The sequence below is a fragment of the Platichthys flesus genome, chromosome 11 (assembly GCF_949316205.1).
Source record: "Platichthys flesus chromosome 11, fPlaFle2.1, whole genome shotgun sequence".
Taxonomy (NCBI): domain Eukaryota; kingdom Metazoa; phylum Chordata; class Actinopteri; order Pleuronectiformes; family Pleuronectidae; genus Platichthys; species Platichthys flesus.
Window position 1 is genome coordinate 4,551,109 of NC_084955.1, and position 144,179 is coordinate 4,695,287.

General features: G+C 41.1%; 1 protein-coding gene and 1 long non-coding RNA gene across 3 annotated transcripts; one reads left to right on the plus strand and one right to left on the minus strand.

The window, feature by feature from the left end:
• Window positions 1-43,475: 43,475 nt before the first annotated feature.
• Window positions 43,476-59,155, minus strand: sall3a (spalt-like transcription factor 3a). The gene is made up of 4 exons (XM_062400312.1): window positions 57,770-59,155; window positions 46,601-49,762; window positions 45,990-46,309; window positions 43,476-45,529 (listed from the first exon to the last, which is right to left on the minus strand). The coding sequence occupies exons 1-4, from the start codon at window positions 57,849-57,851 to the stop codon at window positions 45,098-45,100; spliced, it is 3,996 nt and encodes a 1,331-aa protein (XP_062256296.1). The 5' UTR covers window positions 57,852-59,155; the 3' UTR covers window positions 43,476-45,097.
• A 2,335-nt stretch (window positions 59,156-61,490) lies between these two features.
• LOC133965299 (uncharacterized) lies at window positions 61,491-113,710 on the plus strand. 2 transcript variants are annotated; one of them, XR_009923862.1, is made up of 4 exons: window positions 61,491-61,696; window positions 96,060-96,230; window positions 96,626-96,756; window positions 113,152-113,710. It is a non-coding gene; the product is annotated as an uncharacterized LOC133965299 (long non-coding RNA). The 2 variants fall into 2 exon arrangements; XR_009923861.1 differs by lacking the exon at window positions 113,152-113,710 and having other exon boundaries at window positions 96,626-96,941.
• The last annotated feature ends 30,469 nt before the right edge of the window (window positions 113,711-144,179 follow it).

Genomic DNA, 144,179 nt, shown 5'->3' on the forward strand with positions numbered 1-144,179 from the left:
AATTTAAACAATTAAGTTCTTGTGGTTTCCTGATCCCATGATAAATATTTGAAGGGAAGTATTTATCATTCAGATACTGTATATCAGCACTGATGGATTTCCTGTGCAAGCAAAGGTCAGTGCTTTAGATGTATAAACATGCAAGTGGGAAATCCTACTGTGCCTTGACCTAAGAGTCCGGGCTGTCATGACAAACATGTATGTGGCAACATTAGTGTGGCAGTGAATCTCCTTAGTCTGGACTCAGGTGTTACAGATAATGGTGGAGGTTTGTGAAAAGGAGCGTCATACTGGAAATAAGCCCCCGCATGATGCCTCGAGTCCTTCTTTCTCCCCTCTCTCTTTCCCACCAGCTCCGAAGCAGCCTAAACAAGCGCTGCGGTGCCGAGGCTCGCCACTGGTAACGCCAAGTGTTTATCGCACCGCGCAATGTGCAGGTGACAGTGATTATCAGCAGATGACAGTGGCAGTCCCCAATGTGGACCAGATGGCGATACAAGGGTCACGCATGTACAGCTGCAGCGGGGGAGGAGGGAGGAGGAGGCGAGGAACAGGGTAGAAAAGACCAAGATAAAGGTGGAGGAAAAGTGCCAAAACATTAGGGAACAAAGCATGCTCCCTGTGTCGTGGGGCAAAAACCACAAAATGGGAGGCTCATTTTGAAGCTGTGAAAAGTCAAAAGAAGTAGGAAACTGCACGTAACGCTTGGGGCAGCATGATGCAGATCCCACTGGCTGCTCTGCGAGAGTTTCCTGTTGTAAACTTGCCAGCCTCCCGTTGATGACATGTGCCCTGCATGCCACGTTAGCTCTCAAAGCCTGTGCACACGGTGTGTAAACTCCACTCTGGGGCTGAATACTTTGCATATACAATCGCACATGCAAAAGCACTGCAGCGATAGTCATGGCCACTGAGGCAGACATGTCATCAAAACCCCACAAAGTGGTGTTCACTGTTTGAAGTCATTCAGTGGGGGGGGTGTAAGGCAGTGAAAGGTACATTAACAGTTGCTAATATTAAACTGAAGTCACAGATAACAAGATATGGGTTTGATTATCTTTCCTTTCAGTTTATTTATATGTTTGCTCTTAGTTTCCTCCATACCTAATTTGACACTAAGGCCAGATCCCATTCACTCCCTTGGCCACTTCGAGGGTTATCCTGTCTCTTGAAACGGAGTCACGAGGGGTTGACATCTGCTTGAAATCTTCCGCTACGAATTAGGACAGCTCTTCAAGAAGTCGTTAAATCATCGGTAGTCATCGCGAAAACCCGACAGACGTCATCAGTAGTCTCGCAATCTTTTTTTTCCATACGGTTGTTGTGAAAAAAGTGATCATAATAAAATGAAATTATATTAAACTGAGATATTACAATCATAATTTTAAAATTATTCTTAATGGAGAAATACTATACTTGTGTGTCTCTCTCCCAGCTTGCCGATGATTCACAAGGCATTCTGGGTAACCCTCCGTTTGAATTAAGGGTCTGAAAAATCTCTGTTTGGAGTGGTATGGAGCACTACCCCTCCGTCCCAACGAGTGCACGCAAAACAAAGGGGTAGGGCCGAGGGGATAGGGGATAGGGAAAGGGGTGAAATGGGATTGGGTCTAAGTGTCCTAAAAAACATGTAAAGCAAAGCTAGTCATTTGTCTCTTAGCATAATATATAGTAGGTGACTATTGAATGATTGATGAATGTGAACCTTACTTTTATATATTTTTTTTTTTCAAGAAATCATATCCGTCTGCTTGGTTGATTGGACTTTGCGCTGTGGGTCGGCAAAATCAGAAGATATATTTTGAATTGCTTTACACAGTCTTTAGATATGAACTCTACAATAGTTGGACAATGTTAGTTTGCCTTATAACAGAACGTCACCTCTAACATCATTCCTCCACCAAGGACGAACCGACCCTTTAAATTCAACTAAGCCGCATCAAATTACTCACATTTATCAGATTCCTTAATATGCCAATTACTTTTCATCAGAAGCCAACATGATTTTCTAACAAATTGGAGGTTAAAAAACACCCTTTCAATGTTAAAATACAAAAAAAAACTGGATCCGCTTTCTTCTCTCCGGACCTTACTGCATCCCTCCACCAAATCTATCCATCCAGTAGTTTTGTATAATGCAGCAAACTAAGAGACAAACAGACTAGAAAGCATTCACCTTAAATAGTCTCCACATTTAAATTCACTGGATCCAGATTTTTTATTGTACCTGTGGCAATTTGCACACACACATAGATCAGTCCCCCATCAGTTTGTCATAAAGATGCATGGATTATTCTCAACATTTTAAAGAAAGTGAAAAAAAGAATCTCAACTGCCCTTTAGACCAGCTCTGCACCAAACCACATCCTTGCCCCAAGTTTTGTGGTTTTAGTTTGGTGATTAATTGTAACCTCTCATGGTGATTAATGGAATGTAACAAGTAAATGTGCATCTTCCAAGCCCACACAAGCCACTTACAGGCAACAGGTTAAACTGCTCACACCTTCAATTTATTCATCTTAGTAAACATTACTGAATTGAATAGCACAAGGCTTAACTGTTACAATAACAAACACACGACTGCAAGTGTCTAACACCAAAACTGTATCTCCTCCATCACTTCCCATGGAACCCTACACCAAATAAAAAAACGTGATACTGTGACTGTTCTTTCCATGGGATCAGGTGTCTTGTTAAATGCCACTCGGAAACCCCCATTAGTTCATTTCCCTCCTGGTTAATTAACATCTGCTCCTGACCTTTCCGACGAATAGGTGCAACTTTATCTTGAAAGTCAAGGTTACGAAACTATGTATCAAAGCAGATTGATTACTGGTCAGTGGACTGAGGGGGAGAAGCCTCGGCTAACTGCTCCAAGTAGAGTCGACCCAAGTGAGGAGTCAGCGGCAGAGAAAACTAATTTCAAAGAAGAGGCAAAGATTGGATTGTTTTAAATATTCATCTTTTCAACATTTGACCATAAGGTCTCTGAAAACAAGGCTTGTTCACTACTACGTCCCCAGCCTTTTAGGGGCCATATATAATGTATATTAATATATTTACTTGACACAGTGTACATAATAATGGCCCTGTGAACGGTAAAGGCTCATTTATGCTCTTTTAAAAGAGATCAGTCCAATTTAAACATGTCAACGTGACTGCCCACATACTTCCATGTGTCCTTTACGTTGGCATGTTGTCAGCATTACATCCACTTGAAGCCAGTGCAGAAAAGGTTCCACCATACAAAACATTGTCTTGAAGTCCTTTGGTCGTCTCACTAGAACTATTGGATACGTTGCCCCCCAGGATTTCCAGTGGTACTGCAATGCTCTGTATGTTCCGTATGATATCCAATGTTGAGCATAAAGAAGCTCAGCTGTGTTTAAAGATATTTTCAACTGTGCCAGGCCTGAACCAAGGTTGTTACAATGTATACATTTGACCTACTATAAGACACTAATTGGAATGTGCCAAATTAATATATTGTTTACACAGTATATCAGCAGAGGTGAAGACATCAATCAATCCTGTGAACTGGATTTTGGTCTGTTGGTTCAGACAATGGTCTAAGGCACCTTTCACAACTGTTATTTTAAGCTGAAAAGATTTTTAAACTTCCTATGAAAATAATTATATTGATGTAAAAACTAACTTTTCAAAAGAAAATCACTCTCCATGTATTAAAAATCTGTGTTTTGCACTTTAACCTTTTCTTAATGTAATGCTTTTGAATCTATCTGCAGTGTTGGCCAGTGTTTATAGGGGCATTATCATCGAGTGAAATGGGAACATCATGAAGGAGCACAGGGGGCTGTAAAATAAACTGTAAAATAAACTGTAAAATTGGCTTGTACTACAGCAATTGTGATGCAGAAGAGCTCTCATCAGTCTAATGAACTCCAGTAGATCATGAGGTTACATATCAACTCCCATGCTGCACTGTTAGGGCAGCATGGGCAGTGTAGTGTGCAGGTAATGTTGTGAACCTTTAAGATTTTGTGATTATAGACACGTTGTCATGGACATCCTGGCCTTTGCATGACTATGTTAAAGGGGCAGTCCTGATTATAGATGTAAAGATCACAAGAGGGGCCAATGTCACATTGTCCCTGGCAGCTCATAGTGAGCATCATTGAGAGGCGGTGGTCTAGTGGCAGAAACTTGGACTATGGGCAGAGAAGGTCTCTGGTTCGTCTCTGGTTCGACTCCACGGAGAGACAACAAAAGACAAACCTGGATTGATCTGTCCAAAAATCCAAGAGTCTCCCTACCCTGTCTAGTGCCCCTGAGCGAGGCACCTTACTCCCCCAACATCTGCTCCCCGCGCGCGGTACATGGTCGCTCACTGCTCTGTGTGTCCTGCACCAGATGGGTAAAAAGCAGAGATTAAATTTCCCTACCTGCATGAGTGTGCCTCTGCATGTCTGTGCATGTGTTTGGGACTAATAAATGCATCTTAATCTTAATCTTAATAGTTGTTATTTTGAATGAAGCTTCAGACTCAATAACACTGGTCTGATGCTTTTTGATTTCGAAGAACAGGAAAGTTATCTTTATTCTACCTTGCTATTTTCAGCCATATTGTCAAATCATTTAATTTATTCTAATGTCAAATAGGACTCAATCAAACCCTGAACATGATCTCACTGGATCCTAGAGGTGTTAATAATGGAATTTATTTGTTTCATTTATATATTTAAATAACCAGCAATGATTATGCGGCCATTTACCAATCCTTTGTTGACACTTCATGTCGTTCTTATCACCATGTGGGGAATGTTGTGCTCTGATGTGAATGTTTTTTTCTAACTCGGTTGCTCATAATTACAGCATAAACAGTATGACATGAATGCCCCGTGTTGAAAGATGTAATCAAGTTGAAGTATGGGAAATGTTGGCTTGAGTGTTTTTTGGAGCTTGACCCAGTCTGAGGATTAAAAGTCAGCATATCTTTGTTTTTGTTTAACTGATTGTGTCCATTTGTTTTAATCTGTCTGTCTCAAGGCCCCTGCTTCATACAAGTGCAATAGTTAATGATTTAACGGCAAGAGACATGCTTATATTAACATTTTTAGTGGTGTTTTTTTTTTTTTTTACATCAAATTTAATCCCTTATCATGTGATTCTTCTATTAATTTGCCTGGGCTTTAAACGCCATGCTTCCTTGTGAAGCACCGCACTCACGCGTGTTTGGACCCAGAGTAGCCCCCCCCCACCCCCTCCACACGCTCAACATGAGAATAAACAGTGATGTATGAAGCACGCTGCGTCTTCATCATCCCCACGAGCTGCTTTAAAAGAAGGACTCTGATCCCTATTCATTACGTCAAAGTGTGGAGGAGACGTTTCTATTACCACACCAGATGTCCAAATCAGCCGTGTTGTTTCAGTGCTTACTGTGGCCAGCCTCCCCGGTCCCACCGTTTATTTACACTGGGGAGCTCTGGCGGCCGGGGGGGGGGGTCCTGACTAATTGTGAGCAGCTGTAATATCACAGGGCCATCATTAAGAGGGCAACGGCTTTGCACACGCATTCATAATCCAGCCTGAAATGGAATAGTTGCAACGTCCGCCGACCGCTACTGAATTACCAAATTGTTAGTGTGGCCTAAATTTTACACTCTTGTTTATGAAAGACTAAACCGCTCAACGTGATTAGCACCCGCAACGGTGTGACATTTCTCCAGAGGGGTGGTCATGAGCGAGGGGGGGCTCCGACTGCACCACTAGAGGGATAGACAAGTGTAGAGAATGGAAGTGGGCTACAGTTCTCCAACTGTGTGTAGACTGATTACATTACTAGTGATGGAGGCCACCACAGGTGTTTGAAAACCAAACTCAAGTAATTTAGTTTTAGTTCCAAACTCTAAAATATATGTCCAATTTGAATCAGAGAATTGTAACTCATCTACCTACTTTTTCCACTAACGTATTTCTATCTGTATGTGGAATGCCTGTGAAGATGGCTGGTAAGGTGATCGATGTGTCCCAGACCTTCCTGACGGCATCTTTGACCAGCAGGTCCTCCGTATGGTCCGGTCGGTGGTGGATTGAAAGAACAACCCCCTCCACTGTGAATTTGATATTCCCCCCTCAGATCGTAGATTTAGACCCTGGTTCAGGTGAGATAGGAGTAAAAACTCTTTTCTAAATTTGCACATGTAGTTACAATTTTACTTTCCCTTCTTTTTAATATTGAGCATTTTATTTCTGCCTTTTAGACAAACGCCATTTCAGGGATCATTTATGTACCTTTTTTACGCATCTATGCAGTTCATTTCACTTTGTGTGTGTGTGTGTATCTGGTGCACCTCACTGTAAGCCAAGTTTCCCATCTGGGATAATAAAGTCAACTTGAAAATAGCTTGTGATCCAAACTGCAGGTTATCATCACTGCCACATCATTTTGACAATTGCATCATTTTTATTTCATCATAACAGACTGGCAAAGACATTCACATGATTCATGTGATGCATGTGCCAATCTCTGTCATGGCAGCAACATTTTTAGAATCACTTCCTCTTTCGCAATTTGTCTTCAAAAAAAGTATGTAGCCATGGTAGTGGTTGGGAGAGCAACTCCACCTGTACCAGAGGATCAATCAGTGCAGGTGAGAGCTGTTAGCTGGTTGATCCTCAGGTTTAAAGGCAGCAGCGGCGCTGCCAAGGGGGACACACAAGAGACGGAGCCGTGCTGAGCTGTAAAGCTATATGCCAGCAGACGCTGACAAGTTAAGTTACGTGTTTTGTGAGTTTATGTTTGATTTAATAAAGTTGCTTAAAAGAAACTGTTTTCTGTCCGACTGTGTTTGAGACCCTGGGGGCATCGTCATATACCACAAAGCACAACAATTATTTTGTTAATGCAATGCTGAATTACAGAGCTTTTATTTTGAAAAGTTGTGAACTAACTGAAGAATTTGTCAATTGATTAACGTTTTAACATGCATTAAAAAGAGATGTTTTAGGTCTCGTCATCATTGTCCACCATACCTCCGTGACAACACTTTGAAACCACAAAGAGGTGAAGCAGTAGAAGACATAACTTCACCCCACACAGTTATTCAACTCTGTTTCTAGGAGAGAGTGGGAGAAGCCCAGTTGTAAGCTCATCCTTGATCACTTGCCGGCTCCTGAATCTGTTAATCAGGCCGGTCCAGAATAAATTCCTTTATCCTCCTTTTTTCTTGTGAAATTATGTTTTTGTAAAGAAATCCCCGGATTTGCAGCAGTTCCACTTGAAGTCTCCATATCTTTGCCGGTCAGCTCGCTGCGGAAGCAAGTCAGTGACTGCAGATGTTCCTGAGATGGCGTCAAAATGACACATTAGATAAAAAAAAGGTAAATCAATACCTATTCGCTATAAATTAAAGAGTATGCAGAAAGCTTTTGAAATCTGCAACAACCAATTAAAGAGGAGCCTCAGGTACCCTGGGGGCCAGAACTTTATGGATCACATTCCCTTTCACACCAAGAAGTATTTATATTTAGACAGAAATCCACCAAATACAATTTGAAAACAACTTCTTTGAATGCTCACAGGTGCTTATGGTCTAGAAGGAGCATTGCATGAGTAACTATTATTATCTAATTCAATTATGTTTACCATTTTTATACAGGCTTTTGATTCACAGGATATCAGAGGGGGCGGTGCCCCAGCGCCTCATATTAACCAGCAGTCACTGATTGACACCAGTTAAGTAAATCACTCAAACTTATATATAAACCACCCACATGAACAGTAATTAAGCAAATTCTGTATCTTTTTATGTAAACAATTTACTTTAAAACATTCATTGCGGATACACCAGGGAGGATGAACACAGCTTCACTCATAGACCATTGATTAAAAGCTCAGCCCACACATAATAAAAAGTATCAGTATATCATAGAAGTGCTTGAGGAAGACTAATGACATGGAAGTAGCACCAGAGCATTAATACAGGGAAAGATGTCAGCCTATTACAAAAAGGTAGGTGTAGAACTTGCACAGTGTGAGTCCAGTTAAAAATGCATTCACCAAAAAAATGTATTAGATCAGAAATCTCAATGTAACATGTACAATTGTAATAAAGATATCCAAAAATGGGCATGTCCATCGTGTGAAGAGAATAGAATAACCTGGAAGTCCCCACCTTGATCCACTCCCTGGAATTCCAGCTGTTTAAAGAACAAAGCTGAAAACAGAGTGCTTTAGGTGCCCTGTTTTGTCATATCTCCCGTTGTTGATATTTGAATTCGTCAGTGCATGTTGGGACTCCCAAATGTTTTCATAATCTGGTTTTATTATAAGCAACACTGGCCAATGTTGAAAAATGAAGTCAAAAAGACAACAACGCAGCCACTGCGGCCATCCGGCTCTGCAGACCAGACCGAAGTGGACCACACACAGTGTTTCAGTAAAGCTTTGCATAAAGGAGATATTAGAATACAAGCAAACGGCAAACAAGCCCCCCACCCCGCTACTCAGCGTGCTTTCTCTGCATGTTTTGATTCCTCTAAACAACGCTGTCACTGCAATAGCGTGATTGCAAACGCTTCTTTTGAATATGGGTTTTTTGTATTGTATGCAGACAAAAAGAAACAAAGTTTGGTTTGTAGAACATTAGCAGATACACATCCTGTGTTTCAAAGTGTGTTTTGTGAGTGCAGTCTGTGTTTGTGTGTGAGAGAGTGGAAAATGAGACAGTACGGCGGACACATAAAAGGCTTCAATTTCATAATATAAATATTTAGAAAGACTTATTTGGCAGGGCGGCATGGTGAGCACTAATGCCTCACAGCAAGAAGGTGCTGGGTTTGAACCTGTAGTTTCTATGTTCTCCCCCTGTGCAGGGTTCCTTAGAGTACTTTTACTTCATGCCACTGTCTGGAGCCAACTGTCGGGTAGCACCCTCAAAATATAAGTGGAGGGATTAACCTATTTAATGTGTTAGTGTGTAAGATTTAGGTGAAAGGGGTCTATTGGCAAAATTTTTATATAAATTAATCCTAGTGATGTTTTCATTTATCTGTGATCGTCTAAATCATAGAAATTGTTGTTCCTTTACCCTAGAATGAACGGGTCCTCGCTACGGAGGCCGCCAAGCTTTGATGACATCTCTTGTGCAGTTAAATGTTGCTATCGTTTGAGCAATCTACAACCAAATGCTACCTGCTTACACCAGCACACACATTCCCAGTGTATGTGAGTGGTCACATGATTGCAGGTATGTTGGTATGGACAGGGAAATCGCAACTGGTATGAAGTCTAAACTCTTGCGTGTACAGAGATTGCTTTAGATCAAAAGTGCTGGTGTGTAAATAATATGGATGTAGCCAAAAATAGACGACATTACAGCTACCTAAAAGTGGACTAAAATCATCGTAATAGAGCCCCTGGCTACTTATTGTAGTCTTCATTTTTCGAAGTTTGGTTTTGAATTTGTTATTAAACGCCATAACAATAGGATGAAATATCATGATTTACAGTTGAAAGTGACTAGTGACATCAGTGAGACCACGGCTCTATAATCACTACTGTACAGACTGGCTCCAAATAAAGTCAAAAGCACAAGATGGCAGCACCTGTATCCTGGATATTTAAGCTTCATTTTTTTACCGTGGGAGAAAGGGAAGATGTGCTGTCCATCTTTACACATTATCTATAGATTAAAACTATTTAGAAACTCATAAATAACCTAAATTATGTAATTGTTCCAATGTGATGCTTTAGTCAGTCTAAAAATCACAAGGGTTCCATTTCTAGTGTTTCCTGTCCTATTTTGTGTGATCCTCCCAAATAACCTCAGAGGAATCACCTCTCTTAAGATATCTGCCTCTTCTGTTTATTCTGGGGGTTTATGCAGCCAGACACACAGGGTTATTTCAAGAGCTCCCTTCTCCATTTTCATGAGAGCATATGCAGATTATCATCTCTATCAGCGCCCTGATCTCAAATCAGCCCCCCTCATCACCGGAGCTTAGCACAGCATCAATATTAGATGACAATCATGGGAAGAGGTCACTCATATAAGCTCATAGGTTCCCACCTTCCCCCCCAGCACATTGTTCACAGCTGAGTCTGAGAGATGCACGCAACATGAGAGGACACGATTCATGACAGATGACCTGTACGCTCAGGACACTGGACGAGAACCACAGAAACATTCAATTAAATTATATCCAGTCTATTCACTATAGCACAATAGAAGGGTAGTACATTACAATGGCAAAACTGATCCCCAATACTACAATGAGGAATTATTTATATTGAAGGTATCTGCTATATTGACTATCCACAATTTAACTGATTTTCCTTAGCTGTATTATTTAGTTTTATTGTTATTTTATTGTTGTTTTATCTTGTTGTAAAGCACATGGTTAAGAAAAAGATTATTATTTATATTATTATGATTATTTTAAAATCCTTTTCTCTCTTTAATTTTGAATTTCAGTAGCCTCATTCATACAACATTTGGTACACAGGACCTAAACCCCAGTAAATTTCAATAACACTTCCTAATAAATATTAAAGTCAAGCAAAGACTAATTATTCAATATAGGCCACTTTTTTAATGTAGTTCAGAAAGGTAAACTAATGATGGCTTGAAAGAAATGGTAGAGTTGTCCGACAATAAAATGTTTTATATCAATCCAATCAATAGTTGTCCCAATATCTCACTCAATACTATATACGTTAATGCTATGGTGGCACTGAATGAAAGGTCAAGGTGTCACATTGAACAAGTCATGAGCAATAATTATTTACGCTCATGCACCAAATTTCATAGTAATCTATTTCAAATTTCTTGCCATTCAAGGCCATCGAGCAAATTGGTGAACTGACAAACAGACTCAGACTCTTTGCTAAAAGATAAGTTGCTGTCCAATCTTGGTTGACAGGGAAGTGAACTGCAGAAAGGCAGTTGTCTATTGCTCTTCTGTCCGTCCTGGGAGAAGGATTCTTCAGATGTAGGGTTAAGGACAGAGAATGCTGCACCTTGTTAAGCCCTATGAGACAAATTGTGATTTTTGAATATGGGCTATACAAATAATTTTGATTGAATTATTGACAGAGCTAAAACCTCACATTTCACAACAACAACATCCTTTAGATGTATCCATGTTGCTAAAAATGTGTGTAACTAAGGGGAAAATAACATGGTTTACCCGTGTTTTTAATATCCTAAGATGTAAAGTGGGCCTCATATTTCAGGGGAGGCTCATGGGAGTATCAAAATATTGAATGAGTTTTTAAAGAGCAATCACGTAGAACAGCCTTGGTATGGGTTTGGTTGAAGAAATCCGAGAAAATAGGTTTTAGTAATTAAACAGATTTTTCAAATTCTCACCAAATCAGAAAGTAATGAATGGCGTAGGAGAAAACTTTATAATGTGTTTGGTCAGTTGTGTCAAACAGCAATGAGAGGTTATCTTTGCTCAACTGTTTGGTATTTATCGGATCATATTAGCAAATAACTTAGTTACTCATCATGAGGTCTTTCTAAATGCTACTGTAGAGATGGTTGTACCAACCTTCAAGGTCACTGAAGTTTGTTTTAAATAAAAGCTGTGTAAAAACCTCATAAATAGAACCATTTTAGTTCTGCAAAGATATTGAACAAAACCAAGACCATCAGCTCTCATCTGATCACTGGCGTCATATCTTGTGGAGTAAAGGATCTTGGACAAAATCATCACTCAATATGATGTCTCTTTGATAATGTCCGCAAAGCAGACAAGTAGTTACTGAGGTATGATACAAGTAATGAGAACTTTACCAGTGGACTGCTAGTTGTAAGCTGCCTTTCATCCCCATCATCTAACAATGAGCTGTGGTTGTGCTATGACAGAGACCATCCATCACATTGCCTTTTTGATTTTTTTTATCTAATTCAGTTTGAGAAAAGTGTTGTAGGCATATTAAATTGAGGTAACCCTGTAGAGTTTTAGTCTCATCCCATAATGATTCTACAGAGGCCGGTAACCTTATTTGCATATAAATATCAATTGACCTTGTGTTTACTATTTCTGACAGAAATAAAAATACTGCATTATTAAAACCTCAGCTGTAAGAGGGGAAGGGATAAAATAAAAAGAAAGATAAAGAGGAGAAGTTGAGGAGATGAGAGGATCAGCACGTACACTGCAAAAAGAAACATCTAAGTAAGGTAAAGTATCTTAAATCATGGCTTCATGGTAGTTTTTTTACTTTAGCTGAATCATTTCAAGTATTATTTCCCATTTATTGCAATTGTGTTTGTATTGAGTTTTTGCAGTGTCCAGGAAAGAGCTATCATTATGTCCCTATGCTGTTAAGCACAAACTGACCTGATCCCAGGTGGGGATACTTAACACAAGGGATATTTGTTCTTTGATTCTCACAGTTCTATCCTCTGTGGAGTATTCTAATAAGTATTAGCTATTTCCCATTGACATGGTTTTAAAGGAAATACAATTGGCCTCCAAGTGACTTTAAATGCTATATCAGGGAAATAAGCACTGGGACAACCTCTGTATTTCTGAACCCTGCATATGCCTACGCCTGTTCATATACTCTAAATGGGCAATTTTATGGTTGTCCATCAGAGCACAACCACTTTTTACTCTCATCATTAAACCACCAGTTGCAGTTGACACTAAAATGTCCAATGTTTATTGGGACAGATGATCTTCAGTGTGACTTTGGCATTTATTTGTCCCTCTTCTCTCTCTACTTTCATTAGAGTAGTTATGCTTCTGTCTGTGTTCTCAGAACGAAGCTACAAAGTGCTTCTGCTGGGTTCTCCAGAGGCACATCAAGGTCAGGCCAGGAGTTGAAGGGGCTGTGGGACAGTACTGGGTGTATATATGTGTGTGTGTGTGCATTGGGGCTGGGGGAGGTAGACGGTGAGAGGGACACCTCAGGACCCTGATGGCTCCGGTTGCCTGAGCCACGACCGCCGAGTTGGAGGAGGCTAGCCGCAGATCGATCATCGCGGAGCTGGATCCCTGCGATAGGGGGGCGATTGGATGCAGCGCGCTGGGACTGAATGACATAAGCCCAGACGTCTAAGTGTCCCATTAGCAAGACAGCCGTCCATGTCCTGGTGCCCCCCCCCCCCCCCCCTTCGCCAAAGCTGGCATCATGGAAAACGGCTCAGGTGTTCCCCTCAATTGCTCGAGGACGTCTGCAACACAGAGGACACCAGCTGACAACGAGACAGCTACAACTCTCTGCATGTGGCACTTCTGATACTCCATATGTAACCAGAGCAATTATATCTTTATGGCCTTCATAAATCACTTGAGGAAGCGCAACCCAGACTGCATGTGTGTATTTGTGTTGTTGTTTACATACACGAGTATCTTCCCATTTGTGCGTTTGCATATGTTTAGAGGTAAATGGAGCAGGGGGGCGCCACGTGTGCTCTTTCCCCGCGTTCAACTCACAAGACGACACGCTGCGGTCAGAATGTTGCCAATGATTCCTAAACACATACGAAATGATGACAAAACAAGGAGGCCACACACAGAGGCTGCTGTGACACACCGCCTGCTGGGCCCAAACACACAGGCAGAGCCAAGCTCAGTGAGACTCTGGTGAAGTACGGGCCCGCATGTTTTATGACTCTTCCACCCGCTGCAAATAAGTATATTTACATGTCCTCAAAATGAGCGCCGGGCTGGAATATGCTGCCCGCAGTGTCAATCAAACTCTTTGTCAGCCCCTGATTATAACGTTGTCACCAATATTGCGTCAAGCAGGGGATTTGTAACTAGTAGTATAGTCTGTCAAAAACATGATCTTCATGTAATGGTGATGAAAACAGTAGAACAGTTGCTAAAGAGCTCATTCAAGTGAGTCTAAATGATTCTTCTCAAATGGAGAAATTTAAAATGCAAACGTGCTCATCGTCTGAGTCAGTTGCTCAAGACTTTGTATGGAACTTTTCCTGCCAGACCCCAAGTAAAATGTCCAGAAAATGTCCATGTGAGCCTACGTGAAAAGCACAGGAGTAAAATGTCTGAAAAATTCCCAGTGGATGAGTGGTCGTGTTGATGATGGTTCTAACGCGGCGGACACCAAACTGAGGTTTCATAGACATAGAAGACGCAGACATCAACTTTGAAAGACGAGATTCAAGAGCTTTTGCCGATAAGGGCTGACTTACATTTCTATGTGCTGTGAACAAAAACACACGGATTCCACAATGGAAATCACACATGATTTACCCGGGTGTCAGACCTCACCTTAATGTCCACTACAGTTTCCCCTGAATAAAATGGACAACCTTGGTAACAATATTTTTTCTGGATTTGATGCCTGAAAACACCTTCTGTTAAAATATTCTGGGTCTCAGGAGAAGCATTTGAGAGGATGTTGAATTCCAACTTTTTTCAGTTAAGAGCTCACTACAATAACTTTTGCAACTGTCTTTGCACTTCTTTTTTTATTGTTTCTACACAGGTTTTTTATTTTCTCTTGCTGTCAATTAATTCAGTTTCTACTATTCTTGTATAAAAGACACAACGTGGCCCAATTAACCTGTTGAGGGGAGTGTGGGGGGGGGCATGAGGAAAATAGGCTCAAGGGGCCAATCTTGACCCCATTCACCCCCCCGCACTGTCACCTCCATGTTCTCATTAATACAGAATAGTAGATCACACATTCCACAGCTGTGACTTGATCTGCAGCCTGCCACTGTGTTTCTTAAGTGCTGCCTGTAGATAAGTGGTCATTCTCTGTAGAGACTCAAGTTCTGTATTATTGTGAAGTCTAAGACAGACTGTGAGTCTGAATCTTCTCTTTGTTAAATCTAATCAGTGACCCCCCCCAACACGCACACACACATGCACATTTAACTTTCTTTGCAGGTTGCCTTAAGTGTTGCAGATCCCTTTGCTAATTTGCCATAAATAACCAAAACCAAATGACATGAAGTGTTACTGGGTCTTCCTTGGGGGTCTGGCGTCCCAGGGCAGCTGGGTGATTTAAACATGATGACTGTTATCGCTATCTAGATGTTAGTAAGGGTCCTGTTACTTTAATGCAGCATTGCATTGGTGAGGCATACAGTAACTGATAAGTTCACACAGGATCCCACGGTAATGTTGCAGCGCGAGGATGAAGAACAACGCGTGCATGAAGCCACGGACACGTTCGATTCCTCGTGTTAACGGAGATGTGAGTTACACGATGATGGCCTGGAGAATGAATCAGAACAGGAAATGCTCTCTTGCTAAGCCGTGCGTGTGGCCAAGAGAGATGGCCATAAACAAAGCTCCTCTTTGTGACTCCTCTTCACTCTCTAGTGCTCCTTCTCTCTCCCTCTCTTTCTCTCTCTCCTCATGTACAACTGCTGATCCGGTGCTGAGAAGTCTCACACTTATCCAAACAGTCTTATCAATCTACTAATTAACTGCATTAAAATCCATATCAACCCATTTCTTAAAAAAATGTCTTGCACAATGCGTAGCGTCGAAGGGGCACTCACGTGCCTGAACAAATATGTGGACGTGGACATTTGAGGAAACAAAGTGAAAATAAATACTGTCTGCATCTGAATTATGTAAATAATAAATATGCCGCAGAGCATGAACTCTAAAACCTCCGAGCGACTGCAAACACAAAAATAGTCTCACAGAGCTCTGATCTTGAGAGCAGATGTTCAGGAAGTGACTCTTTTTGTCTTTCGGAGGTCCTCGGACGACCAGAATACACTGTGGGAGGTTGTCATATTTCGTCATCATCATCATATTACAGTATTTATAGAAGAGTTTTTTAATAATTAAAATTTGTCTTTACATTAACATTCACTAATTCCACAAACTTCTGTCTGTCTGACTTTGGAGTACATATTTAAAGAATCGGTCATCTTATTGACTTCACATTTGGCGTGTCTATTGTTCGTGGCCAGAGGAATTGCAGAGTCTAATTTGGTGCAATTTGGACGTTTAATATGAATACAATTTGAATAGACAGGCGACCAGCTCTGTAGCAGTCAGTGGGGGAGGTGTGCCTAAAGTATCATGGGTGTCATGGGTGCTGATCTTTGTCATGGCAACAACATTGATAAAATCACTTTGTCAAAAGCACAACGTTCGTTTTGTTGCATCTTTATCAAGCTTAATTACAGACCTTACATTTTTTTGAAAAGTTATGAACCTTGTTCTGAATATAGTGTCAAAAGTAGTTCGGTAATCACACAAAGTTATACAGAACCCACAAATATGAACAGGAACAAAGCAAATTAAGTTTGATTTTATGAAAAACATGGAATACAACATCTTCACTATAGATAACCCAGGTAGAATGAACACTAATTCTGCACTATAGACGGTTTATAATAAGCTTTACACACAACTTCAAGCACACAAAGAATAAATAGTGTCAGTATATTGTAGAACTGTTTGAGGAGGATTCACTAATGACAAGGAATAATTCTGAAGTAGTGCTGGAGCATTAACACGGGACAAGCAAAGGTTTAGAATGGGCACTGCTGTGGCGTGTAAAATGAAATAATCCATGGGGTGATTGTTGAGTTGATGTAGCTGCTGCTTAAAGTCAAAAACAGGAGAGAGGGACAGCAGTCGGCCAGGACAGAAAGGTATAACATTGGCTCAATCCTCTTCCCACAGCGCTCGCCTAATGCATTCCCTCTCTCACTCACTGTAATTGCAATGCAATGATGTCAGCATGACAGGTGAGACTGAACAGGAGACAGCGTTGAATAAGCTGCCGTCGCAGTATCAAGAGCACAAAAACGTATCTGAGACACTCTATGGGGTGTCAATTTAATCATGCCTAAACCAGGTATCACCTTCCCGCATGATTCCACCATTGACAAAGAATCCTGCATACTGCGTTGCACAGAGAGCGCCGCTGCGGCCTCCCGCTCGATAAGGTATCTGTGACTGACACGCTCTCTGACATGCACACATACACCCGCTGCTTCCCAGGCAGTGAGCAACTGACGAACGGTGACGTGCTTGATGTGGCTGGGCTCTACGTCAGCCCGACCAGTGCACGTGAAGACAAGCTATAATTCAAGTTGAATTAAAATCATGATGAATCCAGACTAAACAAAAATAATACAGTTAGATAAAAGAAAGAACAAAGTGCAAAGTACAAAGTGACCTGTATGACTCACTTGTAATCTTGGATGTGCTTTGTTCTCTACCACCTGCTCTACCTGTAAAGTCACGCTGAGTCATAGCAATGGGACCCCCACCACACACACACACACACACTCTCTTCACCCATCACTGGCCCCCAGCCCTCATGCACTGTCTGCAGGCAAACAAGAAATAATTCATACAGCTTCCCACACGGGAGTGGGTGTCCTGTATCGGCCTGTCCGCTCCACTGCCTGTCTGTTATCACCTGCAATTGAGGTAATCCACAGGACTATTATACTGCAGCTTATTGTACAGGGGAATATAGCTGCTGTCGCTGCACCGCCACCACCTCGTCGACCCCCACCTCCTCCGTCACTGACAAACCATACTCCTGGAAAGCTGACACCCAGAAGACCGACGCACTCTCAGCACACATTGACAGATAAACTGTGTATGTGTTGAGTTATCTGCATATCTCGTCTTAAAATAGTGTGTCATTCCAGTCAAAATGAATCAGTATGATCAAAATAAAGTATAGTAGTAAATAAAGTAATAAGTATAGTGAAAAAGTGTTGAGACCGACATCAAAGCAGCAATACTACAAAAAAAAAATCATCCACAAAAAATACACTGTCCAGACTGACAAGTTCCTATTAGTTTTAAAACTAAATATATAAAGATATTAAAACACCTACAGACATTTAAAAAATGTAGTCTCTATCTATCTATATCTCTATCTCTCTATCTCTCTATCTATCTATCTATCTATCTATCTATCTATTTTACACACATTTAATAAGCCAGTGATATTTCATACACATCTCTCACATTGACTGAGTATGAATGAGCATTTAAAGGGGGTACTTAATAAGTTTCCCATTTCCCATTCAAACATGGTCATCATTGGAATGCAGAATATGCACATACATGCTGAGATATTGAAGCCCGATGGATGCAAACTGAGATATATATTTTTTTTAAAGGCAACAACAAATTAGTTAAAATAGAAATCATATAATAATAACAATCAAGATATCATTATATCAAGATATAAAGATTTCAAGATATGCAAAGGTATTCTCTGCAAAAATCTGAAAATATTATTTTATAAAGAAGTAGTAACAGTCACTTTCAGTATAATAGAAGTATAAAACAGGATACAATTGCTGGTACATCAATATTTGAGTCCATACATTAAAATTTCCTTTAAGTTACCTACCACGATTAGATGCTTCCTTGTCAAATCGGTTTCAGTGTAAAAAGAAAGGTCTGTTCATTTATTTGAAGAAAAAGAATGTGACATACTTTTGTTCTGCAATAAACAGCATTTGAGGGGTTTTAATAATTAAACACACTAAGTTGCAAACTCACACAAATACCCATGCTCCCACAGCCTCTCATGTTGCCACGGGGCCGGAGAGTGCATTGTACAGGGAATCGTCAACATTCCCATGATGAGCCTGCAGGCCCTGTGGTCCGGGGAGGTGTCGAGATGAGGTGGGGGCTGAAAATTGATTGTAAACGCTGAATTATTCAACCGAGCCCTCCGCCATTTGAGTGAGTTTCTTCGGTTACGTTCAGAAGAGCTTTCATAGCAAAACAGGAGAGGATTATCTTCCACAGGCCCCCGTGGAGGCCCCGAACGCCTCTCATTAATGGGACAAAGCATCTACAGCCCAGACACACTAACACACTGACACAAATTTACATGCGCACACATTCTGCCACACACATGTAGACAAGATATCTCATATCTGTACACATGCACCGGCCAAGCTCCAACACATCCAGAGCCGCTGCACAGGATTACAAAGGGCGGGGACGAACAAATGAGCGTGAAAGTGCTAAATGATCCTGTTTTTGAGTTAGTTTTTGAGCATAACAAGTCTCTCAACACTAATCCCCTACATAAAATGCTCATCAAAGTGTCGCTAGTTTGATATGCTCCATTCATTCGAGTGTAACTGAGAGGCCCTTCACTCACTTGAACAGCAGATAGCTTTTTTCCAAGAACAAGAACAAGAAGAAAAAAAGAAGAAAGAAAAAACAAGTGGGAGCTGCCAGCTAATCCTTGGCCTTAAGCTGTTAAAGTATCCTGTAATGTCTGTATTTACATATTCACTGGGTTTCCAGAGTGCTTTCTACATCTCGGTTCATTAAATGCTGCAAAAAGAGATATGATGAACCCCGGCTGTCAGTTCAAGGGTAACGTGTGCTCCTTTTATTTATCATTACAATCTTCCCTCAATCACAGCCTGTTCGTCATCACAAATCAAATGAGCCTGGCCTCATAAAAGTAATCAAATGTAAACGCTTCTGCTTTACAGTGTCGCGGTCCTGTTAGAACAATTCAGCCAAACTCCAGTTACAGAAAACCCCACTGCCCCCCCAAAATAAATCTGCCTGATCACATGATATAGGGACTCAGCACGAAACGGAATGAGATATGACAGCACAACTACAGGAAACTCTAGCTCGGCGATGCGGGCCCTGCCTATCATTAAATGACACCCTGAAATTTTAATTCTCTGATCACATTAAGTGCTTTGGGAAGACAACAAACTCTGCGGCAGATCTTGGCGGTGTCTCCTCGTCGTTAAGAGGGATATAAGGTCCTTTGGCATTAGGATGCTCCTTCTGTCTTCAGTTCTGGTGTCTTGTGAAGGCTTCAGTTACACCTTTGCATAAGATAAGGTGTGTGCGTGTGTGTGTGTATGTGTGGGTGTGTGTGTGTGTGTGTGTGTGTGTGTGTGTTTGTGTGTGTGGGTGTGAGAGAGCTCGTTTCACCACCCGGACATCCTCATTGTCCTTGAATATCTCTTAGCAGCTGGAAACTGGACAGGTCACTTCACACAGGAGTGTATCACTATACTTCTGAGGATATTCATTCTCCAATCAGAACCCTCAATCAAACCCGTAACACTACAAGCCTTAGCAGTGAACCTGTTCGAGTTCAATTCTAAACTTATGAGTTGTTATTCTGACCTAAAGTCAGAACTGTAAATGGTGTCCTCTCTGATTCAAAAGACTATCAAGCATATCAATCAGCAAAGATAATCATCATTGAGTATTTGGGCCATACTGAAGACCAAAATTCTGAGATTTTGAGAATAATGTTGTTACGTAAGAGAATGAAGTTATAATGGAATGAGTAAAAAGTAAATACTAGCTGAGGATTAATTCATAATATATTGAGAAAAAAGTCTGAATGTTACAAAAATAAAGAAAAAAACGCCACAATGTCCAAGATGTGTTAGCTCAGTTTTTGCGTAATGACTAATTACCAGAGGGGGGAGACAAAAGTTCTGCAACATCCCATCATCCAATCGAAAGACGCTTTACTTTTCTCAACAGAAAATGAATCAGGTGATACAGCAGGGAGTACGTTCTGTGATGAAACTCAGACAAACCAAGTGTACAACACAACAAGACACAAAAAGTTAGCTTCTATAGCTGGTCACGTAGGTGCTGAAGGGCTGGACTGATCTCTCAACAGATTCAGTGTGGGTTATCCTAACACTATTCCTAAAAATAGATACAAACATACAAATATTCTTACTCTCTGTTAAGCTGCCCAGACGTCATCACAGAGACAGAAAAGAGAGGAAACACTTTTCAGCATTCAGACACGCAAACACACACACACACACACACGCACACACACACACACACACACACACACACAAAGACACATCCACACACACACACGCTTGGTTGAATAAAAGATTTTAACCTATTGAATAGCATTAAACACTGTTCACTTACATGTCCAATCATGCAGAACATCTTTGGATAAGCATAGCATAGTTAGAGGAAAAATTAAAACACCTCTTATTATTCACAATCTCATTTGCAATTCATCCAATAACGCATTTAAGTTGTGCAGTTACACAGGCCCTTTCACAACTGCTCTGACCTCATCAGTATCTCTAGGTCATGCATTATGGAAATTGGTTTTGTGTGTTTGACAGAGTCAATTTTCTGTCAATATTTCGGATGTATTGTCTTTCAAGGTCTTTCTGTAGTTCTCCCCCCTTCCTCTAATCTACTCACTTACAGGAAGCTGGACTCACTGCATCAGATTAAAACAGTATAATAAAAGGGGAAGGTAAACTCCCAGTCGTCCCCCACATTCTGCCGACAACATATGATGCTTAGCATCGGCTGCCAAATCAAACATAAACACAGGAGAGACCTCTTTACCCTCTGGCAACCTGATGAAAGCGACACAGACTGAGGTCAGAAGTTTTGGAGACATCATTTGTCGGTAGAGTTTTTTTTATGCCTAATTGATACTAGTTTTATCCAGTTTCAACCCTCCTCGAAGCCAAAGGTGATGTTTTCACAAGACCAGCATATAAATAAAGGCTGCATGAGGAGAGGACCCCTACCAGCAGAGCATCATGGGAAGGGGCTACACACAAGCCCACACAAGATGCTCCAGCTCAAGAGCTTTAACATTCAAATCATGCATGTGCTGACTTCAGTTTGATTCAAGAGAATAAGCTCAAGAGTGCATTTCACCGGCTTTTGAGGGGGGGTGAAATGAGCGAAATATTCATACCTGTTACAATCATCATAAATTATGTAAACATATTTCTTCAATTAAAATAGGATGATGTCATGGATATTTTGTGGGAAGCATCATTGTAAAATTTAATCCAGTTCCCCCCGGTCAGCAGTATATACAACAATGGATGGATTTGCGGATGGAATATTGATTTACTGTTGATTAAAATGAATTAAATACATCGTTAGATGCATCAAAATAGAATATCATGCATGTATTACAATAATTTACATGTGTAGCACGGGCAGCAGGTCAACAGACAGAGTAGCATCAGCAGCTAACGTTCTCCATATGTTTCTACCATAGACAGCTCCCCAAAAGTAAAGCTGAACAATCTTGACTGCCCCCTGGTGTTTGACCGTAGTATAGATTGTGAACCCTGCCTCCTCCCTGTTAGTGGATGGCACATGGGCAAAAATAGTAAAGGTTGAACCACAGATCAATTAAATGTTTCTCACAGATTGTTTCAGTCATTCTAGCTACTTCTTGTGTCATTGATGGCTCCAAGTGATCTCAAAGCCCAAGAGAGCAGCAGCCATTCTGTTTTGAATTACTAACATTTGGTAGCTCCTCACGTCCAACACATGATCAATGCAGGAATGTGCATTTAAGTCAAAGAAAATGTATTTCCTAAGTGTCTTGCATGGTTTTGTTGAACATGTCTTGCAAGTATAAAGCAAGCAGTAGCTCTGTGACTACAGTAAAACAGAAAAAAAAACAGCACAAAGAGTTTATGCTGGCAGATCTTTGAAGCTGCACTTACACGCAGTGGTGACTTGAGCCCAATGTTAGGGTCAGTGTGTTTACATGCTTTTGTTTAGCAATTATTTTTAGCCATGTTCACCATCCTACTTTATCATGGTGCCATGCTGAAAGGATTAGAAAAAACTACATTTTGACATAATGATGAGTTTTCATGATAATGATGGTGAGTTTGTGGGGACAAATGTCAATTTACTGACAATCCATGCAATAGCTGAAATTTTACAAAGAATCTGAATTTCATATCCACTAAAGGAAAACCAGGAATTCTATTAAATAATGTCTGTAATTTTGTGCTGATAAATTGGAAAAGCGAAAAAACCAGTTGGTGACTCTAGAGGAAAAGTAAAATTGTTCGGATTCATCTCAGGGGACCATGCATACTTGGACATATCCATGCAGTACTTGTCAAATCACCTAGGGGATTATCGAGTAAGTGGCTTCATCCTCTGGGGACCAGGATTGTCAAGATTTTAAGGTTATCTGTTGATTTATTCACAAAATATTTCAGGCTGGATTAAATTGGCCAACGGGCTGTCATTGCCATCAGACTCTGGAAGTAAAAACAGTGCATGTTCCAAGAACCAGCTCAAACAAGTGGTAAATGTGCAATGAAATTCGATGTTCAAAGTAACTGAAGAGTTTTCTGAGTTCACTCAAATATATGTGGAGTACAGATTGAAATGGGTCTCTTGGATGTGTTTGTAAAAGGTGACAGAAATCTGAAGCTGAAACTGGCAGTGCTTTTTGACCTCTCAGTGGTATTATCTGATTACACTGCTGGCAGTCAAACAATACTACACCACAGATGAGCGAGGACAGGAGCCAGGACAGGAGCTGGACAAACTGTACACACATTCACTAAGCTCAGCAGGTGAGAGCCTTTCTGCTCAATGAAATGCAGCAGGGCCGGTGGAACACACAATGGAAAAGCCTCTCCTGTGTAGAAATAGGTTGAAAAATATAGAAAACTACAAATACATTTTCTACTTCTTTCATTGATTCAATTTTAGCCAAATCGATGTGCTTATTGATTGTTCACATTTTTAAAAGTTTTGTCCTATGACCAAGGGATAGTAAGGGCTCTTTGACAATTAGAGAGGTTTAAAAGTCCAAAGCACATGGTGCAAGTGCATTGAGCCTGTGTCCAAATCCACTTTAGTATGACCACTGTGTTCAGCTCTACCTCGCGCTGTCCAGTGGACGGTTGGACTGTTCGTTCGGATTGAGTTTCGTCCTCAGCACTGAATGGCTTTTGCAACATTATATTACATAAATTCAAGCTTGATTTCAACTTCAGCGAGTGAAGCAAATGAAGCAGATTTTGTGTGGCAATGTGAAAGGTGCGTCTATTTGCGTCTTTGCTTTGACTTTGTACTGTCACTGCTCAAAATGTGCTTCGTGTTTGGTGTGAATGCACCATAAGAAGAAGGCCTGAATCTTTAAACTGGGCTGCACTATATGAAGTTCTTTTACTTTTACTTTTATTTATTTTGTATTACTCATGAGTTTAACCAACTCGATATTGCATTATAATTATATTGCTGGTATGTTATTGTGGCATTATTGGTAAACCGATGGGAGGATTTTGCCCCCATACCTTTACAAATAATTTCTGGACAGTCCCTTAATGTGGCTCATTCAGTGTTAAAACTAGAATTACTTAATTAACTCAGCGGCATACTACACTGATGTTAGAAATATAAAGATACTTTAAACCAAATTGATCTTTCAGATTTTTTGTGTGTTGTTTTATTATGATTTAAGGAGATGATTGACTTATTCTACAATCACAGTGTAATTTCCCCATACATCAATTGTCATAACAGTAATATAGACTTTGCATGTCCCTATTAAGAAAGAAATACTGCAGCTGCCATATTGCATATTGACAATAATGTAATCGTCACAAAGTTGGCAGCTGAATAGAGCCGCCGAGTTTCATCTGACCACAGTGACATGTTTGATTGGTCAGAGCCGAGGTTGGTACGCAACGTGTGGGTGGTGGGGGTGGGGGGGTGCTCTCCTGTGGCAGTGGAGAACAAACATAAATCTTCTTCAACAATCTATTTTCCATCATACTTATTCACAGGGGACATCTCAAAGTGGTCTTTACCCTTTCTGTCAATGGCTGCCCTCATCCATCAGTTTCATAGAGAATTATACCCCAGATCAATGTAGTTCACGACCACTGAGCAATTGTCGAGGGTTGGAGGAGGTGGTCGGGCGGAGAGGTGGGAGGGGGGGGGGGGGGTTGAGTGTAGGGTGTGTGTGTCGCTGAGAGCTACCTCTTGTTGGCCACCCGCTCATGCCCAGATAATTCACACCATGTAGTGCAAACAAAACAATGGTTTTCCTCACCATTAAGCTCCTGTTCCCCTGTAATTTACAATGAGAAGTAATAAGATATCCCACGAACACACAGAGACTCATGGGAATGGAAATGACAGAATTAATGAATGGAATCTGTCAAACACATTAACTTTGCTTGAATTCGTTTTGAGTCAGTCAAAAACACTTTGTGAAACGTTAGACTAAAATGATTCATTCTCAGCAGAGAGAGGACGCGTCAAAAACAAGGACTTCAGTTTTCTTTTTCTGAAAATGGCACAGTCTAGCTGCGCACGCTCTTAAACTTCAACCCTGTCCTTGTTATCTGCTGTTGTCAAAGCTATTACTCAAAAAAGGAGTTCAATTTGAGAAGAAGGACACACTAATAATGGGTGTGAGAGAAAAGGCCCCGTCAAGCCATTATGGAATATTTAGCAATACCATTACACACCCTTTGACAAAGATAGTCAGTCTGGATAATGGAGCTGTGAAGAGTTGTAGCACAATGCATAATTGCTCCTTGTGAAACATTGATGAATGAAGTTAGGGGGCGGATGGGGATCAAATTCATAAATCAAATTACAGTACCTTTGCTTCTGCATGGTTAACCAGTTGAGGACTCTTTTACATTAAAAGGGGCTAAAGTAAATGAAGTAGGCATAATTATGTATGTCTTCTCACTGCGGCATTGTCTCCAATGAAATTTTTAAAAAGGCAACCATTAGCTACAAACTAATACCAGTTAAGCCTCAGCAAAACTGAATTATTAAATCTGTCAGCCCATATCCTATTACAGCCGACTTATGAATAGTTGATTTTATTTTGTATAATTGACAAGGCTTATCGTACAATGAGACCTTGCGTGGCAGCTTTGGTTTTGAGATGCAGCGATATGTGCACAGGCCTGTGGTACAAAGGGCCGGCTCACGCCAGGGTCTCTCAATGAGGCCGGCTGCTTTCTGTACAGGTGGGATCTCTCATAACTGCCTCGTGTATGGAGCTGTGGAATATCAGGCTGCATGCGGGTGTAATATGCTTATATGTTTCCTAACAGAGGTTGAATTTGAACCGGAGGAAGCACAAAGCAAGCAGCGTGTGTGTGAAGGAAACTACGAATGTTAGAAATAAAGTTCAGCTTGGTTATGTAGAGTCACAAATCTGATTTGTTAACAAAATAATTATAAAGAGAAATTAATTCAAATAGAGGAAAGAAGCAAGCACAAATATTTGGCCGTATTTTCTGTTTTCTGCACAACATTCCCCACTAATATGCAAATCCCTCACACACACAAATACACACACACACACACAAACACACACTTAAGACATTAAGTCCTCAACGTGGCCCAGGCTTGAGAGGGATATTGGCATGTACACGAGATTGATGAAAATTACTTCCAGAGCATTTATTTCTTCTAATACCACCGAAAGAAGAGTGTGCACTCAGGAGATATTTGATCTGAATTAGGGAAACTGATGAAGCAATTGATTAATTGGAATTTAAGCCATCAGTCACCGGAGCCATCAGCAGCATCATTTACATTCCAAACAATCAGCTGATAGCCCAATAGGACACTGACTATTAATACGCAGGAGTCAATGTGATACTGCCACGTCGCCACCAAGCCTTATTGACAAGCACAATGATACTTTTAATTCCTGCCTCATCAAATTGCATATATTTTGGGATTTCCACGCCGATTCAATAAATCGTATGAATTTTTAATCTGGTGGAAGGAGGGTTTAGCCAATAGATATTTATCTTTTTCTTTATTTGTGGTGTAACACATTGAAGACAGGAGGGAAAGACAAAATCCATTCATTAATTACTACCACTCCCTCCTTGTTTTATTCAGATGTTTGTCATTCAGTTTTTTAACTGCTCCACAGCTTTGCCGGATACACTCCGGGTACAACTTCTTTATCGAAACCACTCATCATGTCTCATATGTTCCTTTACATTTTAATTATTCTACTTGGGGTGAAAGCTGTACATTTGAATCATCTTTAGTCATTTCAGTCATCCATTACTTTATTTTATTTAACTATTTTAAAAAGTCATATTTAAAATGAACTGTTCTAACCATCTATCTGAAATGAGCAGTAGGGCTATAGTTAACTGTGGTTGGTTTAGTTTGTGTGCAAAGAGGTTTGAAATATTTTCTTTACAAATCTATATGTTTTCTTATTTAACATGGATTATGATGGTAGTGTACAAAGACTGTTACAGCATACTTTACAACAATACTACACTGTTATTCAGATTTATTGCATAACTGTCCAAAAAGGTTATTTTTGGATTGTTGATATATATTTTTTCCCCATTACTTTCTAATTTCAGGAGTAAGACTGCATTTTTTGCAAAAGTCTTTAAACTGAAAAGAGGTTGCTGAAAATACAAAAATGCTTATTTAAATTTGAATAGTATTAGACTAAAATGTACAGAAATTCAGCTGACTAAAAACGGACAAAAATACATTTGGTATAAATCTAAAGTGAGCTGAGAAATTCAACACTACTGATCAGTATTTGGTGGTCAAAGGTCAAAGGGCACTGAGATGTCTTGGGAGCACCTGGAGGAAACCCCTTCAAAATGGGTACAAACTATCACTCCGACTAAAGGCTATGATGATTCAATTTTGGAGGTCAAAGGTCAAGGTCACTGTGACATCATGTTCTTGTGAAACAGGAGGGAAATATTCACTTGGTCCTGTGTGAACAGTGTGTTGAAATGTAACTGTTATATGCACATGCAATATCGCTGACAAAGAAACAACAAAAAAAAGCAAAAAAAACGTTGTTAATTTGACAATTTGGGAAAATTTCACATAAATTGTCTAATTAGACAAAATGCTAAGTGATGCTTTTTCTATCCAAAAAGATCAATGGTCAACTTCACTGTGACATCATAATGTTCAAAAACTCTTGACTGCCCCCCAAGCAGGGAATTATTATTCTATGACATGGATACATCTCATTTCATGAATAAAACATTATTATACTATAATGTTATGTAATAAATATTATTCAAGACACAAAGTGCTTAACCAAAAACGGGAATTATACCTGATGTAGAATCTACTTTGGCTCGTGTTCTGCTGTTCACACTTTGGTGACCTCATCTGTAATCATGTAAAGTACTGTCATGTGAAAACCAGTGCAGGTGGAAGCTAATTTTAACATCAGAACGTCCCAAATGACATGTTGATACTGTCAATACCAAGCACAGCTTTGGAAACTGATACTTCGTGGAGTGGGCCTGCAACACAAAATATCTGAGAATAAAACCACATATTCATGTTACAGGAAATGCTTTGCATGAAAATAGAGACTCCAGCAGGGTGACACAAGAAAAAAAGCACCAAAAACTGGAAAGATCCACCATGAGTCACAGGCTATGGGGCACGATGCTGCAGCTCATAAAAGGACATGCATAACATTCAGCTTAGTTTGTACTGACTACAAATAGTTTTTGTTCTCGTGCTCTGGCACAAATTCACAGACGCAAACATGAATTACATGCCGGGCTATATGATTCACAGAAGGCACTGATTGTTCTTTCAAAGTGCCCATTACAGAGGCCTATCATTGCAACATCAAGCCCTCCTTCCCATTGACAGTGCTGACGTTTTCCCACTTGGCCTGAACCCCCTACTGACAGCAACGCCAGTAATGCTCCCTCCCTCCCGCACCTCTCTCTCTGCCTCTCTTTCTGCTGCAGCTCTCACAATGTTAGATTTTGCTGAAGAAGTTAGTCATTAGTTGAAACAGCAGAGTGTTGTAATGAAATCTGCCGGCCACATCAATAATGTTTACTGTTGCCAGTTTGCTTTGCCCCATGCTTTTTTAATTTATTTGTTTGCTGTGCAGCAGCACAGCATCACTGTAATGATGTTTGCCCCCGCCGACGTGTTACGGCCAAACGACTCAATCCCATGTAATATCTGCCTGCACATGAATCACACATCTGGAGCGTTTAATAAGCTGATGATCATGTACCCCGTAGGTTAATCATCTGTCAACACCTCATCAGATCACGCTGATGGATTATTCTCAATAAAAGCGACTTACTCTGGTTGGTTAGCCACATGGCTGGCTGACTGGGAGAAGTGCTCTCCTCCAACTGGGCTCCTTTTCCCCAACTTAAAGCTCTAATTAAGTCGCAAGGGCGCTAAGTTCCAGAGAAACAGCCAGTGAGAGGCACAGTGGACAGGCTGCTTTCCATAGCAGCAGCAGGCCCGCTCACTGCGATCGTTTCTTCAGACGGGTGTCAAAACACCCCCGGTCTGCCTCCCATCAAGTCCCCTGCGCAGAAATAGGAAGTGAGCCTCTGAAAGGAAAGATTAAAGTTTTCTGAAAGTACTGTTGGCAGCTGCACATGCCCTAAACATAAACTTTATCCGGCTGCATGTGCAAAACTTTGCTGGAGCCATTAGTCATTTTCCAGAGTAATACATTTCCAAGTGGCTTGGAAGAACGTGACACTGGTCACCACACTGTGGTCTGCCAATGGTCCACTGTTGGGACGAGGAGGAGATCAATCCAAAGTAAATGTAACTTGTACACTTTTGTAGTGTATCCCTTGATTTGACGGCTTTACCTGTTGATCAAAAGTTCTCATACAGCCTACAACCAAAACTTTGTTCTGAAGTTGTTTAAAACCAACTCTCTTGTATGCAGGAAACTGGCATAAAATGCTTATTTGAACAAAATAATCAAACATCTCTTTAGTACAATTTAGTAGAAGGACCATGTTGAAGGAAAAAAGATTCTGACATTTTGATAATCAAGATTTATAAAATGTTACGGTAGTAAAGCAAGAGTTAGAGAATACATGTTTATACTTATTTATGTCTTAGAAATAATATAATACTATTTTGGCTAATCAGCACCAAATTATCACAAGTATCAGGACTTTGTAAAGTTTGTGGAAGAAACTGTGTCTATTCGGAAGAAAGAAACAATCTTATTTTATCTTGTAAAATTATGATACATTTTTTTCTCGTAATACTACGAGTTTCTTTAGAATTATGACTTTCTTCTCTTTATACTACAAAATCAGTCAAGTTATACTACAAGTAAATTTGTTAATTAACATGCCCCTTATACTCCGTCATAGTTGAGGGCAAAGCTCATTCAAATAAACGTTATCCAAGAGTAAAATGTAAATCTGCCGCGGAGCTGAAACTCCAAACCAGCATGAGAGAACTAATTACTGTAAGCAGAGACAGTAGTTACTTAATGAGACCTGAATGAATTACCCGGAAAATATGAAACCAATTTCAGAGCAGCACTGTGCCGTGGTGTAAATAGAGAGTAGTTTGAAATTATACATAAAAAATGTCTTGCTAAAGTGGTCACAGGTTGTGACCGTCATGGATATGGGTGTTAAAATATTATAGGCTGCAGAAGGTGATGTCGTTGACCTTATCTTTTTCATGCCTCGATTAATGTGATATAATATGAATATTAAATAGATTAATAGATTTAAAAAGAGTTCAATAGTATATGCTGCTTTATTTAACCTTTATTTCACCAGGAAAAGTCCTGTTCAGTTAATATACTGGTGTTCTAGGGAATGTCTTTTTTCTGAGTTAACATTTTTTTATCCTTATTTTAGTTGATCTAATTTTTGCTCATGTGGACAAACATGCCACAAATTCTCTCAAATCAGTTTCATGTACCACATTAGATGCAGCCATCTTTTCATTGTCTCAACATACAGTGCAGTATATAAACAAATGAGCAGTCACAATGAATTGCTATTTCCAGCCATTTCCTACCCCAGAGCACACACACACACACACACACACACACACACACACGCACACACACACACACCAACCCACAAACACACACGCACACACACACAAACAAATATACATATACACACCCTGCCAATCCAGGCCCCTGTGCCAGCTAACCATCTGGTCAGAACATGATCATCATATGCAATCTGCCCACCCAGCCTGGCACTGATTCAGCAGACCAACACTCCAATTACCCTCATCATGCCAACAGTACAGCAAAAAAAAACAAAAACAGCACAGACACACACCACAATGGGACCCACCTGTGCAGGGGACGAGCGACTGCCAGACAGAGGTCAGGGTGTCGTAGAAATTGAAATACTCAGCTCTACAATTATATGCATTTACAAACACACACAGTACACGACTCGATTGGCCTTTATATTGTGAAGAGGGAAACGTTGATTGCATGTTGCAGGGTTGGATTCTCACTCTAAATCATCTGTCTACATCATCACAATGGATTAGAGTCAGGAGGTCACGACCTTTGAATGATCAATAAGCAAACATAGGTGCACACCCAGGATGCATATGTGATCGCTGGTGCAAGAGAAAGAACATTAATTCAACGTATGTGAGGAAGCTCTGGACAAAGTTTGGTGTGAAATTAAGAGCCAAAGTTTCTAAATCACAGGGTTTTGCTCTCTCATTGAAGACTGACCACTGCGTCTGTAGCCCCTATCAGCTGATAAGCCCACTGGCTCAACATTGATCCATCCCTCAGCCCATCTCCCTTTTTCTTAATTTTCATTTTCCCCATTCCTAACCCATGCTAATTCATCCCCTCTGCTGTATGATCCATGGACCAGCTTCTTCAGCAGCGCAGAGTGCCAGGAAGGGTCACTGTCAATTATATCCATTTAATACCCACTTATGTCTGCAACGACGTCTTCCTCCCGGGGTCACACAGACCTCACCCTGCACTTTATCCAATAATCTCACAGAATATAGGCTCGGATATTCCAAAAGATCAATGTCATTAACAAGGAGACACAGAACGCATTTGATTATGGATGTAATTAGTACAGGCTTGAGGGGACTTGCGCCTACGCTCAAAGAGGCAAAATCCATTTAGTATCAAAATTGCCTTAAAAATGGACACCACTTTGAGATCATTTTTGTAACTGATGACCGCCATAATGCAATTAGTATCACTAATGACAGGGGATTAGGGCTCATATACATAATACTTAGGTCTAACTTTGACAGATAGAAGAGAGCATTAAGTTTGGCTGAAAGCAAGTCGTGCACCAAGTTGTGGTGAGAGGGTTCAATTTACCGTCACCACTCGCACACGCTGACGTTGGATTGGGTGCTTGTCTGCTCTATGCCAATTTACCTATGGAAAGAAAAGGGGCAGTCCTACTTGGCAAGTGTCTCCGACGACCTGTGAAAGGTGAGACTGTGGATGCTGCATTAAGAGGATGAGCTTTTAATAATTCTGTCACCGAGCCGGGGAATATCAGGCGGAGATCCTTTTACGGCCCAGCTCAACAGCACTTCTCTCCAATGAGAGGACGGCCTCATTAAAACCCTGTCCCCTGCTGACTCTATCTCTGCGTCGTTAGATAACTCATACCTCCTATTTTCCCTTTCTTTGAAGGCCCTGCTGTCCATCAGCGATGTACAGATGTAGAGCATCAAGGTCAGCCCCCTCTCAAGTGAATAATAACTTCATAAACAAATTTAGGAAAAACTATTTCTGTTTGATTTGCCAATGATACACCAGCGAGTCTTTACAAATACCTGCTCCGGACATCAATCTAAAGGCTTGACTTCCTTTCATTGACAATAAGCTCTGTGGTTTTCCGAGCAGCAACACATACCTCTATGCTGAGAACAATCTTGGCGGAAACCTGTTGCGAGGGACGTGAAAGGGAACAGCCAAAATGACAGGACTGTGGAGAGTTTCTGTGGCTTGTATTGGATTGCATTGCCCTGAAACTCAAGCCTGTGTGGTAACAGGGTACAGCCACTTAAGATGGCAAGATAGCCACGATGATGGACAGTTACATTTTTTATATAATATCATCAACGGGTCATACTCCACAACAGTGGGAGAGGGAAGACAAGAGTTTAGGTTTCAAGCGCAAAACATCCAATAGATTTGTTTAATAGAGAAACACAACATAGTTTGGATGATACTAGATCTGTTTCCCCGTTTAATTCAATACCAGTGGCAAAGGTAATTAATAACCTTTCACCCACACACATAGCTCTGATGTCTGATCTAGTAAAGTATAAATGTATGGGCTTCAGCAACTGATTATATGTAGCAAGTGTACATGTGTACTTTACATGTTAACAGAACCTCCCATACTTCATCAAACATCTCATGATACTCAATTATAGGTCTGGGTACGTCCTGGAGATTAGAGGTGCTTTGAAAATGACGGGGAAAAAAGGAGGGGGAAGGCTGCTGCCTCACGTCTCGCTGATTCTACTTTATAGTACTCTACTAAACCACCGTAAATGCACACATGCTTAAACCCTTCTCTGTTTTCCATCTAGCTGCTGTGTAGTGGGTATGTTAAATGTAGGTGGTAAGCTCATATATCTAATTATACAATAGCCAAACATTTTTTGTTAATGAAATGGAAGCAGTGTAATTGAAAACTTCAGCATAATTATTGCTTGGCTAGTGGCTGGCTTCGGAAAATTGCACGTGTAGGAAGAGGTCTCAGCAGGGGTACCATGACTTATGAATCGGGCCGTATTCTAAAATCCTTACAAAGCAGTACGTGCACGCTCACACGCACACACCCTCACACATCATTATCATGATTATCATTGTTAAAATGGCAGCCAAGAACAGCAACATTACTTATGGCATGAAAGAGCAAGGAGATTATAGAAAATGCATGCTTTCCCTTAAGGGTAAACTGTCAGCGTTACTTAATTCATAAAAGCAAAAGGCATACTCTTGATTGTATTCACAATAGGGTTAAAACGAAGTGTGTTTTTTTTTTTAACTGCATGCAGAGTGTAATGTATTACAAAAGGTAAGGATATGGATATCTCGGGACATCACCTCATAGGTCTGTGCGTAGAGAAACCAGAGTAGCCGAGACACATAAAGCCAGGTCAGAATGGCTTGGCAGCCGCGCTAACAATGTTTGTCACAACTGCCCTCTTTCCATCTCCGGCTAAAATGAGAACAGTCAGAGAAATATGGGATTACCATGAGTTATTTATGACGCTGAAACCCAAGAGCCCCCTTTATGAAATCATCTCTGCTGATTGGGGTGTTCTCTCGGCGTGCAGCATCTGATATGATTTCAAATGGGTGAACATCAAAGTGGCTTGTGTAAAGTATGAGTAGTTTTGCACACATTCAATCAAAATACAGATCTTTATCGGCATCATGCTGATTGACGTGAGCGGACTGTTGTGAAACAGATACCGCGGCTGTCATAGTCATTATGGATTTTTCGGTTTAAAGATACAGCCAAGTTGGGGGGGGGGGGGGGAAGCATGTGGCCTCACACTGAAAGACTCATGAGCCAGCCAACCTGGCTTAGATCGACTCAGGGTAGAAGTTAAACCTTTTGAACTGTTACCTTAAATTCTTACGTAATGTAAAATCTGAAATCAAAAGAGCTGAAAAAAACTGCTTTTAAACATCATATATCCATAATATAATGTATTTAAAGCAAGAGTAGGACGTTTTTATTTCTTAAAATAAATATTTTTAAAATCATTTTAATTTTACACAAACTTATGGAGAATAGCATGTCTGTTTTTGCCACAGCGCTGTTTGGATGCTGTGACACTATGTAACTCTGGTGTAGCAAACATTATGTCCTTTTATGGCATACGTCACACAAAAACCACCACACCCGGTGCTAACAGCTAGCTACAAGAGCTACATCTAGCTATAAGAGATGACTAGGTGGCCATTCACAGTGTGGACATCCCACAGAGCCACCGAAGAAACCAAAGAGCATCTTGTGGAGGAACCAAAAGAAAAAGTGATGAAGTAAGAAACTAAACAAGAGTGAATATTGGAGAATAATTCACTCATTGGGGACAGATAAATTAGGCCAAAGGATGCAAAACAGATGCTGAGCTGGCCTGGTTGTTATTGGACAGTAAGAATTAACTTTTCCTTTTTTGCGTGAAGTTGTCTATTATCAAAATCAGGTTGAGTAAATTAGCCAAACAATTCAATGGGATTTAAAGCACATACTCAGACATTGAACATCTCTACGGCTACTTGCTTGCTGTGTTTTAGCAAAACGAAAACATAATCTTTACTCTCTCGTTTTTTTTTTTGTTAACACAAATAAACCTAACCCGTCATATTTGTTCGCTCCGTCAGTTGTCAACAAATGATCGTCTGCACGGTAGAACGGAAAGGGAGGCTTGGACCGACACTCGTATGAACGACAAGGAATTATATTTCCCACCTGTAGGGGAAGCCTGAGTATAGCCAAGAGCAAATCTTGCGTTGTGTCGCTTGATGGTGCATTAGAGCTGCATTTATATGTTGTGAAAGGTTTAGTTGCAGAACTCTTGTTGCAGTTATACATACTCAATAACCAGGCTCTAAAACCTACACCAAGCGGAGAGATACGCAAGGATGCAATCAATGACAGTCCATAGTTAATGAACTTTCTGACCTTTCGGAAAATGTACACTGATTAACCAGATTCTCTGCATTTAATAATTTAGTTAGAGAGTAAGAGAGCTGAAGAGAGGAGCATCTCTCACCCCATATAGACCGGAATATCATTGTGTACAGAGACAACAGCTGACGTTTTATTGCTCCAGCCAGCAGGAAAAAAAAAACTCATCATGGAGACATCCATTTGTGTGCGTTTTAATAAAATAGGACTGCATGAATCTTGGTGGACTAACGGCAAAATCTATGAGGAAAACTGAACTCCCAAATGAGGGTCCTGGACATTTGAGGTCATTCGTGAGGAGATTGTGGTCAGTAAAGTGAATTTACATGTATGGACGCTAGTTTTAAGAAGACATGCGGATGCAGTGGAGCTGGAGACAGGAGAGGAGATACTACAGTAGCTTGATCTGCCACCGAGATCTTCTGAATGGGAGATCATAGGTGCATTATTGATGAGTCTCAGTTTGAGTTTCAGCTCCTGAGGAAATGATAAGGTGTAATGCAATGGTTCACTGCGATCATGGACAGCTTTGTCCCACATACTGAATTGCAGGCTGCTAAGGTGACTACCTGCTGCAAAAATCACATCTATATCTTTTCAGTCCAGTCAGAATAATCATCACAGGACTGGTTATAATGAGTCAAATATATGATCAAATCTTCTCAGCATCTTCGGTAAACTGTTTTTTCCCATTTGAATGCTAATACAAGCAAATTAAGTGTCTTCAATGGGAACTCGAGTCCCACCTAGTTTGTGTAGCCTGTTATATCTCTCTTATCTATTTAAAATTAATTTCCTTCTGCTGTTGGCAGTATTTTTAAAATCTACAGTTGACAGATACCTTCAAAGAATGCATCTCAACCAACATAACAGGGAGGCCATGATCCAGTTGATGTGGGTGAGTGATGCAGCATGTGTGTTTAATCGTGGATGATGGTTGGGGTCGTAGGTCATATGTTAATGAGCCCGGGCAGGTCCAGATTTAACTCAGATAATAGCTGGTAACGGGCGTGGTCTGGTATAGAGCTATGCGGGTGCAGGTTTTCCAAAGTGGACCCATGCAGAACCCTGTTTTTTCCCCTTGGGGCTGTTCTGCTGTGTGTGAAAGAAGAAGTGCAGATTATAATTGGGCTGTGTGAACGCTATTAGTGGTTGATAAGACCATCACCATTTAACATTTAAATTTGATTCAAAATTAATAAATAGACATCTGAGTGAATCATATATTCTTTAAAATAAAAAATGATTTGCACCAACATTACTATTTTCTCTTCTTAGTGCTAATTCAAAAAAAAAAAATGTATTTACTTACCCTGCATCGTAAAGTGTGAGCTATCTTTACCTGAGCTAAGACACCAGCTGAGCCGTGTTGTTTAAAAGCACTTAGTGACCGGTGTATATGAAATGCACAGAAGGAGCATTACCAAAGAGGAGAGGAGGAAAAACATCAGCCTCCTTAGCCAACTTGATTGTTATTGCACTGTGCTTACGGTGTTTTCTGGGCCTGCACATGCAATCAATACCCTCAGGCAATTTTAAGCGTGATCAGTTTGGATGGATTATTGCTTGGCAGGGAGGCTTTTACATTGATCCTCCCATCATGTCAATCACTGACAGTGACAACTCTGAACTCCTCAAATTCCATACATCAGCAAGTTGCGTTCACAATCTGGCTGCATCAAAAACTGTATGAGTCAAGAGGGTGTTGCAGGATGTGCTGAGGCGAGGGTTCTTATATTTTAATGTACATTGTAGATCAAGGCCCACGGCTATTTCAGTGCACTGCACCATTCATTCTTCTCTGTTGCTTTTATAAGCCACAAAGGCAGCTAATGCCTTTTTCCATCACTATGTGTAATGTGATCAATTAGGTTAGGATGCATACAACAAACTTTATTAACAGGGAATAGTCTAAATTCAAAAAAAATATTCCTCTATTGATCAATATGATAACTATGAAATAAGACCTAAAGTTTTGCATGTGGTTGAAATCTCAGAGAACCATCTTGAGTTGTTAAATTAAAGCCAGCTGTACTTTAAGTTTTAAATTTTCATTTCGTTCCAGTTGGAGTGGAACGAGAGCCCACCCGGCCATATTCGTTGAGCGCTACTGTTGGAGCAGTCTTGCCGGTATATATTAATTCCTGCAGGTACTAGGAGGCCTGGGATCTCATCTGAGCCTCAGATAGGAGAGACTGGTTCAAATCAGTGTTGGGAAACTGGGGCTGGCGGGTCAGACACAGACTGAGTTGTAATATCTTCAATTCATCCCGGCTGGAGCAGGAAATAAGCATGTAACTGATAGTGTCCACATGCATATTTTACACGACAGCTCAGGTGTATGGTTTCAGCACTTGTGAGGCACTGAACAGATTTGACAAAGACAGTGAAGTGTAATAAAAGAGCCCATAGACTAAAACGACAACGAGGTTATACACAAAGACGCTCTGAAGGTCGGGTTTGCGAAATCTTTTCACCTTGTATGGATATAGAATATTTATCCAAAAATAAAAATTAATAATTATCTACATACCCCTATGTCGATGGAGGGGTGGGTTAAGAGTTTGAGTCCACAAAACACTTCTGGAGTCTTAGGGGTCAACTTTGTTGCAGCAGAATCCAATGTGTCTACACTAGCGCGGTTTATTTTTTAACAAATATTTCCCCTACGTTATTAAATCAAATTGTTAATCCACACAACCTTTGTTTATCAAAACATCTCCGTCCAGATGAGAACACGAAAATGACTGATAACGATCAAACAAGCCCGCCCGACCAGTAGGTTGCAATAAAGTCTACTGATGCCAGATATTGATGATAAGTCAAACCCCAGAGAAGAATGCTGTGGTCTGATATTGGGCAAGACAGATGTCTGTGAATTCTGGATGTGGTGGAGTGCTTAAAGTCATTAAACCGAGCAGTGATAACCAAACGTAGAGAAAACGGTATATTGGTGACTTTGATGTAGCCGCCGGTTTGTCTGCTGTTGTTTCTGGTGCATGCTTAAGGGACAAAACAAAGGGGCACACATGAAGTGAAGTGTCGTAGTTCCCATAACACTACGTTTTAAACGTTCACACAGATAAACAGACACCAGAGTTTTTGAACATCTGCACTGTGGTTCTGACGCCAGGATCAAAAGTTTGTTTAGCCTGATATCCACATCAGCATGGACAGGGCCTTAAAGTGCATGCATGGTATGGCTTTACATTAAGGAGGGTTGAAAAATGAGTCACGACAGTGGATCATGATGCAGATAACAATAATGCTGCAATTACTGGCAACTCTATAGGCCCATACACCAATACACGCAGCTAAAGCGGCCGATTAAAGCTGAAATAAGTCAATATTTATCATTGCATAACTCAATTGCAAAATTCCATTTTCTCATAATGGCCTCTGATAATGAGGAAGTTCACTCTGGTCATGTGACTCAACTAGAACATAATCATTGGACTGTTACAGTAAGTCATGACACTTTATTGGCATGGAATTCCATAATGGCACAAATCAATAGCAGCCCAGGAGGCTTTCCTCTTCAGCCGGATTTGACACATTTGAATAAGTGCCGCTGAGGGGGAGCATGCGTGCGCTGAGAGGATTCAATCCCTCAGCGGGCAACGACATGTTAACCAGAACGATATTCATCTATGGAGGAATTATCACGATACGAAACAGCCTGCAGCAGCATGTACGAAACCCAATAAGGACCCTCGGAAACTTTCCTGCTGGAGGACAAGGAGGATCATCAAACCCCATTTTTTTTTTTATACGGAAAAAAATAATGCCCATACGTTCTGAGAATAAAAGATACAATCAGGCTCATGCCCTTCTCACCCCTCCTCCTCCTTTGAGATCTCTGTGTTGGGAATAATATAAGGCTTGAGGGAGCGGGCTGTGAGATAAAAGGCCACATCACAATGATGATCTCTATCGATCGGCAACCTTGGGCACACAGAGGAGGTCCGGCATTTGTCACGTCGAAGCTGAACCCAATAGCTGATCCACGACGCACTCTGATGAATTGGCCCTGTTCGCCAAGTTTGTTTAATTGATGACGTGTTCCCTTTCAGGTGGACCACCACTATGTTCCACGCATTCATCGATTTTCCAAAACACCCCCACCTTTTTCCCCAAGCTTCTTTTTACTGCTTTCTTTAGGCACCAAACCGCACAAGATAAACCTTGACTGGACCTTAAAAACACGGAGAGTGCTTTAACCTGCCTCAGACCAGCCAGTTGGACTTTCAGAAGTCATTTTCAGACCTGAGCTCTCGCACAATGGGGGTTTGGACTTCTCCAGAGTTTGCCAATCCGTATTAAGAACACAGCAGGAGATTTACTGGTGACACACTGTCCTCAGCTCTAATCACCAAAAGCTGTCGAATCTCACTGTCTTTCCAAATTGACATATTCGTAGGCGTCTCCTACGTGCATGGCTACTGTTTTTCATCCAGAGAGACTTGTATTCTTTTAGTCTATTTAAGTTTTGCGTCTGTCGCATGTTAGAAACTTCATCAACATGCACACTCTGTGAGAAATGTCCTGCTTTGTTTTCACGTGGCACATGGAATCACTTGGACTTTATCTATAGTTTGTACTAGACAATGTCCGCAGCAACTGACTCAAACATTTGTGTTCTCACATGCAGCCCGTCCGGATAATTTCAGGAGATTACCATGTGACTTTTTTGGTATGGTGGCCTATGTCATTTAATGAGAAGTGAGCAACAGTCAAGGGCTTTTTTTTGCTCACACTCCTATAACAAGACATGGAGCTGCTAGTAGAAAGTTGGACTAAAATACACAAACACACTTATTACACACGTCTTCTTTCTATCTTACATTAGCATGCAACTTCTACTGTAATAATCATCAGAATGTGTTTTTTTTCCCCTGTTAGTCTCTTTGCACCATGTGGTGAGTGGGATTGAATGTTTCTAAAGGTTTTAATCACTGATCACTGTTGTGTGCATGCAGTGAAATCAATTAAAAACAAATTTTGGAAGTGCGCTAACAAGCTCAAGCATCTCTTTTGGTGAGCAACGCTGCTGATCCCTCGCTGCACCAAACTGTTAATGTATCAAAAGGCTCACCAGGCTAAAGGGCGCCACGCTTCAGCAACTCTCAACAATCCATACAGGAAAAAATTTGAATTTGTAAACCACACAGCCCTATTCCAGGGGATCTGGAGTGTGTAACGTTGTCATCTTGAGAGCCTGCATGAAAACTAACACTTATCGGAACCGCCAAGCAACCAGTGAAGCGCTATAGGTAGGCCGCCTTTAGCCATCAAAGAGAAATTCCAGCCTAATGGGGTTTCAGAGTTTCCAGTGTACACCTCGACCATCCGCAGAGAGCACCGATTACCTGAGGAGTGGGATCACACACACACACACACAAGTGCACACACCTTTCACACTCTCTTACCTTTGGAGTGAAGAGACTGTGTATGCACATGCTTAAGACAAGCAAAAGTAAGTGCAGAGGTGAAAGTGACATGCAGTGGTATGAGCATGATGCCAAATTTGCGACGTCGTTATGGCACTTTGAATTTAAACAAATCTAAAAGACGGGTTTGCCTCAGCAGACTGTGGATGTCTCCAGAGCTGAGAGGTGGAAGTAAAAAACAGAAGACGCTGCAACAACAAAGGCAGAGAAATTGTGCAAAAAGGCACACTTTTGGATTTAAAGCACCTATCTCAGATCCCAGAGCCTTGAGAATGGGATTGGATTACTGTCGGTTAGATTTACTCCTGTGCCTCTTCGCCACTACATCATCATAGGGCCCCCTGCCTCTGGATCAATGGGGATATTTACTGCGCCTGTTTCAGGGAGCCTTTCACAGTAGGCAGGGCATTAAACAAACAGCCGACAGCCCTGTCCCAATGATGGCCTGTCTGTTCACACTGTGCCATGCCCAAATGTCACACACATTCACTTCAAACAGGTAGCACACAAACACACAAGTAAAGTGCAGATAAAACAGAAGAAAAAAAACACCAAGCAATTTGCTCTGTGTACTGAACAAAGGAAAAGCTGCCACATTTCCAAGAGAAGTAAAAAAAAATGTCCCGGAGAAATGGAAAGGCACGTTACATTTACTTTTAGATAATTAGCCTTGTAACCCACTCTAGAATTATACTTGTTAAAGGCCTCTTAAATGGACACACCTTAGATAATTCCGTGTCTGCGTTCCCCTGGTGGCTCATAAATGTTCTGTTTTTAAACTGTAAAATGAAATTGCACCTCACATGTTGGACATTCGGTTGCATTGTTTCACTTAATAAAAAAAAAAAATAAAGTCAAATATGTGTGTAACGTGGTAAAGCTTTGTAACGGGAATAACAATCCTACAATGTCATCAATAATAACCTCATTTAACCCCATGTTGAGCAGGAGATGCATCATAATTGAAATCACTTGAGGTGAAGCAGCTCTCCGTCTCGTAGTGTTTATATGAAGCAATGGGCCAATTGAATTATATAATAAATTTGGTGAAAATCCACGTTTAGAGTCACAAACCACAGTCTTGCACGTATACTGGCTGTTTGCGAAATCATCCGCTGAATGTGAGCACGATTCGGAGAATGGGTGGAATGCATTTAGCGTTATGAGCAATATAAGTGGCTTCACGGAGGAAAAACGGTCAGTATGAAATTTCTTCATTACTTGACAATTCCACTGACTAAGCCTGTGCGATCAGCTGACAGTGCAGTGTCAAACAATGGGCTTTCAAACAGCCGCACGCATTACCGAATCAGCCCCAAGAGCTCCCGAGGGAAGACTCCGCTCAGATTCATCACCATGAAAACAAATCTGTGTGTGTAAGTCGAGGGAAAAATAACAGAAAAATAAACACGTATGGCTTGTTAATGAAAGCTGATGTAAGCTGGACTCTGACAGACCAATCATCACTTGGGCTGCACTGGATAATGTGCTGATTGGCTCACTGGTTTTACAGCAGGAGTTGTGCAGTACACAAACGCACTGCAAAGCATCTTTCTCGTGATGAACGTTGTTCACATTTTTGCTGTTTTGAGGGTTTCGAAGAACTCATGAAATTATGATCTCTTTGAAATATTATAAACAGTTTCATTGATGTTGAACAATCCCTGCAACTTATCTTTTTATGAATGATAAATAAGTGCATTCTGAAGCCTGACATTAAAATGAGTCCATCAATTTTTGACTATAAACGGTGAAGAATTCAGCATCACATCTGCCAGGTCACAGAAATTCCTTAAAAAACTCTTTTGCTTTCAGAGATTAAAGTTATTAACAACCTTCATCCTGCACCTGATAGTTTACTGTTGTTCACAGCAGGGATGTTTTCCTAATCCTCTACAACTAAGAATATTTATTGTTATTCTGTTTTATATCGGAGAAAGTGACAACATGGGTATTTGTGGGGGAGAGTGCGATTTGTGCGTGTGTTCGCACACATGTGGACCATGTGTCAATTGTACTGCACAAGCAGCACTGAATGCTGAGAGGATGCCACCACACACACACACACACCCACACACACAAACACACACGCACACACACAGAATGGCATGACTTCATTGAATCCCACAGGGCATATAGCACTACCCAGTCTCCCCTGCCAGAGCAGCACACAGGCGCTTTATGTACAGTATGAAGTGAAAGGCCTGAAGCACTGCTATGCTTTGTCTTATACTTAAATTATGTCTTGACCTGCTGTTGTATTACATAACACTGGTAATTAGGATTATGTCTTTTTTTTTTATCATTGAATTATTAAGAGTTACCATGTCTCAGTTTCATAGTTAATTACTGGTAGTGGTCTGAAATGAAAATCAGGTTTCAAGGGATTGAGCTTCTTCTTTTGTTGTTATTATTTAATTTGTGTATAACAGGGACACAATTATTGTTTTATATACATTGTGTGCATTGTTATGAATATGTAGTGTAGTATTTTTTGTTTGATAGATTTCAATGTCTTGGTATGTAAAGTCAGATATTAAGGTAACTGGAATATGTAGGAGAGGCCCAACAAGCTGTCAGCTGCAACTGTGACTTTGTATTTTCTTCTGTGTGCATGTGTGTGCGTGTGTGTGATTCTGTGCAAATGTGTGATGGATCTCTATTGGAACACACTCATGCAGAATTCAAAGTAAATTCATACAATAAAAAGAAGTCAGTGCAAAGCAACAACATTTGAAGAAAAAAAAAACACATCTTTTAATTTTCTTTTATTTACCCAATCCACTGTAAAATATCTGTAAACTGTGTTTACTGTAAAATACCAATGTGTCCCAAAAGAGAAGGCACATTTCTTGGTCACATATCAATTCATTTTTATAGACATAATTTTTCAATTATTTTTGAAAATTATTCCTATGTATTGATAGTCATATATATATATATATACAAAGGTTTTTCAATGCATTAGGATTTTTAAATACTTCACATAAAAATGCTAATTGATTTCACTTTAGATTTTTATAAAGTCAATGTGACAATTTGAAGCAAGGTGCTGAATCTCCTCTCATGCTTTTATCTTTTCAGCTTCAAAATAACAATACAATAAATACATTAGAAAAGGAGATTGGAAGAGGTTTAAATAAAATATGAATGGTAATTAAGAAAATGATCAAGTATTAATCTGGTATTTCAATTTTGATTTATGGAAATAAAAGGGTGACAAAGAAAGACTAACATGGTGCTGATAAGGAAACAATTCAAACACACACCTGTTCTCTTTTTTTATTTAAGAAGGTTTTGATTGAGTGATGACTCTGCACTCTGACGAGTCGCACAAATGCAATAACAGAGAAACGACTCTGCAAATTGTAGGAGTGGTACGCTGAAAACAATGAAAACAGCACGTGATAGATAGCTCAGTCAAAAGGTTAACGGTAAATCACAGACAAAACGTCTTGTTTTTAAAAAGTGCATTCACAAACATGACAAATACTCTCAACTCATGATGTCTATTTTTATGTGATACAAAATATGCATACCTGTTTTAGATTTGTCTGTATTTCTATACATAGATATTTCTTCAAAAGGATCACTTCTTTTTTCTTTTTACAAAGGTTAAAAGCAGGGTTGTGTTCATAGCAGCTTCGGATATCTCTAGCCTCTTTACCATGTAACCAGATACAGATAGTCTCAACTGATATCCAAATAAAACCTACCATGTTTCTCTGTTGATCAACTCAAGACGACATATTGTCTTTATTGAAAGAGATATTCACCAGTGAAGCCTGCAGTTTAGAAAAGAAATGGATCAATAAAATGCTTGGGCCATTTAATATATTTTTGTATACCCGCTTTTTTGTCGATATCATAAATACTAAAGACACAGGACAATATTATAAGACAATGCTGGGGGACTAAATGTAAAGATTGAAATAGTTCAAACATTATTTTTTTCAAGTTTTCTAGTTCATGAGAAAAAACATCAGGCGAGCACAGAAACACTATACTTGAGTCTTTTCTTCAGTCTATCCATGACAAGGGTCCCAGGCAAAGGCAAGACTGTCTTTAAACAAACCCATGTTCTTTTCACTTTTAGTCCTGTCCATATCAGATGCTTGCCCATTGTTAATGAGGCAGGATCCTGGTTTTCAAAGAAATTCATAAAAGCAGTCAAACATACTAATAAAAACCAATAAGTACCATGCAAATCTTGCAAGACGACATATTCTCAAACGAGAAACAAAGTATTCTTCGTATAGGCGAAATATCAAGTGAGGACGCAATGAGTGAAAGGCAAAGACCTCTAATCAATACTAAATACTGTATTTCCAAAACCAAACAAAAAATATTTAATCTGTACACAATATAACACACATGAGTTAAGACTGGATCAGCAGTTTCTTTCCTTGCCGTCAGACTCTTTGTCTTTGCCAAATGCCTACCGGGGAATAATACAGGTTGTTAATTGATCCCGATTTCTTTGTTCTCCTCCATAAATCTTGAAAAGGGTCGGTTAGCCCCAACTTCCAGACCAGCCTTCTCCATTCCTATCATTGAAGGGCTGCCCCCCGTGTGAACACGGTCCATTCCTCCAGGCATGGCTCCCAAGGAGGTGATACCCGTACCGCCGAGGCTCATGGGCAGCTGGGTGATGCTCCCATTTTGGATCACAGAGATCTCATTGTTTTTCATGGCCAGCCCATTGGTGATGGCGGCTGCGTACTGGTTCCAAAAACCCGGGTCGACATTCATGGCCCGGGCCGCCAGATCCTTCTGGAACATCTCGCTGAACTTCATGGCATCCCCGCCCAGCAGGGCCATGGGATTCTCTACAGACAGTCGCCGACCCCTTCGAGCCGGAGCGTTGTTCCACATGTGTGTTCCCATGTGAACCTAATATTAGCAAGAAAATAAAAAGAAACATCAAGAAAGTGTCATCGCAAGTCAGGAATACCACATCCAAGGAAAATACTACGTCCAAACAAACATTTTTATGGATGGGAATAGATGGGAATATTCCAAAAATGTCATGTAAAAGCAAACAGGCATACATTCATACATATCTTAGAACACCTTTAGAAATGGTTGGAAATCAGCAGAAAAAGTGCAGAATATCAAAACCATTATGTTATGTGACTGTAATTTCATGATACATTTAACTGATGTAAGGTGACCATACGTGTACTTTACTGACTTTAATGTTGGTTAAAATTCTGTTTTATATAGTAAACAGTGAGGAGAGATAACAAGTGGTGGCGAGGGAGCCAGGGGGACACACAGATAACCAGAGGTCTTTAGCCACATGACCCATTCATATAGAATTTGTGTGGATGTTATATAAACTCTCTCATACCTTCAGGTTGCCCTTTGTGGTGAAAGCCCTTCCACAAATGGAGCAGGCGAAAGGTTTCTCCCCAGTGTGTGTGCGCTCATGGATCTGCAGAGCACTGGCCGAAGAAAAATTCTTCCCACACGAGTGACAGTTGTGCTGCTTAGGGGTGCGTCGTGGAGGCGGCGGAGCCAACATGGGGTTGATGCTGGGGCTCATGGTGGTCTGTGGTGCTGCAGCTGGAACCTGGATGCTCATGGGTAGGTGAGAGTTGTCACTCAGTGACACTGACTTCCCGTGTCCGTTCATTTCCATTTTGACCATGTTTGATGCAGTGCTCAGCCCTGAAAATTGAGAAGTGAAATAAATATTAGAATACGCACCGTAAACTCCTATTGCATTGATTAGACTGAGGAAAGTGTTTGTTTATTTTTAGTTTAAGAATATTTTCAACAATATTTGCTCGCTCTCCTATGAATATGTTACATCTTATCAAATCACATTTTCCACTCATGTATATTTATGTGTAATATTTAATAGAATAGATATTGCAGTTTTAGCAACCACATTAAATCTCTGAAGAAATTGAATTCGATATGATGCATTACGTTGTAGTAGATTGTGAACACACATACCTCTATCCCTATTTAGAAACAGCATATTGAAGTGGCTCTCCTCCTTGATAAAGTGCCTGCCATGTTGAGTGGCAGTCAGGTCAAGGGCCCCAGTGCCTTCAGTAGCAGAAAGAGGAGAGGGGGTCTCTGGTTTTTCTGACTTCACTGTTGCCAAGCCTGCTGTATTGTTCTCCTGGCCCTCCTCTGCTGTCATGGCACTGCTGTTGTTATTATTGTTGAGTGTAGTTGGGGACTTGGATCGCTGGCTTTCAAAGTGGCTGTGAGCTGGGGACAAATGCTGCATTGAGCCAGAGGACTCTGACAAAGCAGGGCTCCCCAAGCTTTGACCTTCAGCATCTCCCAATGCAGACAGGGAATCAGTAGTAAAACAATCAGTCTCTCCTCCAAAGCTGCTGCCATTATGCGTAGGCCTTAGACCGAACGAACGGCTCATATTGGCAGTGGAGTCAATCATCTTCATCTGGTTCTCCATTGCAGCAATGCTGGAGATGATTGAAGGTGGTGGGGAAATCCCAGGTGAATACGGTTTTGATGGGTCCATTTCTCCCTCTCTCAAGTCAACTTCGTCCTCCATGGCCTGCTCCATTTCATCCAGAAGATCATCGTCATAACTACTCATCGCATCTAAGCTCTTCTCGTCAAAGGAGAGGTCAGTCTCCATATCCTGGAGGCTTTCAGGAAGCGGGGTGTTGGAGATTTGTCCTCCCATGTGCATACGGATGTGCTGCTGCAGCACGACAGCATTGGTGAACTTTTTCTGACATATTGGGCAGGAGTGCTGAACCCGAAGTGGGGGTTTGGACCTATGGACACCAAAGTGTGTTTTGAGATTTCCTTTGGTGGTGAATGCACGCCCACAAATCTTGCATTTGAAAGGCCTCTCACCAGTGTGGATACGGTAGTGCATCTTGAGTGCACTCTGGCAACTCAAAACACGATGACAGATGACACACTGATTTGGGTCAGTCATCTTTTTGTCAATATTTTCAACAAGCTGCTGTAACTTCGATGTCTCGGAGGTTTGCATAGAGTCTAGGAGTCCGCCAAAAGGAAACTTGGCCTTAAATTGGTCTGAAAGCATGGGAAGGACAGGGTGGCAGACAGAGTTTGAAACTGAGTTTGGGCTATTGATTGGTTCAGTGATCTGGCCACTGTTGGATGAAGTTGTGGATGTGACAGTAGCAGAAAGAACCACTTGAGTTACTGAAGTCGTGGTGGTGGTGTTCTCTCCTGGCCAAGAAGAGCAGCTTGGGGGCAAGAGAACACCTTCAGGTTTCAAGAGAGGGGGTGCATCACTCCCTATGCTTGGTTTTGGGGAGGGTGAAGTAGTGGTCATGCCAGAGTCAGTGATGATATTAGGGGACAAAGATGCACACTCGCTTGAGGGTGGAGATGGCCTCTGAGGAGACCTGTTGAGTGGAGTGAGGCTCAGGGATTCACTAAAACCTCCCATCATACTCGGCAGTGTGGGAGGCAACTGGAGTCCGACTGAAGTGGGACATGTAGAGAGGACGGGTTTACTGTCTAGCCATGTGGTTACAGGTTTTTCTGGGGGCAAAGACATGCCATACGGGATGCCTGAGCTTGTGGGTACATTGTCCAGATACTCTGGCACAGGGTAGGGGTTCATCTGAATATGTGGGTATTTCTCTTTGTGCCTCTGGAAGTGGACTTTCAGATTCCCCTTGGTGGAGAAACGGTTGCCACATATGTTGCACTTGAAGGGCCTCTCTCCAGTGTGGGAACGCAGGTGGATCTGTAGGGCGCTGTCACTGCCAAACACCTTGGCGCAAAACCGACACTTATGCTTGAAGAAGGGGTCCTCGGAGCTGGGCTTAGTGTCAAACACAGACACATTTGGAGGCTTCCCCTTGCGGTGCTTCATCAGAGCAGAGAGGGGGTCAAGCGCATTGGCTGTGGCTGCTATGCTGGCCAGGGGGTTGGGGAAGATGACACTGCTGGATGAGCTGTGAGGCATCAGTGGTAGATTGGAGGCCGAGCTCATGAGGCTACTGTGGCTGAGTGAGAGAGGGCTGGTGGAGGTCCTGGAAAGAGCTGAGCTGCTGCTAATGCCACCACCTCCTGTTAGACTACTGCTAGTGCTAATAATGTTGCTTGCGATGGAGGATGAGCAGGAGGAGATTAGAGATGACAAACTAGTGCCACTGGGCTGGGGATATGCTGAATTATTTGAGGATGTGTTAGGGATTGAAGAGTTAGACTGCTGACTGCCACTATGTGGTGTCTGAGAGAGAGGCCCATCTAACGCTGAGGTCAAGGGTGAAGACCCTTGACCATTGAGAGTGGCTGGCAACCTAACAGGCATCTGATGGACAGGAGGGGTGATGAAGTTGTGTAGTTGAAGTTGACTAGCGACAGGGGGGACACAGGAGGATAAAGGCCCCTGGTTTCCAGCAGCATTGCTGTGATGGTGATTGAGAGCGGGCTGTGAGGCAGACTGTCTGTTCATCAGAGCCACCTGACCGCGTATTTGCTCTATCAGCTGCAGCTGGTGTATCTGCTGCTGTTGGAGGGCCATCAGCTGGTCCAGGATCATGGGGATAGCCATGGTGGAGACCCCACTGCCGGCTGCTGACCTTATACTCTGTGAAAATTGGGCCACTGCAACCCGGGTGCCATGAAGAGTCTCCAAGGTAACATTGGTGCTTGGCATGGCATAGTTTGTAACAGCGGAGGGGACGACATCGTTGAGCTGAGGTAGGGTGGCATCTGGCTCAGGGGATGTCAAATCTCTCTCTTCAGTATCCATCATTTTTTCAGGAGAAAGCTCCAGCTCTAGCTCCATCTGCTCATCCTCCTTTTCTAGGACATTAACCCCATTTAAGGTTGCTGTCTCTTGGACATCATCCCCCTCACCAGCAGAACTGTGGTTTCCCTCCCTGGGGTCCTCGCTGTCAGCCTGCTCACTAGGGCAGCTGGGTACAGGGGAGGGCTCTGTAGGGTACTCCTGGGAGAGGATAGGTGTGTCCTCATTGTCATTCACTATGAGAACCAGGGGGTTCTTGGTGCAGCTCTTTAAATGTTCACAGAAGTCTGACCACTTGAAGAACTCAGCGCAACACTTCTCACACACATGGGTCTCCTCACTGCCGCTGCGGCTCTCATTCCCGCTGTCGGCATCCTCCAGCACATCACCTCGGGCTAGAGGAGGGGAGGGGTTGAAGAGAGTGGATAGGAAAAGAGGGAGAGGGAAGCAAAAAAAGGAAAATTAATGAATAAATAATCAATAAAGAATCCACACATATTTTGCACTGCACTGCTGCACAGATTTAACCTTTGATTTTTTTCCCTCGCTCTCTTAACATAACCACAATCAATAATCTTTTTATTTTTTTACTCTGAACAAATTGCCCTAGTTCACCAATCCTCCAGACCCAGTTTTGTGAATTTGCACCCTCTCCATAGAGCCAGCTAATAATATTCTTTGTGCAATCCATCAAATTATGAGGGCCTATCAATTGTGGATACTGCCGCTTAATGAAATTCCATAGAACCTATTGATTTCCAATATTTCATACAATTCACGGCTGCCTCATCTGTTGCGTACAAATCAGGACTTTGATGGCCCCATTAGGATTCCCCTCTGCTATCAAGACCAGTCATTTCCCCCTGAATTTCAAACGCCTCAGCCTTTTCATTTAGCATTGCAAAGGTAATACTTTAGCCCTGACTCTCAGCAAGTGGCCTGCACGGTGAAAAGGAGTGAATAAGTGAATAGTTCAATTGAACCATTGAAATGTTGTGAAATTAATAACAATGATTTAAAGTTTTGACCACTTTTAAATGTTTTTGAAATGTTTTAAAATGAAATATATTCATGTTCAGTAAAGACGTTCAGTGATATTCTAAATCTCTCTCTACCGTTTCTCTCTCTCTCTCGCTCCCCCTTTCCCAAATTACATGCTAGTGCCATGGCAGCAAAGTCTCTGATTAGTTACACATGTTTAATCACAGTCGTAAGAAGCTACTTCCTTTTCCTCATGCAACCATCAAGAGTCAAACAAGCAGACGCAAGCGCCGATCGGGGCGTAATTCACACCTGATTCAAACCATGTAAAAATGGCCTCCCTAGTGTGTTTATTTTTTGTGTCCGAGCCCTGTGCGGGTGTGTGTGTCGTTCATTACGAGTAGGAAGTGTGCTCAATCACCGCCACAGCATCCTGCATGGACCGTATTACAGTCTCCTGTTCAGTTTACACTCAAAGACAGAACGTACAACCACAAATCAAACTATTTTATATACACTTTACACTACAAAACAAACCTTTGCACCTTTTCATGGGGATTAACTGCAAATAAAAGTGATTTATTTCATGTAATGATTGTCACTAAAATAAAGCTGCCATTAAACAAGGTTGAGTTTATAATTATGAGTGTGTTACTGTTAAATAAGAGCTACTAAAAGATATGAAAATATTAAATTAATTTGTACAGCATGGATGTGATTCCATGGCAAAAAAGCACAAACACACACAGACAATTCTTAAATCAAGTTGAGAGGAAATTTACTTGAATGCAAAATTAACTACAGGCAGGCGTGCAGGCTTTACTTGAAACACTTCAGGTTAACCTCACGTTGAAGGCCTTACTGTGCTGTGTGAGTGAGTAACCATGAGATTCATACAGTGCCTGCGCTCATTTCAAAGGTTAAAAAGGAGCGAGCCATGGTGAAGCAGACATGAAGCATTTGCGGCAATTACCGTGACTCATTAGTAAAGAAATTCATCACTCCTCCGAAGGGGGCATGAGCTATCATGGTCTGGTGTCTGTAAATTCATTAATTATCAACAGAGAGGCTCTGGACAGGCTCCGTGTTCTCATCCTCTCTGGGGGCAGGGCTGACAGAACAAGATATTTTTTTACTTAATCATGTTTTGCCAAGATAAATTGAGAACACAGGTTAAGCAATTCAATTAAAATAAAATGTAAAATCCTGCACAATTTAAATTTGTGATGTGCACATTTATATTTGCAATATTAATAACGCCACTGCCTTTACTTTCCCACCACCACATTTCCCACAACCACATTTTCAAAGTTTCTATAATAAACGGTCTCTAAAAAAAATTGCTTGTGGGCACAACAAAAATCGACAAGTAAGAAGGAGAGAGTGAGTGAAAACATCAGTGACATGTGACAGCAGGCTGGAAATCTCCTTAGCCCGGCAGCGGACAGCAGGACTTATTTCCATAATTGAGGGTTGAAAGGTCAACACAAATGAGTAGGCATTGTGTTGAGCTGATTAGTTATTAGAATGGTATTACTGTCAATCTCTTTTATTCATTCATACAATTACAAGTGGGGTCCTTTGTATGCCACTGACCTGCCCTCACATGCACACAGACACACACACCAACGGGCACACATAGACACGTTTTCTCACACATTTGTAGACAGACAAAGAACATACACACTTTATAGGCCTTTCTAAAGAGATTAACACATAAAAAAATGTCCCATATACACACACACAATGGATAATACTTACAGAGTGTGTGTGTGTGTGTGTATGTGTGTGTGTGTGTGTGTGTGCGTTAATGTGTGTGTGTGTGTGTATGTTATCAGAAGCCCACATCTTTGTTAATTATCCACGTGAAGATCTATATTTTCCAGACAAAAAATCTTAATTGCTATTTTTTCTAACACTCCAACCTCTTGGTTTTTAAATTACCCTTTGAAAGTAAAAAAAAAATTGACGAGAGAACATTTTGTTTAATAGATATATAATGGAGGCTTATTTTAAACTATACACTTTCAAAAAGATTTAACATAATTAATAAGACCTGGGAATTGCTTCTGTTTCTGTCAGTGTGAATATGGTTACAATTCCTCAACGTTGTGGTTATTTTATTACAATTGTAAGACTGTAAGTGTGTGCTAAACGTGTTTGTATGTGTGCGTATGTGTTGTATTGATTTCCCTATAGCATAAGAGAAGGAGAAAAAAAAACATCCCATCCGTTTTTCATTCTTTTAAGAGTCTTAATTTACTCAGATGCAAATATGAAGCTGCACGCACTCAATAGGGGGATTGTAGACGTTGCATCTGTGTGTCTGCTATCTCGCTCAGCAATCTCTGGCATGCTCACTGAAACCGCTAATCTGACATATTATATCAGATGAGGTATTCATGCTTTCCACCGATTCTGTGAAAGCCACAGAGGCAGGCATTGAGCGAAGCATTAGGCAATTAGTGATTCTCCCATTCTTAACAATTTCCAGATTCACTTAATGAACACACACGCAGACAATGACACTGGTAACATTTACTATACGTTAAGGTCAAGTCATTGCGACCTCATTTTAGAAAATGGCCATTTCAAGTGTATTATATCCCCCATTTTAGTATGTTGCGGCTTAAAACGTCTCAGTAAATATATGATGTTTCAAATGTCAGTCACATAAAGCAAGGTGCTATAAGAGCCTTCACACAGCCATCCTGGAACCCCCCCCCCCTCTGCTCCTTTTACATGCATTCTTCTCAAGCATGTGAGGATGGTTTGGGACCCTCACAGAGCGATGCATCACTGTAGGTCCAGCCCAGAGTGTGGGGGGGGGGGGGGGGGGGGGGGGCAATAAAAGGAGGCCTGCTGAGTTCAGCAAAGCTGGAATTCTTGGCCCAATTAGTTATTTTTTCCATGTCTTTTTTTTTTTTTATCGTGCCTCTACTAAACTGATCTCTATTCTATTCAAGTGATTCACTGTCCAAAGTTAAATAATGAAAATGTTCATATATTGAACATTTTCATATATTATGTCGCCTTTGCTGTATTTTTTTTTTTTCGTCAGCAAAGGTTCAGCAAGAACAGAGAAGATGAACATTGAGTCATATTCCCCTTTTTAAAATGATTAAATCTATAACTATATGACATAGTTAAAACATTACATTCATGCCACTTTCATTATTTACATTATTTACAAAAAAAGGATGTTTTCCGTTGTTTCTGCTGCTCCACGCTTCCTGGACTGTCACCTCTGTGGCCGTCGACACATAAAATATCCCCTCGAAAGATCCAATGTATCCTCAGACCCGCTCTGTGTGTGCAAGCGTGTGTGTGTGTGTGTGTGTGTGTGTGTCATCGGCCTGGTCAGAGCCACTGCAGAATGGTAAAGTCATATCTGTACCAACAGAGAGGCCTTTGTCATTGCCTGCAGATGTGTAGCGGCCAAAACATTAACGATTTGTTTGTGTAAGCATTTGCGATACAGTATTCAGTGACGGCACGCTGTCCAGATAACTGTGTCACTCGTCAAGATGGCTCTCTCGCTACGGATTCACAGGAGGGCTCGGGAGGAGGAGGAGACGCTAGGCTTTAGTGGACACTCGTCTTCAGCAGGCCGTAAGAGATAATTAATAGTTTCTGTTGTTTTTTTAACATGGCGATCTTTTGCTGTTAATAAAATGAGCGTGGTTAGATTAAAAAATGTATCTCAGTTTTTTACACCTGCAATTTCTACAGAGATGGACAGATCTCAGCTGTTTGTCGACGGGCCTGCTTCCTGAACAAGTCGTCGCTACAATCGTCAGAACAAGCAAAGACAAAACCATCGTAGGAAAACCCAACAAGAACCAAACGTACCACTTCACTTAATGGCTTTTTAGCTTCCTCTTAAATCCCCCACAGACTGCTGTTTGGGCTAAAATTAAATAAGTCTCCCATCTAGGCCTTCCTCTCTATCAGGACCTTGCTTGTTCATGTGTGTTTTCTGGGCTGAGTAGTAATTAAGACGCAGTCATATTTGAGTGTCTTCTCTGGCACAACTGTGTGGGTGGTCCACAGGCCTGCACCCATTGGTGAGAGGGGATTAAGACAAAAGCCAAACAAAGCCCCACTGCAGGGGAAGTAGGCAACAAACCGTGTTGTCACTGTCAGTGAGGATTTTATAAATATATGATCATTCAGTCCTTATTCCTGCCGGAACATCTGGTAGAATAAGTGGAAAGTTAGAAAATTCAATAAAGATTCTGCCGTATCTGTGAATGAAGCCCCGATAAATAAAAACTGTAAATACATCTGTAATCGTTCAGTGAAAGCATGACCTATGTGGCTTTCCTGAGGCGTTTAATCAAATTTTTGCAATTCAGTAATATTTTCGAAAATGTAGGCTACTTTTATCTGAAGGACATGATCGCGTACATCTTGGCCCTTAGCTGGGAGGATTTGCCTTTGGTAAATTCCCCAAAGTAACAAGAGTGTTTTATGTAATATACACGCCACCGCCCCCTCTATACATTCTCCATGCACACAGTCAAAGACACTAGATGCAGAGGAAGCGGTGGTGAGATTAAAAAGCCGTCGTTGTTCACTCTTTCTAGGACACGAGTAAGCTGTGCTGCCAAGGTCACCGGCACACACATGTTCCAACTGTACAAGGTGGTTGACACCAAGCGGCAGGACCTGGCTGGCCGGGCCTTGACAAAGGTTAAGTCAACAAGCTTTATAAAAGCACTCCTAAGCAGACACCCCCTTCCCACCCTCCCCCTGCCTTCCCCATCCTAACACACACACAGACACACACGCACACAACCCCCCCTGCCCCCAGGGGGGCAAGTGTCCGGAAGGCCTGGGGGGGAGATGGTATGTCAGACAAGGGCTTGTTGGCACTTGATTTCAGTTTTTCATGTTTTCCTGGATGCAGCACATTAAAGCTGCAGTGGACATACGAGGATAGAGTCACAGATAAAAGAGGTCAGATCACATTGAAACACTGTGAAATAAAAAAAACAAACATTTATACGGTTATATCAAACTTCCTGATAGACTACACCTTGTGGATATGTTCCTAGTTGGTGGCTATGCTGGCGTAATGCGTTATAGACAGATTGTGTGTCCTTGAGCCGAATTTGAACGTCACTCGAACGCTTGACTTTCTCCTCACCTCTTGCCCAGCACACAGCCGATAGATTTTAAGTCTAAACCAAGCAGCGACTGACGCCTGGAACTTCTGAATTCCTTTGACGTTATATGCAACGATACGTCAAGGCCAACGATCGATAGTGTCGCCACGAGCCGAACCACGGCGACATGGGCAGCAGAGGATCTGATCATGCTGCGATGATACACTGGCACTCTGACATCGTTCATCGTGCCAGGTGGCTTTGGATGAGACGTGGTATTATTAGGTTTGTTTTAGTGTGTATGGTCTCAGTGTGCACGGCCAAAGACTTGGGATTGTTTCACTGCGATGTCTGTCCTGAAAACAAGCAAGCCAGTATAGTGCTCCAGCGAGGGTTGGCAAAAACATTCCACGGCCACTTCCAGTCTTACACACAATGACATGGATACAATAGGTCACCAAGAAGTCAGACTGGGCATGATTTTACTCTAAAACTAAAGATGCATTTCTTGTATCTATAGACGAATCCAGGATAGATTTGCTTCAAATCAACACTAATTTCACCTAATGTGAGGCCAGCCTTCAATGCACCTTCTCTCTTAAAAAAAAATGTAAATGTGATTTTTAAATTAAATTCTACTTAAATCATCCACGTTCTCAGATTTCACAGGGGGAAAGGGAAGTTAACATTTCATTCCACGGTCCTACAGGAGAGCAACCTGATGGATGTTCGGTATCTCCGACCAAAATCTGAGAGAGGTTATCTCAACGGAGGAGCTGCACAGACAATGTTTGTGTTCCACAGAAAACTGCCCACAAATGAAAGAAAAACCACGGTGCTGCAAACGTGTGATTCCAACCTCACACCAAACCTTTCCTCCATATAAAGAGAACTGCTCCCTGGAGATTACATCAGGCATTTCTATTCTAAAGAAGCTCTGCAATGTGTGGGAGTGTGTGTGTGTGAGACTGAGTGTGTGTGTTGGTCAACATGGGCCAGGCAAGGAAGGTATTCACAATGGCAGTGATTTGTTGGAAACACTGATTTAAAGAGAGAAATTGAAAAAAAATAAAAAATCTGATTTGTAATGTGAATTATTGTCTATTTCAATTAAATACAATTCGTATAACACCACTTGTCAAACAAGATTTTCCCACATTTTATAAAATCAAAGCAAAAATGTTAAATTAATGAATTCAACATGCAATGTGATTTCAGCACTAAAACGTATGGAACACAGTTTGCCAGTAAGTTCTGTAATTTGTGCAGCTTTTCAGCTTCTCGCTTCAGGTTTGACTTCAGCTCTGTGATGATCGTTTAATCGCGGACCAAAAAGCAGGGTGGAGAATAAAAGATGAATGAGCCCTTTTATTTCTCCACATGGCGAGGACGAGCTCTGTCAAGCGATCGTGTCGACATTGTGAGCAAAAGGGAACAAATCAAGTGTGCTAAATTTATGTGAGGGGGGGCTACGAGAAAAAGAAACAATTTCCATAACAAAACAAGGCTCCGACCTGCAACAGAAATTCGCATTTTTGCTCCCAGACAGGCGCTGAGTGACAAAAAGCCACTAATAAAAAGCATAATAATGGAAAAAAAAATAATAAGAAATAAAAATTGATTGAAATTATTTCTATAATTAAAAATTATACACAATTCCTATAGTTATTTGAAAATAATAATTTTAAATACAGAGAGAAAGTCAAATATTTTCTTATTTATCCGATTTTGTGTGTGAGGGTCTGCACGTGTGCCTGCGTGAATTATCTCGCGCGCACGAGAACACAAAGTCAAGATTTTAAAAAGAACACAGCTCCGATATTTCAAATATGATATTAAAGTATTAAGTTAATTATATTTGAAAACAGGCCTCTTCGAAAAAAGGCCTCCAGCACATCGTGGAAATAGTGTAAACCGTGTTAAATTATTACGTGCATTCGTTTCTTTAATCTTTTAAGTCATCTGTCAGGTAGTAGACGGGGATGTGGTGCAGGAAGTGTGTGTGACACGCCAGGTTATATCCTGGGCTCACGCATTTCTGGGAATAAAAAAGCCCCACTTCTCCACAGAGGACTGCCTTGTCCACTTGAGACTTTTAACTTATAAATCGCATCAGAATAGATGCATTGCAAATTATCGCAATCTATGTATTCATGGGAGCAGCGGTCCCGATGAATTCCAAAGCCCTTAACTCAAAGAGGGAGTTTAAAATCAAAGTGGAGAAGAGGCGGCAGCAGTGCGAGAGGAGGGAGAAGTTGTGTGTTGGAGAGCTGGGAGCTGTCCTGGATCAGAACACCCGCATCCACTCACCGTGCTCGGAGATCACCCCTGCTAGCGCGGGCTCCTCTTCCGACTTGAGGTGCTGCGGCTTGGCTTGCTTGCGCCGGGACATGCTGCTGCTGCTGCTGCTGCTGGCGTCGGTGCTGGCGATGCTCCTGATGCTCCTGATGCTGCTGCGTTTGCGCTCCCGTATATCTCTGCGTTTTGCAGATACATCAGCGAAGAGCGAATGAATCAACACTCATAAAAAAAAGTTCGCAAACAGTCTGGTACAGCAGAGAGAGAGAGAGGATGAGCGAGAGAGAGCGAGAAGAAGTGGACGAGGGGGAAAAGTGGAATTAGCTGGTGGTGGTTGCGCTGCTGCTGCTGCTGCCGCTGCTGTGCGTGGGATTGCGCATGTCGGTATAATAATTATGATAGTGAATAATGCCTCGCGATTAATGGCACCGTGTGAAGGTGGGGAGGATTGGCTGGAGTCCAGCGGACGCGCATTGGATATGGTAATGAGGGACGGACTAAGCAATTAGCCGCTTCTCTCTCAGACTTTATCCGTCTCTTTACTATCAGCCTCCCCCCAACAAGACAACGCACCAAATCTCTTGTTATGGCCAGCGCACAGGGGGGGTCTCCAACAGGGAACGTTACCCCCCTCTCCTGTCACGGAGCGCACCGACTCTCAGGCGCGGAGGATTTCTTCACCGAGTGTCTCTCTAGTCTTCATCACTCTGGCCTTTATCATCCAACTTCTATGAGTTCAGAAAGCGTCTTCTTGCGTTATCTCGAGATCCAGGCTCACTTCTCCAGCGCACGCTCTCTCTTGGTAACTTTTTTTTCTTCTTGTCGCGTGCACCTCCTTCTCGATAAGAAGCGGTGTTTACGGTCTCTGGGATGTTTCGGGCTTTCCAAGTTTCCTCTTCGTGGAAATAGCCGCAGGTTGACTCGGTGCGTGGACACACACGCAAACAGAAAGTGTGCGAGGAGAAAAGTTCTTGACAGTCACAATAAAGCGTTACCAGGCGGGTTTTTTCTTCTCTAATGGCGCAGCTCCGCTCTCCAAACTTTGACGCGCGTCTTCCGAGAAATCGGTGCCACGTTTGGCAAAGAGTCCTCCTCTCAGCGACCGCACGACTGTCAATGTGATCAGACACTCATCTGTCCCGTAGAAGAGAAAAAGCGCCTCGTTGTCACGATGAAGTTCTCCTCCTCCTCCTCCCTCTCCTCCTCCTCCGCCGTGCAGGTTTTAGCTCCCGGTTGTGCGCCGTCGCCTCGGTGCGCTCGCTCCAAAAAAGTGGCTTTCCTTCTCTGGATACTCGGTGACCAAACACGCGGACGCCGCTGGGTTCCTCCCCACCCCAAACTCGAAGCTTCACTCGGTGTCCTGCTTTTGCTCGACTTGCGAGACCAATAAGTTTTGGAATTATCTTCTGACAGGCTGCTACAGTGGTGTCGGTCTCTCGGCGCTCCGCGTGTGTGTGTGAGAGAGGGACTGAGCTGCCGTGTGTGTGTGTGTGTGTGTGACTTCACCCGCAAGCAAAGGTTCAGCCCATTGCTTTCAGCCACCGCTAGGATGTACCAGCACGTTACTGTTCAATGGCTCGTCCTCAGACCCCACAGCGAGCACCCACATTTGACCTCCCATCATCTTATATCTCACGGCTCTCACCGCGCAGTCACCGCCTGTTAGTGACACACTGTCATATCAATGTCAGAGGTTTGACATTTGATATTATATATTGTTAAGAGAGTGGACATTCTGTGGTTACACCGGAGACTTTGCACCACAACCCCTACCATTTTTCATTAACTTTATTTCCAATGTGTGGACATTTTACGCACGGTGCCATCTACAAATGTATTTAATATTCACATTCCGATGATTTACTGTGAATAATAAATTATGAAACAGATAGGTAAGATAGTATGGTCTATTTAAGACGATACAAAAGCATTTTACAAAAAGCTTTTTTTATACTTAATGGAACTGTTTTATTACTGGACGCAGAGAGGCGAGAGGAGAAAGCGACGTTGCGCACTGCTGGCACCTCATTGTCGCGCTGAATGAACACATTAACCCTTTACCTTGCGACATTGTTGTTTGCATTAAAATGTGTAGATGCATGGGGTCACAATGGCGGGGGTTGGAGGAAAGGGGGGGGGGGGTCTGAGAGGATTAAGTTGTGCGAGGCCAAGAGGCATGTAAATAATACGAGGGGGGAACGTGCGTATATTATAATATTTTTAACATTTGTTTTTAGTGATAAAAATGATTTATGGGACAACGTAAAGAAAACTCTTTGCTTTTATTACGAATATCAGGAGTGATCGTAAAATATATATTTTCATATTGGTTGTAATATTATACCTCTATGTGAGAAAAAAAAATAAAGCTGACAAATTAGGTCGTATTAAGTTTGTGCCAAACGCATGGAACTGATTAATTTATTTCTACATCGCATTTTTTACTGATGGATCCAAGCCTTTTTTTCCAACTGGGGGAGGAAGCTCTCTCCTCTCCCTCCCCCTCCCTCTCCCTCTCCCTCCTGTCTGTTTGACTTGTCTATTCCCCAGTGTCCACCTCATATGAGAGACAAATCTGTTGACATCAAGGTCGTCCTTTGCGCAAACTTTCCCTCTCTCTTCCTCTTTTTCTCCCTCTCCCTCTAGCATCCCCTTAGAAGTTATGTCCAAAAGGCTGTTATTATCTGGTATTAATAGATGCGGCCCCAGGAAGACAAAATCAGCTATTGATAATTGCAAGGAGTATACGGCAGCTACTGTATCGATCGGCGTGTCCTCCACTCCCCTGGTACTGGGAGATAAGGAGACACACTCTTTAGAGCAATATAATTTCTTTTGACCTATCTGCTTGCTACAGACTTATGATGAATAGCCGGAGTGGCCGGAGTCCTTTATCACCAAAGTTACCCCCTTGATATAATATTGATTCTTTATAACTAGCTCGCCACACAAAAATCAAACTGTCCACTTGGCCATCATCATCATCAATATCATCACAAAGGCGCAGGAATGAAGATCCGTGCGCCTCCAAAGGCGTCGAGCGTTTACAATCTTCTCTGTAGGCCTAATCTTTATTTTGCTGATGATGAAAGGAGAGAGGAAACGAGGCAAGGTGCCATTTAAGACGAGGTGTGCCATTTAATCCGGTATACACCCCAGACACACACGCACACACTAACACACAGACAGGGGGTGGGAGACAAGAGAGAGGAAGACTCAGTGAAGTCAGGGTTGTCAGGGAGCTTTGACTTCTGGGACAATTATTAATTTAGTGTGAATTCATTTTTTTGATCAACCGAAATAATAGTTTTTCTGTCTGATTCAAGTAAAACTCAACATGTGATTCTGCCCCCACGCAACCCATCACATACGTGTCGATATCTAACGTGCACTACCTATGGAATCATTTAATAACTATTAATATGTCAAACTAAATGTCATATATCACCAATATAATTGAGGTGAAATATTGAGAGAAAGGCTTGTGTGCTTCATGGTACAGCTGCTAACGGATGCGCCTGCAGATGTATCTTTTAACCTGAGGGGACAGGGGCTGATTTTGCTGCAGAGCCGGAGCCCCCATGCAGAGAGGCTACTCTATTCACCAGGAGAGGAGAGAGGAGAAGGGAGAGCACAGCCGGTGTAGGAGGCGAGGGTGTTAGGAGGGGAGGGAGGAGGGAGGGTGGGAAAGGAGGGAGAGAAGAAACGTATAATCACCCAAACAACCTTTTTTTTAAACCCATTTGCCCCCTCTGGATCTGTGTGGCAAGGTAAGGGAAAAAGGGGCTACTTGGCTCCCACACTGGCCCTCTGTGCATCCTGACGGACTGGGAGGACTCCTCTGCTCCTCTCCCTCGCACTCAGCTCTCACAGTCTGTGTCTCGCCGCTGCGGAGGACACGGAGGAGGGGAGGCCGGCCCGGGAGGAAGACACCAAAAGGTAAACGACGCTCGCTCGCAGTACGATTGGTACTATTATTATTACTCTCAGTTTCTCGCTGCGCGTAAAGAAGCGTGGCAGCCGTAAATTTACGCATTCGATACCTTGATGATCGAGTGCGTTCACGTGCATGTTGTGTTGTATTGACAGTGAACCATGGGATTAGATCCGGCCGAACTGTAGCGCAGTCTGATATATTGCGTCCGTGGCGTCAGTGTCCAATCAGACGTCTTTGCGCCGCCGCAACTGGTGCCAACACGCACACACACAGACACCGCAGGCTACTGTAGCAGCCTATGGCAGCCTATGGCACACTTGTGAGGATTTCATCTGCACCAATCAGAGACGAGATGAAACTTTTTTTTTAATTTCTGCTATTGGGAGACAGTCGAGTTGAAGATTAACCGTAAGCATACTAACATGTTTCTGTAAGGACGCATGCACGAGCCAAATGTGCGTTTTTGCGCTTATTTACATTGTTTTATCTCCTGCGTGTGGCTCTGGTATTCCACAGATATGCGCTCTGTGGTGGTTTTAAATGTCAATGCAGTTATTTTTAAATCCATATAATTTTTTCATGTGAGACTTACTAACCATAGGCCAATTGTTTGAGTTTTCGGTGACCTATGTTATAATAATAAACGTCACATATAACTTGGATTATTGGTTGTTGCAACACAACGGTATTTGCAATAATTGTAATTTCAATGAAGGCTTTTTTTTTCTAGCGTGGTATTCAATATTATGATATGTCATTTAATACGCATTTGTATTCTATCAGTGACTTTGAGGGATTATCCTCTGTCAAGGTCGTTCTTATAAACCGTTTCATACAGATTTTTGGAGGCATATGATACTTGGCATTTAGGAGTTGTGAAGTTTTGAGTTTAGATTGATCACATTTCCTCCTTTTTCTTTAGTCTACTGTTATGATTTTATCCTTTCAGGAGTAAAATAATATCTCAAGAGTTATAAACCGAGGTTAGAATGTGTCTACTTATTGTGGGTGTTGTCAGTAAGGTCTGTGTGTCACTCTAAATGTGTGTAATCCTAAACACTGAGGGAAACTAGCAGCTGCTTGTCTGAATGACATGCTGTGACAGTGTTTTCATGTTCTTTTAACATGTGTTCTAACTTTGTTCCACACTACACATCCATTAGTTGGACACACACACACACACACACACACACACACACACACACACACACACACACACACACACACAATTTGATAATAGTGGACATCATGCATAAATAATGACTATTTTAGTTGGGACACTATTAAGTGGGAACTGGCTGTGATCCTGCCCTGAATTGTGTGTTTTCCTCTCACGGTTATCACACAGTCAGGGATCATGGAGGCGTTGGAATCCATCTGATCCGCAGACTGTTTTTACATCAGTAAGCTCAACCATACATTCTCAGTTATCATATGACGACCTGCTTATCTGGCTCCAGATGAGGCGGGCTGAGATAAAAAGTGACAGGCGGCTCGTACCTGAGATGAGTGAAATTTGATCTGACTGGTCCAATCAGGCCTAATTGAAATGAATTGAATCAACCCATTTCTTCTGCTACTGTAATTAAATTAGTAGCTCGGGAGTAATTGGACATCGAGTTGGCACTCGAGAGGAGATGACAAAATGCTCATTGCTGCCACCAAAGGACTATGTGTCAAATTCATTGTGAGCGGCAGCACACCAAATGTTGGCTGACACACCGACAAGGCTGGTGCTTTGCTGGAGGAGTCGACAAACACAACTTATTCAGATCATCTGCAAGACTGAAAACACTGCTGCAAAAAAGGTAAATAAATGTAGTTGTGCACACCTGTGGTTACAGCATAATGTATGTACAGCATTGAAATCACAATATTTACTGTAACTGCAGGACAATCAAATTTAGCTTTTTCATTTTGTTTTCCAAAATTAAGTTTTTCTGGAGCCATAAAACTCCAAGTGGAACTGACAGCTTTAGCATTTCCTGAATGAAAGATAAGCTTCTCAATTCAGAGCAGATAAAGTCATGAATGTAATAAATATAATAATGTATTGAATTAAATTAATAATTTACATATTTGACAGATCATATAAAACACTGATATCTGACATTGAATAAGAACCTATAGAACATTTGAAGCCCAACATACCTGCCTAACTATCCTAGATATGTATATAGATATTTGATATGCTTTAGATGCAGAAACATAAGTTATATTTTAAAGTTTGGATCGGGGGCCCTGCATCATATCAACTTGGCCCACCACACAGGAAGGGATGAGATTTTACTGCTCCGAGGCCGTGGTCATCTTGGGCTCTAATGACATTTCCAAGAACAATGAGCAGAAAAGGGCTAAAGCCGCACTGATGACACTTAATCTCATTGGAATTCCTTGTCAGGTTTGACCTTGCAAAGATATTAGTCACTCGACAAGTGACTGTGTGTGTGTGCGCGTGTGTGTGTGCGTGGGAGTGTGGGGGTGTGAAGGGAGGGCTGCACCTCTGTGTGTATGTGTTTGTCTCTCTGTGTCACATTTTATGTGTCGGTGGCAAAAACAGGCCAAATGTGCAGTTGCAGTTTTTTTTAAGTGTGCCTTGATCTCCTCTTCCGATGTAACTGTCGGTAACATTTGCATCGATGTGTAGCGCTGCAATGTGTTGTTGTCGGAGGGAAGAGAGAGAAAGAGTATGCATGTGCATGAGAGCAGCCAGCAGCCAGACTAGTGGGCTGCAGGGATCTGTGGCCCAGTGATGTGTGTGCCACAATGTCTGTTCAATAGAGGCCTTTGAATTTTTAAACAGCATCAGTTACTTCATATTGTCAGTGTTTTGGCACCATTTGCCTTGCTTAATCCTGGTAAGTGCAGATCTACCCTGTCCTACTGGCAGTGTGTGTTTCCATGTGTGTGTCCAACAGAAGAGCATATAGATTGCATATGTTGCATTATGATTCAAGGCTTTTAAAATAATTTTACTGGTAAATGTATGTTAAGGAGCTCCTGGTGCACATCCTCTGTAGTGACCGGACTGATATTAAAACTATGTGTGAGCACGCAAAGGCACATGAGTGCAGGTCTGTAGGAGTATGTTGTGTAAGCGAAGTTCCTCAGACATTTGAAGCCAGTCAAATTATAATTAACACCACAAATCTATCTGAGGTCAAAAATGTGTTTTTCCTTCTGAAATGATTGACCCCGTTTGAGGCCCCACTATCTCCGCGAGCATCAGTTTGATCCCAATGTTTCCACGACAACAGCTCACACAATATGAACAAGGTGAGATCGATTGGAAGAGACTTTGAAGGCAGCAGAGTCAAACTGAGCGCTGCTGCCGAGAATCAGTATTGAAACTGAGGTGTAAAATTCAGACTTTTCTTGAGCAATCAAAAGGTGACTTGTTGTTTTATGATTCAATTTCAGTTTTTACAGTTTTGACTCGATAGGCAAAACTAAAAGGAAGAACACAAGCTACAATGTATAAGGAGCATAAAGTAAGTAAAGAGCATAAAAATGGGATGTGAAATGTAATAATAAAATAACTTGAGAGAGAAAAAAAGCAGTCCGAGGCAAACTTAAAATGGACTTCTTTTCAAATCCTTGTGTAGAATGACTCAAACACACAGAAAGTACACTCCAGGTGGGTGGGTGTGAAGACATTTCAGGAATAATTGGAATTAGTGTAAGAACAACATCACCATAAAATAAAGCTTATAAAAGATGAAGAAACAAAGGCCTTGATGACTGTGGAGAGGAGTTTTAGCTGTACACAGATTGTGTGTTCCTCCATTTACAGTATAGTGGATACACTGGCGTGTCTGCACTCCTCCGCTCTTTTCCTCTCTGTCTCCGTCTCCAGGGAGAGATATTTGCACAGGGAACCCTCCACACTATAGTTTCTATGCTCTTCGTCCTTTGTCCCCACTCTGACTTATTTATGATAACCCGCTAATGAGCTATACAGTCTTTTGTAGTGAGAGACAGCGTGTGTAAACATTTAGATATCCCCCCCCTCTCCCCGATGTACACGGTGAGATCCACCAAATTAAAAGGCACAAAGTGAAATGAAATCTGGGAGCGACGTAACACCTGATCAAATACACAGTTACCCATGCAGTGTTTTGTGTGTTGCCGTGTTGCTATCAGTCTGCCTTGTGTTTTGGAGGACTGCCAGCCAGAGGAGGAAGAACACCTATTTTGCCGAGAGGTAATTGCTACACAGTAGCCTCTGATTGCCAGGGCCTTTCACTGAGAACGGCCCTGGCTCCCTTTTCACTCGCACCGACAGCCTGATTACAAATCATCTTATTGATTTGATCAGTGCAAGATGTTTGCTAATAACTGTTCTCATACCATCTGTTAATCTTTGTTGTGATTAAAGAGGTAATCCCAATACCCATTATTCCCAATGACAAGAGCGGGGGGATCGTTCTCTTGCACAAGCTTTGGCCCCCTCACATGCCAGGCAGAGCTCGAGGTGCTCGTATGTCGGTGCACCGTTGAGGATATCAGTGATCTCCAAATGCAATTGAGAAATCTGCTCCACCTTTCCCATAACAAAGGTGATACAAAAAAAAAATTACACCCTTTGCTAAAAATCCATTACCCTGTGTAGTCAGGCAAAATGATTTTTCCTTAAATATGATAATAAATCACAGGCAGGATCAATAGCCTGCACACCAACTGCTATGCCCTGATAACGTATCAATCAATATTTAGTATTTATTTTTTAATTAATACCTCAGCCGGGTTTGGAGCCTGTTACCACTGAGAGAAATATAATCTGTGATAAAAATGGGCCAAAATAAAGAAACTGATGAAAGCTAATGTGTCCCTCTTAGCATTCCACAGTTGTTCCTCATATCTGTCATTGATCAGTCAATTGTTCAGTTGTGATTAAGGACCCTTCAAAATCAAGCTTAGTGTGTCTGTGTGTGTATGTGTGTGTGTGTGTGTGTGTGTATGTGTGCAGTGCATAAGGGAGGTAAGGATGTGTGTTTACATGGCGACGTACTCATCGATCATGCTTTGTAGAGGGATAAACTAAGCTTCAGTAGCACCTGCTACAAAACTGCATTAATAAGATCCCAGATTTACACCATGTGTTGGATTAGAAGTCAGAAATATTTCAGTGAATACTGATATATTCTCATACTCATATTGATCTTAAATGGCTTTTTTGGAATATGTCAAGGTATGGTAAACTGCTCTAGGTTGGTTAGCAGGAGCAATGGATTGTGTTACAGTGTCTATTTGTTTCAATTCTAAATGTGCTAATCCTAATCTTCACACTCCTGCATGGTTGCAGGTTTCTGACATGCACTGTCCGTTTGGCTTTGGCGGGATTATCGCTGATTCCTTGAACTTCTCTGCAGCATACAGTCAAGACCTGCAATTAATTGGCTGTTGTGGAACTCTGACAGAAGCACTTAGGCCAATACTTTGAGAGTGATGCATTTAAGTCATTGCAACTCAAATATGCACCCGATGGCCTATCTGTAATCTTTTCTTAATGTTGTAAGTATTAAACACTCTACGACCAACTGTTTTTTCAATTGGATTGAGTCTTGTGGCATTTGTATTTGGAATCCTTTTGCTATTTAAAGAGATTAAAATAGATAAATATAGAAACAAACAGAGTCCTTGAGGCTAACACAAGATTAACAAGACACATTGATAAACAGGATTCTGTTTTAATCCTCCTTTGAACTTGTGCATTCAACTTGCATCTTAAACTTGAAATAACTATAATATTAGTAATCAAACACACTATGAAATGGAAGATGAGGAAGATGTCACTTCACGTCTGCTTCCTGTGTTGTTCTTTAATGTCAGGAAACCTTGTCCCACACGGTTTCTTATGTGGTTTTTTACATTAGTATTATGTTGCACCATATGCACCATTTAAGAGGTGAGTGAAGGGCAAGCTTTTGGCTGAAGGCTATGGCGGGTCGCTGCATGGTCCCTGGAAAGTCAAGCTGTGATGTGAGCTAATAGGACATGTGCGTGTTGCTCAGGGTTACGGCTGGATCTATGCCTCTCAAGGCTGTCTGCTGTCGAACCCCGGTCAACAGGATATTATGCCACAGGCAAGTGCAGGCTCGAGAGGCCAGTGTTTCTTTTGAGATGATCCCAGACACACACACAAACACAGTGACTGTCCCATTGGCACGGACAGGAAGACAGGTGTCGATGTGGTTGATGCTCCGGTTCCTACAATAGAGAGGGAATAAAGAAGAATGTCTGAAAAATACCAGCAGAAATGCCTTGTAATGGCCAATTAACATAAAACTCATGATACATACGAAAAATAAGAAGGCCCCGATAAGGAAAGGAAGCATTTTCTCACTCAGTACAAACAATCATCAACTTGCGGTTATCAGTGTTGAGCTGGCATATCAGCTTAGCTCTGTGGTAAAGCTCACACACCATGGGACTGGCCTGGATTGGCCAATCCCTAATAATCCCTTCTTATTTGTAGGTGGACAAGGTGCCAAGGGGGCCCTGTGCAAGGCTGGCAAGAGGTGTTAGCAGGGTGAGTCAGCTGCTACCAGCATTACTGTAATTAAATTAGTGTGTGTTTGGTCGGCACGACAGAGGAGGGGAAGGCTTGTATTGCTACACAATAACATCATAATCTTTCTTGTGAGTTTAAACTCTATTTCTTAGCAGCATGTAAAGGCATTCTTACTTTACTTTACTACTGGCTGTATATTGTTTGATTACAACATCACTTTTGAGGGATTACAAGCATGGTTAACATAAACACATGAGGATTTCCACTGCACATTGCGTGCTACTGGGTCAGGTATGATGTCAAATCTTCTGTGTTGCCTTACAGTGCTAAGGAGCAACAATACAACTTAAATTGTACGGTGGATTGAATAAAAACCCAACATCTTTCTCCCGTCATGAAGAGAGGAGGATGGGAAGGCAGCACACTCATTTCATGAGAGCCAACAGGATTTATTGCTTTAATTTTGAGGCGCTCGGCCATTAGCAGTATCACTGGTGCGAGAGTGAGGCTACCCATTGTCTTGGCTACCAAGTTATGTTACACTTAGCTTTAAATTTAAGTTGCTCTATTGAATAAATATATCAACAATTTAAAAAAACAATCTGACCTGTTATAGCAGAGCTTGTAATGACAAAGTCATGAGAATTATCATCAACTCACAGGTTTGTGTATTTTTTTTCATTGTTGCAATTTTATTGTTTTGGTTGAGTCTCATGCTCTCATCAGCTTCCAGCAGAGGGAAGAAAAATGTTGTTTTTAGTCTCAAAGCTTGATAAACTAGCCTGGAGTGAGAACTTTGACCCAACAGGTCCTGATGGGCTCGGGCCTGGTATCCACACTACACAAAACATTTTTTAATGGTTCTGGGCTCTCTACTTGATTATTTACACTATATATGCCTGTAATCAGGGAGAACAGCAAACTCTGGTTGGGGTTGGACACAAAAAACTGAACACCTGTCAGGTTAAGGTCGGACTCTGTTAGTTTAGTCATGGGTTCGGACAGAAAATTGAGGCCCCAGCCCCACTCAAAACCAATATCTGCTCAGTACTAAACTAGAAAGAAATGATTGTGAAGCATTCAGCAGCTAAAGAGCTCAATATTTCCCTCAAGGTTTAGTGTGTAAGATTTAGATGAAAGGGATCTCTTGAATATAAAATATTCCTTGCAATGTAAACATCTCAATTGTACAAATTGTTGTTTTCTTTACCCTAAAATGGCCCCTTTAAATTTAAATACATAATATTTACATTGGGAGGGGCTCATCTCTACAGAGGTTTTTTTACTGTGTTAAAACTGGACAAACTAAACACTTTTTGAGTTTTTATGACAACTGAATGCTACCACAGGTTCTCTTTTATGTTTGGAAGGGTGAGGTGAGAGGTATTCAGCTTCAACATGCAACTTCACCACTAGATCTCACTTAACTCTACACACTGTACCTTTAAATAATTGGAGGAGACCAAATCAGTGCCAAAAGGAGTGTGAATATTTGATGTACAGCCACAAGTTTGACCATTAAATGATGCAGACTCAGTGTTAATGCTACCTTCTCTGTCGAATTTATATATACAAACGTTTTTTTTAATTTGTGAATGATATACACATTAATAAAGTGATAGATGTGTGTTAAAACCATCTTTACCTTTGTCGGAGTGAGTGAGCAAGGTTAACTGGATCTCCATATGCAGCAATTTGTTGAGTTGTTTGCTCAAGCAATGATCATCAGCTTAGGTTTCAAGGAGGATAAATGAAAATTGAAACTCATACAGGCTACTCTCTCTACAGTTTAAAGATAAAGCATCACAATGCAAGGAAAGCAATGAAAACAGTGAAATGGAACGACTGCAATGAAGTTGAAGGTGAGAATGAAGATGGTGGGCTGAGGAGGATGACGGACAGTTGCGGAGACAGGGTTGTTAGTTTATGTAGGCTGTGGGCTGAGTCAACTGGAAAATTTTGATCACTCTAATTTACTATATCCAGTGTTGCTTCTCTCCCTGTCCAGCACTTTTATCAAGCCCTGTGAGCCTGTATTGATTTTTTTATTTTCTGCCCAGGATAAGAAGACAGAGAGTTAGGGAGCTCTGGTGAATGGAGAACTTTCCACAGATTGCTGCTATTCTCCAGCTTATTGCATCCTGTCGTTTGTAGTTTCAGATGATGTCCAGTACGGCACGGCAGCTCCAGCCAATAAACAAGGTGACTAACAATGGAAGAGGGCCAGGAATGAAGAGAGGGGGAGACAGGCTAACCACCACACCACATGCAGATAGAAACAAGGCAGGAAAAAAAGGACGTGCTATGGCCAGAAGTTGCGTTTACCTTTTAATCGTTGCGTTGAAAGATACTGTTTTGAAAAAGAATGCACCTAAGTTTGTGATGATTGCTGTTTTTACTTGTTTGTATTTAATAATTATGTGTTTTTTTTTTCAAATTGTTGTCGGGAGCATGAGGGAGAGAGAGGAGGATAAACAATTCTAGACCTGCTTTTTATTTGTGGGATGAAATTTATAGTTAGTGATCCTATTGAATTAAGTATTATCTGAAAATGATGGGAAAATATGCTGTGTAATATATATACATTATTGTTTAATAATAACAGCTGTTTGTCTTCGAACAGTGGCGCAGAGTATGATGGATCATGTGCTTCTTTCTCTATCCCACAATGTGCCTTCATAGAGTCGCAATATTAGAATTTTAATCCAGGACTGAAGGCAAGAATACTATTTAACATTTTTGTATGTTCTTGTCAATGGTTCATGTCTGTCTCCCAGAGCAAAATTAATTATCACCTTTGCCCCACAGAAAATGCAATTAAAAGGTAATGTGTTTTTTTCCTCCAAATTGCAACGTGACAATGGTTTTGTCCCCGATTCATTGCTTCTTTTATGATAATGTGTGAATCAGACAAATTGTTATAACAATTCCCTAAAATCTAAATTTTTGGTCTATTTTTTTGGTAAATGTGTATTTGCATTTCAGAATGTTAAGATGATAGGGTGTGTGTGTGTGTGTGTTTGTGTGAGAGAAAGAGAAAGAGAGGGGGGGTTTGAGGGGTGGGAGGAAGAGAGATTAGTGACAGTCTGATAAAAGATGTCTACAAAACCCTAATTAAAATTGAATACCCCTGCAAATGCAAAGCAACATGCAATCTCCAGGTATTTCATTTGGAGCAACTATCTTAGTGTGAGGCAGTTTTTTTATGTCTTTCTTCATTGCACGCAAATAGCTATCCACGCTCTCGTTTTATTTTTCACACTTCCACATCTGCCGCTGTCTTTGTCAAACCTCACAAGTTTGTCCTTCTCTCCCTCCCTTGATGTCAGACACAATGACAAAATAAAATCAAACTGAGTAACCCCGCAGTGTGTTTCTCTCTGTTCTTTTTTTCTCTCCCTCAAAACACTTCCAAGGTTCAGTTCATTAAACTGCTGAAAAAATAATTAGGGCTTCTAATGCAATAGTGAGCTCAGCGTCAAGCTCTTGTGTTTTGATAACACAATTACGCTCAACATACGAGAACAAGCTTCACTTTGTTTCTTAACAAACACTGACACTTCAACATCGGTTCCATTACTGTATCCAATAGCACATGCTTTGAAGGAATGCATATCTACATCTAAAGTATCACTTGAAAGATAATTACTTAAAAAAATGGATTCTGAATATTTCAGTATTTTTTTTTATCTTCTTGTTTACATTCCTCGAGACAGATCTTGACCCAAATAACTCATGGGTTTCTAACACAATTTCTAATTCCTGCCGTCGTCTCTTGGTTACATCTTCTAAAGTGGGGCACGTCCTCTGTCATTCAACTGTCTCACGCAATTTTGTGAGGAAAACGAGAAGAGTGATTGCTCTGTACAGTGGAAAACCGTGTTTGAGATCTGACCTGTGTGTTGTGGCTGGAGTGGCACTTTCACTTCCTACTGTCTGGTCTCAGACTAGCAGCCATGTGATCTCACTTTATCTACATCTCTCACTCACACACACACACAGACACACACACACACACACACACACACACACACACACACACACACACACACACACTCACACACACACACACACACACACACACACACACACGCTTTCTCAGATTTACCCACCAGTTTGTATGAATCAGTCAGAGTCCTTCGCTGGTCTGCCAACTTACAGGACTTATATTTCTGTAACTATCTGATGTCCGCAATGAGTTTCTAGAGAGATTTTTGTTAAATTATTTTTTAAATTATTCTTTACATTTTGGCATGTTTTTAAGGACATGTCTGATACACCCCTGCTAGCGCACGTCAGGCATCAACAATGAAGCTCCCCTTTCAAGGACTCTAGTCCTTGAAAGGGGAGCTGCAGGGGGACACTAACACACAAGCATGTGCCAAAAATACATGACAAAATACATTGAATATAAATAGGTAATAAAAAAAATAAAAAATAAAGATATTTAAAATAATAAAAAATAAACACTTCTATCAACAAAAGAAGCTCAAATTTAAGAGAAGATCAAATCTAAAAAATAACTGTGCAGGTCTCAAATCCATGCTGAGTTTTATAATTTATATAAATACTGAATATTAGATTTAAAAAAAGAAGAAAGCCAGTATCCACTAGTGGTGAAAAGAAGGGGGGGGGGGGGGGGGAAAGAGGAGAAAAAGAAAAGTCATATTTTGAACCTTACACACAGAAGCTAACACCTATAATCATTTTATACTTGGCTGCCAAGAGGAAAGAGGAAATTGCTCTGGCTTAAGCTGGTGTTTAGTCATAAGAATATGGTCAATTTGGTACACTGCCAAAGCCTTGCCCCTGAGTCACTTTACTGTATGTATTTGTTGTCAACCCTTCCCAGAACACCAGTTGAATCATACAGCAAATAAATAATCCCCAGAGCGCCGAGAGTTTAAAGTTGGTGAGCAATAAACATGTGTCTCGAGCATGTGTTGGCATCGCTTCAACAATACAGAGATGCCTCATTTTTGACCTCCTCGTTTTCCTGTTAGACAGGAACAAACTTTTCAGATGATATCTCTTCATGTTAACCATTGATTCCTGTCATCGGGGCCTCTAATAACCTGGACCTTGCCACTGCAATTTTGCCATATCTGCGAGGAGTGACAGGCCCATGTGTTAAAGACATGTTTACTTCACCACGGGATCAATAAATGCTGTGTGCCAGCATGAGAAAGTACAGGCCCTCACAAGTGTTATCGATGCCTAATGTATCACATTATGAAATATACCTAGAAGGAATCTGCCCACAAGATTAAGGACTCCTCATAGATCAATGAAGAGTATGAGCATTAATACAGTGCTGCTCCTCTCCCCCTCTGGACACCCCAGGTTATCTTTGCTCTCGGGCTGAACACTGATGCACATGGACGTGCTTTCGTGTGAACTGGGGGAATTAGATTTGCCTGTTGGTGTTACAATCCAATATCTATCATTGAAAGGATTCTTTTCACTCCTATAGCCAAAGGTCTAATTTTCGGGTCGCCACGGCAATGAAAATGTCATTTCTTTTTGTGTTTTAAACTTATTAACATGTTAGGAACACATACTCCTGGTGGCAACAGTGTGTGTGTGTCTGTGTGTGTTTCTGTGCCTTTGTGTGACAGCAATCTTCACCTTGAGAGCCAGAGTAGAAAAGGCTGCGTGTGGCTGCTTCACGTTGTCAGGAAATATTCTTTCTGCGAGTGATTTCGTTTAAGGCCGCGCTGTCGTCTTCATTCAGCGCTTCATGTTAACCCTTCCTAAAGCTTGCTTAGCCCCAAACTGCACGACACACTTCTGTTTTTACTGCTTTCCCGTATATTCATCTCAAAGTTGCTCCACATAAACATGATGCTCGTATGCGTGGTAATTACTCTGACCACATCCAGTTGACCTCATGTGTAAAATGAACTCATAAACCTCATTTCCCACGATGCACGTCAGAACCAGGATGAGTTTGTCATTTGCATTCGTCCCCACTGTGGAGGGAAACAGAGACGTGTTGTCGTCCAGCTGACCCCTTGAAGTGGCCAGACGAAGGGCGGGGAGGAGGAGGAGGGGTGAAGGTTGCAAAGGAAACTTGGGCCAAGGTCAAGAAAGCTAATTTGTTTCCTGTGTCCCCCTGCCGTCCCTGAGAGGCCGACCACACACTGCCCATACAAGAGGGGCTTTAATGTGGTGAGGGGTGCATAGCATGGGGTTGAGCTCATCAGCTGCTGGTTTCTTTTTCACGCAGGAATAAAAAAATATCTCTGTTATTGTTTCTAACTATGTTCTTACAAAGGCTTTCAAGAAAACAAATAATATTACAGAGGGGTAAGACACTCTTCTGACTTATCAGGACAACTTGAAGCTGCATAAGTATATGCTTTATTGTTTTTGTCTTTAAGGTTATATATATTTAATACAATGCACTTCATATCAATGTGAAAAACTTGACCTAGTGCTAGAAAAATATTTAGAATATGTAGCTATGATTTCATTAGATGTATGTAACAGTGACCAAAATTCTCGGTTTTCCAGGTTCTTATTTGATTCCTGATTGGTTCCAGAGGCAGAACATTACACCTGGTCACTGATCCATGTCATTTCTGTCTGTGTAGTTTCAACCAAACAAATTAACTACAGGCTGTAGGCTGTCCATCCCGAATAGTTAAGAACAGCTCTGCATCTTTAACAGATACAACACACCAGAGAGCCCAAAACGTGTCAGATGCAAATTTTCACCAAACACAGACCCGAGACAAAGTTGCAACGACAATAAAGAGGGATTTGTGTGAGTAGTAATCCAGGGGAAAGTTAATTAACAGATCTTTATACACCTTGTCTTTATACCAAACATTTATTTATGGCTTAGCAGTACTGCTTGGGCTCCTTGGTAACCCTGAATTCACGTTCACTTTATGCTGATGATCTGGTGTTGTTGTCTTCCAAGTATCAAGAACTAGAGCAGCACCTGGTCCTCCTGGACAAATGCTGTCCACACCGTGCCCGAACACAAACATTAACAAATCTTAAATCGAGATCTTCCCAGAGAAGACCAGATCTCAGTGAACCTAATATCAACTCAAATGATCTAATAAGATTAGCTGGGGTTCTAAATCACAGGTTCGGGTAAATCTGGTCTGGAAGTGAAGACACTGAAACAAAAAGCAATAAGAAAACGGTAAAGATAGAAGAAATAAACATGCCAATTATATTTTAAATTGGACAATTTGAATCCAACCATAGCACACTCGAAGAGCAAAGGAGTTTGGGGTAACTACATGACAGCAAAGTAAAGACAGAGCCAAACCATTAAAATGCCACAACTTCAACATTATCTGATTGAATTCTGGTAAACATTTGATTTGGAAAGCCCAAACTTCACAGAGTAGGATGAAATACAACAAATGTGTGTATATATATATATATTTCCTTTTATAAAATTAAAACATTGACATTCCTTTCTAATGAATTTAGAAAGAAAAAAAAAGCAAAGGACAAAACAGAAGATAGAAATATATAAAATAAATCAAATTTTAAGAGAAAGTAATTGGGTCGATCACTGACAGTAACACACAGATTAAAAAAACACATTTTCATAGTTTTTACAAACAGAAGTACTATCAGAATAAGGTTCCTCTGACAGTCAAATTATTCACCATGAAAAATAGCCCCGGCCAGGTTTTTACATTATTTATATAAAAATATGATATTATATTTTACTAAGGAATTATTATGTAAGCAAACAAGTCAATGTAAAATCTTGTATTCACATCCAACTATAAATTTAACACATAAATAATGTGAGAATAGTAATTTTTTTTAACCCAAAATTACAATAGATTTGTTAAACGCCCTAAATAGGAGAAAAGTACAAACACTGTAAAAACTATTAATAAGCAAGTAAAACAAATTTAAGCAAATGTACTAAATTTATTGTACATTCCCTCCTTATAAATCATGAGCCAAATATTTTCTTCTCAAATCTATTTTTAAAGCAACTCTTACTTTCATTTGACCAGGATGGGAATAATACAAAAAAGCTTAGGTACAAAAAAAGTAATTTTTCAACAGACAAAGTCTCACAATAGTTTTACTTGATATTATGTATGAAATATACGATGTGTGTCTGTACATGTACACTACATATTGCTCTCAAACTGTTTCCAAAGCAGGTTTGACTTTCATTAACTGTCAACACATATATTTGTTCTGGGATGTCATATAAGCGTCATTTTCATGATATGTTGCTGATATTAAAGGTGGCCACCAGCTCCCCTCCGTCAAACACTCACGGGATCACACGACATGAAGCGCTATTCTGGCAGCGCAGCTTCGGCTCCTTTTAACGGGGCAAAGTCAAAGAGGAAATGAATGTATTTGCCACCTCGAGGGCACACATGGTACCTCTGTGGAACCTGTAAAAAAGTGGTTAATCACTGTTTGCATGAAGATGTAGCCTTCAGAAGGGAAAAAATCCATCAGCGATGCAGAGAAAGAGTTTAAATTACCGAGCTCTGCGGCTTGACAAAGGCCAGACCCTGTAATTCAGAGTTGTCAGTTTGTGTATGTCTGGGAAATAAACATTTATTTATGTATGAGAAGTTTGACGTTGGTACAAGTGATATTTTGTACTCTTTGGGCTTGGGCTTTAAAAATAGCTTACATATAATCCGACAAGTTTGCCAAGTTTGTGATGGATGAATATATAGATTAATGGACTCAAAGTTACAAAAGAGATCCGCTTTTTTCTTTTTTAATTAGCACCTGTGAGCTGTTTCCCATTAACACTGTGCACATTAAAAATCCCTCTGCTTTTTCTAATTAAGTAAAGTGGAAACAGATTAGATGGCTTCTTTGAACAAAGGTCAGTGGCTGCACTCCTCTGTTTGTTTGTTTGGCCGGCACCAGGAGAGAGTCTGCCACTTCTTCCCAGAATGTCACTTCACAATCATTGTTTGTTTTACGGAACAGCCTTTTCCCTACCCTTCGTCTCCATCGCCTCTCAATCTTTTTTTTTTCTTCTGCACATTATGATCAATAGATAAAGACGTGCCTCTCACTACTGTCAGCTTTGTCAGTTCCCTCCCCCTGTCTATGAAAGCATAAATATGTCCTGCTCCACAGGTGGGGAGCAGCAAAAAGAGAAGATGATGTGAAATAGATTTTCTGCTGATATGATTATGAAGACGCGAGGAATGTCAGATTAAAGCTGGACTGATGAAAGATACGCATCAATCAGCCACGTCTCCTGAGAGGCTGCTAAAGCATGACATGGTTGTCAAGAAGGAGGAATATTGTGACTCATCCCTCGCTAATCTCCCTTTCCTGGACAATTGATCAGACTTTCATATCCATTAGGCTGGCTTTCAGAGGTGCTGTAATAAAGGGGCAGACTACAGACATACTTTGAGACAGAACTTATCTCTTAGACAGAGCTGGTGTGATTCACACCGGTATCCTGAACCTCCTATTGTGGAGTCTGGAGGCCTTCTTGAATCCCAGGCAACGCAAAGAATTGTTTATTAACACTGTAATTTATTTCACTGCAAAGTGCTTCAGTATTATCTCAGTGTAGATGACTAAAGCTTGTGCTTCTATCATCTACACTGAGATGATACTGAAGCTTGTCTGAGATAAGATGCAAATTAATCCCTGTTTACTTCTGCAAGGATCTTGCTGTGTAGACATTTTATGCTTTCATGAGTAAGTAAAGATAGATTCAACTGGAAATCATTGAATATAGTGACATTTTAGTTATTATTTTAGGATGCAGATAATATATTTCCTTCACATAATTCTATCTTTATAATCTATAGGTAGATTGCAGTATTTGTTCTGCCCAGGAGGCCAGAAACCGGTTTTGAAAGGCCACCATGATATTGACATTTGAAAAGACAACTTTAATCGGTTAATCTGTGAGAGTACGTGAATATATGTGTCAATTTGTCAATTATCTCTCTTCTTAATTTGTAGGTCACATTGACCTTCACTTTTGACCTCCAAATTCTTATACGGTTATCTTTTTGGACGTTTGTGCCAGATGTAGAGGAATACATTTTCCGTTAATGTGATCATGAGGTCACCATAACCTTGGAATTTGACCTTCATCCACCAAAATCCAATCTGTTTATCCTTGAATCTAAGTGAACATTTGCACAAAATTTGAAGAAATCTTCTCAGGGTGTGCTTGAATGATTGTGTTCACAAGGGAACTTGGGCTTTGTGAGGGGAGCTACCGTAACCTTGACTCTTGGCATTTGGCAACCAAAATTCAATTATCTCAAACTGAGGTTTGACTGAACAATTGTACATAATTTGACAAATTTCCCCCAATGTAATCTTCCAAAATAACATTAATTATTAAATTGTGATCACACAATCACTCAAGGCAATTGTAATGGTTTTCTTCTTGCGTCCTCTAATCATGATTATAGTGTTTTATCTGACTTTTTTTATATTAAGCTCTATTCACTTTAATTTGGCCAAAACTTGTCATCGTACTGCTCACCCTGTGGTATCTTAAATATGACGAATAAAACTGAACTGGACTTAACTTTGAAAAGATAAATGAAAATATGATGAAAACAATGTAGTGAAAAAACCTGATGAGAAGAATGATTTTATATAGTTATTTGTCCTTTTGAGTCTGTTGAGATTTAATTTTGGCATTAAACACTGCATAAACAGAACATGTATACCACATGGGCATTCACGCTCCAAAAGTCAAATTTGAAATAAACCTAAAGGCCTGCAGTATGACCACAGCCTGCATCACGTTCCAACACGCAGAAATCATCACTAACTCAGACATTTCCTGAACAATAAGCAGTCAACACTCACATACCCCACTCCACTCCAGCTTTTAAAAAACGTGATTCATCTCAGTGGGATTCTTATTGGTACCCTGTGGTATGATTATCACCAACACATTCCCTCAGGCTGAATGCCCTCCACAACACCTTTGTTGAAAAAAAAAAAAATCTGAGTTACGCATGAGAAGAAGCTGACAAAGCGAGCCAGACGGGAAGAAGAGAACGACAGAATTTAATAAAGTTCAACAAGGCAGAAAGGATTGCACAAGCAGTGAATAGAGATTCTGCTTTTTTCTCCTTCTTTACAACTTCTGCCTACTTAAACACTTTTACACCCCGTTCTTTTCTTTGCGTCTGCATTCACTGAGAGAGGAATAGCCGGACACAGAGGGAGACCCTCATTTCGTTTTTATTTGAATGTTGACCAAGGATGGCCACCATCTGTGCAAACTGTCTGACTCTATGACTGCTGCATCTCCAGCCATAAATATCAGATGGAGCTTTGCCTCTCAGATCGCACTTTATCCTTTCTGCTCTTTTTTTTGGTGAAACTATGGGGCTTTTATCGCTGTTCTCTTAAATTTAACACGAAGAGAAGCACTTCATCGTTTTCAGCAAACAGTGGTTTTTGTCTAACATCATGTCACACCCTTATGTTTCTGTTTGGCTGTGGCATCTGGTGCTTTTGTTTTTCTTATTCCTTGTCATAAAGAAAACCTCCTCTGTGTCTCCAATGAACCCAGGCCACACTTATCTCTCGCTGGGAACTTCTTTTCCCCCTGGTCAGTGAAAAGCCATCCACTAAGCTCAGACACACGGGGGGAGTGGTGGAAACAGGGTAGATGACATTGTTTTCAGTGATATGGATGTACGGCTTCAAGACAAAAGGTTTGGTTGAATGTTGTCGTGTCAATAAGCCATCAGTCGCGCTGCTAACAATAAGTTAATGATTCCCCAGCAGTAATACATTTATGAATAGAGAAGTGTCTTCTTCAGCCCAGCGGGTGTGCCCATTAAATCGGAGCATGAACAAAATAATTGTGATTTGCAGATAAAATCCACTTTAGAATGGGATTCCGACTGAGGGATTGTTGAAAGAGGTGTAATTTTCCACTAAAATGTGCCACACAATCACAGGATCCCTGCTAATAAACTTTGTGTGTGTGTGTGTGTGTGTTTTGGAGTCTTTGTACTATATAAAAAATGGATGATAAAACATACTTCGTGTGGAGCAAATTCTTTGTTTAAAGCAAAATCCTGTGAATAGGTCCTTAAATAACCTTCTTCATTCTTAGTTCTTAGCTGATAAACAACACTGATTCAACTAATGGTAGATATAAGTACTTTTGCTTTTCTAAATATTCTTAAGAAAGAAAAACAACATCCTCTGCTTTGTGTTTCAAGTTTCTAACAAACAGTGGTTTAAATGGAACACATTTAAACATGTATAACTGGAGATTTAACATGTTAATGCAGTAGGTCTGGCAAAAGTCACACCAGCAACAGTATTACCATTAAACCAAGGTGTTGCCAGAGGGATATATATATATATATATATATGAAACACAGCAATTCTACTTTTGGAATTATAAAATAAAATACAGCCTCAGCAGAACTTTCTTTGAAAATGCCACAAGAAACAGTTCGCAGAAAGGCACCATGTGCTTTGACACCTAGTCACCAGTGTGCAGAAAAATGGCAGCAACCCTAGTGGCAGCGCTGATTACGACATTACAAAGAACTGCCTTGTCAGACATTGTTAAATAGCTGCATAGTCCACTTTGAGATGCCAAAACACTGGACTTAAATAATGGAATCCACTGTTGTTTTTACTTTTCAATCAGATCAGTTTTTGATATCACAATGACCACAATTGATTTCTAACCTTAACCATGTTTTATTATTGCAGACCATGGTGGCAAAGATATTCAATCCTTAACTAAATACTTATTTAAACCCTCACTGTGACCCTTGCTTAAACCTAACCCTATTTGCACCTAAATCTCACCAAACCTTTTATTTTTACTTTTTCAAAAGGGGTTTTTAACTGTTTTTGTTATAAGTAGATTTCAAGAATAAAGTAGTGATTTTGAGAAAATAAGGCATAATATGACCACCATCAAGTAGTAATTTTAGACGATGTGCCATGTTAAATGGGAAATATGAAAAGATAAGACTTTCCCCTGCATTATAATCATTATCATAAGATATTCCGAAGAGAAGAGAGGAGAGAGAACTGTCTCATCTCGCAATATGATTATAATTATTTCCTTGTAATTTTACAACTTTATTCTCAATTAATCCAAATAATTTTTTTCCAATTCACCCTAATACGCCATTGAAATGTGTGCCATATTTCTTGGTTCCATTAGGGGATTTGTTCAGGGAACAACACTATGAATTGTGCATGAACTAATGTCCTATATGGTCATAGGTTGGAGAACTTGGGACATAGAAATACCCTCTATGACAAGGGGTCATTTATTCCTCTTATTAAATGGCACAGTAAAGGTTTTCAGTCCCTCCACAGCACATAAACCATTCTTCTGGAGGTCTGCAATGATGAAGATGCTGGTAAATCCTCTATCTTGGTTATTTTCTCAGTGCTGCTTTCAATACTGTAGACTACCATATACTCATCGACAGACTGGAGAACTGGGTAGGAATCACCCATATGCCCTTTGACTGGTTCAGGTCATACTTTTCCAACCAAAATTTCTTAGTTACTATGATCAGCTCAGTCTCATCCCCCTCAAACGTGCGCTATACATTCCAATAAGTCCTGATGACCAATCTAATATTGCAAATCTCCACAAGTGCCACGCTGAAAAAACAACACTGGATGGCACACAGCTATCACCAACTAAACCTCTCCAAAAACTCAAGCCCTCACTCCCTTTTGTCTTTGAGCACTGTAACTCCCCTTATAGTGGTCTTACTCAGAACTCAATCCACCATCTACAGTTAGTCCAGAATGCTGCCGCTCAGCTTTTTAGACAATCCCCAAAATGTTACGATATCACCCCTCTTTTAGCATCTCTTGTTTAAGGATCTATTTTAAAATAGTTTAATTAATTTTAAAGTCAGACAAGGGCTGGCCCCTCCCTATTCATCAGCCTATTATCATTAAGCCAAATTCCAATTCGTTTCAAGAAACATCTTTATAAAACTTTTATCGTATGATGTTTATGAATTGTATTATTGTTATGTCTATTATTAGGATTTCTTTACTCTGATTGTGAAATGTATGTTGTTTGTTGTAAAGCAATTACTTTTATTGAAAAGTGCTATGCAAATAAAGTTATTATTATTATTATTATTATTATTATTATTATCATTATCAAGGTGGGAACCAATGCAGTAGATGAAGGGGCTGTAGCCACTAACACATAGCAACAATATCCACTGAGTGCTTTAAAGTCAATTATTTTATAACATTTGCACATAAAATACAGAAATACTGACAGTACAAATTTGTGAACTATTTGTCACTGAAGGTTCCATTCCAATAAAGAGATTAAAGATAGCTTTGATAAAACAGGATCTGTGTGCAGTGATGAGAACAATGTAATGTTCCACATTCATGTAGGAAACTAAAATTTCCTATTTTAAATTAGTTTTACACACTTTTTCATTGTTTAAGTAGATCTTACGTAACATCTTCTTACCCTTCTTCTGTGATACAAAAATGTGATGTAGATAACCAGATGTTTATCACAGTGCACTTCAGAATATAGCGAATATAATCTTTTGTCATTCCTGTATACATTTTGAATTTTGAATGATGGCTGTCCACTCTAACATGCTTCCATGAGTTTATTCCTCTTTGCCTCCTTGAGTGTTTGTGTGTGTGTGTGTTTGTGTGTGTGTGTGTGTGTGTGTGTGCGTGTGTGTGTGTGTGTGTGTGTGTGTGTGTGTGTGTGTGTGTCTAGACAGGGCAGAAAATCGGATTTAGTCTTTTGACTAAACATTGTCTGGTAGCCTCTGCATTAAACGAAACAGCAAGAAGTGTCTGTTGCGGGAACCTGCAGAGTGTGTTAAAATACAAATGTAAATTGGAGCTATATCTCGGAGCCCAATATATGTCCCTGCAGTTCTGATGGTATGTGGTTATTTTACCGATGATATTATTTTAGGGACCTGATCTTGTTTCTCTTGGATACTTTGGATTGTCAATAAGCTTGTGTAAGCTTGTCAAACTGATCTAATCAAAAAAACAAAGTTGCTATCATCGATAAATTCACAAACTTTTTTGCCTCCCAGTCGGGGTCCTGGTCTTCAGAATGGGAACATAGACACATTTTGGTGCTTTGGCCAAGTAATAAAACGTCTAGACACCAACTAACATGAATTTCCCTGAAGAATTAGTGTCATCAGTGTGAGAGCCCTGCCGTGTACTCTGGGGTGCAGTTTGAAATACTGTCTGCTAAATCAATGCTCACCTCTCCACTCTTCCTTTAATTGAACTTTGCGGCCTCCTGTCAAGACCTTTTGTCTGAGAGAACAGTCAAGTCCTTAGCTGTAATGAAGGTTAATCAAACTTTTTCAAACTACTTTCTGTCACAACAAATTCCTTCCTGTTGAACTGTGTTAAACCATAGTGTTAAACCTGTTAATGCTGGAATCAACAGCATTTCTCTTTATAGCCATTTGTTTACTGAAAAACCCTAATTACTCATAAATGCATTTTTCACTTCTACAGCTCTTTTGTCTAATGCAGTTTCCAAAGAAACGTGTAGATTTTGCACTAAATTCTCGAGTTTTAAGATTGATCGTCAATTGACTGTGTTGTACCCAGTCTACAGAATTATGTCGGTACAGCAGAAAACAAACAGCATTTACATCCACTTGTGACTGTGCTGACTAATTACTTGAGGAGAATGTTGATGCCTCGTAAATAGAAAGTACTCAAACTGAACACCGGCTCCCTAAAGAAGGAACAACCAAAGGCATGTAAAGTGATTTAGAAATGGCACTTTTTTTATTTTATTTTTTCTCTCTCAAGAATTGCCACTTCCATGCAAAATGTCACCATCCATCATGTTGGCTGCATTTCCACAGCAGCGTTATTGACACAGTAAATTAAAGGAGGCTCACATCGGGAAGCTGACAGATCTGAGGCATCGACAGCAAACTTATAATCACTAGTACTACTCAATTGAAGTGGGTGAGTTTCTCTCTTTTTTATTGACGCTCATACTTCTCGCTCTGTAATTTCCGTCACCATTCTTTTTTATATCTACATTTGAAAAAAAAGGATGTCCTTCTTTATTGTGAGTCTATAAAATCCTCCTATTTACTCGTATTTGTTGGGGATATAATTTCGCGATGTTTTAGGATCTAATTTTGTGAAGCATGATTATAGCAAATACTTTTTTCAGGAAACTTTTTTTAAGACATGGTATTTATGTTCTTTATCTATCTTGTGCCCCATTTCCTCAAAATAAGTTTTGTGAGAAACAATAACACTTTATTGAGGCCTTTTGCAAAATCCAGGAAAGTAAAAAGTGTCTTATTTCACTCTATAACCTCAGCTCAGTTTGGTAAAGGGCTTTGTATTAATATAGCACTTCTCTAGTCTTGATGACCAGTCAAAGCGCTTTACAGTACAGTTTTACATTCACCAATTCACAAACATTCATACAGTGCATCTTTGCAGCACTTTGTTATTCTATGGGGGCCATTCAGGGTTCAGCATCTTGCTGACCACTTAAAGGGGCAAAGAAAATCTGACATTTCGAGAAAAGAAAAGTTGTTTCAAATAAAAAAACACTGAAATACATGGAAAACTGTGGTAATATAAAGATAAAGTGATCATATTTCTATAATTCAGGCTATTATTCTAGAATTTTGGATCCAGGAGTAGAACATTGGTTCTCCTTGATGGTTTTCTACAATTTATTTTTTCTCGCAATATTATGGCTTCCTTTTCTCATTAAATGCTAACCTAATTTGCATAATATTATTGGAAATCGTTGTTGGAATCTCAACAGTTGTTTCCCTTCAATTTGGTCCATTTGGTGGTAATTATGCAAGGTCTTCTATTTCAATTATTAACTGGAAGATCTAGAAAAAAGTGTCTTAATAGCATCAGAGGAGAGGGATAAGAATCTGGTCTGTGTATGACGGAGGATTTAATGGATTTGAACGGACACTGTGAAGATATGTGTGATCGGTCTCAAGTCCTCCACACCCTAAAGACGTTGGCTCTTTATTATATTATGTGACAACATTTGCCTGCAGTAGATTATTGTTTAGTTGTTTCTTCCTGAAACAATGGCGCAGACATTTCTTTGAGACTTTGGCTGCTTTGAACTGAGGAGCTGCATCAGTCAGAGACTTGGAAAAACGCTTCTTTTATGTCAGCTCCTGGATCGTCTAAATGGCGTGGCAAACTGCCCTGGTTACCATGGCTCTGAGAGGGTTTTGGAAGCACATTAATCATGAGGATTTAGATCCTTTCTCTTTTTATTTTATTCTTCCCTCAACCTTTTTTCAAAAAGACACAGACTCTCTCAGACAACCTTTATGAAGCTGATTTATGATGTTCAATATCTGTGCGTGTAGATCATGGGAAATGACTCTGAAAGGTAACGGTTTATGAGCAAGGGGACATACCGTTGGTGTCAGTGGACTTTATCTGCTGTTTTTTCAAAGTTTAGTTTGTGTTTCTGTAGAAAATATCAATGTTGTGACCGTGATAATGATATTTTAATCTGAAGTGGAGAAATGCTGGAAATTAAATCTCACAGCATATAAAGGATTATTTTACAAGTACATTGGTAGAATTCTGGCTATGTTTTTTCATAATAAAAGGCTTATGCTTTGTCATGAGTGGATATTAATGTGTGAAAAGGGCTGCCATGCCGCAGGTTTTACAGCTTAATGAAGATTAAATGTCTTGGAAAAGCTTTGGCATCAAAAGGTGTATTCATTTGCTACAATGGCCACATTTGGCACTCAACCAGCCCCTTGTTAATTGTGTAATCTGCAGCAAGTAGATGATGTCTGACGTGGCTACTCGCAGGCTTTTATTGAGTAAATATAACTCTTTGTGCCCACACAATTTACCTATGACAGACAGGCAGCTGATAAAAATGACATCATGCATAAAGAAGTATCGCTCTTGCTGTTGTGCTACTTTTTCTGTAGTGATTTTTTTCCCCTCTTTGGTCAGAGACAGCAGATTGATGACGCCGTGACAGAGTGACATTGCATTCTGGGAACCCAGGACTATAGCTATAAATCCATGGCGATTCAGCTTCACAATGGCCTACTGTCTCACCATTAAAGGGTAGGAGGTTGTTAGTGCAACGCTGCTGAGCATTATGCTTTCTGTTGGGGCACCAGAGGAAAATAGATGGGATGGTAATGAATTATGAAAAACTAATAGGATGAAAACCGAGGAAGAGGAGAGAGAGAAAAATTTGTTTGGTGAGTGGAAATTTCCCACGCTCTTTGGACATTAAAGCGCTATGATTCTTTTCAAGTAGATCTGTAAAAATCAGAGCTGCATTAGAAAGCAAATAAAGCACGTGGACAAATAAACACTCCAAGTTTCTTATTGACCTTGGAGAACCAGCTGTGTTGTGAGCGCAGCATCTCAACTTGGCTGTCTGCACCCTCACTCAATTCTACTGTGTGTGTGTGTGATGTGTGAATGAGTAGCAGAAAACCCCTGATATCACATGACCAGGACAACACAGTTACATACAGAAATATCTGTGAAGACTATGTCTATCACAAAATGAGGCAAAACAGTGGTGATTGAGTAAATTGCCCACTGAAAGTATTGAAATTTGTATATATTTGAAGTATTATACAGACAGGGTGTCTGTGGACAAATTAAGCTACGTGAAGTTGCTGATAAGGCAACCTGAGCATATCCTACTGCTGCAGCCTCACATTAAAAGCATTCAACTAGTTAAACATGACTTTTCTTTTATTACGACTTAGCCGGAAGAAATAGCCTTAACAGCTATAATTCAGCAAAAATATGTCAGCAAATCAAAACATTCATGGTGTTGTCTGACAGCGGATAAGTTTGTAATATAGCAGTGAGTAATGGTACAGTCACACCTCCAACGTTTCAGCGAGGCAGCTCCTTCCACTGTGCCCTGCTGTTTGGAGACTCACACCATGTGGAGCCTAAATTTAGATCACAGTTGTACTTGTTAACAATATGATGGGAAAAGACCAAGTATTGTCTGACCTCTTTATCAAAGCCAAAGTTTCTTGTACTGCCCACAGAACTCTGAGACCTGAGGTATTAATCCAGATTAGTATAGTGTCACTAAACAAGTAGCACAAGGAGTGTCCTACTTATACTGCAATCCTATTCATCAGTGATGAGTCACTGTCAGTGAGAAGAATGCTGGATACTGTACTCAATAAAATGTCGGGCTTCCTGCCAGGTTCAACAAGTTAGATTTGAGACTTTTTAAGCTCATAATAAATTTGATTTCATTTAGTATGATGGATAAGTAAGAATGTCCGTGTCCCAGAATCATGCACAGTGCCCCATAATTGAAGATATGGTGAAATAGCCTTGTGGAGAATAACCCTCTAAATGCCATGATATCTCTTAAACTACAGCCAGAGACAGAGTGTTCAGTATAAGTATTATATTCTGACCAGGGTGTTTGTAAAAGATCAGTTAACATATTCATGTTGGTGTTGTTGTTTTATTGTAGCATGCTAACAATAATAATATCTACATAATTGAGAATGAACTAAATCACAAAAAAACATCACAATCTATGCATGCCACTGGAATATTTCTTGTAAAAGACATCATTTTAAGCGTAACAGAACTATCATTAAATGAATGTTAACATATTTAAGACCTTTGTATTTACATCGTATAATAATTTGGTATGTAATATTTTGATGAATTGACTTGTTTTCTAGGCTAAAATTCTGATTCTTACGTTTACGTCTTTTTAAGAGCAAGCAGAAAACCTGTATGTTTCCATAAGTACAGAAGTGGGTCCTTCTGAATATATATACTGTATTTTGAGTTCTGTGTGAAGAGGCTATTTAGGATGATATATTTTACAGGGTATTACACCACATTTATATGACACTGTAATACAAATGATATAGATTAAGTCTGATTTAGTGTTGAAGCTGTAAATATTGATCGGTGTGATAATGAGTGGAAAGAAGCTGCTCTTCCATGAGGTTGTTTAATCGTGAATTTAACATGAATCAAAATCAATATTTAAAGCTTACTTCAAACAAACTACAACATATACCTATCTAGTGCAGCTGGTTCCCGAGGGGTTGCGCGATAAATTGTAGGTCTTAAGTCATTTACTGTAACAGTAAAGTAGCAAAATAATAAGAAAGAAACTAGACTCACATACCTCAAGGCCCAATTGGCCTCCAACAAAAGCACATTTAAATTTCTCTAGAACTGAATCTTTATTTAGATCTGCATCAAATCTGCACACACTCGTAAATATGATTTATTTCATTAAGAACCAGGAATTATTCTCTGAGAAATCAGGGGATATGTTGAAAACACCCTATCACAATGTTCAAGAAAAAAAATCCTTGATCTACCCTCTGCTCCAGATCTCAACCAACATTTGCTGGCTTCGTCCCTCGATGCACACTACATCCTTCAACGTGGTTTTGTGATTGTCCGTCAAATAGTTTATTCGTATTCTTGCTAGCAAAAACAATTACTCTTATATTTTTTTTCCTTTTTAACCGTCCCAAAATAATTCAGATAATGATAGATTCGTTTTTTTTCTAGCCAGCCCTGACTAACCTAAAGAATTATGAACTAATTATGATAAACATTGCTTAAGTTTCAAAAGCCTAAAGGGAAATATAATTGTATTGATGATGCATACAGCACATCACAGAATTTAAAATAGTGTTTGTAGGTTTAACAAAGTAAACTGCTGATAGTGTGTGAAGCGACACAGTGTCAACGTTTCTCCAATACTTTTATTACCACAAAACTTCCATTCACCTTCCTTGTAGTGGGGTGGCAGCAGCAATAGCCTATGCATATAAAACAAACTATAACTGTCTGAAAGGTTAAATATCTACAGATTGAAGGAAGAAACGATGTGTGTCCGTGCGTGTTGGTGTAATTTTGGTGAATCAATCCTTTTAAATAAAACGCCAGAGACTAATATAGTACAGTAAAAGCTGTAAACGCCACCTATGCTGATAGCTACCAAGCTGTTTTCCCTTCATGAATAAACGTGCACGATGACTGAGTGGAAAGTATTTCACTCCTCCATTTGATCACCACCAAGACTCTTGGTGATTTTGGCTCAGTAATGGGAGCCATACCTCAACTTCACCAACATAGCCTCTCTCCTTCTTCCCTTCCAGACCTGCAGCCTGAGCTGGAGGCAGCTCCTCTGCATGACCCCCCTCCCCCCCTCGTCCCCCCCCCCCCCTCCCTCCTGTGTGATCAGGCCTGCAGCACTTGTCATCTCCCTGGTGGCAGCTTAGATTCTCCAATTTTTGCGTTAATTAATCAAAAATGATTTCTTTTCTCATTAGCCATGCAGTTGGTTTGCAATCTGCAAAATCAATGTTTTACAGATGTTTCCCTGGGTTTTGTTTTTTCGAGAAGGTGCTGATTTTTATTGGGTATGGATTTAAGAGGGTGCTGAGGGAACTCAGCCACACATAATCACACACACACGCAGCCACAGACACACTAAATGCATACTACACGTAGACACATGCACAAATAAATACAGTGCGCACACAGAACAGACACAAACGCATAAAGTTGGCACCTCCGAACTTACTTTCAGAACCTGGAGTCTTAGTGAGAGCGCTGCGTTGAGTGCGATCTGTTCATCTAACTGATGCGGACAGCGGCTCTGCTCTCTTTCTCCATCTTGGGTTGCCTATATCGAGGCGATCGGTGCCAAACCCAGGGGGTTGAGCCACACACACACTCTCTGGGATGCACTCTTTAATCACCTAACAGCTTGTGGTTCTAGTTCCTGTTGGTTGTAAACAAATGTAATCTTGCATTTCCTGCAGTCTAGACATAACAACAAACCTGGCAGAACCAGTGAGGGGAGCGCCTGCCGTGGCTACGGAGTGGCTGGCACAAGTCGGCAACAGACCAGGGTCTGAGGTGTAGCTGAATGAACAGTGACCCAGTGGATGAGGGGTTCTTTAGTCTGATTTGACCTTTGCATTAATAAGACAGCTCATTGAGATAAGGTAAAAGTTAGGAATGTTTGATATTTTGTTGAAAATGATATTCTCCTGTGTGTCTTATTTTGTTACATTTGCATTTCGGCCCTCCCTAAAGGGAAATTGTTAAATTTCTCTTCTTACGAATTCCTGTACACTTTTTTTCACCCTGGTTTGTGCCCCCAATGCCATCTGCTGCACAGTTGTTCTGCTGTGTGTTAGAAATGGTTGTATGAGTGTCTGTGTGTGTGTGTGCTTCCTCTATTCACACTTGTGTACACCAGTCCCCCGCCCACCGTTCCGCTCAACTACACAAGAAAAAGAAGATGAAGCAGAGGAGCAAAGGAGACCAAACAGAAATTATTATTGATTTAATCACATAATCAGCAGCAAACACTTCAGGCCAAGATAGCAAATCCATAATAGCCTCCCCACATAACCACCCTTACAAATGTACCATCAAAGCCCTCCGCGCACACACTGCAAACATCAGGAACACAGGGGTCACCTTCAGTCGCTGGCAAAATATTGACGTTCCTAAGGCTTCTATATGTTTTTGAGTTAAGCGTTATCAATCAGCGATAAGGGCTCTGATGACTCTAAAACATAACTTCTATGGCAGGGGGATTACTGCATCGCTTTTCTTGTCATAATCTAAACATATCTTTTTAGACAAAGGAAGTGGATGGTAAAATCAATGTTGTCAGAGGCAGACGTTTTCCCTCTGTGACCGATGCCGGGCCGTCTTCAGAGAAGATACAGGGACACTGCTATCACCTTTGAGACGTTAAGCTCAGGAAAGTGATTCTGCTTCTATTTCAAGAAAAAAGAAGATATGAAAATTGTTATAAGTCTGAAATTGTTGACAATGTATTATGGAAAAATAAGTTCAATAATAACTGGGTAATGTTGAATGAATACACTTTAGAACTTAGGCTAAAAAGAAAAAACGTTGTTACAACCTTGTTATCTAAAAATGGTTGTTATAGTCAATAAGACACATACTGAATGATATAGTGGCATCAACAGTCGGATCAGAAATTTCATAAAAGCCCAATATCAACTCAAATTCTGAGTTGGCCTTACTTTTCTGTTCAACACAATTGTCTAATTTCGCCCGGATATAACAATGTGTCCAATTCAGATTTGAACACTCCCTCAACATCCATCTCTCCAGCGATCTATCCATTCAGTTGCCTATCCTTGTCCATCTAGCCCCAGGCTATGGAAGCCTAATTGTTTACCAAAGGGTTGCGGCTCATTTGCTCCTGGAGATTGGGCCTAATTAACACTAACTTGTCTGAACACTGAGGAGCGCTGTCCACTCCACTTTAATCTAATCTGTACTCTTTCAAAAAATAATGAGATCATTTACACCTCATTAACAAGCAATGTAATGTCTGGGCATTAATCATAATGATTGCTTATCATTTCACTTTGCAATATTATCTCCTCTAATGAAACTGTTCACACAACTGCCAAGAGGGCCTTAATTGGCCGTGTGAAATCACAGAGCAACCGGCAGCTTGCCGCGGTGTGTGTGAAGTTCTAATTTGCATGGGTAGGGGAGAATTTGAGGGGTGGGTCGTGTGGGGATGGCATAACGTAAGCACACAGGCACACATGCACACACTAGTACGCGCACATGCTCAATGTATATAGAAATGCACTGAGGTGATTTGAGAATATGGACCACTGCTCTCCCTTTGTTCATGGCCAGAAAATTCTTGCCACCAGCTGTGGAGATCAAACTAAAACTTTCATTATAGTTTCCATATTTTAGGCATTTTCATAACCTCTGTTTGGAAATATTAGACTTTAAACTAACTGTCTGGTCCTGATGTCTGCTGTGTCTCCACGGCAGAGTTGGATTTGGTTATCCAGGTAAACATGGCACCCAGACTGATCCCAGCTTTGTGCCTCCACCGTGAAGCCTAGACACAAGAGACAAACATCCAATATTTCAACTTTTGATTTGTTTCCTCTCATCGCCCACTGTAGATCCACCCAGCTGGACGGCTACGGCATTCCTGCCTCTTCAAGAGGGATGCTAAAGAGCGCTCCTTCCAGTAAAAATATCACATCACTTCGCAGTGTGTGGATCATCTAAAGAGGCTATGCTTGACTGGAAGGTGGAGAGCAGTGAGGCCGCTCCGTGGCTGCGGCTCCCCAGGCTTAGGAGGGCTTAGGTGCGGATGTAATTTTGTCTTTCTCCCTGGTCAGAGCAGCTAGCTGCTAATTGTGGCCCCTGGTCTGTGAGTTGAGCTTGTGTAGCTGGGGAGAAAAGACTTGCCTAAATTGAAATCCGAGTAGCGTGTCTGAGAGTCGAGTCGACTTCCACTCCATCATGGCTGCAGTCATAATTCCTCCTGGGCTAATTTCATCATCCATAGAAACATTGGTTTGTCTGTTGGCTGCACCCCATCATCCTATCCTCTTATTTTATTCCATTTTGCTGTTCACTGGATCATCCTCCCTGGGAGCTGAGACTTCGAATGACAAGTTCTGAGTGGAACTAAAAGTCAAGGCCAACATAGAAGTCAACTTGGAAAATGGCGATAGTGCGCCATTGATTTTGACATCTGAATATAGTTTAGTTTAAAAACGTGTCCTCAGTCTAGCTGCGTGAGGAGAATCACTCTTTCTGTGGTCGTTGCTCACTTAGCATTACTGGTTCTCACTTTTTTACGAAAATACTGCTGACTGAACGTTTAGTTTGAGAAGAGAAACTTGTTCGGACAATGATGTGATACTTCTGTGCGAACCCATGAAGACAGATTTAGTCTGATGACATCATCTCTGTAGTTTCTGAGAGCAACATGGTAGCTAATTGAAAAAAGGCCAACGTTACATGCACAACACTGATTGGCATGTTTGTTCGTAGCTGCTTCTCCTTTTAGTGTGTTGCAGGTCAATTTAGTCCAAAAAGTTGTAGTAGCAATATGTCCATAAATCTGTTTCTTCTATTAACACCACATTACTGACAGAGTCAGAAAATAACTGAATACAAGACCATTCTTACTATTGATGCTACAACAGATGAAGACTCTAACCTGGGCAGGTCGTCACCTTTGACTTTGCATTAAAACAGTGAGTAGTTTATTTGTCAATTTATCAATTCCTCACAATACTCTGTTTTTATTAAGAAAAAAATACATTTTCATGTTCCTTTTTAGAAAATACTTTTATTTAGTTTTCATTTTGGTTTTGCCTTGAGGTCAACATGTTGGATGCTTCCCTTGGCCTCAGTTTTTAAATCGCTGGATACTTATTTACCCCATTTGTTCTTCTATAAGTTAAAAAAGTTCCATCCAGGTTGTTTATTCCATAGTGAATTCAATAGACCTCTCCACTAAATATCCAGAAGCCATCTTGGTTGTTATTGGAAACCCTCAGTGGCCCTCCAGTTGGTGCGCTCCTGTTTTGGTCATCATATTAAACCCCACCCAATTTTACATAAAGGGTTGAGATTAGCCAGTCAAGCTTCAGTACATTTGGAAATCACTTTGTAAATCACATCACCACTCTCATCCATCTGTGATAGTGAATAATCATGAGCTCAGTGATTGGTTTGTATGCTAATGTTTAAGCAAACAGCATTTGTTTAATGGTCATGTTTAGTAGAGAAACAGTTCACCCCTTGGGAGTGAGATGCACTCTTTTTTCCCCAACCGCACAACCCCCTGGTTCTAACTCTGACCCTGATCAAACCATAGAACTCCAATGGTCACTGTTTCTAACCCTGCAACACTAACCAGAAATTAGTCTCAATTACTACAGCTCTGTCTGCTAGTCGACCAACTCTCTCCCTATGAATCCTCTGGATCATCTCCCCTCCTCAGTATAAAGCTAACTGCCTGTTCCTCTCTGAATTACTAATGCCCCTGGTTAACATCCGCTGTATGGCGAAGTCAAACGACTGCGCTGCCATAACCACGTGCTGATATGATTTATTCTCTCCCCCGAGGACCCCTCTAATGAACAGAGATGTATGCTCAGCAACCCCGTACATGTAACCTCCGTGTGCTCAGAGGACGGCCGTCCTGTAATATGATAAGTGCCTTGTCGATAGGCTGTATGATATGCTAATCATACTAAAACACGGTGCCGCAGGCTCTCCCTTGTTTATTTATGAAGGCTTGACCTGAGGGAGAACAATAATCGGCTTCTCTCTGAACTCTCTAACCCCGGGAGCCAAGGGAACCGCCAATCACACACATCTGAGTCCTATAATTCCCCCACCTCTCTCGCTCTCGCTCTCTTCCCCTTCAACCCGCGCTGAAATGGCAAACAGCCCTGTGTGTGCATTTTCCTGCCTGCATTTGTCCATGGCACATGTCAAGCGCTCAAATCACTACACTAATTATTAATTGGGACTGACATAAACAAGTTGTCAGCAGCCTTCAAACTCAACTGGGCTCTCAGCTCAGCAGATATAACACTCTTACCCGATGTATTGCAGGTATGACAAACCCATCACTTAGATATACTTATATAACAAACTTTAAATGATTCAATGCAGGAAATAAACCTAACACAGAAATTTCACTGCTAAAAAATCTTTTTGATAACTGATGAGAGAAATAACAGTAAAGGTGCATCCCTACGGCGTTTTCACACCTGCAAAGATGAGTCATTGTCAAAAATGTGATGGATGTCTTTGCTACATTGTTCAGATTTGATTGGTTAGTTTTGTTTCATGTTGCGATTTAGGGAGCGAACAAAATACTTTTGTATAGCATACAAACGTCCAGTTGTCATAACATGGGCTGCGTCACTTGGTCTTCAGAGAGAGAATATACAGGAATAAAAAAGAAATTCATCACAACAACAGTTCAAATAACATCTTTGACAGTTTGTGTGTTTAGATGGAAGCACACACAGCTTGATGTTGATTGATTTGCACACTGCTATCGATCTGATTGGTGATTTGTTAGGTCCATTGGTCCTGACCATGGTCTGAGGGAACTTTCACATCTTTTATTTAGGTAAAACAATATAAAGCCACCTTAGAAACTGGTAAAACAGATTCAACTACCTTGAACAGTAAATTGAATTGCATATACCTTTATGAATATACCATTCAACTAAATGTTTGAATTTTAAATGTAAATTTTTTTACAAATGTGTCTGTGCACCCTATAATATTTGATGTAACATATGATACTGGTCTACTGTACCTGCTTTTGACTGGAATGTACCAAACACACATTAGTACAGTACAGTAATTACAAATCACACAAACTGCCTTGAGGTAATTGTATGCTGTGCACACAATGGTCCACTGTTCTATGGTAAAGTACATGTCCTCTGTGCTTCTACTGTCATGAGCCAAGCTGCAATGTTTTTCCAAAATTTTCTGAAATCAGCAAACCAGCATGCAAATGAATCTCAAACAAGGCAAAGGCGAGTCAATGTCCGTTAGCTTCAGTGTTTCTTGCCTTTGACTTTGAAGGTTGGTGTCCGGTTATAGATCGGCTTGTCCTGAGTACAGCTCCCCAGCCCCCTGCAAAAATAAGGCTGTGCAAATATTTTGAGGAAGAAGAGAGGCTGCTCTGAATAGCTAGTGGATGTAAAGGCCAGCGTAGAAAATGTCTCTCACTTGGGCGACACCTTTATTTGACAATCTGTGTTGCTGCAGCCATAAGAGACATTTGGCTTTCAGTAGAATTAGTACTGTTTTCATACAGTCTTAGTCTCAAAGTATTAAAAAAGTGCAAATGTGTGTCGGGGTGGGGCATAATCAGAGCTTGGTCCTTGCATCTGTGAGCTGGGAAACAAAGGTTTGTTTGTGTGCCTCAATCACTCTTGCTCATGAAAGCAGACACTTACTCGAAAAAAAAAAAATCCTCTCTCTCTCCCTCTCTTTTTCAGGGAAACACTCTCAACCAGCATCCTGGGTATAAATTTGCAAAACGCAATACAGGCCTGATTGTGTGTTGAGTGGATGCGGGGTGCATACGAATAGACCCTGGAACCCCTTCCTCTCTACTCCTCCAAATAGTACCTCCCAACCACTACCCCCATCTCTTCTTAAGCTGCCAAGTAAGTAAAAAATCTAACAAAATATTCACTGTCATTCTTGTTACAGGAGAGAATTTGGAGCTCTCATCTCCATTTCAAGGGGACAATGTAGACTTGGTAAATAAAAAAAAGATCTGATAGAATAAGACGATTTTCTTTCAATTAACATGTAAGTCCCTCCCCCATCTAAAACTACATGCTGATGTGACGGCCTGTAGTCCCGCTGAAAACACGTCTAAATACTCGAATATAAAAGTATTTCTAGGCTGCCTTAACTGCTTTGTAATTACTGTCACAAGACAGAATATGACTATTAATTTTAAAGAATTGTAGTGTAATTCTTGACCTTTCATCTCTCTCGCATTCAATCAGGAAATGTAGTTGATTGATTCTGATTCTTCATGTCACTTACTCAGATCATGAAGCTACAGTCATCAGAAGGACTGAGGCTGTGAGAATCTGAATGGAGCGGCTGGGAACAAGTGAAGCCTTGGCACTGACACCAGGTCAGCTCGAAGCCCCCTCACAGCCCAGCCCTCAGCACCAGGTGTTCCCTGCATTCAAATGATACTCTTATTCATAGACTGCCCCGATTGGAGTATTAAAACTCAAAATTTGCAACTGAATGCTGATATAATCCTAGAAATATATGTCTCCATAAAAAAGGAGCCCATTTAAAGGAACAAGGCGGTCTTTGTGCAAGCCTTTATGTTTATTTATCAAGGCGCTAAAAGGGAGCCAGGGGTGGGGGTTAAGGAGAAGGGGATGGGGGGGGCGGGGGACAGACAGACTTTCCAACTGTTTACATGTTAATTTCAAACTTAACAGCCCTTGTCCCTGGAACTATTTATACACTGAATGCAAATCATTTTTTTTTACCTCTTTTTGTTATCGTCTTTTTTTGCACACACTTGACTGTTGATGGAAAAATGCAAATTAATGTGAGTATGGAAACTTTTGTGAAAGAATAAAACAGCGGGATTTGAGTGACAGGCTGCATTTTGTCGATATGATTCGGTCATTCAGTATCACTAACGGCAACTGAATGCCACTTTCTGCTCATACAACAGGTGGTGTGTAATGATCTTTACCCAGCACGGTCAACCCTGGTAAAAAAAACTACAATAACACTTCAGGCCAAGTTGCCATTGGGGACCAGTGGTGCAGACTTTCCCTTATGACCATTTAGCCAAATCACAATGTTGAATCAGTGGAGTAGGCAGTGCCTTAGGCTTCATCCACACTACTCCGCGTGATGACAGCGCTCAGATCAGTTTGTTCCAGCAGCGTCCCATACCTACTCTGGCTGCGTACGCTTATATTCCCCCCAAAAAACGATATTTTTAAGCTTCAGGTACGATACTTCAACAATTCCAATCTGGCAACACTGGGCTCCGATCACATGACCCTCTTCTGAAAGAAAACAACCAGCGTCGGCCTCAGCTACCCGTGTAGAAAACATTATGGAAAATTAATTTCAAGCGTTGCTGACCCCGTTGTCTTTGCTAACAGCTTTTGTGCAGCTAAATCTGCATTTTACTTTTTATCATTGCTGCTTCTATTTTGTAACCTAGATCTGTCTGCAACTCGCAACCAAAAGCTTCCTCTGTACACCAGCATGCGAATGCCCAGTGTATTACATTACATTACATTTAATTTAGCTGACGCTTTTATCCAAAGTGACTTACAACATGTGCATTCAACCATGAGGGTACAAACCCAGAACGACAAGAATCAAGGAAGTACAATTTCTTCTTCAAAAAAAGCAAAACTACAAAGTGCTATAAGTAAGTGCCATTTAAGTGCTAATAAATTGTTAGTTTTAAAATGTTATTCAAGGTAAAGTCGGAAGAGGTATGTTTTTTAGTTTGCGGCATAAGGCGTGCAAGCTTTCTGCTGTCCGGATGTCCATTGGGTGTACGTGAGTGGTTTTGTCAGGCATGTTCATATTGACAGGGATTAAAACTGATACAGAGCTAAATTGCTCAAGTGGACGGAGATCCTTTTAGTTGTAGTACTATGTAGTAGTAAGGATGTAGCCTAAAAGAAAACTAAGAGTAAAGTGGTGGTTCTTCTGGCCAATCAGCTATTTGCAGTTTCTTCTTGTTCTTTAACACCTCGTCCTTCCTCAAACAAAACACAATGAGCTGACAGTGATACCTGCAAGTCAAGCAGATGTTGTTGTCTTGCATTCTCCTGTGAAGTGTGAACACACACTATTGACTGGTTACTCCTTCTCATGCTAGCACAGGATGTGCAGGCAGGCTTGAATCTCTGTAATGTGTTCCAGTGCAATGTATAACCAAAGAGGTTTAGCGTATTGTCAGCTGGTGCCATCACCCTAATAGGCATATCTGCGGCTGACAACACAATCCAATATCCCAATGAGTTATGTCTATATTAAACGATTGTGCATCTCATGATTTATGCACTGTGCCAACGCTCAGTTTCAATATAGGGATGAGCTTGGCCTGTACAGTATGCAGTCAGAAGGTAAGGATATTCGCGGTTTGGAAAAGTGACCTTCAACGGCATATCATAGTGAAGAAAAGTTGAACCTTAAAGGTGTGAATATTACAGGGATAAAATCGTGATTTTAATTTTATGAGAATAGAGGAAAAACGTGACTTTATAGTGGAATATTTATGAGTATAAAGTCGACTTAAAGATGAGGACTGTGGAGCATATTGTCAAGTTTTTCTTATTAAATGTATTATTACTAATTTATTTAAATATTATATATTGTTTTAGGTAAAATAAGTAATTTAAATCAGGCCCAATTAGTCTGCAGCTGGTTTATGTAAGATAACCTGTTAATCCTTCAAGAAAACATATTAAAGCCAATTACCAAACATTTATAGGTGGAGCTTCTATAACATTTTATAGAAAACTTTTTCTACCTGTTGCATTATTTCGTCTAAGTTGTAAATGTGTATGGTGAATACGGTCATGTCATCCCAGTCATGTTTAAGTTTACTGACTGAGAGAACAAAGAGAGAGAGAGAGTGAGTGAGAGAGGTTGATATGAAACGTGGTCAGCTAAAATGCCATGGCAACTGGTCAAGAGTCCACAGAGAAGGAATGTGTCTAATGAAATGTAACAATAACTCCTCCCCCTCCCTCCCTCTCTGTGTGAGTGAATGAGTTGGTATGTTTTATGGTTGGAGGGCCGGGGCTCGACTGCAGCTTTGTTTAGAAGTGTTTTGGATGTTTGGCTCATTATGTTTTTGCTGATCGTTTTTGGGAAGGATTTGATTGAACAAACAAAATCATCACTTTAGTTGTATCCTTCAAGGGCTTTTTATGCCATTCCCAATATGTGATAAAACATCTTTTCAGGAGTGCATATTTTTGGCCTTCCGCTTTACTTTATTTTTCTTTTTTTTTGAAACACCGGGAAACACAAGGTTTTTCGGAGTGAATAAGACAGCAATTAATTATACAATCATTGTCAAAGTCACAAACCTTGCAATGTGAGTTAAATGTAAACCAGAGTGCAATACTCCTATGACAGCAATATGTATGAAGGCTGAAAACACTTGATTAGAGTAGTTTGAGTGTTTCTTTGACACTTTCATTTAGATTGAAATAGAAGAACCTTTTATCAAAGTACCAGATTCAGAAAAAATATACCAAACCCGGCTGAAAAGGTTTTCATCTCTAGGGTTAGGGTTAGTACTGTACGGTGGTGAAAATTCAATTTCTCAAGTTAGTTAGTGTGTCAGCGAGTGAAAAATAAAGTGCACTTGTCCGATCAAAATGGAGAGTAGACGCTAACTGGTTTTGTCGGGCCTTTCGGCACAAACCACGCATAAATCAGCCATCACTGCCGCCTCTTTCTTTCTGGCTGATTATGATGCTAATATCAGCACTCTAAACAAAGAAACAATCCCAATGACAGAAATGAGAGACATGATGCTCTGCTTGTACAAAGGAGGGAAAGTATAGAGGTATTATGCAGCTACAAGACAGTGGGGCAGAGGGTGATGTCTGCAGAGAGGTTGCATCGGCCTGCTAACGCGATCACCTGAATTATGCACAAACCATTGTGTTCAAATTTCATAAACGGATGCATGAGTACCCCCACAGCCCCCGCCCTGCAACGCGGGCCACAATTATTATTTATGTGGCTGCAACGCTGCAGAGAGACAATTAGTCATATTCGTGTGCCGAAATTAATTGAGAGAGATGCGGGGGATAAAGAGGGAGAACAAAGACAGCTTTTTGGCACTTGTTTCCATCTGACAGGGATAATTAGATATATGAAATTGAAATTCCTCACTGGGGGGTCCTGTTGACAACACTATTTTCTGTTCCATTCCTCTCCCCTTTTTCCTTTTGTGTTCCTGTTTATGCTAATTTGGACCCAGTGTTTTCCTCTGAGCGCTAAAAGCAGCATCCTCCCCGGCCTTGGATTCAATTCACTGCAGAGTAACCAACTCTGTCAGCCAGTTCACACCTCCCCTACCTGTGACACAAGGATTAAATGTGGGAATTAATAATTTCTGTTCAATATCAATATCAAATAAATGCTATTTTTTGTATGAAATAATTTAAATCAAAATTCCATAATGAGCTCCAAATTCACTTTCTCTCCTTATATGTTTATACCCACATGTCATTTAAATATTTTCATAGGTCTGTTTAATTCACATTTTTCAAATGACCTTTCTGCCAGTCATCTGCTCACCAATTGCCAGCTCGCTAATGTGTTAGTCGTTGTTCTGACTTCAGTGTGTTCTTGTACTTGTTGGAATGTTGAAAACTAAAATCATTTCGATCATTTGTATTGGCTAAAAAGCATGGTTGAGAGACGGACATGTAAATTGAAAATAACAAAAGCAACATTTGACATTTGTAATTGATCACATCAGATATCAGGCAACTTGCAGAGTTGTTGTTCTGATTTGAAATTACATTCACACGTATTACCAACTGGAAACATTTGTGTATCTTCACAGGACTGTGTCGGCACTAAATATTGGTCTTGGTGCACAAACTATTGTTCGGTTACAGGGGGAAATATTGTGGTTTGTATTGATCCTTTAACCCAATGAAAATCCTCTTTGGCAGTGCTAGACCTGCTGGCTGATATGAGGTTGGACCTGTGCTTCCATGCTTCTGTCTATTTACAGCAATTTGTTACTGTCATTTGTGAGCGCTTGTGTCACGTGAACCCCCCTCACAGTGCAAGGGAGGACCATCTGATAAAAGAACATTGTGGTTAGAGTGGAATTATGGGTTATGTCACCTTTCACCACAGAATGAAAAGGGGCCTCTCATAGATTCCTCCCACATGAGAAACAACTGCTGTCATGTTTCTCACAACTGACCAAAAAGAAATGTTACATAACAGACAAACGTAAATAAATTATCTTCATATCATCTTCTTCACACTTCAGTATCTGCATCTGTGGCAAGAAATGTGACATGAATGAAAGCATGATCTTATTTTTTTTTTGCATGTTTTTTCAAGGGGGGAGTTGTTAAACTGCACTTTAGCAACAGTTAGTAAAGAGAAAGCTGGGGCTCATGTCTTTCATGGTTGGTATTTATAATATAGTGGTGTCCCACAAAATAAATCGGTGAACAGGAAACACTGAGAATTTCAAGAACTATGTTGTGTCCATTTTGAAACCGAAGCAGGTCCGTGGGTCGTCAGTTGAGAAGCGGTTCCTTCGTGTGGTCCAACATCTATTTGCATTATGACATCTGAAAGAGTGTGGCCACATGCAGCCCAGACCACTTCCGAAGGTGATCTGAGCAATCAAATCTAAAAAAGCATCCTCAATACGTCTTGGGCGCGTTCACACCTGTGCTCAGAACTGTCCACTTGTGATTCGATCCCTCGAGACAGATGTTAATGGCAGGGCCTTACACGCCAGATGTTCTTCTTGAGATTATGGATTGTCCAACACCGGAAAGAAAAATCATGAGAAAAGGGGAAAAAAAAAAGTGTGGATGAAGCATGGTTGTTGTGAGGGGAAAAGAAGGCAGGATGGAGATAAGAATTGAACCGGAAAGAGCCTTGTGTCTAATGCTTGCCACATTCGCTCTTGAATGAAGGTCTAATTACCCATTGGTATTTGGTGCCAGTGTTCCCAGGTCCCAGCAGCCCCTAGGCCCGTGCAGGCACTGAGCGTCCAGAGCCAGCTGCCTCCCAAACACTTGCAGGTATACAGGCTGGGCTAATAGTCCTACCACAAGGGAGCCAGATGAAAGAGCAGGAAACCGCTGCCAGAAGCCCGAAAGGATTTATGCAAAGACAGGAGAGAGGTGTAAGCATGTAGTGGTGACTTAACGCACCAACACGTAAGTTACCTACCTCTTAATGTGCTGAACACTGTACCATGTTTAATTGCCCAGATAAATCTTTATGACCTGAATCCCAGGTATAAATTACTGATAATAGTATCAAGATGACGGAGGTTTCAGGTCTGCAAAGGTGAAGTTCATCGATGAAAATGTTTGTTCATACAGCCTGGGATGACCAAAGACTTTTATTATTAATTTATTCATGCACACAACGGCATATCTTTGATTGTATATAGAAATATTTTATGTAAGATATTGGTAGTTGATTTTGTTTGTTGTTTTTCAGTGAAGGGGAACAAAACACTCATATTTTAACATTTTTATCAGGACAGATGTTCCCGACGGCAGGAGAATAATGGCCAGAGAGACGATAGACAGAAATCCAACAAGAAGTAGTAAAAGTCAGGAGAACAAAAATAGGGTTTTGAAACACTGGGAGAACATGTCACTTCATCCCAAGAGAAAAGGTTCCAAATCCAAACCCGCTCCACTGTTTTGCATGTGATCTCTTTTGTTTGTACACTAGATAGATACAAAAGATAGAAGACAGAAGAAACAAAAAAGACAATAATAAAAAATAGATAATAAAGATCCATTCTTCTATTGCCTAATATACAAAAACAAAAGAAAAGAAAGTCTCAAACAGCGTTGACCCTGACAGTGTTATTTGTGATATTAACTTGTTTAAACTAAGTTTTACATTAGTGGAGTGAAAACCTTAAACTGTGTGCATGTGCAGGCCTTACTCACTTGATTAATTCTAAAGTTTCTACGTCTTTGCATGTGTGTACATCTGCATATATGTTTCAGAGCGTTCACATCACTGTTATTTACAAACACACCATCGCCATCTCTCCGGCTGCCAGGTCAGCAGAGTAACGTCTTAGTGGAGGGACAGTGAGTAATCGTCTATCTGTGTGGGATGTGATTTCCCTGAGAGGGCCCGACAGAGAGGAGGGTGGGACGGGAATCTCGCCAATCAGGACAACTCCGGATCCGTCCTGAGGAACAGGAATTCCCACAAGCTGGATAAACATACAGTTTTGGCGGGGGAGCGGGGCGCTTGATAGTCTCTTTCTCATCTTTGAACGTGGACACTCTCAAGATATTGTTATTTCTCACCACAGAAAAGCACTGTCCTGCAGAGGAGGACACGTACGTACACCTACCACACACTGTGGGACAAGATGCAGATTGGACATTTTTGTCTTCAGTGTGCATGTTAAAATTATTATATTTTTATATTTCAACTTCTTTAGCCGACATGTGACACAGCACCTAAATTGTGGATTTATTTTTTATAAGTTGTGCACTTGCTTGGTGTGATGTTAAACTGACATGCCACTTGTATATTTCTGAGAAGTTGTGTGTAGAGCAGAGTGCTTGTTGCCGCAGTTTGACACAATATCCCTTAAATGAAATACTCTTATCACAGTGAAGGCTGAAAAGCGATCACAAAATACAGAGAACAAATATATTGGAAGATTCAGGAATGAGATAGAGGGAGAGAGGATGGGTGGAGCCACATATTTTACAGCCTTTAGTATTACATCAGCTTATTTGTGGTTTTGCTTATAACATGGCAGAAGCTCTGAGGAGAATCTGGTCCAGCGAATGCAAACTCTGTGTTCCCTGATGGATTCAGACAGAAGCATTGACGGCCACCTCACATTAGATTTTTTTTCCCTTTAAGAACTTTTGTGTGTTTTTTTTTATCTTGAGGGTGTAGGGCTCTGACTCCATGTTTCTTTCAGCATTGGAATATTTAGTGTGTGTACTTTTGCAGCTGTCTCGGTGCTTTCAAACTTCAGATATGCTCGTCGGCATCGGCGTTTTCATATGTAATTACTGTGAATCAACTCTTTGTGCTTGGCTCAAGTCATAAAACAAGAGAGAAAGAGCGTCGTTATGCTGGTGGGGCACCTCACTAAAACGCTCCAGTGACAGAAAATGAAAAGCTGTAATTCCTCCTGTGAAGTGAAGTCTGACTTGTCGGAGTAAAGCACTTCCTATCCTTTTGTTCGGATCGCAGAGGGAATTATAGGGGATAGAGTTAGATATGGCTGTTAATAAGACCAGCGAGCCCTGACCAGATGAACGTCAGAGTGATTTAGACCATGGCAGTTCTATTAAACTAGTAAAAAATCACATTACTTTAACCTGGATATCTATAATTTTGACTCACTGAGAACATTAAAGATAATGAACATTTGTTAGTGTTGCATCTTTGAGGTCTAACCTCTTCTCAAATAAGCAAATTGATGTTTTACTGTGAGATTTAAACCCATTTTTTTCCCACATTCTGAGATTGTGCGAGCTTTAGTCAAATGTTCCCGACAATCCAACAGGTGGTCTGGAGCATCTGATCAAAATTTGTCTGATGAATTTTTGACATGTGAATTTTAAGTGCAATAATCGCAGTGCAGGTAGGGATCAATGTAGAATATAGTTGCATCCAACGTAACTTTATTTCTTTCTGCAAAACAGCCAAGTTTTTTTAAACGTTTCGGTAGAATATATTTTTTTATTTTTTTGTATTATTTATGTTTCTTTATCTTTTTCTTTTGGAATTACCTTTACAATATGTATCATTGTATCTGCTGTCTTTCCTTTTAGAATTTGTATAGTCGAATATAATGTTTCATCTTTGATTGTAAATGACATTGTATTATTTTGCTACTTGTCATTGATTTTCAGTATTCTTGTTTATGCTGTATGAATGAAGTTGTTATTATGAGGTAAAGTTATAACCGAATGGCACATATAACCAAGGCAGCATGTTTAAGCATTTCTAAAGTGGCCCAGTGTATGTCCAGCTTAACCGCAGTTAGTCTCACCCATCTGCACACACTACTTCCACATCTTTTCACGTAGGCATCAGCTGATTGCATTGATGCCATCAGCTCTCACATTGATAAGCAAAGAGGAAGCACATTGGTCGGACCTGGTGAGGTAGAAGGTGGGGTTAGGAGGTGGGGGGTGGGGGGGGTAGTGCATGGAGATCAATGGGCTAATAAAACAAATCGATGGAATGAAACCACAGAAAAAAGTGAAGTCATTAATTTGCAGAGACAGGATGATCCCACCAACCACATGCATTGATTAGGAATGAGGTCTGTGGAGAACCTTCGGGGGGTATCATATTAGTGGAGGGAAACAATGGCCAGGCTTGGGGACGGGGGTGGGTGAGGTGTGTGTGTGTGTGTGTGTGTGTGGGGGGGGGGGGGGGGGCTTTCCTCTGAGGGTTTGCCGCTGTACTGATGCAGGAGAATAGGTTAACTGGTGGATCAATGGCCCTCTTCAGCTCGGGTGGACCAGACAGTGGCTCTGTGTTTGCTCTCCGATGCACTGTCAACACAATATCTGCAGGTGTGATGTTTTCTCTCTGCTTATGAGTGCATGAGTCCCATTGATCCCACAACCCCCGCTCTCTCAAACCAAGTGTACTCAAGCATGATTATGATATTGAATATATCATAGAGTACAAAGAGGTCGGCAAATAAGGTCAGAGGTGAGGGCTAATGTTCCATTTTCATCAGTATTATCATTGTTAATCATGATTTGTGATCAATAATATTGGGCTGAGTTATACATACACACACCGAGGCCTATAGTGCAAGGCTGCTGGAGTTGGAGGTGTGACTGGCGGTTTTGTAAACTGCCTGTTTTGAGAGAGGAAACACACAGTGACCTGTGTTTTGAAGCAAGCTGTGTGTTGCCCAAAAAGGTTACACCTCACATATCTGTAGTGAAATGGATGAAGCAAATTAATAAACCCAACCTGCTTATAAAAGTTGAAATCCGTCAGCAAACCTTTGGCTAATTTTCCAAGACTAGATCCAGCGTCCAACATAAACCCTCATTTTGATCCCAAAGGCGGAAAATCTGCAAAGTTTTCCCCGTCGGTCAGGGTTCATCCGATCTGCAGACACAGCATAGCTTTTCTGCGGCCATTGGGCCAAAAGAGAGAGAAGAAAAGCAGGTGATGTGAGATTGACGACTTAAATACTTCATCAATCAATGCTGCAGCCAATGTGTTGTTTGGTGATTGGTGGAGAATTCAGGCAATCCATCTTTCCTACCAGCAACTGGAATTCAGGATTCTCCTCATGTTCTCCATGTAATGCCTTTATTTCTTTATTTCCAGGGTTAACCTAGGCTGCACGCGTGTGTTTCTGCATTTGTGTGTGTGTGTGGGTGTGTGTGTGTGTTTGTTGAGGTGGGGGATGAGGGGGTTCACTCTCACCCTTCACCTGTTATTAGAGTCTGTCAGACACATATGTCGCTGCAAAATGTGCTACACACATACAAAGAGACACACAGGGTCAATACACTATCATTTCATGCTAACTGAATCATCCCACAGAAATCTGAACACATTAGTTTAATTACTATAATTACATTGTATATAATTGTATGATATTATGACCAAGAAGATTTGGCAGTTTATATCAGCCACTGAGTTTCTATTTTAGATCGAGTTGATTTTGGCTGGGAATCTACTGGATTGTTTTACACTGGAGAGTAAACAGGGCCCAGAAATGAAAGGCTGGAAGCAGCTTTGATGCAAAAACAGCTTGTTTCACTGTCACTAGAGGAGAACCTTATTATGCCAAATGTAGAGAGAGAGAGAGAGAGAGAGAGAGAGAGAGAGAGAGAGAGAGAGAGAGAGAGAGAGAGAGAGAGAGAGAGAGAGAGAGAGAGAGAGAGAGAGAGAGAGAAACCTGAATAAAACCTTATGACTTAGTATGTGAGGAAGATTTTGGATATGAAGAAATAACGCATCAGGCTTTGGTCACATTAAAAAATGCATGTTTTATGGATCAGTTCATTGTTGGTGTCGGCAATTTCATGGCAGTTGTTATCATGCCACAAATGTCTGTCCCAGGAGCAGCCAATCTCATATATTTATGATGCACATTGGTTTAATCGATTAGGGACTTTTTCCATCCGATACTGACCAGATGTTAATGAGACATGACCACAATATAAATCTTATTCAGGGACTTTGTGAGTCAGACTTTACACCACAAGAAAATACACCTTTTTCTGGCTTAATTATAATCAAACATAAATGAAAATCTAAGTCAAATCTGCAACATTTTTTATTGTAATAGCGTCATGCTGTATGACTTCAAACGGTACAATTCCCCTGCATCCACGATGACCCCAGCTCTTTCTTTTCCTCATCTCACTGTGTCCACCTCCATGTGATTATAGTAATACTGAAGCCCTTGGGCTTTGCTTAATTAAAATACATCCTTTTTGTGTTCCCCTCGGAGTCCGGTGATAGAATAACTATGCAGTGTGGGGTTAGCTGCGTTTAGCTCCTTTAGGAGTTAACCAGTGTCGGTGTGTCAGGCAGCTAAATCAACAAAACCCTGCAAAGAGGGAAAAAGAAAGAGAGAGAGACGGCAAGGCGATGACATAGAAAGGGGGAAAAAAAGGTTGGGGTGAGGGTGAGGGGATCCCACATCATGTAAACCCTCAGCTTTTCACAGAGAGCAGCGTTTTCATGCTAAGCTCTGCAGCTTGAACTGAAATCCTCTCACTTATCATCAAATCCAAGATGAAATACTGTCAGATGTAGTGTGATCCGGGGAATTTGCTGTAAGACTGACAGGCAGGGCAGAGAGACGTATGAGTGACTGATACTGAGCACACAAGTGTGTGTGTGTGTGTGTGGGCTCGGAGGAGGAGCAGAGACAGAGTGGACGGTCTTGCGAGGGGAGGAGATTTAATACAATGATTTGTCAGAGGCATAGTGAGTGACTCATGTCGATTTGATGCCTGGTAACCAAGGACACCGTGAAGAATAAATCACATAAACCAGCTAACTGTCCTTTATTTTTTTCTCACATCAGAGGATTTATTTTAAAACCAAAATTTCCCTCATTTAAAACATATGTACATTTTATTCAGAGAAAAAAAAAAAGACTGTATATGGCACGATTTATGTGTCCCTGTGGGATCTGTGTGTGTTCTGCAGTTGAATATGTTATGTGCGGCACTGGGCCTGATATTTGGAGGGTGTGTACATCCCTCATCTCTGAATAGCTCTAAGGCACGGGCAGGAAATGGAGTCCTAGCATTTTGTTTTGCATCAGTGCTCCTCTTTATTAGAGGGGAACAGAATAGGCATGGAATAATAATTGGAAAATTGTAAACTTGCTTTCATTATAATTAGCGAGATCACAGGACGCAATAATCCAATTATTTTACTTACAAGCAAGTTTCCTCATCGCTCCACAATGTGTTGCAGGATGTGTAACCTCACCCAACATGGACATGCCAGTGAGAACGACAAAACTCAGCCGTCTCCCTCCCCGTCGTCTCTGCCCCTCTTACATGTAAACACCAGCATGCTTGAGTGTGCTCAGACGGCCGAACATACACTGACGTATGAACAGCCATTTAGAGCCACCTGACACGCACATAAACACACATGTGCACGCAACTCAACAACATACAAATAATTGAGTAAGATTTGCTGGTACATTAAGTTTAATGTGTTTGACATTCGGCGGGGGGGAAACGATGGGCATGAGGTAGGAGTAGCCACGCCGCGTCTTTCTTCAATCAGGGCACTGCAGGGCTTCAGTTTACAACCCGGACGCAAACACGGGGCCCGTCAAAGCTAATTAGCGCTGTTGCAAATGGAGGCAGGTCATGGCTCTCAGCGGATTGGTCCACAGAGGGGTCGCCAAGGGTCAAACCTCCAGTATGGAATGATATAAACAATCATCTATAGACCACAAACCAATCAATCCCTTTTAACACTATCCACTTCCTGCTTGGCTGCTCTCAGAGGTCAGAGGTCAATGTACAAAAAGACAACTGAGCCGGTGGGTTTGGCAGTGGGAGGCACATGCTGCTGATTATCTTTTCACCTATGTTTATGCCAGGAGAATATCAGAGGAATTCAAATAAACTCTTTGATTTCATCAGTTCAGTATTTATCTCTTCGAGTGTCTCCTTGTTTCTTCATTCACACTCAATTTAATCATCCATTTATTACTTGTCAACTCTTGATGCTATTTTCACATAGTAAAATAAAGCATCAGACCTTAAGACGGTAACTGTTCATTCGTGAATTACATACTAAGCAAGTGAAATAAGACGTGAACGATTATTTTTTTCCTACTACATCGCCTGTTTTTCTTGCAAGCTGAATAAAGCCACTTCAGCATCAACATGAAGTTCCGCAATTAGCTGAGCGGAGAGAAAAGGACAGAAAGACTTGGGGGGGGGGAGAAAGATGGAAACCAAAGCTTGAGGAATTGAATTACCGGAGCCTTTTCTCATTATCATTTAGCCGTCTTTTATGGGCCACCAGTAAGAGATGATGTTCCCATTACCCCGCACAATGCACAGACATATTATTCAATCCTGCCTCGATGAAATTCCTGCAAATAAAACCTTTGTGCTGGGCAACAGCTAATTATTTGACAGATTGGCCCCCTTCTGACTCAGGTTACAGTGTGGAGTGGACGGGTTTTAGCTCCCCCCCACCTACCCCCTCGTCCCACACACACATGCACACGCACGCACACACACTACACCATACCAGCAGCACCAGCCGCTAGCCCACTCTTCCCCCGGCCTCAGTGCAGAGAGGGGCCACTTTGAGAAAATCCCAGAGGGCCTCATTCTTTTCAGGAGATTATATATTTCAGCCCCCTCCCCTCATCCCTCCCCTCCTCCTCCCGACCCATCTATCCATCCAAAATCAGGGGAGCGTGGTGTGTGTGTATGTATATGTGTGTGTGTGTACAGGGGGGGGGGGGGGGGGGGGGGGGGTCTGTGTGTCAGTGACAGCAGTCATTTCATAGTTTAAAGGGGGTTCTCAAGCAGAAATATTTAATCTTCCCACGAAAATAAAGTTGATGGTGGAGGACTGAAAAGTAGAAGAGAAAAAAGAGAGAGAGAGAAAGAGAGAGAGAGAGAGAGAGAGAGAGAGAGAGAGAGAGAGAGAGAGAGAGAGAGAGAGAAAGGTATAAAAAAAACACATCAAACACATGTTGTGTTACTCTTAATTTACACTATTTTGACTAGTGTATTATTTTTGTAATACCACATTAGAGCGTTGGCGTGGTGGTTTTAGCGGATTCAAGTTTTGGGTGGGCATGCCTTTGGCTTTGATTCAGTCCACTAATAACAACAGTTTGTCATTAGTGTTCGGACATGGACCACCAAGATAAATGCCAGCACATGTTTAAATGATCTTGAGAGTAATGGTATTTTCCTTCAGTCCTTTCCCTCCCCATAAAGATCCCTGGTTGACTCCATGAGTTGTCAGCGAAGGTTTAATCTTTACCGTTGTTTAATTGCACAAATGCACATGATGTTGTTTGAGAAGGAGAATGTTAAGAGAGATGAAAACAAAACAGACAAAACAAGGTATCAATTCAGTTAAATAATGGGTATATGTCATGTTATCAAACTCCATTCATGAAAATAAAGAAGATAAAAGATAATAACATAAAATAGAGTAAATAAGAGGTAGTACAGTTTTACAGTTTCTCAGTGAAAAAAATATTAAAAGGGCATACCTGAAACTATAGAACTATTATTCAATTATATCTATATATAGCCAGTATATTGTATTACAAGTATAAAAATTGTAAATACTACTCGCATAATCTTGTTTCTAAGATCTTCAAGAAGTATTATGAAAAAATATTGAATAAATTAACATTCAATTGTGTTATATTAGGTAACAAATGCATTATACCATGTTTAAATGTATCTGTTATATTACGACCTTCTTAAAGGCTAAAATGGAAAATGCAACAGTGAATAATTATCATTCTGACAGCAAGTGCTCGTAAAACACACATCACTTTTACCTTCAACTAACACAACTAAAACAGGGAACTGCAGCTGCTATTTAAGGCAGTTCTGCTGCACTGCCGTCTGAAATTGTCATAGCAGAATATTACAAAAAGAAGGAATCGACAATAATGAAACCAGTGAAAATGGAAGTTGGATCCTGATTTAAAGGAAATGTAAATGTTTGTCATGTGAGAAATAGTAGTTGTATCCAAAGTAGCTCTCATCCACTGGAGGACGTCTGACGGCCTTCTGCAGGTTGATCAAATCCTGCCACCCACGACACTGGTTTGAACCAACCTGCTCATCACAGACCAAAAAGCATGTTAGCTTCTCTGCCAGGAAGTTGACTACTCCCCACCTTCACGCTCTCGTTCCCCACCTTCAGTAGTCAAATGCTCTGTGCGCTCCCGTTTCATGTCTGGGGTTGCTCGAATCCTGTGTTCACCTGGCATGAACCCAAGCGAGCGGAGCCTGGAGTATTCATTGCTCAACCCGGGTGAAGGTCATGGAGTCCAGCCCTTCCCTGCTCCGCTCCCCAATGAGCAAACATATGGTCACGGAGCACCTTGAACATGTTTGGGTGACCACAACTACTTGGCCTGCGCTGCTACAGCAAAAGAGACAGGGGCGCTGAAGGAGGTTCAGAGCCACCTTGCTAAAGCAGAGCAAGGATAAGGAGGGGAGAGTGAGGCTGCCAGCAGCGGCCACCATCAGTCACTTGTTTCCCGTACACAGGTGAAGCCATGTGAAGTAGCCTGGCGAGACAGAGACGTGAGCCTCTCCACCTCCTCCCCTGTTTCTGTTGTTATAAATGTGTGCAATCATAAGGTGCAATATCATCACCCTGTTGTTCAAACAGCCAAGCCTCGTCTAATCGCTTCCACGTTTCCTCAGTGCTAAGCTCATTAGTGGGTGACCTAAAGGCATGTCGGAAAAAAAGACGAGCGAGGAACCAAAAAAATAAAAATCTTTGTATAATGGATGCTTGCTGTTTTGAGATAGTAAAAATAAACAGGTCTGCGGCTTTGGTAATAAATATGCTGTAAACTTTGTCTCAGAGTGTGAGTTCATCACTAACGTCTCGCTAATAACCCAACGTGCGTGTGTGCATGTATTCGCAGTGTACAGTATGCGTGCGAGCATGCTTATATTTCAGCTTGTGTCATTTGTGTGTGTTTGTCTTTGAGCTGGCTGAGGGTGGCGGCTGAGCGTTGGCAGGGATGGGTGGTGGTGGTGGTGGTGGTGGTGGGGCGGGTGGTGTCGAAGATGATGACTCGCTGTTCGACTCCGCGAATGGGGATGTGAGAGTCTCTCTGGTGTCTGAGCGTCCGGCCCAGGTGGCGACTGGAGGGCCGACTTCATTAGCCTTAAAGAGGAAACAAAGGAAGATGCGTCGTGAAAAAAAAAGCGCCATCCCTCATCTGCGAGGCCACCGCCTGACACATTAGGAATCTGTATGCTCAATTAACCACTGGCAGGCTCATTTTTCCTCTCCTTCCCTCTCTCTCTTCCCCTTACTCTTGGCCGAACAGCACAGAGCGATCACACTGGACTTAACACAGAGCAGGTTTATGACATTCTACACTGACAACATGTTTTATTCAATGGGTATATACATTTTAATTGATGTTATTTGAAGTAAGCAGATATAAAACTTTGGAACACTTTAATGGTTTTGGTCAGTATATTTAGCAATTTGTCACTTAGACTAAATAAAACAATAGATGTTGAAAATGCTTTTAAAACTTTTTCTCTATATAAAAAAAACAACTGCCTCTATTGTTCGTTTCAGGAGGAAGTCGGATGCCTGGGAGGAAAAGAAGTGGCATGCCAAAAACACATTAATCCTCATGTTCAATTTGCACGTGAGTTCTATTATTAGGTCTCCTGTTGCTGAGAAATGTGGGGGGAAATTTACACAGGAATTTATACATACAAATTACAACATGTCATATTCATAGATGTATGCTTTATTACATCAGATCTACAGTATATTTAGGCCTCAGAGGCCTTGATACAGACACATGATGCTAACTCATGCATTTCAGCAGAGCTCCATACAGATATACAGTATGTGATAAATGAGACTTAGCAACCAATCAAAACCAAACAAGACAAAAATGTCTGGCAGAAGTTGTGTGTTTTTTGTCAAAACCTGGTGCCTACATTGCCCACAATGCAACAGTTCAGTTGGTGATTTGCTTGTGTTATGCTGTTTCTAATGTGGCATCAAGTGGCCTACAGAGGTGTGTTAATATCTCTTTGCTTTCACTCCATGTTCTTTTCTTATTGTTAAATCTGTATTGACTAAAGTCCAACATGGGCCGAATCATTTGCACTGTTTGTACAGCCCTGCTATAAATTAAATATACACATTTGAAATCCAGTCTCTGAATCTTGAATTGTTCTGTGTGAGTCCCTCTCTGCTTCGTCATACTTTTTACACTCCAGTATCAAATACCACAGAGTCAAGAGACATCCCTTAGGGCAGTATATCAGATTTTAAATATCCACTTTTATAGACTGCATACCATCTTTTAGACGTTTGCAGTAATGCTCCCATTACCTATAAACAGACTGATGTGTAAAAAAGGTGTTCCTCTTTAATGGGGGCTGATATAATGCATCAGTGGGTTTCATGTGACATATACCTGCACACGAAAGGGTTCCAAAACCACAGTTTTATATGGACAATGACCTTGACCCCTGTCTGCTCCTTTCATTTACATGAACATGCACACACTCAGGAGTCAAATAGAGTCCTTTTCCTACAAATGGTGTCCTGAACTGGCTGGACGACCCGACGGTCCTTATCTTCCCATCAACCTCCTGTGAAAAATGACAGAGTGCAACACGGCCGTGGCTGGGGTGGGGTTTAGGGTTGTGTAAGGAGGAGTGTGGGGAGCGGGCGGGGGGGGGGGGGGTTCACTGTGATACGCATCAGCCTTTGATTAACGAGGTGAGCTGGGTGCTCTTTAAAATCACAGGGGTCACGGCTTAAGAGGCCTCCATCTAACACTTCGCCACACTTCACAGGACCAACTTCTTCGTATTATCGGACACGCCCCTCTCTCCCTCTCCTTTATCCCCCCCCCTCCCTTCTCTCGGCCTCCCTCCGTCTGAGGGAGAGGGGTCTATCAGAGAGATGAAAAATGGCGTGCAGCTGGCCGAGCACTTCCTTCCTCTTGTCAGGGTCAACAGTTCACTATGCTGATAGAGACCCTCACACCTCCATTAATAAGAGCTCTCCTGCACTCACACAGTTCGCCTTGCTGCATCGCTGGGCGACCATCACTCCTACCTTTGTCTGGATGTTCCATCATTACATTCCTTCATCCCTGCATAAGTCGGTCTTTTCTTCTGGGAGGGGGGTGGGTGATGACTGACAGCTGGTTCTAGTTTGTGTAGGTGGCCTGCACCAGCAGAAGTCCAACAGTGAATCCACGACCTGTATAATTATTCTGTAAATATATGTCCAGAGATGATTGTGTTTCATTTTTTCAGTCATTTTCACTATCCATCTAAAAATCTTCAAGTGTGTTTATATTTCCTGTGGGAAAGACCTGGGTAATAGTCATTTTACACGTTAACCTTTTCTGGAAGTTTCCAACATGTTACCCAACATTTTCAACATGCCCATGACTTTTGAATAGTATAAACACATGTGACCATTCCTCATTATTGCATGTGGCCTTGCATTGGGCTTTAGGGTGTTTTCATTTTCTGTCAACATCAGTTTTTCAGGTGCTTTTCTCTTCCTCAAAGTCCCCAGAGGCTTAAAATGACAAAAAAAAAGTGACAGAAATAAAATTACTCTTATTTAAGAATATTCAAGTCTGCATTGGAATGAGTAATGTAAGTAATGTGTAAACTTTTTTTTGACATCATCATCTATTGCCAGCATTTGCAGAATGGATTGACAGCAGAGGCCGGCCTGGTCAGATTTAAAGTGCATCCAAAAAGAGGCGCTAATCATAATGCTGAGCTTGTTGAGCTGCTAATTGTTTCTATTGTGAGGATGCAGAGTGCCTGATCAGAGGGCCCGAATGTATACGTGTGTGTTTGTGCATGTGCTGGCCTGTACTGATTAAGAGGAGAATTAGCCCACCATCCTGAGGAGGGAGGCAACCAGAGGGGTTCGGGGAGAGAAGAGAGTGGGGGGTGACTGCGGTGATGGTGCGGGAGGAGGAGGAGAAGGAGGGGGGGTTTGGTGTCCCCCTCCTGGAGACGAGCCCTGACCTTCTCATTTCATCCTCATTAGTATCTCATGTCAACAGAGCAGCCACTCCTTAATCATCTGCTATCATCCCAGGCCGACGCGGACACAAGCTCACACATACACACACACACACACAAATAAAGACCGATAAACACAAACTAGCACACTCGTCTGCTCTCAATGACACATTCACATGGGTGGATAAACATGTGTATATAATGTAAATGACTATATGATGCACTGCATGTTGTTAATATCACTTGTCTTCCAAACAATCCGACTTACCTCTGGAAACAATAACCCTGCAGTTACAGAGTAATTCAAGTTATTTTAAAGTTTATAACGTTACAACCCGCCCTCTCAGCACTGCTCTGTGGAGTGTCACCAAATGAACTCAATTCTCTTTATTTCATATCCACACAACAAATTCAAAAGTATGTTTGTCTGTGTTGTTCTTGGTGGACAGCACCGCAGCAGAGGGTGGGATCGTCTGTCTCTGTCGGCCTCAGCCCCAGCAGGGTCGGGAAGGGGGGAGCGGGGGGGGGGGGGGGGGGGGGACTCGGGGTGCCAGCACAAATGAGCTCCATTCATTTCCCCCCACTTCGGCATATGGTGGCCCATTGTCCTCGGCCACAGAGCCAGAAGTGATGCAATTTGTTGGCATGTCCTGTCATTTCACAAACTGCCCATCCCACCGAGGGCCCCGGCCAGCAGAAGACAAGCAAGGGCAGCTTGTTGTTTCACCCGATCCACACACAATACTTGTATTTTGTGTGTGTGTGTGTGTGTACTGGAGATCATCCAGAACTGGTAACAACAGCTCCAACACCTACAAACACAATAAAGACATATGTAGTAATTTGCACAAATATTTTGATGACCAGAAGAAAGACAGAAACAACAGGATCAATCAGAGTAAATCGTCTTGAAGATTATAATGTACAGTATCTGTGTCAATCCCTGTTGTTTCCCCCTGTTATAAAAATAGCTTATCCTTATTTACAGAATAAGAACTAATCTGATTTGTACTCTAAGACAAGATAGGCTCCTGCATCATGTTATGCAAAGAACTCAGTCTCAGAAAAACAACACGTATGTAGAAAAAACAAGAAAACAAGCGTTAATGACATGAAATCAAAACCAGCGAAGAAAAAAATAAACAGTGAAACCACAGATTCAAGAGTGAGAGTGAAGCGGGCAGCTCATCCGTGGCCGGTTCCTGGTTTCACTATGCCGAGCGTGAAGCTCCTGTCTGACACTGAGGGGGAAGGAGTCTTTTTTAACTTCCTGAAAAAGCTAACTTTTGACATGATGTGCACAATATGAGCAATGCAGCAGCAGAAGGAAAGAAAGAAGTGTCTAGACATGATTGCATTTAGGTCAGACAGAGGAAAACGTATGATCACACACAGTCATGCACAAAGAAAAAAAAAACAACAGTGTATGGTGTTGACAGGCGTGTGGTTGGCCTGGGTCAAACGTCACTGAACCCATTCCACACTAACATTTCTGTGTGTGTGTGTGTGGGTGTGGGTGTGCGCTTCACGGCGTGGTGTCGCTCAATACTGGTTGTGTCGGCTGGAGGTTTGCTTCTCATCGTCCGCACAGTGTGTGACCACGCCCTGCTTGCAGCCGTGTGCACGCTCTCTTGGCGTGTGATGGGAGCGTGGGCTTTCCCACTGAGAGGAAATCCACAGAGAGGAGCACCTTCAGAACCAGAGTCGGCTTCACTTCAGCAGCGCTCTGAAGATTGATGACGCTGGACCCAGTTTCTGTGGCTGTAAGGAACAAGTGGCCCTCAGAGGCTCATTATACCTCAGTGAGATTTGGAGAATAGAGTGACACCGCTCCTGACTACCAGATTCATCATTTGAATTGGACCCGGTTGCTCTTTCCCAAATGTCAGCTGGAGAACTTTACCAGACGCCAGTGATATGTGTTTTAAAACAAAAAGCTGAAAGTGAGAAACATTGGGTCTCAAATAGAACAAGATGATACACTTTTTGTTTATTTGTCAAATGCAAAAACAGCCATACATATAATCTTTCTTGGGCTGTCACACAAACATTTAGCTGGGCTAACTGTGGTCCATCTAATACCCCATTGATATGTCCCTGACCTCAATCCTGGCCACACTTCTCTACCCCCCCTGCTCTGTTCTTCCAGCCACCATGCTGTGGTAGGAGAGATCCCTCTTCAGTCCTATCCTTAACCCCATTTGTACCCTCCGCACCCCCACTCACCCCCCACCCCAACCTGTCAGGCACCGGCTTCCCATGTCCATCACCGGGTGATGGATGAGGTGGAAGGTCGTCACCCCACTCTTCAGAGTTCACAGATCCCATCAGCCGTGCGGACACCCCCAAATCATAGCAGAGGGGGGCGTGGCTGAAATCATATGTTTGGGGAAGAGAAAACGTGGAACAGGCATGTGTCGCAGGCTATTTGTATGTATATATATATATATATATATATATATATATATCATGCATAAAGTGTTTACTTTTAGATTTCAAAGTACTTATCAAATCATCTTGTACTTTTGTTTACCTGGTTTCAAAGTTTCAAAATCTTGGGATCAGCAGCTTTTACCCAAAATAGCAATGAAACAGGCAACGCAAGTAAAAGAAGTTTGTTATGTCCGAATTGTTCAGGTAAAGTGTAAGGATTTATTGTGTTTTTCCAAATAACAGGACAACTTTCTATTGAATAGATATCTGGCACGGAGTAGAAAAACTGAAATGATTTGGCAAAAGGTAATTTTCCTTAAAAAGCAATGAAATTGTATTGCTCCCTGGTATAAACTAGAGAAGTGTCTCACCCCTGACTGACCTTAAATTGCCTCTTGATGCCCATGGCGTTGTAAGAAAAACAGTATATTCCATGGGGTCATTTCACATATGTCCTGGTAAACAAAGCTTCAGCATATGATTGGTGTTTAAATCGCCGAGGGAACTGGCGCAGGCAAACTGATCCTGGATGAGTACTTCCCCGGTTTTCCAGGAAACAGAGCACATGGTGGCCACAGGAGGCAGGGTTTTCTCTCAGTCATATCAAATTGATATAGTATACATGAACAAGAAAAATAAACAATACACAATAGTGTCAAGCGTGGCCACTGACAGGAGCATAGATCAATGTTATATCCCGCTTTTGCAAAAATACCTAATTCCCCTTATTTAATCAAGTTTCTCCTTGCTCTGGCCCCTTTGGCTGATTTATAACACCCGCTGCCTTTATGAGTACCTGTTTCATTTTCTTGTCTCTGCTCTGACACCTAAAGTGATAGGAATTTTATGCTTTTGATAACAATATGAGTTTCGCTTTGGCCCCGGAATTCATGGCCCTGTCAGTGGCCAATAAATAACAGCAGCTGCGGCAAAAACATTCACGAGCTTCCACGACCAAAACATCCATCCAATAGGATTTACCTTGGGATGATGCAGAAGAAGCTATGAATAGAAAAAGGAAAAAAGACAGGGCATCACAGGAGGGGACATCTATCGAGAGAGCGCAGGATCACAGTGAAAGGTCATGTCAATGAGAGTGGAAGTGTGAGATGTTTTCCGGTGACGACTCGTCAGGATTCATAATTGGTGTGCTGTCATATGAGCGTTTTGATAATGTCACATGAACATAAAGGCCATACTGTGACATACCGTCCTTTAGACATTGTACGTATGTACAGCAGAGGAGCTCAAACATTTTCATGTCACGGACTCCAGGGTAAAAAATCATTACAGGTCATGAACCCTTATTGGACTTTATCCCGAGGACTCAGGGAGGTAAGATCGTTGTTGGATGTGTTTAAATTTAACTGCATGCACTTTATCCTCATGAAAGTTAATAATGTTCTGAAGTCATTACACTGACGTGTGTAGATTGTATGTATTCATTTACTCAACTATAGCTATTTAAGGCATTTTATTATGTAATTATTGTATTGTAATTAAAGGGTTCCATTGAATGTGATCCAGAGTTACTGATTCTCTTTTTATATGATTGATATCAGCCTCAATGTTAATTGTTACTCTCCTGCAGGCACAAAAGAACTCTGCTAAGTTATTATCTTGAATCTTGAATCTTGGGGGATTTAAATTGTTCCTGAAACACAGGACGGCTCATTTCGAATATCTGCAAATTATAATTTCTACATTCTTCTTCTGACACTTTTTAGCTGGAGCTCAGAGACAGAGACAGATCTACTCTGTCGCTGACGCTTGGGCCACATTACGGAACGACTTGCTTTGCATTATGGCGCCCATGTTGACAGATGAGAGGGGCCACACTGATCAAAATGAACTTTCAGCACAGTTTCAATGTTTATCTGTTGAATATGTCACAAACATACTTATTTGCAAGACTTTGTTTACCTGTTTCAAAGTAATAGCACTCAGCGTTTCTGTTGACTGACCTTTGATTGTTATTGCAGGACCGGAGGATGCATGGGTTAATACCAGAGTGTCCTGCCATTTAATCGAGCACATAACCCAACTTCTATTGGAGGTAATACAGTAGTTATACCAGCTCAGACACATGCTTTCCAAAAAGTGAGACACATAACAAGGTACTCCAACCCCCTGAAGTAGTTTCAAGCTGCTTTTAACGTTGTTTGCGTCTTTTCGTGTCCCTTCATCCGCCACAGCGTTTGCTGGAGCTTGGGCAGAGTTCAAAGAGTAATATTTTGGAACTTTCAATCCATTCCAGTCTGAAGTGATTAACAGCCAGTAAGCTAATTTCATTTTAGCAATGAAAAGTTTAGTTCATCTTCCACAATCAATTTTACCATCGATAGCTTTTTAGATCTCTGATTTGATTGACCTTGATCTTGTCTTTATTCTTTATGTAACTTGTTTAATTTATGTTTAAATGCTTATTTTTTTGTATTGTTTTCTGGTGTTTTACAGTGTGTTGTGATGTCTTTTTTATTCTATGTAAAGCACGTGGCTGTGGCTGAGGGGTACAGCGGTCACCCTCCAACCAGAAGGTCAGCAGTTCGATCCCAGTCTTCCCCAACTGACTGTGTCCTTGGGCAAGATGCTGAACCCCCCAAAAGTGCTGCTAATAGATGCACTGCATGAATGTGTGTGTGAAAGGGTGAATGGTAAATGGATTTGGTAAATGGATTTGTATTTATATAGCGCTTTTCTAGTCTTGATGACCACTCAAAGCGCTTTACACTACAGTTTCACATTCACCCAATCACACACACATTCATACAGTGCATCTATCCCAGCACTTTGTTATTCTATGGGGGTCATTCAGGGTTCAGCATCTTGCCCAAGGACACTTCGGCATGCAGATTGTTCAGACTGGGGATTGAACCGCCGAACTTCAGGTTGGAGGACGACCACTCTACCCCTCATCAGCCGCCCAATGTCAAACTGTAATGTCAAGCGCTTTGTGTGGTCATCAAGACGTTATATAAATACACACCATTTACTTTGAATTGCCATGATGAAATATGCTATACAAGTCAACTTTGGCATTAAGCATTTTTGACAACTGTCATACTTCCATCTCAAGTTGTATATCTCCAGTGACTTAATTAACCATAGTATCCACAAATAGCATTTGAATCATCTGTTGGTTTTATTTTCTGGACTTTTTAATATCTATAATGGCTGATCAAGGCTCCTGGAGTCACTGTGAGCTCATCTTTTCTTTAGCATATAAAAACAAGAATGTTTTCTTCCTGTATAATCATTGTTCCGTCTTCATTAAAACTATATACCCAGTAAATCTCTGTTGTCAAGAATGATGTCTCTGTCCAACTAAATGCTGAAGCAAGTATGTTTGGTATGAAACTTAAGTGGGATCAGATTGTGTTTGTTATAAACATTGTGAGGTTATGTTATTAATTTAAGTATTTGGCAAGTTGCAAATATGTAGATAGGGATAGGTACCAGCCAGAACAACACACGTAGCATTACTGTAATTATCACAGTAAGGTTATAAAACCACTTCTTGACTTTATAAGATATTAGCTGTGTGAAGCCTGCAGCTGAATGTTTTGGATGGGCAATGACGCATATTTCTTTCATTTCCACTTCATACAGACAAACCAACACATCCTGTAAACAGAAACATTGAATTGCTTAGTGTGTTCTGCAGTCAACACCTAACCTGAAACACTCAAACTACCCACTACATGTTGGAGGTCGGCACCTGGCTTATGAGCCGCAAAAAAACAGGAAGAAAGATACGAAAAATGAAGCCCTGAATGGCTCTGAGACGGATTTGATAGATTTATATTGACACACATTCCATTGACAAATTGGCTGTTTCTGCGTTGTTGCCAGAAACCTGCTGGTTACCTTGGGGATGACATTAAACCCAGTGAAAACAGCTCTTTACGTGTGATGAAGTCAAACAAAGATGACACACTGTACCCACCGACTATATCTAAGGACTAGGAAGCAAAATGTCAAGCATTTCAAAAGAAAGCTGTTGTAAACTGTGGTTACGGAGACTCTAACAAATCACTGGCCAACACTGAAGGTCTCTTTGTTCAGACCCCTCTTGGTCCTCACTAAGTGAATATTATGGGTCTGAGTGAAAGGAAGGAGAGTGAGATGTTTTTCATTTTGTGTGTTTGTGTGTGTGTGTGTCCCTACTTGAGCTCTGTGTGTGTGTTTGGCACAGGGGGCTCAAAAGACCGCAAGGAAAAGAAAAGGCAGGATCACAACAACTATTTGGTGCTATAGGGGTGTGAACTGGCACATGCTCTTGGCAAGGGCACAATGCATGGTGGGATGGCAGCAACCAGAAGCCCCCTGACAGGGACAGAAGCTGCTGGTTGGGGCCGAGACCAGCGTCTCTGCGGGGCCACAGGGGAAGACGGGAGAAAGAGTAGATCAGATGCAGAGGGGAAAATTGAGACAGATTTTCTTGCAGGTGTTAAGACAATAGGCCGACAAGTGATCTAATTGTTGGAGCATGTTTGGGGGGAGTGTAGCGCGGGGGGTTCAATTGGGTGGGGATGGAGGTTCAGAGATGAAAGACCTGCAACTTATCGAAGAAGGCAGCGAAATAGAGGACGTTCAGTTGTACTTTAGCCACGCCATAGTTTAGCTTTGAAATTCTACTGAGTTTTGATGAACTTTTCTTTATTCTAAAAATAAAGAATTCTTTGTAATTTGGTATAGATATGGTGCAAGAGGCAGATTCTCATGACCTCCCCTCCCCTTTTAAAATGTATTGGCACAACATTTTGTAAAGTAAAACACTTTGGTGATTCCCTCATCTATAACCTGGCTAAATGTTAATGTTCACATTTGTGGTTTTTAGTGGCACATCTTGGCAACATGTTGTTGGATTGCCCTGGAATTTAGTGCACACATGCATGTCAAAATGAAAACGTATCTAATGTTAATTAGCTAATATTAGCATGCTAATGGTATAACAGGTTGATTATGGTTAAATGACGTCTTCAACATCATGATGCATGATGTAAACGTTCCAATACCGATACCAGCAGTGGAAGTGCCTCCAATAAACCTGAAAATGCCAGTTCGGACAAATTCACAATTCTATGCTATATTATATTAATTAAGATAAAACTGCAATTTTCTTCTCCTGGAAATCACTTCCTCTTCGGCACTTCAAAAAAACAGTGGTGCTGTTCTGCTACTTGTCAGTACAGTGGAAAACGCTTGTAGTGATCACGTCTGTCCCGGGCCAAAAGTATAACTATAATCGATTAAAGACTATAGCTGAATTGATTGTCCAGGAATTTGAGGGAAAGGTAACATTGTACAATCACGTATGCCCATACACACACACACACACACACACACACACACTGATTTTGGTGCTCTCTCTCTCTCTGGATTACTTGATGACTATAACGAAATTAATTAAACAGCATTTGTTTGGGAACGATTCTGTCACAAGCTTTTTGTGGCCTAAGCCAGAACTTGCTAAAATGTCAGCAATTTGGCAACTCATGCTTGGTAGTCCCATTAGTACAACTTCAAGATGTATTGTATGCTTCAGCTATAGGCCATACATTAATGAAAGTATGATAGGTTCCTATTTTTAAATTGTACTGGTATTGGTTCGGTACTCAGTGTCGGCCGATAGTTATCAGACTCGGTATCATGAAGGGAAAAATGGAAACAAAACTTCTCACATCACCAGTAGCATGTTAGCATGCTGACATTTCCACTTAAGGATAATTCAAGGATCATGCTTCATTTTAAAAAGAATGGTTTGTCTTTCCATTATTTTAATATGAATACTTGTTCAATTATTATTTCATCCTGGTAGATTTATTTTTCTTCATTATGATCCTACATGAGGTCAAACCTCAGTGCTGCAGTACTTCCTACTCATACCACATATGTAGTAGTGTATTAGTACACATTGTATTACATTAAAGGTGCAGACCTTTAACACATTTACACACAACCTAATCAACAAGCCCCATTTTAAATTATTCAGAAACACGGCTCGGCCCTATCCATATTCTCTGGTGAGAGAGGCCAGGATATATTTGGAACATCACACTTTTAAGAGCGTGAGCTTCAGCTCCCCTGGGTCATTTTCTGCTCTGGTCTTAATTGAGAGTGTTCTGGAAAAATCATTACTATATTAATGATTTAACACAAAGTAACTACCTGCTTTTTTCCAGGAGGAAAGGGAGATTTGCTTCGAATCAATACCCATGCACGCTCATTATAAGGGGAGTAAAGTTATAGTAATTAGGCAGACACCAATAACTTTTTAATGATCTTTGTTTTTAATTGCATATTATCGGGTTGCACAGTCTCTGTGTTTATACCCAAATATAAGATAATGGTGAGGGGTGAAGTAGGTTTTAGAGAGGAGGCACCTGCAAGTTTTTTCTTTTCTATTTTACCTCATAGGCAACAACAACAGCACTGATACTTTACAGCAGGGAGAAGGAGGTCGACTTGAATGTGACCCCTCTCGTCTTTTTTTATGCGTCAGTTTCCAGTAATGGGCATAAACACTGTCCCTGTGTTGTTTTGAAATATTTGTGAGACGACACTTCCCTCCCTGCCGTCCTTTTGGTTGAGGAAGTGAAAGGACTGTGGGGTGAAATATCCAAGGGAGGATAGGAGAAATCAGAAGATGAACATGCGAGTGGAATGATGGCATTTTACTATCACACGCTTCTTTTCTTTGATAAAAAAAGATTTCCTTTGCGTGTCAGCAGACCGCAGGCTGTGTGAAGTGCCAGTGTTAACTAGGAAAGGTACCGTTTTCCGACGACGAGAGGAAAAGCAATAAAAATATGAATGAAAATGAGGTTAAATCCAACAGCAGTGGAGGCCATCTGTTAGCTCTTAAAGGGGAAGTGGTCTCCTCAAAGCAGCGGAGGGGTGAGTGTCTGAGAGAGAATAGGGAGGGTGGTGGTGGTGGTGGGGGGGGGATAAATGTGGTGATAGAAAGCACCCAGGAATGCCAGGCTGGCAATCAAGGACTGCTCTCAATAAGTGAGCCAGCCAAGACCTGTTTTTCTTCTTCTACTTCTGCCCAATCCCTTCTTTTACCCCCCCCCCCCCCCCCCCCCCGCGCTCCACCCCACTCACCCACCCAACTCCCTCCCTCCCTTGGCCTGTTCTCCCTGGCCCGCTCCCCGAAAAAACTGCAGCAGATTGTCAATTCAATGACTCCCCTGTCAGGTGATTATCTAGGAGCTTTAATGTAATCTTCCACTCACTCGTACCATATTTCAATTACGACTGCCATTGTGAAACAAGCTGCATATTCAATCCGCTGATCAGCCCGCCGCCGCCTCAACAATGTCAACTGTAAAAGAACGCCAGCTGAAGGCAATTACGCATGTTTTCAGAGCCAATTATGATCGCTCTCACGGCGACGGTTATGCCATGAGCAAGGGAGTGTTCGGAAATTTTTAATTTAATGACAATATGCTCGTGGTCGGTTTCAGCGCGCCGCCCCCACTCCCCCGGCCTGCCATCTCTGCATCCACAGAGGGGACTATTAAGGCAGATAGGAGAAGATTATGACCTCTCTCAAGGGCCACGCTGGGAGCACAGGGAGGCTCTCAGCAGTGCAGGGTGGAAGGCATCCACTCATCCTCTCCGCAGGATCACAGCTGGCTGGGCCGAGCGAGAGAGGGAGGCTGGTTAGCTCGTCTTCCAGTTTGGACTGTGCATGCAGAGGGAGCATAAAGTCACACATTCCCACAGCAGGCCACAGACTGAGAGATGCTGTAAAGAGAGATCAGAGTCCACTCGGCGGGAATTCTTCCTTGACATTTCTGAGACACACGGCTCATCAGATCATTGGGTGTGAAAGCTTTCGGAAAGTGGTTTTAAGCTTGAGTTTTCAACGTGTTTTGCTTCAAACTCTGAGAACCAGTTCATATCCACAACAAAATGTTGATTGAGTAAAAAAGGTGTTTTGTCATAACACAATTTCTTATTGACATAGATAATTTTGACTGAAAAATGTATTTATTTAATTCAATGTCTGAAAATGCCTTTAACAAGTGTTGCAAGGTGATGTCTTAATGTTGCTGGTTTCGTCCATCAAATGTTTCAATCTTTAAAGATGTTAAGATTCTATATAAAATTCATAAATAAATAAATAAATTTGCTTTACTTGCATTCAATTTTTCGAAAACATGTTTACAAAGTGCTTCACACACATACAATTTAATGTAAGATAAATATAAAACATTAATATATTAACATATTGAATAAACATTACATCACATAATGCTAAGAAGGTGCAATTTTTCAAAATCAAAATTTGGATCGATTAATAAGTAATAATTTGATATATATTCATAATTCTCACGCTCCCAAAAATCTGATAACTATTTATTGCTTAACTCTAAAAAGGAAAACAAGAGAGGGTTCTATTCTTTGTTCATAATTACCTGATTATGCAACTACAGGCTGTGGATTACATCAGATTTTTTATTTACCATCTCAGTGATGGAGAACATATTGTTCATAGTTTTGAGCAACAGATTTAAACGCTCCATTGTTCAAACAGAATGCAGGTTAGATTCCGAGCCCCCTCCCTCCCCCACTGGTATGTTTGTATAAAACCCAGTCAGTTCTCAGGGGTAGAGGTTGACAGGAGAAGACATCACCCTGGTCCCTGGGAGATTGGCGAACACAACACATATATTAATGCATTAAATGTGTTGACTGTGTTCAGCCCAGGGATGTAGGATGAGGAGAGAGAGAGAAAAAAAGGTTAGGGGGAAAAGGAAGAAGAAGAAAAATAAAGCTGTTGTAATGTATGGTGTTGTCTTGTATAGCGTGTCTGGCAGCGGAGGGGCGGGGCTCGGAGGAGTGTCGGCCAGATTATAAGGCCTGTGGTGAGAGATGAGGGATGGCCGACTTGTAAACAAGTGACAAGCGTCCTGGATGACAATTCCTAATCCATCATAGTGCTGTCAGCGGTGACCGGCGAGGTGACGGACAGGACCCAGGAGAGGAGACAGCTGCTCCACGTCAATCCACATCATAATTTGAAAAGCTTTTCCACATGAGCTGAAACACACAAAAAAGAGACAGAGGGAAGAAGTCATGCATCCCACTATCTGCAACCTCCTCCATCTGCCTTCCATCTCCCTCCTCTCCTCCGCCTCACTTCTCCTCCTCCCTGCTACTGAGGACTGAGATAATGGAGCATCCTCCTCTTCTTCACATAGGAAACCATGTATGCGTTAATTGACTTTGGTGATGGGTCTATAATCAGATAAAGAGGGCATCAATGTAAATGTACACAAGACATTTAGAAAGTGTAATCACCTCCTTATGGATGTGTTCATACTACTGTATAGACATATATGAGTGTAACAACTTCCGCGGATGTTTTCCTGCCATTCAGTTTATTGTTTAGTCCCACAGACCCTTATTGTGTAAATGACTATAATTGCAAAATACTTTAACTTATTTACCATGACTTTCAAACCTAATATGTAGAAAAATACTGGAGTTTTTTTCACTTCTCTTTGCCACAAACTGGTGCTGAACATTTGATGAAGGTGGACGAACTGTTTACACCACTTACACCAAGAGGAGCAAAACCTCCAAGTTAGTCTTGCATTCAAAATGCGTAAAGTACGGTAAAGTAAAGTTCATAAATAATGACATGTAATTAGAGAATAGAAATGAAAAGTGCTAATTATGTAGACCCATCCATGTGTATATTGCAGTTTAATATTATTAAAAAGTTGTTAATGCATTCATCTGTGAAAAGCAGTCAAAAGGATTAAAAATTGAATTTTACCTGCTGCATATGTTTTTGTTGTTTAACAGTGAGCAACCTATTATTACTATTTATTACTATATATTATTACGTAAAAAGTCCCTGTTTTTTTCTTGTAAAAGTAAAGGAGGATCTCAGAACTATATTCATGTGTAGAATAGGAAATACTTTGAGTAGATGAGTTATACATGAAGAAATACATCTGTTTATCTTCCACAGACAGTAACTGAAGAAAACCTGCATATCCACGTGAAGAACACGCTAACTCCGTGCAGACCAAACCAAGGTGACGGCTGCACCATCATACCATACTCTGAGATCCTTTAAAGAATAAAATGTCATTTTCTGCAATGACATTTTTTGTATACATGTTTTTGGCCCAAAATCCTATTCATAAGCAGTTATAATTAATATTTTAAATGGTAAATGGTTTTGTATTTATATAGCGCTTTTCTATTACAGCTACAATATGCTAAATTAAGGTTAGAAGTAAACACAGATATGAAATGTTCATTAACACCAAGAGTAAAGAGGCCTCTATGAGTATTAATCTTCCTCTTGGCTGTCGGCCGGCTGATTTAGTCGCCCATGTTGGGTCAAGGCCCTCATTCTTTTCTTAAAGCCCTCGCTTCCCTGCCAAACCGGGATTTCCGATTTAGGGGCCTCAATACCAACTTTGATGTGGACAGCGTCCTAGAGAGTGAAGTGAAAGGCAAGAGGCAGGAGGGTCGCACAATGGCCTGACCTTCCTCCTCCTGCATCTGCACACATCGCACTCTAAATGGTCACATTGATGCTGCCGCTTAGCTCTGTGCTGCGAGTCCTGATGGAGCCAACACTGGGGACTGGGACACAGCGAAGCCTGGGCACCTGCCAACAGACAGGGACAAATTGACTGAGATCAAGCCAGCTCTTATTGCATTTAACCTCCTGCACTTACCAGTTAGTTCTGCTTAAAGCAATGAATTAGTAAACTGCAAAGGAAAGCTAAAGAGAGCTGGTAAAACGGGCTTGGAAAAACAGGTCCTGGTTATATTTTCTGTGTCATTATTTTAATTCAAATTTTACTATTGTTTACTGATTATTTCCCCTTTCCTTTTAACTTTTTTCCATTTCTATTCAGCCCCATTTTATCCTGTAATGCTGCGCACAATCATTGACATTTTTGGCCTTCAGCCTTTTTGGCTCAGTTCACCGAGACACTTCTGAAATAACTGCTCACATTGTGCCACAGGCATTGTCACTCTTCGTGATGAAGGTGAAATTAAAAATCCCCCCAAAACATCTTTTATTTTACTTGAACAACTTAATGAAAACAGCTCACAAAGATAATTATTTTCTATTAATGTTGGAGCTGGCACTGTGTCTTATGATTGAAGGGAAAGGTTTTCTTTTTTCCTTTAGGGGGGAACTCAGATTGGGCTGTGACGTGCTTCACCTTCACTAAAATATATGGCTTTTGTCAAGATGGCCTTTATCTTTCCTGGTGTATTAGAAATAAGAGAAAAACACTTTGAATGATGTCACAGAGGGGGGAAAGTCTGCGAGTTTAAATCTTTGACTGCAAGAATTTGCTGCTTTGAGACGTGCACTGAACTCCGGAGAATCTCTGGAGAGGCTTATGTGAAAATACAAATGTGAGTGACAAGCTCTTGTGGACTTTCTCTGACCAGTCCCCTTGTAAAAACGCTGGAGAATGTCTGAATAAGCAGATGTGAGAACACAGGACGCAGGAGATCCTCCCCAGGAGACACTGCAAGAGAATGAGGATGTCGATGATGTCTCTAATATGCCACAGACAAAAAATATAAAACCACACAAATATCCACAGATGAAAAAAAGATACAAAATGCAAAAAGGACACATGATGAAGATATCAAGAAAGCTTTTGGTGCTGACGTGGAGTAAACGAAAACATGTGATCTCCGCAGCACTATCGAAGTCACGTCTCACCTCTGCCTGCTGCACAGCCCCTCACCTGAACGCTCCTTTGCTGTTGTGAACAACTCGGAGAGCAGAATCTTCTGCTGTGTTGATCATCTGTGATAAGCAAATTCTGGAGAATGTCCGGAACCCAATTATACAGACATCCTCCCGAGTTTATGTCTGAAAACAGCTGATGTCTGATTACTGTCACCGCCAAGCTTAACCTGCCACCTTCTGACCTCTACGTTTTACAACAGTTCCTGATTCTACCCCGGCATGTACATAAACAAGCCCCCCCCCCCCCTGGATGTTTTTCTGTATCGCAGTCATACATGTAAGGTCACCAGGAGACAAGAGTGAGAAGACTCAGGGAGCAAAAGGCAAAATGTGTCGATTTAAGCAAGAGGGTAATAGGACGAGGAAGGGTGGAAAAAATCAATAACAACATAAAATTGATTTAGCGCGTGTCATAAAACATAAGTAAGTGCTCCGAGATGGAGAAAACTGGAGTCTCAATTTAATCTGCGCAAGAGCTTCACTGTACAGATGAAGTGATGTGAAGAGAGAGAGAAAGAGAACGAAGGCAGAGTGCGCAGGAGGCAAGAGAAAAGAAAAGGAGGAGGGAGGACAGAGTGACCCCCCCCTCAAGATAGAGAGAGAAAGATACAATAAAATCTAAAAGACAGACACTTAATTGTCATATTAAAGACTCTCTCCAGTGCTTGGCAGAGGGGAAGGTTAGCTCCCATTCATCATCCGCCTAACAGCCACTTGAACGAAATCACAATTAAAATCTGCTCAATACTGTCCCTGGGACGTTTTGCGAGCATTAATTTTTTCCCATTGATCCTCTACCCCCCATAAATCACAAATGTTGCGGCCCATGTAATGGTTTATGGAGAGAGGATTATGGTGTTATGAAGCTAATGTAGCAGAACCGTCTCATTTACCCACAGCCTCTACAGCGGACAGAGTTATTACACTATTACGCGGCCGATCACAAACACAACACTGTTTAAAAGCTACACGGAATTGGACAATACAGAGGATTTATAACGCTTATGATCATAAGAGTGAGTAGTTTGTTTATTGGCAGTACTTTGAGCAGGTGGTACTAGTGGGGATGTGCAGTACCTAAAGGGGCATTTCAGCAAAAATATAAAAATCCATTATAATAAATAAAACTAAAGATTTTGTTTCGTTGTCTTTTCCTCCATTTAATATTTCCTCAATCAGATAGTTCTGCTTTTAATGTCCAGATCTTCAGACATATGTCTTAAAAAGGGATTTCTGCCACAGTTTCTGATTTCTGGGGAGCTGTGGCTCAGGGTCTGGCACAGTTGTCCTTCACCACGAGGGTCGGTGGTTTGATCCCTGTTTTACCCATTCCACATGCTTAAGTGTACTTCACCCCAAAATTGCCCCTTCTCAAATAGTGCTGCCCATATGCACTGTATGGATTTGTAAACGCGTGAATGGCAAAACTCACTTAGAGTGGTCATCAGGACTAGAAAGGACCATTTACCATTTGGTCAATTTTAGTTTTTAATAGTCACATCATTGAAAAGTTTAACTAAATATACTGAAATGTAGCTTTGAATAACGTTCGTAGCTAGACTCAGATCAGAGTACCACTAGGGGTAATAGTGAAATATCATTTGCTTGTTATTTGGGGGAAGCGAGCCATAAAAGTCAAGTGACACACTCTTCTAGCTGTGATGTCTGCTCTATATAAAGATTAGATCTTTTTTGATAAGGTTTGTTATGGGGAGGGTTTTTTATGTCACACCATACCCGTATCCCACTGACATTCATTCACTTATCTCTGCTGTCCTGTGAAAATCTCCAGAACATCAATTCTTCATGCACATAGAAAAGACACCCAGGGCTGAAAAGCTCTGCATCAAATCATGCGTGTCAGATAATTCACTGGATGTTTAATTATTTATTTTTTTCTTTAGATAAGGAGGAAATTTCTTAATCTATTGAATACTTGGTACTTCAGTTTTTCCTGAAAACCTCACAACTTTGTGACACATGGTTTTCACTGCAATGTGGAGGTGCCTGTAGAACTGTGGATGAAATCACTCACTTATCTTTATAAGAGACAGAGTCAGTAGGTTCCTCTGCACTGAGCAGGGAATTGAGATTTCAGACATTGATGGATGATCCTTACCTTTGAATGCATCAATTACGAGGAATTGCATTGTGGGATTGTTAGCAGAAAGTATATAAAGTAAACTGTCAAAAAAAATTACACTGTGGTTACATATTAGAGCTTTCCTCTATATCGTGTAATGCAAAAGTCACACAGTGAATTAGTTCACTCAAATTAATATTAGTCTGTACGGATGCCTTAACCCCCTAAAGGTAAAGCTGACGTTAAAGGATTTATATCAGCAGACCTTTTGACTTACCAAAGTGCAAGTGTCACATTTTAAACATCATTAATAACTCTCAGTAGAGTACACACCTTGGCCCATGTCCTCTCCTTCTGCCAAGTTTAATCAAAATTGGTTCAGTAGTATTTGTGTTAACCTGCTCAGAAGACAGATTTTACATAAAAAAAATAACATGATAAATGAATAAGGCAGATAAACCAACTCTACGTTAGTTTATCTGAAGATATTTCTACTTTAAGCTAAAAAAGAAATCAAGAATTAGAGAAAGGTATGAAAACATTTGTGAGCATTTATCATCTCTTGTTTAATCTTGAGATTCTTCAGAGGGGATCTGATGCCTACATTGGGAAACGCTGGACTAAAACAAGTTGTACTTCCAACAGTTAAATGCTAATTATATATTGATACATCAATACTGACGAAATGCACAATAAGAAACTGATTCTATTGTGAAGGTCAAATATCCTCCATGAAAAAGGCCTTGTCCATTATTTTGAGTTTTTCCTCGATAAATTCACTAGAACTTCCTGCTCATTTTTAACCGGACACAAACCGCTCTAGTTTAACAGCTGAGGGACACGTCGCCGCTTCCCGATGGCTGAAGCCCAGCCGCTCAGTGATCCCAGTGATCCCAGCTCTGACTATCATAGCTCAATCTGAGCGGGGGAGAAGGAGGCCCAGTGCCCAACCATCAAATCATCATCACATAAAATGGTCCTGACACCAGCTAAAAAGGGAGATGGATCATGTGGCTTTGTGGTGCCAGAGAAGTTTGTCCCTTGATAGAGCCCTTAACTCAAAGCTAGTGCACCCCCCCTCCTGTTCCCATCACCACTAGACATTCGTATATAGCACACACACCGCACACACACACATATGTCTGCCTCCCAACAGAGGTAATTCTCTCTCTCTTCAGGCTCAACAGCTTAACAAGGCCAAATCATAGCAAGCACCTCTTGGCTCAAGCATCCCACTTGGACAAGGCGTGTGTGAATGTGTGTCTGTGTCTCCCTGTGTGTATAGCTGGGGTGACTGTATACAACTTTATCCCATAAGAATAGAACTGATATAATACAAGCAGCAGGACAGCTACCTCCTCGGAAATTTCAATATGAAGATGAAAAGCCGTAAGTCTTTTTGACAGCCCTCTGTTGCCTGCGAGCACATGTTTAAATGATGAATGTAAGGAGAAATAGTCGTAAGTGCCACGGCCTGCAGTGTTTCCCATACATGGCTTTTACAGAGTCGACATGGTGAGGGCCCTGTATGCACAGACATAACTGACAGCTTTACAGTGTGCATAAAACCACTCCATAGAGGGAGGCACGTATTTATATCGACTGCGTCTCTGGATCTTTAAACAGCACCAGGAAGCTTCTGGTGTTAGTATGAGCCCACTGCAGTCAGTGACTCACGTAGTGAAACAGTACATTACAGAATTGCTGATAAAAACGAATTACCCAAAGATTTGATCATGTTAGAGATCCAAAGTTTTGCTATTGGGATTCAGTGATCTTCATTTTAAACTTGTGATTTAAAGCTGGGGTTGGCAATCCTGGAAAAGCTAGCAAGAGCCTAATGACAGAAAACACATGACTGATTGCTAGCTGGATGTTAAGAAGATTTCAACAAATAAGAAAAAGTGAAACAACCAACCAATCCTACCTTTAACATTAACATGTCCTCCTCAGCATTAATGTAATATCAGACAAATAGTCCAATATATTGCAAATGAACAGTGAAGCAAACTAACTGTAATTACTAAATTACTGTACTTGAGTAGGATTTGGAGGTGCCAAACTTTTCATTCTTAATTACTTTATTTGTCTTGCTATGACTTGTGTTTATTTTTACAGGGATAAAAATATAGCATGGACCATTGCCTGATACCACAGCATTTTTAGTCAAACACTGCCAATCTCTTTATGGGTCTTTAAAGTCCCACTCCCGTGAAAGTTTCTCAACATGTTAACATGTCTCTCTTGTGCCTTTTGTATGATACAACATATTTTGAGGGAAATATGCAGTCAATGCCATCCATGGCTGAGTGTTTCCACCTAAATGCACCAGTAAACAAATGCCAATCAGAAAATTGCAACAGCCAGGATCTCTGATGTCACAAACCCAAGAAACTAATCCTGGCAACTTGTGGGTGGGGCTCGGTAGTTCCTCAACTGCAGGTGGCGCTGTGAGGGTGGGGAGACAGAGAGAAGGGGATTTTTTTTCAGGTTTAACATTTTAAATATATAATTTTGAGGAACAAAGAAGAGTTTTATGAGATGGATAAAAAAGAAGGGATGTTTCTGTGCAGAGCCAACAATGTCATTCATACAGTATGGGCTCCAGTTAATCCGTGGTAACTTAATTTATAACTACACTGAAAAATAAAATTGTTGGACCAATTTAAACAATCCCAATTTGCACAATACAAATGAATTATAAATATATATATATATATATATATATTTATTATTAATATTATTATTTTTTTTTTTCTTCCAAAATTGAAGTTAAATGTAAATTAAACAGATTTGTCTCTGTCTCTGCTCGATATTTTGAAAAGGAGCATACTTGAATGCATTTTTCACATTTTTACCACAGGTCTATATGACTAATTTCACCACCTGCAATTACAAGCAACTGTGGAAAGCCAGCCGTGTTGCAGATCCAGTGCCGTGCTCTCAGTTTGTAAAAGGAGTAATCAGTTCATGTAGTTCAGAAACTACACGTCGCCTTTTCAATGGAGCCACCAAACAGATATTACGTTCACTTTGCACTGACTGCTCCCAGGGCCGAGGAATAATGAGGAGGCTGGAGAAACCACAGGGGTAATATAGGAAGCCCTCGCTGTACAATAGATAAACAAATCATCTGATGTAATGTGTATGTTATCTGAATAATGATAGCACCATGAATAATGTTATTTGAGTGACAAAAAATGGCTCCTTGATAAGAAGACTGGGGATTTACAGTATCTTTGGTGATGAACATGATAGTGGTGAAATAAATGCAGTCCGAAGCACAATGCTGTAATTCAATCTTTAGCTAAGATCTTTACAGTGCGGCCTCTGCCGTCAGCTGCACACTGCCATAGAGCGCCACATCTCCGAGATAAATTCTCATGACAGTCAGCGAAACGCTTCCATAACCAGTGACATGGGATGATTTCCTGCTTCTGACAAGCCCCAGTATTGAGTATGATAACACTTACTTTGTCTTCATCCTTGGCTGGAGTATAATATCAATCGGTTTGATGATCCAGCAAACCGAGTCGAGCACTTGTGTATCAATCTTCATACATCGCTGCCTAGTGTCTAACAAAGAGCCCAGAATGGGATCAATCAATCACTCCTGGGCTGCTCTGTGCTCTGCACTGTTGGCCTTCTCTACAGCTCAAGTGTTTCACTCCCTGTCAAGCATCTCTCCTATTTTTCATCCCCTTCTTTTCCCTGTCTCTTTCTTTCGCATAGGAGGGGTAAAGGCACAATTTACAGATGATCATATCATTGCACGCCCGCCATAACTAAATGTGACACGGTCAAATAGAATATGGAAAAGGTGTATTTCTGCCTGTTCTCACCTCCCAAGTCTCACAACCTTTCCCATGACCTCCTCGCCTGAAGTTGGCTTTTACTACCCATAAATCATCACTGCTCTACATTTTAACCTTTTACCACCACAGAAGCTTCAGTCATTATCTGTGTGTCCCTGTTTTCTGAATATGAAATCTAAAATCCTCTATCTTCATGTTCTTATATTTCATATTAGAGCTTTATAATAGGTTACAACCTGAAATCTAAATGGTAAGTACAATATTGTGACATTTTGGAAAATTCATCTTCACCTTTTTTTGTAAGAATTAGATAAGAAGATTGATTCCACTGTCAAATCAGTGCCCAGAATATTGAGCTATGAAGCAGTTAAATGACAGTTAACTTAGCAGCTGGTAAAAGCTTACCAGCCTCAGTCCAGATTCCATAATTTCAATAATTAACCCATTTTATTCGGTCGTTTTTTATGAACAAGATATCATGTGTTAGACTTCCGACAGAGCCAGACTAGTTGCTAAGCTAAGCTAATCACCTAATGGCAGTATCACTTCAGGTTTACTCTATTTATTTTATTACTTTATGTATGGCAATCTACTCATCTGACTTTTTGAAAAAAATATATATAAGTGTCAAAGGAAAAGAAACACATAAAATATCAAACAATTCCTATGAAGAGCTACAAATTATATGGTAGTACTATTATAACTAGTTTTGGTTAGTTGCTTTTCTGTATTAAGCTTGCCCTAATTTATGACATTTTTTAAAAAGTGTCTTAAATTCAATATTATTTCAATACTCACATGGTATTTATGTTTTACAGTGCAGTAAACTGTATGCCTATATTTTCTTCTTTTCATTGTAAATCTGTAATATTCTCAACCTTTACAATGGAATGCTCTGGCTGCTATTACAGGAAATGATTACACAAACTAACTCCATTCTCAATACCTCACTTTGGTCAAACACTGGCCTCCTATACAATGCATTAACAGATTGATGGGAAACATATGAACACACACATCAGCTACATTTGATTCTTTATTGCACTGCCATCATGCAAACAAGGTTTACAGTACATGTAAACAACTGAAGTCATTTTGAGAATCAAAACCTGCACCTGATGTTGTCGTATCATATGTGTTGTATAATAACAAAGTTAACATCTTTATCTGTGCAGACTATTTACACGGACTGTCTCCATTAAATGTGGCTCTGCGGCCGGGTTTGGTGAAGACAACTATGAGGCTGTTCTCTCCCAGTGAAATATTGCTCAATCAATAGACACTCAGCAATCAACTTTTACTTGTCAGTTTTGATATATCCGATCATAGCTTTGGGTTGTTTTGCGATGTCTAATGTTCTGTGAAGATGGGCTTTTCATATTCTTTATCGTTTCTCTCCTCTGTTTTTTTTTTTTTGCCCCCATCGACAAAAAAATGTTTGCACTTTTGTGAAATAAAACCTCAGAGGGAGAGAGGGGGGTGGAGGAGTGGGGGGGAAATGAGAGGAAGAGAGGGTGTGTAAAGGAAACAATGAAATTTAACCCGTTTAAAACTGTATCATTTTCTGACCATACCTCAGGGCGCTGGGTGTTTATCGGCGGGACTGGGGAAGCAGAGATCACCGGACTGGTAATTGTTTCCTCTAAATCTGCTGAGCTCTGAGGAACACCAAGTGCAGTTTTTCATCAGACAGAGAATGAGAGGGTAAAAGGACAATACTAAGAAAAGCAAAAATGCTTTAGTCCATCATGCTGGTTTTTATCACTTCATCTAACAAGAGAGTAAGGCCACCAGCCTTGCACACAATGTAATTATAAACATGGCTTTTGCCACTGCATGGAGGAAGGTTGACGTTGGCTTCTGCTGCCACTGAAACCCAAACATTCTTTTTCCTCTTTACGTAAAGTTACCAGGAAGAAAAATAAACAATAAATTGGACGTGTATTTTCAATGTGATGGAAACAGAAGGAGAGGTGAGGTGTTCAGAAAAAAGCACCTTGGCTCTAACTTGATTTGACATATTCCTATTGAGTCAAAGCTCAGCAATAGGCCTGATATCTCATTTAGCTGTGAAGTGATGTGCTCTGTGCACAGCCGCAAAAAGACATCAGAAAGGCAAAGTACTGCCACACTCCACTCGGACCAATTTGTCTCCATCACTCCATTCATATAAACACTGAATGATTTAGCTAAAATTGTGCAGAAAATCTTATGGGGATTTTTTCCCCCACTTTATTTTCATTATACTTGTGAGTATGTTAGAGGTTTCGATTCTATGCTTGCGTTTGCCTTTGAAAGTCTCAGATTTAGTGCGGCGGTATTGGCTCATTTTTCATATCCATTGTTGGCTTGTCAGGGTGTCATAGCTGTTCCACGGAGCTGTTAGATCAGTCCAAATGTATAAATCATCCAGGATCTGACACACTCATTTAATTTGGGGGGCCCGGGTGCGGCGGCGGGCCTATTAATGAAAAATCCCTGCCCTGGTTGCTGAGTGGGAACGTTCAGCCTTTTTTCTATTTTATTTTATTTTTTCTATTAACATGGATATTCTGTATGATTTCCCTCAGTCTCCTGTCGGCTGCCGCCCTGGCACTTTGTCATTTATCATCATATGTTACGTTGGTCTGTTGAATTCCTTCAGTCGAAAGCCCTTATGAAAATCACTTTGCGTATTAAGAAAAAAAGGGCAAACTCTGTGGTTGCAAGGTGGACCCAACCTCTCAGATTCCTCAATGCAGCGCTAGTTCCAACCCCGGAGCCTGTGTTATTGTTTTCCATCTGTGAAATAAAGTAACAGGTACTTAATGTACCAAAAACAATTTGTACAGCAGTTCTTTTCCCCATTGAAGGCGTGCATGGCTCGCTGAGGGCTTCCCTTATCTCAGCAAGGCTAATCCATTTTCACACTGCGCTCCGGCGCTCTCATTTTACAGCTGAGGAGCTCTCCGGCTCCACGCTGGGCCTGAAATGGGACCCCAGTCACTGTGGCCCCTTGGAGTTTGCGTAGGTAAGTGTGCAGAACAAATGCTGAAAAGTCTTTAAAAAGTTAAAGGGACTAGTTTGGCTTCCCCCCCCCCCCCCTCCCCCTCTCTCTCTTTTTCTCTCTCGCCCGGGTCCCACCTGATCACCTCCATTTTTTTCCTGCATTTCACAGTGCGAGCAGATTTCCTTGAGTGCTGTCACAGGAGAGGGTTTGGAACGGGAGGAGTGTACAGAAAGTCAAAAGTGGTCTATATCTCTTTTCTGTAATGTACAGATGATCAGTTTTTTAATTAATGTACGTGAACCCACCACTATTTACAGTTTGACGTTAGAGAATGAAAGTGATGTTAAGTCAAGCCACTTATGCAGACACAAAGATACAAAGATACAAAGCCACTGTTGAGAACAAAATATATTAATGCCACATGTGTTAGCTGCAGTAAGAACTAAATGGGAGCAAGTGGGAGTGATTGTGGTTTGAAATGATTACCACAAAACTTGATGGATTAGTGTTGTATATCAAAAAAGACGTGATTAGGATGTTAAGAATGGGGGAAGTACATGACTCCTAAAAGGACTTGACTGTAACATGCAGCCCCTTTTTTCATACAAAGAACGTATTTTGTTTTGTCAACATACTTAACATCGAAAAGAACAAAAACAAATCCTTTCCCAACATTAATATTATGCATTTGTTTCCCCGAGCATCCAGGAAGGCACATCACACCAGACTGTGGCACAACAAAAAGCTGGCAGTTCTGTTGCTTGATAATGATATCTGGGTCCCACAGCGTCCACATGAATTACTATCTAATGGGGGGTCCTTCTGTTGGTCTGGTATCATGGGTGCGAGATTCTGGTGCAGGTTGGAAGCCCTTCCTGAGGCGTGTTTGTTTGAGACCCAGCCAAGATCATCCTGGTTCAAAGGTGTGCAGAGAAATGACAAAGGATAATTCTGCTTTCAGCACCAGTGTAATTGGGGATATGGAGAATTTATATCTGTGACATTTAAAAATAATCTAAACTTTGACTAATTGAATACTCAGTCTCATTATATAAGAAAATACTTATTTTCAAAAGCCTTGACCTTGTTTTCAACTGATGTTAATTACAAAATTGACAGGCACCATATATAAAAAGTTCACACAATTTCTTTGTTTGGTTGTTTTTTTCACATATCACTGAAAAAAGGTTTCGATATACTCACAAGCCGTGCTCTCAACCCTTCGCCATCCCATCATTGCCAAGTCACTTAAGGCATCTGTGGCCTCTCTGGCCCAGCCTCTGCAGCCCCATCAGCCCCCCGCTGTGGCCCATAACAGCGCATGCCCACTTGGCCGGGCCAGCCGGGAGGGCAGTCGGGCCAGGACTCCCAGGACTCCCAAGCATCCAGAGCAGCTGGAAGTCCCATCTTCCCATCTTGCTTCTCAGCAAAACAATCAAAACACAGAAAATCTATAATAAATCAGTCTCAGGCCCTATCTGGGAAGAGACGAAGGGGGCTCTGTCGAAGAAATCGCTGTCTGAAAAGTGAAACCAAGGAATTTTTTCCTAAGTAGGTTGAAGAAAGCAGGGTGGATACATTTGAGAATGCCGGGGTTGCTAGTTCAAAGTCCATCCATTAGCAATACTGTCATGGTTCCCAAAGATACCTAAAGATAACCCCATAATAACAAAGGTTAACAAAAAGAGCATGATAACTTCAGGGACCTCTGCTGCTCACAGTGCCTCAGCCCTGTAATTCATATAAAGGCAAAGCAGAGGTAATGTGATTACCTCCGGGTTGAACATTTGCAGTTGTGCATAAGTGAATGCGCAAGTCTGTTGATGTGATTCACAGTTCAAACTTACTTAGCCTCATTGAGTTAACCCCTCTAACCTAAACAACTGTAATGGAGAGCATGAAAAATCCCCGCTCTCTCTCTTTCTCTCCTGTCTCGCACCCCCCCAAACACACTCACACACTCACACACACACTCTTTAGTCTGACCACCCCAAGCTAATGCAGTTGACTCAGAAGGTCATTTGCAGTTCAGCGTGAGGTTAGAGATAAAGACACACACAAATTCTCTCTTTGTGTTTGCCTTCTCGTCAACGGGCACAGGAAGGGGAAACGCACAAAGGTAGGGGGGTGCGTGTGTTAACATGGTCAAGATCTTAACTTTAGTGTAAATTTGTTCAACTTGTCCTCTTTTTTCATGTGAAGGAAATGTGGAGATTATGAAAGGAATCATCCAGGTGGCTCAATTCGTGGTGTATGACTCCTATAAAATAAATCAGATTACAAGATGTTCTCAAAATAGAGACACAGTCTCTCTGCTGTGGTGTCTATTTTGGTGGGCCCGAGTGTTTACGTTAAGATGAGCTGGATTCCTTCACTCTCTCACCCACTCGGGAGTGATTTGAAGTCTGCTCGCTCGTCCATGGAGCTAATGCACAGCGAGGCCAAGCTAGACTGCGTCTGAATGGGCCTCGGAGCAGCTGGAAGGAAGAGATTCATAATCACCAGGCGACATGACAGGTGGATCAAATTTCTAAACTTTTTTTGTTTGAGCGGCGACAGGCGATCAGTCAGCGGGAGAGAATGGTGTTTTCTTAACCTTAGAGTTGCATTAAGTTGACATCCTGCCGTGGCGGAACTAGGTGACATATTGATGTGGAGGAAATATAACAGGCGGGGAAGCTTTAAGACTTAAGGGTTTGGCAGAGGGGAAAAAAAAATTACAAGCAAGAGGGGTTTGGGGGTTTTATGGCTAACAGTCAAACCAAGCGACCACCTTTATGGCCTGTCTGTGTATATGTCCGCTTCAGCTCGGAGAAGTTTGATGCCTGAAAATAAAAGTGCAACAAAACAAAACAAGGATTAAAAGACGACGCAAAGTAAAATTAGTGATGCTATTATCAATTACTGATATAAAGGGATACGTCGAATACACAAAAACACCTAATTCATCGATTTATACACAGTAAACAGCGGATGGACACCCTACAGCGATTTTTCAATTAAGACCTTGAATGGTGATGCCCTCCGCCATAAGCCGAGAGTATTGGTGAGGCGAGCTAAAAGCCATGCATCAAATCAAAGTGGAGAGTGTTACCATAAGCATGAAGACAAACTGCTCTCACGTTTCTAAGTACAGAAGTCTACGTGCAGTTACTTTGTCACAAATCACTGCAAGGCTTCCCTGCCAATCCGTCATTTTCGGGATTACCGGGAGTTTGCGCGGTGCCGCCGCGGGCTCACAAGCCTGTCACCTGCTCAGTGGGGGTAATAATTGGTATGAAATAGCGTTATGGACAGCTGAAAGGTAAGTGCTCTGATTGACTTCGAATCCACTCCGAGGATTCCTGTTTTACACTTTGTGTCAGGCTTCCTGCTTTTCCTCAACTCTCTCTCCTTTTTTTTTCTTCTTCTTTTTAGTGATATGGATTTGTTGTCATGGAGTACCCGACGATCTCCCTGACACGTCTGTCAGAAAATGATTTTAGTTTTTTTCAGCCGGGCCCTTGATTGACTCCATTTGTGTGGTGTGACTCTATCAGAAAACGCCAGTCTCCTGCTCGTTCAGTCATCCCCTCCTGACTGGCGAAGTGGAGAGTGAAGACAGAGACAGTGAGAGGATGGGAGAGAGAGATGGGGGGGAAAGGAAAATAAACTGAGGCTGTAATCAACATATCAGGGAAATATGAAGAGAGTTACTTTTTGTTAGATCGCTTCCTCTTTTTTTTTTCTTTTTTGGCACTTAATGTTATTTGTTGCGTTTATTCTCCGCTGAGAGATGAGAAGTGAAGATGCGGGAGCCAGAGCGGGGAGAGAGAGCGGTCATGCTGCATAGCGATGCACTTGCACGCTTGCACAGAACAAACAGGCGTAGGAATCCGGACTGCGGGGATGTGCATAGCCAATCACACACTACACGACATGCATCTGACAGGGAACAAGGGGAATTTGTCTCGCTCTAACACTTGAGACAAAGACGGGAAGGAGGTGGGGGGGACGAAGAGTGTCACTTGCATGTCGCGAAAACACAAATCGGAGATGTGATATGACATGTCTCTTGTCATAGACGTCTTTTGATGTTAGATGCACAAGTTAGATACAAAAGTATTAGTAGCATGATACAAAATGCAGTCAAAGGACCAACCGCACCCTTCTGAATTTGTCAAATTGATGGTGCATTGTGGGAGAAAAAAAAAAAATAAAACAGAGGGAATAAAGCTTCACCTTTCAGGTCACCCCGTTGTTATTTGTGCCTTAATTCAGCAGCTGGGGTTAGTCGTTCAAAAAGGCAGTGGCCGTGATGCATATTTTTTTCTATGGCTTATCAGTCGGAGAGCCAGAGGAGCTGTCCGGTCTCATTCTCTCATTGGAGAGCACATGTCAGGACCTATTTGCCACTGGTTACTTTGAGAGTGACATCAGTGATGACCCTTTGACCCCGGCTGACGGAGAAATGCCTCCGCAATAGTTTTCCATTACAAAGGCGAGAGAGCACGGACACCAGACGGATATGCCGAAATTGGAAAATAGGAAAACTGGAAAAGGCATTTAGACCTGTGCTTGACCTATCATGTTTCAGTTTTCTGCAGGAGGTTTTATGAAATAAGGATTTGACCCATAAACAAAGCCTTTGTCATCCCACTGCTTTTTTTTCCCATGCTCTGACTTGTCCAGTGAAGACTATTACAGAAGTCGTTACACCAACACATTGAGCCTCCACTCATTTTATTGTGTCCTCTTCTTTTTTCTGATGATGATGTGTACCTGCTTTTCCGTCTGCCTATGTGTGGATCGGCCTTGAGTGTATCTGTAGGGTTTCGAATTAGGGGACAAATTGTTGTGGCCGAGCTTTCGACATGCCTCTCAACAGGTTGGGTGCCGGTGTTTCATATAGATCTGAGCCGAGCCGCGTCGCCGGTGATGAAGAGCACACTGATGCTGCTGCAGTCTTCCAACACAAAAGATACGATGACAACACCACCTGAATCCCTTTGAAATAGGTCTGATGTAGACTACTGGTGCATGAAGCCTGGATGGTATATGTCATAGTATATACACTGTATGCATTTACATTTATACACTTATATTGACTCTAAGCCTATTCAAATTTACCTTTTTTAGATTTAGATATTTTTTTTAAATCATTTTTATTGTAACTGAAGAGTGAAACTCAATGCAAAGTAAGTTTGTGTGTTGCATCACTCGCTCTAGTTTGGTTCCCACAAGCCCTGATGACCTGCTGGTGTCAGCACCTGTCTTCGGTGAGTTTCTTTCTCGAAAAACATGAAATTGCATCTCCCCGTCATGTCGCAGCATTTCCTGGCATGACTAATATATTTATTCCCATCTATGGATGGACAATTGTCTGTTATGTCATTACACAATTTTGTTTTTATTCAGGTTTGGTGTGAAAACAGCATTAAAAACAGTCCTTTCTTAGTATCGCAGAAATTGAAGAACAACGAGATAGAATGTGTTGCTTGTGAGCTTCATGTGCTGGTGAACAGAT

Excerpts from the sequence above, each read along its gene's own strand:
- sall3a (XM_062400312.1), bottom strand. The coding sequence starts at position 57,851 with ATGTCCCGGCGCAAGCAAGCCAAGCCGCAGCACCTCAAGTCGGAAGAG. Across the intron at positions 49,763-57,769 it reads AGGGGTGATCTCCGAGCACG|CCCGAGGTGATGTGCTGGAG; the intron begins GTGAGTGGATGC and ends CCCCTCCTCTAG. Across the intron at positions 46,310-46,600 it reads GTTTCTAAATAGGGATAGAG|GGCTGAGCACTGCATCAAAC; the intron begins GTATGTGTGTTC and ends CTCAATTTTCAG.